Source organism: Durio zibethinus, chromosome 1 (genome assembly GCF_047325235.1).
Source record: "Durio zibethinus cultivar Kanyao isolate XHJ-2024 chromosome 1, ASM4732523v1, whole genome shotgun sequence".
Classification (NCBI taxonomy): Eukaryota; Viridiplantae; Streptophyta; class Magnoliopsida; order Malvales; family Malvaceae; genus Durio; species Durio zibethinus.
The window spans coordinates 25,299,692-25,443,870 of record NC_143162.1 but is presented as its reverse complement, the minus strand read 5'-3'; the positions used below and the strand labels follow the sequence as shown (position 1 = coordinate 25,443,870).

General features: G+C 34.3%; 2 protein-coding genes and 2 pseudogenes across 2 annotated transcripts; all 4 read right to left on the bottom strand.

Annotated features, from left to right (window-relative positions):
* Nucleotides 1-24,273: 24,273 nt before the first annotated feature.
* LOC149520490 (mavicyanin-like) lies at nucleotides 24,274-31,773 on the bottom strand (annotated as a pseudogene).
* A 16,830-nt stretch (nucleotides 31,774-48,603) lies between these two features.
* LOC111310720 (uncharacterized) lies at nucleotides 48,604-53,416 on the bottom strand. Its single transcript, XM_089744447.1, has 3 exons — nucleotides 53,360-53,416; nucleotides 49,284-49,520; nucleotides 48,604-49,046 (listed from the first exon to the last, which is right to left on the bottom strand). The coding sequence occupies exons 1-3, from the start codon at nucleotides 53,414-53,416 to the stop codon at nucleotides 48,864-48,866; spliced, it is 477 nt and encodes a 158-aa protein (XP_089600573.1). The 3' UTR covers nucleotides 48,604-48,863.
* Nucleotides 53,417-55,563: 2,147 nt separating this feature from the next.
* Nucleotides 55,564-110,519, bottom strand: LOC111310719 (uncharacterized; annotated as a pseudogene).
* A 1,287-nt stretch (nucleotides 110,520-111,806) lies between these two features.
* LOC111312178 (SET domain-containing protein) lies at nucleotides 111,807-115,561 on the bottom strand. The gene is made up of 4 exons (XM_022912216.2): nucleotides 114,764-115,561; nucleotides 114,574-114,680; nucleotides 113,491-113,589; nucleotides 111,807-112,916 (listed from the first exon to the last, which is right to left on the bottom strand). Exons 1-4 carry the CDS (start codon nucleotides 115,500-115,502, stop codon nucleotides 111,909-111,911), a joined length of 1,953 nt encoding a protein of 650 aa, XP_022767951.2. The 5' UTR covers nucleotides 115,503-115,561; the 3' UTR covers nucleotides 111,807-111,908.
* Between the last annotated feature and the right edge of the window lie 28,618 nt (nucleotides 115,562-144,179).

The following is a 144,179-nucleotide window of genomic DNA, read 5'->3' as shown; positions in this document are numbered from 1 at the left end:
CATGAAAGTGTTTGTGGAACACATGCAAATGGTCACATGATAACTAAGCAAATCATGAGAGTAGGACACTATTGGTTGACAACGGAAAGGGACTGCATTGACTATGCTAGAAAATGCCACAAATGTCAAATTTATACAGATAAGATACAAGTTCCTCCAACATCCTTGCATGTTATATCAACGCCTTAGCTTTTCACTATAGGAGATTAAGTCTTCAGTGGCATTTTTTTTTTTCACATTTAGCAGCATTTTTAAATGCCACAAAAAGATTTGCGACATTTGCAAAAAAAGCCATTAAGAGTGCTAGTTACACCTGCATCGGAGAAAATAACGGTGTTTTTAGAAAAATGCCGCTAACTTAGCGGCATTTTAAGCACAAAAGTCGCTAAATTTAGCGATGTTTTCTAATACAAACGCCATTAAATTTAGAGGCATTTGTGCTTAAAAATGTTACTAAATTATGAATTTAGTGGAATTTGTATAAAAAAAACACTGCTAATAGCGGTATTTGTGTTTAAAAATGTTGCTAAATGCTGAAAGTAGCAGCATTGGTAGTAGAAAATGCCATTAAATTTAGTAGCGTTTTTAATACAAACATTGATAATTTTAGCATTTAGTGGCGTTTTTAAATACAAACGCCACTAAATGGAAAATTTTACTGTTTTGTTAAATTTTCTTTTAATATTTATTATTATAATTAAATAAAAATTGTTAAAAGAAATAAAAATGAATTTAAATTCATAACTGAATATTATAAATATTTAAATATCTAAATGCATAATTTGTTATAATATGCATGTAACACAAAGTTTAATACCTGTAATAACATTCCACTTTGCATTTGTTTTCCTCTTACCCATCAACGGACTCCATGGAAGGAGTCACACTTATTTTGAGTGGAGCCTTCAACGCCCATTCCTTATTTTGGCTTCCATTGCTAAAGAGAACATTTCTCCAAAAACCTCAAAAAGCGCTGTTAGAAATGCATCACAATACATTTCATTTATCTTTTCCACAACTTCATGTCCAAAAAGATGAAGAACAATATATGTTCCATCCTGATTGAAAAATGTCACTGGGTAAGCTATAAAAAGTACCATAAAATTTGTAAAAGCAAGATAAAATCAGGGAAGTTATTATACAAGATCTCATTGTTACATACATGCAAAAATAACAAAGAAATAGATTTAACCAAAGAATCAGACTAAGATATATTTTTTGGCCAATGATCAAGATAAATGCACAAGGCAAAAGAATGTACACTCCTTTTCTGAGTGCATTTCATGAAAATTCCTTTCATAATCATAGTTCTTCCATTTTGCATATTTCATTATGAAATTTCTAGACTTGAAATGTAGTGTCATATAATTTGAGGGAGGGAGATTATACAAAAGGCTGAGAGATAGATCTTCAATAAGTTCATGTTTGATAGCATTGGAAAAAGATAAAGATTATTTGATTCCATGAAGTTTATAAGATAAACCATTTCAAATCATATTTTCGGCTCGTAAATAAATTTATAGAAATAAATGGATTCAAATGCTTCATTCATTGTTTAGTTAATTCTTTTGTCTATTATCCACTTAAGAAACTTCAACAATTATGCAAATGCCAATCCTTCAAAATAAAATGACCACGCGAAAGAGTTTCAAGAAGGAAATGTAAATTGTGTAATGGATAAATCAACTATGCTACACCTTGAACTTCTGGTATAGCTGTGTATATAGATATCAATGCTTTTTTAGACTTAGCAGTAGCAAAATTTGTATCATGGAATCATTAGAAAGTAACTGAAAAAAGTATAGAGGACCAATCCAAGTTGATAGGTCTATAGTATGCACCTTTCAACTATAAAGGCTTCATAATAAAACCTAGAATAGCAAATGGAAGCATCACAATGGTTTCCACCCAAAATGCAAAATGCCAATTTAAATGATTGCCAACCTTTAGCTAGTTATCTCAGATTAACGTATGGGCAGAGCATAAAGCATCATATAGCAAAACTTGGCATATTTGATATAAGGATGGTTCTTTTATTCTTAAACTAGGAAGGAATTGGGGAGATCAGTTTAACAAATACCTATAAAAAAGCTAGAAAAGAAAACTTACTATTCCACTGTAAACACATTCGAGTGCATGTCCAATTGGCATACACATGTAAAATATTGCTAGCCATTCGGTTTTATGATACAAAAACAGGAGAAGAATAAGATTTATAAGGATGACATCAACCAAAATGTTTCTAATTGAAAGAGATATAAACACAGAGAGCATGTTGCATATAACTCCCAAACTCAATAGTTAATAGCAAGATGATTGTGATCTATAGGTGTGACAAAATAATTAGGTTGAACCTGAAACTAAATTTTTTATAATGGGTCATACTAAAACAATTAACTTAATTTCTTGTTTCAACATTAAAAGCTTGAAGCCAAAACATCCTTTTTTTTACCTTTTTCAAGCATACCAATTTATGGAAAAAGCCCAAATTCCTTGACTTTTGGGATAAAAGAACCCTTTGGCCACATTTAGATCTTCATTCAAATAAACAAGTAAAAGTATCTTAACACATATCTACTTTAGGATACATTAAATAAAGGAAATTCTTTTACAGGTAAGTTATCAACATTGCAAGTGCAGTAGCAAACTTTAAAGCAATTGGTTCAAAACAAATCCAACTCCAACCCTAAACACATACATACAATTGAAATAGAACACATCTCAAAACCAGTATATTAAATCTGAATTTTCATTTTTGTTCCTTTAAATTTGCTTCAAAATGAGCTGGAATTTCAAAGATCTATAAAAAACTATCATGAGAAATCAATTTGAAAAGAAAAAGTTGAAGAAAAATCACAGAATGTAACGAAAGAACACAAAACAGCAACTAACAACTAACTTGTAACCAAACGTGAATTAATTGATCTACATCTAATTGGTGCTAAAACAAGTGATCATAAACTGGAATTGAAAAGATCAACTAAGGAACCAAAAGGAAAACTGATTTGAAGAACAAAAAATGCAAGAAAATACAAGAATTAACTAGAAACAACTAAAATATAAAGTGAAATTCAACCGAAACTCACTGAGTTGATGAAAGAAAAATTAGGTCTAGAAGCTTATAATAAAAATGAACGTGAAATGAGCTAAGAAACAATTCGTCAATCAAGTTTGCTACAAAATTCAACAAGAAAATGGGAGCAAAATAGAGAAAAACCAACTTAATGAACTAGCAACTCAAGTGATACTCAAAACAGAGAAAAACAGAGTATTAACAACTAAATCTATCCAAACACCAAATGAATTCATGAAAATAAATGCAATCAATTAAAAAATAACAGGTAAACATGTAAAACTAAGAATGTAAAGTATGAGAGAATCAAATTGAACACTTAGAAGGAAAGAGGATCATCATTCATCAAGTTCTCAAGCATGGATCGTTTCTGCCTTCTGGATTCAACCTTAACTTTGAAGAATTAACTATACTTTTACAGATGAAATTTGAGGCTTAATTTTTACTGTATTATAGCCTTTTGAACTAGGAATCTAGGAAAAAAAATTTGAAGTAAATCAAGCTAGAATTTACTGAGTTTTGATCAAAAGACTGAAGATAGGTCTGGTGCGTGATTTTGAAACCAGATATGAGTTCAACATGAATTTTACAGAATTTGAAAAGGAAATCATGAGAATTTGTAAATTTCATTATGAAAATTAAAGAACATTGAAAAGAGTGTAGGAAATCTAAAATTGTAATAAGATTCAATTAAGAAAACTGAAATTAAAAGCTGTTTGTTTGGAGAGAAAATAAAAATGATAGTAGATCAGGTTTTGACAAGAAAAATGAAAGGTAAAATATCAATGTTGTGTTCTAAGTTGCACTAGCAAAGTTATATGAAAAGCATAAACTTCTTATAATACAGCTGATTAGTCATAAAATATGGCTTAAACAAGGTTCAAGAAAGTATGAACAAGCATAAAAAAATATCATACAGACATTCATGTGAAACCATGGCCTCCCACCCCAAAACTCCTTAGCTTCGACAAATTATTAAAAGTTCTTTCTGTAATAGAATACAAGATTCAAGTACATTCAATTATCATGAATTTATACTTTTATACAAGTCTCTTGATTCAAAAGATCTTCTTTCAAAGCAATAATGTTTCTCACTTTCTCTCACACTCACCTAAGCACATTCAACATATTAAATCAAACAGCAGGCAAATATTTCTATATTAAACCAGCTGAGATAGAGCAAGAATCAAGGCAAAGCATTCACATATAGATATAAGATAAGTGAGAGCAACCTTGTGCTACAGTACTTAAAGAGCTTTCTAGTGGCTGAAAAGACCAGAAGAGCTATCTCAGCATCATAAAGAGTGGAAAGCTCATGAGCTTTCTTGAAAAGTCCTCTGCTCCTCTTTGAGAAAGTCACCTACCTTGTTGCTACATTATCAATCTTCTTGATTTGAATTTTCTTTCTCGCCATTCTCTTCCAAGGATAAATTTATCTAAAACCTTCAAACAAAATCAAACTAAAATATCTAGGAAACAAGGGCAACAATAATATTCTAAGGAAACAATCAAAGAAATAGTAGTTGTTTGGAAAGAAGGGGAAAAAGGGGTGTTCAAAGGGAAATATACAAAAAGGAAAATAAGTGCGAAATTTTAATCAAGACATCAGAATCCTATTGAACCCAAATGCTAACCTCCAATACTTGGTAATTAGCAAGATGCAGACAACTATCTGTAGTGAAAGACAAAGAGGCAATACACATATTGAGAAATCAAATGCTGTTGGGAAGCAAAAATCATAACATTAACCCTCCAAGAACAGCAATAAAAGAAAATTACCATGTTCAAAAATACATAAAATACAAAACAAAAATGGGTGTTTCGTCACAAGAAATCAAACCCAAAATCGAAAATCGATTCTTAAAGCAAGGAACATATTATATTTTGCAAAGGAAAAGGAAATGGCCTAGGTTTGCTAAGAAGAAAAAAGCTAGGGAAAGAAAGGAAATTGCAGAGATGAAAGAGGGGCTTTCAATTTTGGGGAAAAATTTTAGCTACGTAATTGCTTCAAGATAGCGGCGTTTACTTAAAAAAATTCCACTATTTGCTTCTTAATAATGGCATTTCTTACTTAAAATGCCACTAAATATATTCTTAACTTCTAGTTTATGGCGTTACTAAAACAAACACCACTAAAATTTTTATATTTATATTTTATTAATTTTTAAATTTAATTTTATGGCATTTTAATAGATAAACGTTGCTAATTTGTTTCTTTAGAAGGGATTATTGAAAGCATTTTCTATAGAAAATGCTTTCAATAATATCTTCTATTTATGAAGGGATTATTAAAGGCGTTTCAAATAAAAAATACCTTTAATAATCCCTTTCAATTTTTTAGACAAGATTATTAAAGAAATTTTCTGCCAAAAACGCCTTCAATAATCCATTTTTTATGATAAGACTATTGAAGGCATTTTAGGCAAAAAAAATACCTCCAATAATCCTTATAAATTTTGGTAAAGAGATTATTGAAGATGTTTCAGACCAAAAATGCCTTCAATAATCCTCTTAAATTTTGATAAAGAGATTATTGAAGGTGTTTTAACCTAAAACACCTTCAATAATTCCCTCATAAAAAATGACAAGATTATTGAAGGCGCTTTTTAATAATCCCCTTAAATTTTGATGAGGAGATTATTGAAGGTGTTTTTTGCTAAAAACACCTTCAATAATCCCCAATACTTTTTTACAAGGGATTATTGAAGGCATTTTTTACTAAAAATGCCTTCAATAATCCTCTTCATTTTTAATTAGGGGATTATTCAAGGCATTTTAGCCCAAAAAATCCCTTCAATAATCCTTTATAAAAAGTATTGGGGATTATTGAAGGCATTTTTGGTAGAAAATACCTTCTATAATCCCTTCCATTTTTTATAAAAGGATTATTAAAGGTGTTTTGGGATAAAAATACCTTCAATAATCCTCTTAAATTTTTATAAATAGATTATTCAAAGTGTTTTAGTGGATAAACGCCACTAATTTTTAACTTTAGTGGCGTTTATAACTACAAATACATCTATTTGAATATCTAGTCACGTTTTGATAAAAAAACGCCACAAATTTTATAAAAATAGGGAAGCTAGTGGCATTTTTAAGTGAAAATGCCACTAAGAAACTACCATTAATTTTTTATTTTCTTTTAGTGTTTCTCTATGTGGGAAATGGATGTGATAAGGCCCATCATGACAAAAGCTTCTAATGGACATCAATTCATCTTAATGGTAATTGATTACCTCACAAAATGGGTAAAAATAGCTTCATATGCTAGTGTGAGAAAAATAGTGGTCTGCAAGTTCATAAAAAAAAAATCATATGTCGATATGGACTTTTAAAATGGATCATTTCGGATAATGGTCTTAATTTGAATAATAAAATGATGAATGAAGATTGTGCTCAGTTCAAATTTAAACACCACAAATCAATGCCTTATCATTCAAGGATGAATGGAACAGTCTAAGCGACCAATAAGAATACAAAAAAATTGTTAAAAATATGACAAATGTGTATGAAGATTAGAATGAAAAGCTGCCTTTTACATTACATGCTTATTGAACTTCAATTTGTGCATCCACAAGAGCTACACCATTTTTATTGGTTTATGGGATGAAGGCAGTGTTGCCTATTGAGGTTGAAATTCCTTCATTATGCAATTTTCTAGAAGTCGAGTTAGAAGAAGCTGAGTAGGTTCATGCTCAATATGAACATTTGAATCTCATTGAAAAGAAGAAATTAGTTGCACTTTGCCATGGTCAATTGTATCAAAGAAGAATGATACAAGCTCATGACAAAAAAGTTCACCCATGATAATTTTGAGAAGGAGAATTAATTTTGAAAAGATTCTTCCTAAGCAACATGATCTTCAGAGAAAATGGACTCCTAATTGGGACGGCCCATATGTGGTTAAAAAAACATATTTCGGTGGGGTGCTAATCATGGCAAGAATGGATGGAATGATTTACCAAATCTAGTTAATGCTGATACAGTATAGAAGTATTAGGCTTTAAAAAAACAACGAGAGGCAAAAAAAGCAATACAAACCAAAGAAGTATCTCAATTGAAAATAAAAAAGGCCAACTTAAATAGAGAAGCATTGAATGGAGATCTCATTGGTTTTGGAAAAGCTTAGTTTGCTACGTTCTTGAAAAGTCAAAGACATCAATCATTTAAAAAAGAATCTCTAATTAATTGGTTTATGATGATATAAATATTCATTATGTGATTACTTGTATTTCGTTGTTATAACTTATTGAATAATGCATGAAATACATTTCCCTATATTAAAATACTTTATTTATTCTTCCTTTTTATCCTTCTTATTGAAAAAGAAATGTATGGTGCGTTATAATTTTCATGAGATTCAAAAGATGATGAGTGAGTGACAATAACTATAAAAAACACACACATTATTCTAAAAAAAATTTAAAATGATGTGCAAAATAATAAGGAGCAAGGGTTAATGAGAAAAAGGGCCTAAAAGGTTATAAAAGTTTATAAACATCAAATGTGAGAAATCATGGTCACCAATTAAGAGGAACCTTATTTGAATTCTACTAGATGTTGGAATGTATGGGATTCAAAATGGGGGAAACAAACATTGAGAAATTTTGAGGATTAAAGGAAAATGACATAAAATGGAAAAGAAGGTAGATGGTTTTTTCATTTGCATCATAGTTACATTCACATCATGATCATAATTCATTGCATAACTTTGGAAGAGCATGAAAATGTCATTCATGCATGCATACATATGACATAAAATATAAAAGTCTAGGACAAACCAAGACTAGCAAAAGAAGCAAGTCAAAATCAAAGAAAACATAAAGTCTCTGGCTAGAGGAACCCTTAAAAAATCATCACCTTTGGTTAGAGGAATCTTTAAAATACCATTGCCTCTGGTTAGAGGAATCTTTCAAATATCATCACTTCTAGTAAGAAGAATCTTTCAAATCACATCACCTTTGGTTAGAGGAATCTTTAAAAAATATCACCTCTAGTTAAAGGAATCTTTCAAAATCTTGTTGGCTCTGGTTAGAGGAATCCTTTAAATATCATCAACTTTGGTTTGAGGAATCTTCTAAATATTATCACCTCTGGTTAGAGGAATTTTTAAAGTATGATTACCTTTAGTTAGAGGAGTTTTTTAAAGTGTCATAGCCTCTGGTTAGAAGAGTTTTTCAAGTATCATAGCCTCTGGATAGAGGAGTTTTTCTTTAAAAGTCTTATTACCTCTAGTTAGAGCAGTTTTTTCAAGTATCATTACCTATGGTTAGAGAAGTTTTAAAATGTCATAAACTTTGGTTAGAGGAGTTTTTCAAGTATTATATCCTTTGATTAGAAGAGTATTTAAAATTTCAAAGCCTCTAAATATAAGACTCTTTCAAAATTGGCATGATTTGTAAGACCAATGGGCATAAACTATAAGAAATTTTAGAATTTAATTTTACAAGTGCCATAGCCTCTGGTTAGAAGAGTTTTTAAAATCTCATTGCCTCTGGTTAGAGGAATTTTTCAAGATCAAGCTTGATTTATAAGACTTTTGGGGCATAATCTGTAAGGCCTTTAAAATTTTAAATTCAAAGTGGTAGAGCTTTTAGTTAAAAGAGTTTATTCAAATTTTAAAGATGTAAAACCTTTGGTTAGATGAGTTTTCAAAAGAAAATTACAAATTAATTTTGGTTGTTAAAAAAAAGTGCGGTGTGCTTTTGTGCTTTCTTTAAAAAAAACAAAAAAATGAAGGTGTTCATGTTGTATCGTCATTTTGATCCTTTGGTTAGGTTCGTCGGAATAAAAATGTTGTTTTTTTGTCTTTATCCTATTCCTGATTCTCAACAATGTGCAAAAAGAGGCAACTTAGGTACTTATTTATTTGAGAAACTAAGTATTATATCTAAATAAGCCCAAGTCGATTCTTGATTCCATTCGAGTTTGATCTAATACATTAATTGGATTTATCAGATTATTTTTGTACTAGATCATTTTAAATTTCATTAAGCTTTTAAATTTTTTTGTTATTATTATTATTATTATCATCATCATCATTATTTCTTTCCTTCTGACATCTTTTTTTGTTTTTATTTGTCCCTTCCTTAATTTTTCTTCCTTACTTTCCAAATTCTCAATGCATTAATTGCACCGAATTCTAGCACCACTTGCCATAGCCTAATTTTTTTTCAGTACCAAATCCAACAATAAAAGTCACCAGTGTCAACCCCAAAAGTCTTTCACAATCCCTTAAAACATGGGATTTGAAAGCTTAATTTGCTCTATAAATTGAGCTTTTAGATATTGCAAAAAGATAGAGACAAAAACCCAAAAAAATAGAACCCTACCAAGCTAAACAAAAAATAAATTAAAAAAAAAATCCTAGAAGAAAACACCTTGTTGAGCCAAAAAAATTGAAAAAGAAAAAAAATAGAAGCCCACTACCTTGTCTAGATCTTTAACTTCCCACCACAAAAAAAACCAAACAAACACATATCTTTTAGAATGGGGAGCATAGTGCCAAAAACATAAAAAAAAAAAAAAAGCAAAAAAACAAAAAATTCATTTTAGCCTCTGTTGTAACCATTTTAGAGACCGTTAGACGAATTTGGAAAAACAAGAGAAATGGAGTCGCCACCAATCTTTTTTGGCTAGGTGTGACTGGTCACCTATTAAACCTTACTTTCTCAATAAATTTTAAAATTAATTAAAATTTATGAAAAAGATAATTTTTCGATTTGCGAAAATAACTTGGATTCAGAAGTCGGTTACGTATGGGGAAAGATTAGCATCCCCACAGCACTTGTTTAAAATGATACCAAATAATTATATGTTATCTTTTAATATTGATTACAATGGTTTTAAATTTGGTATTTAAGAAGTTAATTTCCAAAATTTTATTTAAAAACATATATATTTTTTTAATAAGCTTGAAAGTAAATAAGAACCTTATATTGAAAAACATTTCCTAAAAATAATCTAATACGCTGGCAATATTAAAATGAACCATCTCACCTAAGGAATTTTTAAGAATCACTACTCGAAATTCTCGAAAATCCTATCTTTGGTGGTTCATATTCATTTCCAATAATTATTTAAAAACATAAATTAGTATGTAAATTTAAAACAAATAATATTTTCTAGGACTTATTTTTAAAAAATGAGAAATCTTTATCGAAAATTAATCAAAATGCTCCAATACGCTGGCAGCATTTTAGATAAATTTTCTTGCCTAAAGATTCTTAAAGAATCACTACTCGAATTTTTTTAAGATCTTATCCTCGAAGATTTTTCATTTGTTTTTTAAAAATTTTAAAAATCATATAATAATATAACAATCCACAAATACATTTGTTTTTAGAAAACATTTTCCTATTTATTAAGAAAGAACATTCAAATTAAAAAAATGGAAAATTTTCATATTGAAAAGAAACTTCTAAATATTCTAATACTTTGGCAATTTTTAGAAGACTTTTCTCACCTAGAAAATTTTCAAAAATCACTACTCGAACTTTCCAAAGTCCCATCCTCACAATTTTTAAAATATGTAAAGCAAACAATAAAGTAGACTATGTACACAAAAATATATATTCATTTGCAATTAATCTTCTTTAATCAATCTCTAATTATCACTAAAAATTTGAAAGGAATAGAAGAAATAAAATTTTTATTAAAAATTTTCCTAAATACCCCAATATTCTGGTAATATTTTTAGAAAAAATTTCTCACATAGGGATTTCTTAAGAATCTCTACTCAGACTTCCTTAGAATCCCATCATCAGATAAAATTTATCCACTTTGTTCTTTCTTACTTGGCTATTTAATTTTGAACCTATCAATTTCACTACCTAAAGAAATCAACATATATTACTAATAACATCTATCAAAATTTTAGAAAAAATACAAATGAAACCTTTTTTATATTGAATTTTTTTCTAAATACTCTATTACTTTGGCGGTATTTTAGAAAAATATCCTCACCTAGACATTTTAGAAAATCTCTACTCAGACTTCTCTAAAATATCATCCTTGGAAATTTTCATTCATATCATTATTAGATGCATGAACAATAAAGTATATCGAATATGAATTTAAACACAAAACATTAAATTAAAATAAGCATGAGAATCCAAGCAAAGAAATTAACAATGTATAGAATTAAACTTATAATTGAATTTAAACAATCTTAAACAAATTGTATGAGTCTAATTAAAATAAAAAACACATAAAAATAAACTCTATTAAAAACAAACTTCAAGTTTTATATTTTTATAAAAATTTTTTACCACAATATTCCAATCAAAGTAATAATTTTTTTATTGTTCATGTCAAGATCAAGAAAATATAAACTCCACTAGCCTTTTCCATGGTCCTCACGTTTGGGCTTTCATGGATGTTTAAACATTATATTTTTCCATAAAAAAGCATGCCATCCTCTCCTACCAGATTATACAATACAATTGAAAACAAAGCCAAGGTTAGTTAAAAAGGGCCCTACGTCTTGGCACTTCCGTGCATGTTTATTCTTTTTGTTTGCCAAAATGATGCACATGACCTACATACCAGGAATCCCCACATAGAAACAAATCTATGAAAGGAAAATAAACCATTATATTTTGAACAAGAAACCATACATGAAAATGAAGCTTTGAACTTCCATAATCCTTCATTAACAGTAGCTATGAACCAACAACTATGGCTATGAAACAACAAGCTTGGGATGGAATCCCATGCGAGGAAAGGATGAAAGAGCACGCAAGATTAAATCAGACCAAGAAAATGTGAAAGATATAAACAAACAAGCATTTAGTCTTCCTCATACATCAAGTAACAAAATTGGTTTGCTCAAACTTCCATTTTGTCTTGAACTTTTTTCTTTGAAACCTTTATAAAACTAGTTTTTTTTTTCTTTTTTTGTCGAAACCTCTTCTTTCTCCTTATTCAAGCCTAGCAAAACTGTTTACTTTTCCATGAAACAAAGCATAAATTCTTAACTGAATATAAATTTCATAAGCATTCAATACATTCAGCAAACTCTTGAAGCTATGAAGAAAGGAAAGAAGACTCATGTTCCCTGCTTCTTTTCATTTTGGTAAACTTCTCCACTAGTTTCTACTTCCTTCTTGCTTTCTTTTGCTAGTAACTTCTTCTTCCTTTTCCTTTGGCAACTTTTTCTTCTTTTTCCTTTGGCAGCTTCTCCTTTTTTTTTTTTAATTTCGTTTGGTACCTTTTCTCTTAGTGTTTCGCTCTTTTTCTTTCTTTTTTTTTTTTCAGAAGCTCTCTCCTCCCCTCTTTTTTTTTGACTGAAACCCCTCAGTCTCCTTAATGGTCAGCCTAAAAAAGATCTTGATCTTTATCAATGTGGACCCTTGGATGAGATTTCATCCAAGGGTCAAAGTTTGCACTTTTATTTCTTCAAATGGGCCACCTTTGACCATTAGATCCATATCTAATAACAATCTAATAGTCCATATTAATTACTACAAAGGTGATATTTTTATGCCCTCCAAATATGTGAAAAGATTATTTTACCCTTGGTTGCAAAGTTTTTGGTATTTAAGCCCTTTCCTTGGAAATCAAGATTCTCATGATCATTTTTGGGATTTTAAAATACTAAAAATCATGAAATATTATAGGATTATGATCTGAAAAATTTCGTGAAATTTTGATCTCGAAAATGTCAAATTATGAAAATACCCCTCAAAAGGTATTTTGGTAATTTCACACTTTTCGAGATACCGCTGTGATTTTAAATGCATCAAAAATCATGAAATATTATAAGATTAAAATCTAAAAGGTTTCATGAAAATCTGAGCTTAAGAAGGTCAAATTACAAAAATAACCCCTATAAGGTTATTTTGGTAATTTAACCTTTCTTAGGGCATAATAAAAATTTCAATGTTTTGAAAAAAAAAATCACAAAATCAATTTAATAACACCTTGATTTCAATGAGGACTTAAAATGTCAGAATTAACCCACACTTTATTCATTTTGACCAAATTTTACATAATTTAACTTTGTTTAACTCGTTTTGACTCGAGTTAACTTTGGATTTTGAATTGGCAAATTTATGAGATCTTTCGGGTCTTCAATGGTCTTCATAAATGGTCTTGGCTTTTTGCTCACAAATGAGCCCTGGATCAATCATGTTAAAAAATATCCTGGATAAAATTCGATGTCTATAGCTGCCCTTTTTTGCATACTTTTGAGGATCAAAAGTAATGTAAAGACGTAGACGACAATTTGTCTGAATAATGTTTCCAAGTGAGCAAACCTATGCATTTTCTTTTCTTATTCTTTCCCTATTTTTTTTTCTTTCCTTTTTTTTAGAGTGTGGGTCTTAGAGATTAAATCACAAAAACTTTTTGAATGCTCCTCTAATCAAAGGCCATGAAACTTTGAATTTAAAATGCTTGGAATCACAAAAACTTTTGAATGCTTCTCTAATCAAAGGCCATGAAACTTTGAGTGCTTCTCTAATCAGAGGCTATGAAACTTTGAGTGCTCTATGAAACTCTGAATTTAAAATGTTTTGCAAATGATTTTCCCTTAATAAGAAATTTTTTTGAAACTCTATAAAGATTTTTGTTTGAACATGGCTCATCCCAAATAGAGGCTTCAAAATCCTTGTTTGAAAATGGTTCCTTTTAAACAGAGGCTTTGAAATTTTAAAATCTTGTTTCTCTTTTCTCCCTTTTTTGAAACTAGTTTGAAAATGATTCATGATGTCATGGCTTGAGAATTTCACAAGCTGTGATTATTTTAAAAATTCATTTTTCAGACTTTAGTCTTTTATTTGAATGATTCTTTCTTAAAAACAAAGTTTAAAATTTTCATAATTCATGAATGCAATGGATGCAATGCAAGTATTATTGGAAACCAATATGACGTATCCAAATTATGGTAACAAGGTTCTTTACATCAATCATTTTTCTCTTTCTTTTCTCTTCTTTTTTTTTTTTTGTTTTTTTATCTTTAAAAGAAAACGTTCTTAAACCTGGTTTGCATATTCTAAGAGCTTCTTTCTTGTGAACTTCGATGATCATTTGCTGATCCTTATCCTTATAATGTTGACAAACACAATCTTGATACAAATGTCTATCAATGATGTGAATACAAATGTCAATGTGAATGCAAATGTTAATGCAAATATAGATGACTTTTTCACAATGCAAATAACAATGTTCCTTTTATGTAAATGCCCTTACAAATACTTTTTTCTTAGGATGTAGATGCAATGATGCAGACTTCTTTCTTATTATATAAATGCAAATGCCTTCGTTAAGATGTAGATACAAGTGTAAATGTAAGTGATGCAAATGCGAATATCTTCTTTCTTGATTCAAATACAAGAGATGCAAATGCAAATGTCTTGTTCCTTGTGATACAGATGCAAGTGATGCAAATGCAAATTTTTTTGTGATGCAAATGCAAATGCCTTTTTCCTTGATGCAAATGCAAATGAAAATGCAAATGTCTTTTTTCATGATGCAAATGCAAGAGATGCAAATGCAAGTATGAATGCGAGGATGCAAATGCGAGTGTCCTTTTATATGATGTAGATGTGAATGCAAATGTGAATATCTTTTTGTTGTGATACAGATACGAATGATGCAAATGCAAAATTTTTTTTGTTTTCATGATACAGGTACTAATGATGCAAATGCGAATGACTTTTTTTTTTATACCAAATAGATTAGGCTTAAAATCTTCATCAGAGGCTAGATAAACTAGGCTTAAATTTTCATCAAATGCTAGATAAACTGAGCTTAAATTTTCTTCAAGTGCTAGTTAAGCTAGGTTTAAAAAAATTTTTGAGAGCCAAGCTTAAAATTTTACTAAGGGCTAGCTAAACTAGGCTTGCATGGCCAAGGATTGGCGATCTTTATTAGAAATGAAAATTGAAAATTTTCTTTTTCAAATGGGTTGAATGGTTCTATATATGGAGATTCATGTTTATTTAAAAGGGTTTTTAGCACCTGTAAAGGATAAAAAAGTATATACTTTTTCCAAGCAAGCTCACAGATGAAACATAAGCTTTTCTAAAATTATGAATTCCTTAAAGATCAAACATATTCAATATTTTCTTTAGTCCCCAAATGCAATATTTTGATATATGTCAAGATTAGCTGTAAGGGGCTTGAGATTTTGAAAAGTTATTTGGATGACAAAGGTTGAGATTTTCAAAGTCAACTCATCTCAGACTTTTGTGATGATAATATTTCAGATCTTTCAATAAGGTTTGGCTTAGCATCTACCATATTTAGCATCAGGAGTAGCCTTTAAGGTTTGCTCTAAACCACCTTTTTTTAGGGTTTTCACCCTAAAGCTACTTTTATTTTTATTTTTTCTTTTTATTTTGCTTTTTTTTAATTAATGCAACATGCACTTAAAAAATTCAAAACTAATCTAAAAATGGAAAAGAATTTTTCCAAAAGAGGTTAACAATCTAAATAGGAAATTATGTAATAAATGGGGATTCAAAAGATTCATGATCATTCTTCCATGAGAAACTCTTTAATTTTAAGCTTCATGCTTGATCCAATATGGACATTTTAAAGGTTGTAATGTAGGTTAAGGTTTAGGGTTGTCAAAAAAAAAGATAGATAGGCCTAAGATGAGTATTTAAAGGTATTTAAAACCAAGGATCACTTTTTGATTCGAAGGATACACTCTGAAGTCTATTCCTTTTTGTTTTCCACCCATTCATTTCTTTTTTTTTCTCTTATTCTTCTTATTCTTTTATTTTTTTCTTTCCCTCATTTTTTTTTCCTTTTTTTTTTTTTTGCTTTTGGATCTTGTCATTGAGTAGATTCAAACTTTTGTAAACTTTTATATTAAGCCTTTGGCCTAACATATGGGATTTCATTTAGACATCCCCATTCTTAACCCTTAGAAGTGTTTCTTTTTACCCTCCAATTTGAAAGGTGATCCTTAGTTAAAGTTTATTTTGAAAGAATTTAATTAGGCTCAAAGGGGTAACAAGAGATAAATTTTTACATTTGTGAAAAGATAATGAAAGATAGCCACTTGTCATTTCAAGTATGAATATTTAAACTGAAGAGTAATTTCCTTATAGGAAAATGATCTTGAAGAAAGATTTTCATTTTAACAGTTTTTTTTATTTTCTTTTTTATTTTGGGGCATTTTTTTCTTCTTTTTGTCCCATTTTCAAAACTTTGAATTTGTTAGGACTTTATTGGAATTTTTTGAATTTCCTAAGTGCATGATGTCATAACCATTTTTTCTTCTTTCTTTTCTTTTTTTTTTGGTTTTTCATTTTTTTCTTTTATTTTTGTTTTTTTTATTATTTTTTTACATGCTCTCATAAATTCATTTTGCCAATAATGTGTTTCATGAAAGATGCCCTAATTAGCAAACCATCCTTAATGAAAGTTATTATAAGAAAGGGTTATATGGAATGAACGAGAAAAGGTCATATAGAAATGAACTTATTTGAGGTACCAAATGATCCATGTCACTTTAATAAAAAAATAATGAATAAGTTGATCATAGCTCAAATTGCCTAAAACGCAATGAGATCTTTCTTTTTTAGTAAATGTGCCCACGAGACACATGGCCAGACCAAATTTAGGGTAAAAAACTGAAAGGTTGGTAAGTTTCATGATCAACATGACCCAGATGATAGATTAGTTAGGCCAACTTTTTGGGTAAATAGGCTAAAAGGTTGGTAAATATAAGCAACATACCCTGGAAACACATGAGCTGGGCAAAATTTTGGGTAAATGACTGAAAGATTGGTAAATTTGATGTCATTTTATAGGATTTGGGTTAACTTTGATTTCAAAAATTTTTGGAACTATAACATAATATTGATACATCAAATTACCACATCTAAATCCTTAAGAAAAATGTCATATTTGCCTGATCTTCTAGGAATCTAAAATTTTTTTTCCTTTTTAAATTAGATGTTTCATTGTTCATTGCCTTGAAAAAGAATATCACATTTTGATATCATAATGTTATTAGATGAAAGCAAGGTTCACGAATTCAATTTTATGGCTTTCGAGGGGTCATGGCTGTTGAATGGAATCAATTAAAAAGCTTAAGAAAAAAAGTTTAGGTATTTGAAAAATCTCTAATAGTGATCGACAACTCATACGAGACTTAAAATTTTCTTTTTTTTTGTGTTTTTTGCTTTTTTTCTTTTTTTTTTTTACCTTATTTCACATTTTTCAGAGTACCCATTTTTTAACCTTGGGACCTAACTATGTAGGGCTTTATTCAAATGTAACATTTTCTCTCTTTTTGCCAATTATAAGTCCAAAATTTAACAGAAATTGAAACTATCAAATGATGATGTAAATCCATGGAGCATTCCTATGCACAAGATCTATTCATGCAATGCAAACATTCAAACATGACCCAAAAAATTCATATTCCTAATAATATTCTTAAGATGACACTCAAACTTACAAACAAAGGTTTCTCATTCAATGATTCAATTTTAGCATCATTGACCTGTAACTCTCCCACTATCAATCATTAAAATCACTAATCAATTATTTAAATTTTATAAGATCTGCATCAATCAAAGTTTGAATTGTATCCTTAAAGATAGTGCAGTCCTCTGTGGAATGTCTTTTGACCCAATTATGAAACTCACACTTAACATTTGGATTATACCATTTTGAATATGGAGGCTTTCTAGGTCTTGTTGGAACAACAGAGATCATATAATTATTGGCCAGTAAGGTGAAGAGCTCAACGTAAGAAATTAAAAGTGAATGATACATTTTGAATCTCTTTCTTTTATGGCTTTGTGAATGGCTTAAGTTGATCCTTTGTTCTATAAATATTTATGGTGAAAGAACTGGAACACTTAGATAAAGTGGTTGATAAAAAATCTTTGGCCTGAAATGTTGGTTGGGAACAATATGGTGACCATTGTGAATACTCATCCATTAAACCTTTTTGTATCATAGTGAGATTTCTCTTATTTCACCCTTTAACAATTGTTTCTTAGGCTTGTTCAACAAAAATATCTCCTTTCATTTCATCGCCAGCATCTATAATTCTTTCCCTTTTTATCCCATTCTCAATTCTACCTACAGCATTGCTTGTTGTCTCAACATGGATCGATGAAGGATTCCTACAAATACTGGCTTCATTTCGGTGTTAAAGCCTAAATATTCAACTTTTATTAACCCTTGTATCTTATATTTCAAAGCCATAAAATCTTTCAGAGAATGGCTCGCGATGCCAAGAATGGCTCGGGATGCCAAGATGGTATTTATATCAGGCATTGGGATCGTACCATTTACAAAAAGATGGTTTAAGGGGTTCGATAGGGGTAGGGGCAATGAGATAGTTTTCTCAAAGCAATAGGTATAAATCTGTGTAGGACATGAGTATTGGGTCAATAGGGATTTTTTCTTTGGTATTGCAAATGTTTTTTTATTCTATGGTTGGTCTACTTTGCTAGAAAAATGGTTTTCTAGTTAGTCTTTGAGTGAATAGGGAAACTCTAGGTTTGAAATTAGGTTAAAAAGGTGATGATAGAATAACATGTTGAACAAGTGGTTGTGAAATGTGAGGTAATGGATGTGAATTCAAGTATGAAATTCTTTGAGGTTGTATAAAGTTTAAGGTCCGAATCTTAGGTGTTTGGAAAGGAAGCTGAAAGTAGTCATAAGAAGGACTTAAGTGTGGGTTTGGACTTAGGATAGTTGGTGATGGTTGTTTGAAGCCAGGTGACTCCATATCAAAAATTAGACTTTCAAGTTCAATCATTTGTGTGGCTAATTCACTCATTCCTTTCTTAAGGTCGCCCAAACTTTGGTCACCATTTGAATCACCCAATGCCTAAGTATGCTTAAGAGAAATGCCAAAACTAACATAAGCCAGTTGGTTTTAATTTAATGGAATTGGAAGTGACAACGATCCTTAAGGAGCAATAAACTCAATCCCACCACCACTTTTAATTATTTCCATCAATTGGGCCATCTATTATTTTATTTTCCAAAGTTCGAGCCAAAGTTCCTCTTGATTCAACTCTGATGTGCTAATGCTTGCTTTCAATTGATCTCCTATTTTCACCATTCTGCTTCCCACCAAGACAATCATCTTATTCCAAGATTTAGACCCAAAAATTCTATATTATTACCCTTATTGAATGAATGCCACAAAAATAATGACACATAAAACATGTTTATGAATACATGAATATGATGACTAAAGAATGTCATGAAATGCATAGATGCCAAGGGATTTTTTTTTACAAGGCCCTAAATGGTGAAAGTTTCCTTATCCATGCATGTGTATAAAAGGAATGTAATGAAATGCAATGCATGTTCTATAAAACTCTACCATCCATGAATTCATATGCATGAAATGCAATGACATACTTACGTAGGTGATGAGATGTACCTCTGCAACATACTTGTATGAAATGCACAGACCTACCATATGCATGAGATATGTCTATATGAAATACAATGCATGTGTTGTATTGGTCTAAAAAGGTCAACACTGCCTTAAGATATGCAATGAGACAGAGTGCATGCATTACCTATTAAGATGTGCACGGAAGGCATGTATCATTTATCAACATGTGCATAAAATGGGATGCATATACTATTTATTGATATGAGTGGGATACATGTACTATCCATTGATATGGATAGGATGCAATGCATGTCTTATCTTATTATGATGTGATCAAATGGGATGCATATACTATTTAGTAGAATGCATGGGATGAGGCATATATACTATCTAATTATTATTCTTTTTTTTTTAACATGATGAAAAATGTATGTAACAGATCAAATGAAAATGTGAAAAACAAAATAACATTCAAATTTAAAAATCCTTTTTTAAAAAGGAAAAAAAATTCAAGAACATAAATTTTATTTAAAAAAAAAAACCTTTATTTTTGAAAATTTTTCATTTTATTTTAAAACATTTTTGAAAATGCAAATTTTGAATAACCACAAAATGAATGAACTTGATATTAAAAGAGAATTTTTTATTTTTTTAAAAAAATGTTTTTTTTTAAATTTTTCCTTATATTATTACTATTATTATTATAAGAAAGAAATATAATTAAGAAAATTAAGGTTAAATACCAATTAAGACCATTAAATTAAAATTAAAGATAACACATTATTAATTTTTGGCCTAACTTTCTAAAAAAAATGACATCCTTAGTGGAGTTGCCAAGCTATCTAACGATTTTGGGGATCGTAAAACGAATTTGGGAAAACAAAAGAAATAGAGTCACCACTAATCTTTTTTGACTAAGTATGACTGACCACCTATTAAACCTTACCTTCTCAATAAATTTTAAAATTAATTAAAATTTATCAAAAAGATAATTTTTGGGTTTGAGAAAATAGCTTGGATTTAGAAGTCGGTTACGCGTACGGAAAGATTAGCACCTCTATAACGCCCATTTAAAATGATACCAATTAATTATATGTTATCATTTAATATTGATTACAATGGTTTTAAATTTGGTATTTAAAAAGTTAATTTCCTTAATTTTTTTAAAAACATATTTTTTTTATTTGTAGTAAGCTTGAAAATAAACAAGAACCTTATATTGAAAAAAAATTCCTAAAAACATTTCAATACATTGGCAATATTAAAAGGAACCATCTCACCTAAGGAATTTTTAAGAATTACTACTCAGAATTCTCGAAAATCCTATCTTCGGTGGTTCATATTCATTTCCAATAGTTATTTAAAAACATAAAGTAGCATGTAAATTTAAAACAAATAGTATTTTTTGGGACTTATTTAAAAAAAAATGAGAAATCTTTGTCGAAAATTAATCTAAATGCTCTAATACACCAGCGACATTTTAGATAAATTTTCTTGTCTAAAGATTCCTAAAGAATCACTACTCGGATTTCATTAAGATCTTATCCACGAAGATTTGTCATTTGTTTTTTAAAAATCATATAATAATATAATAATCTACAAATACAGTTATTTTTTTTAGAAAAATTTTCCTATTTATTAAGAAAAAACATCCAAATTAAAAAAATGAAAAATTTTCATATTGAAAAGAAACTTCTAAATATTCCAATATTTTGATAATTTTTAGAAGACTTTTTTTACCTAAGAAATTCTCAGAAATCACTACTCGGACTTTTCAAAGTCCCATCCTCAGAATTTTTAAAATATGCAAAGCAAACAATAAAGTAGACTATGTACACAAAAATATATATTCATTGGGAATTAATCTTCTTTAATCAATCTCTAATTATCACTAAAAATTTGAAAGGAATAGAAGAAATAAAATTTTTATTGAAAATTTTCCTAAATACCCCAATACGCTGACAATATTTTTAGAAAATTTTTCTCACCTAGAGATTTCTTAGGAATCTCTACTCAGACTTCCTTAGAATCACATCCTCGGATAAATTTTACTCACTTTGTTCTTTCTTACTTGGCTATTTAATTTTGATCCTATTAATTTCACTACCTAAAGAAATCAATATATATTAATAATAACATCTATCAAAATTTTAGAAAAAATACAAATGAAACCTTTTTTATATTGAATATTTTCCTACATACTCAATTACTTTAGAGGTATTTTAGAAAAATATCATCACCTAGACATTTTAGAGAATCTCTACTCGGACTTCTCTAAAATATCATCTTTGAAAAATTTCATTCATATCATTATTAGATGCATGAAAAGTAAAGTATATCAAACATGAATTTAAACACAAAACATTAAATTAAAATAAGCATGAGAATCTAAACAAAGAAATTAACAATGTACAAAATTAAACTTATAATTGAATTTAAACAATCATAAACAAATTGTATGAGTGTAATTAAAATAAAAAACACATAAAAATAAACTCTATTAAAAACAAACTTCAAGTTTTATATTTTTATAAAAGTTTTTTACCACAATATTCCAATCAAAGTAATAATTTTTTTATTGTTCATGTCAAGATCAAGAAAATATAAACTCCACTAGCCTTTTCCGTGGTCCCCACGTTTTGGCTTTCATGGATGTTTAAACATTATATTTTTCTATAAAAAAGGAAGCCATCCTCTCCTGCCGATTATACAATACAATTGAAAACAAAGCCAAGGTTACTTAAAAAGGGCCCCACGTCTTGGCACTTCCGTGCATGTTCATTCTTTTTGTTTGTCAGAATGATGCACATGACCTACATGCCAGGAATCCCCACGTAGAAACAAATCTATGAAAGGAAAAGAAACCAATATATTTTGAACAAGAAACCATGCGTGAAAGTGAAGCTTTGAACTTCCATAATCCTAAATTAGCAGTAGCTATGAACCAATAACTATGGCTATGAAACAACAAGCTTGGGATGGGATACGATGCGAGGAAAGGATGAAAGAGCACACAGGACGCAATCAGACCAGGAAAATGTGAAAGAAATAAACAAAACAAGCATTTAGTTTTCTTCATACAACAAGCAACGAAACTGGTTTGCTCAAACTTCCATTTTGTCTTGAACTTTTTTCTTTGAAACCTTTATAAAACTAGTTTTTTTCTTTTTTTCGTCAAAGCCTCTTGTTTCTCCTTACTCAAGCCTAGCAAAATTGTTTACTTTTCCATGAAACAGAGCATGAATTCTTAACTGAAAATAAATTTCATATGCATTCAATACATTCAGCAAACTCGTGAAGCTATAAGGAAAGGAAAGAAGACTCACGTTCCCTGCTTCTTTTCGTTTTGGTCAACTTCTCCACTGGTTTCTGCTTCCTTCTTGCTTTCTTTTGCTGGTAACTTCTTCTTTTTCCTTCAGCAGCTTCTCCTCTTTTTCTTTTTCTTTCCTCCTTTTTTTTGTTCTGTTCGGCAGCTTTTCTCCTCGTGTTTGGCTCCTTTTTTTTTTTTTAGAAACTCTCTCCTCCCTCTTTTTTCTTCTTGACCGAAACACCCCAGTCTACTTAATGGTCAGTCTAGGAAAGATCTCATCCAAGGGTCAAAGTTTGCATTTTTATTTCTTCAAAGGGACCACCTTTGACCATTAGATCCATATCAAATAACAATCCAATGGTCCACATTAATTACTGCAAAGATGATATTTTTATGCCCTCCAAATATGTGAAAAGACTATTTTACCCTTGGTTGCAAAGTTTTTGGTATTTAAGCCTTTTCCATGGAAATCAAGATTCTCATGGTCATTTTTAGGATTTTAAAAAACTAAAAATCATGAAATATTATAGGATTATGATCTGAAAATTTTCGTGAAATTCCAAGCTCAAAAATGCCAAATTATGAAAATACCCCTCAAAGGATATTTTGGTAATTTCATACTTTTTGGGATACCGCTGTGATTTTAAATGCATCAAAAATCATGAAATATTATAGGATTAAGGTCTGAAAGGTTTCATGAAAATCTAAGATTGAAAATATCAAATTACGAAAATACCCCTTATAAGAGTATTTTGGTAATTTGGCATTTCTTGAGGCATAATGAAAATTTCAGTGTTTTGAAAAAAAAATCCAAAATTCAATTTAATAACACCTTGATTTCAGTGAGGTTTTGAAATTTCAGAATTAACTCACACTCTATTCATTTTAACCAAATTTTACATACATAATTTGACTTTATTTGACTCGCTTTGACCCGAGTTGACTTTGGATTTTGAATTGACAAATTTATGAGGTCTTTCGAGTCTTAAATGGTGTTCGTAAATGGTCTTGACTTTTTGCTCAAAAATGAGCCCTGAATCAATCATGTTAAAAAATATTCCAGACAAAATTTGGTGTCTACAACTTAAACTTTCAGAATTGATCTACGTCGTTTGGGGCCATTTTTCTCAAAATGAAGCCCATATCGATATTGAGGACAAGGTTTCTAGAATTTTTAGACTTTTTTGACCACCGACAATAATTGTTGGCGATGGAGGAAATGACAGCCAATGACATTGACTAATCGAATTCTAGGTATAAACAATGGCCACGACTGGGTTTCATAAAGAGAGGCTTCTATGACAATGAGAGAAAGGGGTAGAGAAATATGAAAAAACTTATCTATATTTACAAAGTCCCAAATATTTGATGTGCAATTACTTGAAAATACTTTAAAAAGGTAGTATTAGATTATCATAATGAGGAAAAAGAACACTTATTTATAAAAGTAAAAGATAAATTTCTTCTACAATTAGAAGAAAAGAGATAATTTTAAATAAAGATAATAATTAGTCTTATTAGATAATAATGCAAAAGATCTTTCTTTGACTGTCTCTCTTAAACTAGTACTGAAAAAACCATATGATTTGAATAATAGGCTTGAGCCATAAAGTAATTGTTGGGGGTATTTAGTGGTCTAAAAGGTATAATTTTTTTTCTTTATTAGGGGCTTTTGGCAAACAACTAGGGGCATTTTGGACATTTGTGTTGACCTGACATGTTAGGTTGGCTTAACACACTCAATGCCACATCAACTCAACTACATCATTATCGTTCTCCATTGGCTCCCTGCCTTTCATTTATAAATATAGGCATTTAAATATTATCATACCAAATTTCACCTTGTCTTAATGCCTTACTTTTCTCTCTTTCTGACTTCTTTCATTCTAATTTTTGACTTGAGCATCGGAGTGCAAACATAAGGAACATTCCTTACCTTTGCATCTAACCATTGTCTTTTAGTTTTCTATCATTTTAAGAATACCCTAATGTTAAACCCTGATATAAACATTTGGCATTCTAGGTCGGAGGGTTTTCTATTCATTAGTTGAGCATAAGACAATGCAACATAGGAAGAGAAATTTAGAAGAAAGAGAGATAGTCATCCTGGTCAAAATGGAAATGCACAATAGCCAACACTTAGATCGACTTACCCCATAATAGGTTGGTCCGACCATGAAGTAGCTTTAAACTTTGATCGAGCAGGTACAAACTCTTAAACAGATGTTATAAAACCATAGCCCCACCATAGGTTTTGAAGGTACCTAACCTAATTACCCTTGGCAACCAAGCTATAGAAAAGTAACCAAGCTATGAAAAGATAGAAGCTTCTTCGGCCTCTAAAGAAGAAAAACATGATACTCTAGCTCACCACTACCCTAGTCACAACTCAACACATGCCATGACTTAAAAATAAAAACAAACTAACCTAGGACCATAGCCAAACAAAGACTTAGAAGCTCAAAATAAGCTATGGGAAAGAGTTAAAGGCAAAGGTGGTGGCTTTTGAGGATGAGCTCAAATTTTTGGAGACCTTGCCCTTCACTGTAAAGATTGGCAATGCTATGCCCCAAAGGGGTTCAAAATACCAACCTTAGAAACTTTTGATAGTACTTCTAAATCTTTGGAACATCTAAAATTTTATAGAACTAATATGATGATGTAAGGTACAGATGAAGCTCTGATGTGTAAAAGCTTTGCTACTACCCTCCAAGGTGTAGCTCAATCTTGGTATAGCAATCTAAAATTGAGGCTGATCATGACATTTCAAAAGCTTAGCCACTTATTCTTATCTCAATTCGTAAATAGTTGAGAAATAAAAAAAAAATGACGTTAAGCCTGATATCAATTCATTGAGGCATAATGAATCTTTAAAGAACTATGTCAACTGTTTTAACACAGAAGCCCTACAAGTGAAAGACTTGGAATAAATGGCTACTGTAGCTGCCCTAACAAATGGAATCAATGATAAAGAGTACCACCTAAAACTGACCTTATCATTAAAGCTACCTAAAACTTTAGTTGACGTCTTACTTGTAGCTAAGAAATACATAAATGTTGACACTATAATGAGAAATGCTAACACTACATAAGGCCAAGAGCTTTGTACCACCAAAGCAGTTCATATATCCTATAGGGTACACATACCCTAGAATGCCATCAGCTTCAAATCCAAGGCATTATCAAAGTTATATAAATTCTATCTTTACTGAAAAGGTAGTGAATCCAATCAAGGTCCCTGATCTAGATAATCCAAAAAAAAGGAAAAATTAAAGGCAAAAGATATTGAATCATTGAGGACTCGATAGCTGACAAAAAGATTAGTATGCTAGAGGAAAGGTTATGAGCAGTAAAGGGAATTGGTTTTTATGGTTTTGTGGATCCTACTAGCCTCTATTTAGTTCCATATATTATTATTCCGTTGAAGTTAAAGGTTTCAAAGTTCAAAAAATATAATGGTACAAAGTGCCCAAAGACCTACATTACCATGTATTATCAGGAGATGGCTACCCATGCTAATAATGAGAAGCTATTAATGCATGTATTCTAAGATAGCCTTATTAGTTCTGCTGCTAGGTGGTATGTCTAGTTAGAGAGGACTTGCATTCAGTTCTGGAGTGATATAGCCCGTGACTTCATTAGTCAATATCGTCATATCATAGATTTAGTTTCTAACCACTTGTCTTTATAGAATATGGAAAAAGAGGCAACTAAATCATTTAAAGAGTATGCCTAAAGGTGAGGGGATATAGCTACTCAAATACAACCTCCCCTAACTGATAAAGAGACCACGATGTTATTTGTCAGTACTTTAAAATTTCTCTATTATGAAAAAATGATAGAAATGCAACAAAAATTTCATCGACATAGTGATCTCAGGTGAAATAATTGAGAATGCCATTAAAATGGCAAGTTAGAAGGGGAAGAAGCTTCCATCAAGAAAGCACCAAAGAAAAAAGAAGCTAAAGCTCAAGCTGTGAGCTTTGATCGATGATAATTCAGAAGTCATCAACCTTATTCACCATAAGGTTACTCCCTTTACTATCTTATAATGAATAATACCTTATCCTACCCATATCAGCCAGCCCTAGTACCATTTTACTCACCAATATATCAATCTATCTATAGCCTAAACACTCAACTTTCAGCAAAACCTTAGTTTCATCTTGCTAATTTAACAAGTGGTTCACGAGAGCAACGAATTACCTGAGAAAAATCCATATTTGTTCCAATCCCTATGACTTATATAGAGTTATACCGAGAGCTCTACAACAACCACTTAATTGCCCTTAGCTGTCTGGAGCTGCTCAAGCCACCTTATCCCAAGTGGTATGATCTTACAGCTTACTGTGACTACCACTATGAAATTGTTAGACATTCCACTAAAAATTGCACTGCTTTAAAGCATAAAGTGCAATGATTGATCAAGAATGGAATGATAAATTTTGATATAGTAGGGACAACAACACTTAATGTTAATGGTAATCCATTGCCTAATCATAATGTCAATGCACTAAATGAGGACCAAGAGTGAGTTTGATCTGAAAAGGCTTGGTGTGCTTCAATGAATCAGAAGGGCCAGATGTCAATAAAAACCCTTCGTTTGATCACATGAAGGCATAAGGCTAATCGAAAGTTGTTTGTCATTTTGAGATTTCTTTCAAAGTAATGTTAGAATTTCTTTTATGCAATAAGATTTCATTTTTTATCATTTTAATAAAAGGCAAGTTGGTGCATTTCATTACATTTTCTTTTTCATCTATGACATTAATGTTGGTGACATTTGCATTACATGTATGTAATTTGGTTAGGCTAAGCACTTACATAGGGCAATGAACATATGAATCATGATTTAGAACATGGCATCTGTAGTATTGTGAGAATCTCAACTATTGCAATTGCATCATTAAGAAAGCATTTGTATCATTATCATGATATTCTTTACAAAGTTTTGACTTTGATAAAAGATTGAGAATTTTTACGATAAGCAATTTTGAACTTTTGGAAGGTAAATTGACATTTACATTCATTTGAGATTGTCTAGTGTATAAAGCAAAGATATTTCAGAATCTTACCTAGAGAAAATAGATATAAAGACTTTTAAATGAAAGAATTTCAAATTCTTATTTGAAAAAAAAAATCTCTGAAGTAAAGTTCGGATCCTTAGAAAAGGATATTTTTCAATATTATGAACAATTTATAAGACCTCCGGGCATAATCTTCTAAAATTTTTTCAAACACGATCTGTGACTCTTCTAGACATAATTTTTGAGGAGCCTTATTTATTTTGTTTAAAGTCATTAAGCCTTGACTTAAAGGAGCCTAATTTATTTCTCAAAGTTGTTGAGCCTCTGTTTAGAGAAGTCTTATTTATTTTAAAGTCATTGACCCTCTGTTTAGAGGAGCCTTATTTATTTTTCAAAGTCATTAAGCCTCTGTTTAAAGGTGTTTTATTTCTTTTCCAAAAGTAATTTGAGCCTCTGTTTAGAGGAGCCTTATTTATTTTTCAAAGTTATTGAGCCTTTGTTTAGAGAAGCTTTATTTATTTTAAAGTCGTTAAGCCTCTGTTTAGAGGAGCCTTATTTATTTTCCAAAAAAGTTGTTGAGCCTCTATTTAGAGGAGCTTTATTTATTTTTTGAAAGATGAGCCTTTGCTTAGGGGGTTTTTTATTCAACAAGTTTGAGTGTCTGATTTAAAAAAATAAACATGTTGGGACGATTATCTGAATATGAGGAGTGTCTACATCTTTCCACAATTCTTGTTGCACAGGAAATGCATAAAGAGGGCAGTTATAGACACTTTATTTGGTTTAAGCTCAGATATATTGGACCTAGATTAATAGAGTCAAATTATTAAGTCTAATTACTCATTATTTTATATTTTATTTACTTATTTATTTATATTTTAATTTATTTATTTTTTGGGTTTTATCTTTTTGTTGATTATTAATTAATTAATTTTTTATTTATCTTTAATTTTTTGTTTGATTTATCTTTGGTTTTTTGTATTATCAAATTAGGAGATAATAGATATAATAAAAAAAAGAAAAAATAAAAAAACGCAGATTCTGCCGTGAATAGGTGTTGGAAGAATTGTAGTTGGTTTTAATTTCTATAGGATAAATTTTATGTGATAATTTAAAAATCTGGTCAAAGGGAGTTATAGCTAATCAGAAACTCTTTTGATTATTCCCTATAAATGCAGACTTGAATTAAGGAGGAAAACAGAGAAAACAGAGATCAAAGAGGAAAAATACATATAAAAAGGTAGGGAAAATATACAACAAAAGCCAAAGATATCAACAAAATCAGAGAAAATTTTTGAAGATTTTTTTTAAATTTTTTTGAAAAATTCCTAGATTTTGATGAAATTTTCCAATTTCTGGTGAATTTTTTGGTGACATTTGAATTTTTTGATGAGTTTTCCAAAATTCGATTGACTATTATGGCCAAAATTGAATATTTTGATGACTTTCCAATGAGCCAACTCAGATTTCGATGTAAATTTTTAGAATCCAATAATGATTCAATCAGAGTTCTTTTGGTGGTAGAGAGAGGTAGAGAAAAAAGAAAAGTAGAGAGAAAATGGAAGAAAAATCTGAGGGGAAAAAAAGAGAATTTGATCTTTTATATTGCTGTTAAATAACGTCATTTTGGGCGTTTAAGAAACCCAGGATCTACATTGTTTCTAGTGGGTGATCTGACCCATAAAACTTGACCCATTTTTGACCCACGTCCCTATCCTTGGCTTCAACCTAGTCAAGTTGTGAGCCACGCCATTCCAACCACTTCCCCTACTTGTAGCTGAACTAAGCCGTTTTTCTATTTTGGTATTTTTTATTTTTATTTATATTTTTAAGTGTTTTTGTATGATTAAATTTTAAGAAAAATAAAAAATATAAAACAAAATAAAATATTTTTGGAGAATAAATAATAATTATCCAATGTTGGAGTTTTTAGAAATTTCAAATGGTAATTTCTAAAAAATTCCTAAATGAGAAATTTTCTCTAAATTTGTTCCAAATGGTAGAATAACTTAGGTAAAGTTTCAATAATAATAATAATAATAAATATTTATTTTTAATTCAAGAAAAAGAGGAAAAAACAAAAAAATAATAATAAGAAATTTTAATAAAAATTTTGGTTAAAATATTTGACAATTATCCAAGGATGAGAATCTTAGAAATTTCAAGTGGTAAATTTCCTAAGAAATCTCTAAGTGAGAAATTTCTTTAAATTTGTCTCAAATTGTGGAAGCTTTAAATGAAATTTCAAGAAAATAGTTGTCATATTATTCCAAAAAGATCAAATAAAACAAAAAAAAAATTTCTAAATTGGGCCAAATGGTGAAAAATTTAAAAATAAAATAAAAATAAATTCTAATGATGAAATTCTTAGTAATCACAAATTGTTGATTATCTAAGAAATTTTTAGGTGAGAAAATATATCTAATTTTAGCCCAAAAGATGGATGAATTAGATATATTTTCAATACAAAAACCATAATAAAAAAATAATTAAATCTTTTTTCCAATGATAGACCCTCTTCAAGAAAAGAAATAGAATTTTTGAATACTCTTAAGGTGAGAACATAATTTTTAAGAAATCTACGAGATTGATGGAGAAATATTAAAAGTTATTTTCAATTTGTAAACATTAAAATTTAAGACCATTAGAATAAAGACCTTAGGATAATTTAAAATAAGATGGTACCATCCTTTGGATAAGCATGTGAGGGTATTATAATCTTTCCTATATGTAATCGAATTACCAAACCCTATTCTAATTAGTAGACCAGAACTTATTCTTTTAGGGATCCTTAGTCAAACTTAGGAGCTCCTTAAAAAGATAGATTCATTAGGTGACCATTCACACCTAGAAAAATGATTGGTGATGAGTCCTGAGATTAACTCTAGTTATAGATTTATGGATCTATATATTATGACATCCCACATAGACTAGACAAACTTTCATCCTAATCTTGGATCATCCTAAATAAATGACACTTCGATAACTTTCAAATCAACCATACACTCAATCCAAAGCATAAGCATAAGATCGGACTTATACTAGGTTGACTTATGCCACAACACCTCGAGTTATAGTAAAAGGAAAAATGTCCCTTGATGCTGACCTTTGTGCCAACCTCAACTATAAGAGATCGAATTCCATGTGGTATTCTTTAAACTGGTTGACCTATACAAAATGAACTGCACACTCAATATTTAATACTCAGACTGCTTGGTAAAGGGACAAAATATTAAGGGTTTTAGTGGTCTAAAAGGTATAATGATATTTTTTTTATTAAAGGCTCTTGGTAGATAGCTAGGGGCATTTCGGACATTTGTGTCGACTTGACATGTTAGGTCGACCTTGCACATTCAGTGTCACATCAGATTGGCTTTGTCATTATTTCTTTATCGGCTCATTGCCTTTCATTTATAAATATAGGCATCTAAGCATTATCATCCCAGGTTTCATCTTGTTTTGATCCCTTCTTTTCTCTCATTCTGACCTTTTTCATTTTGATCTCTAACTTATGCATGAAAGTGCAAATGCATGGAACACTCCTAGCTTGTGCATCTAGCCACTCTCATTTAGGTTTTTGTCCTTTAAAAAATACCCGCATGTTAGAGCTCGGCACAAAAAGTAATGCTGGCTAAGCTTTATAAGATTGACTGAACTGTGCCCACTGTTGTTGACTTTAGCATTACTTGCATTACAAGCGATGAACTTAAACTATGTTACCTTTGCCACGCTATAATCTTTGGTTGCATCATAGTTTAACACTATTCAATTCACCAAAAAAGAAAAACATAAAATGATAATTAATTTTTCATAATTCTATAGATATTAACATTATATTTCCTATATGTATGGCAAAAAACATACCCAAATTGTTGCCCAACACAATGGACTTGCTACAAACCCAACTAAAATAGTTAACAAGCGTCCTCCAACCAAGCTAGTTACTAACTATGTGCTATGCAGCCAAACTTGAATATGTAGAACATAGAATCAGAATTAGAGTCAACAACTTAAATTCGAAGCTTGCCATCAGTTGAAAGAGAGAAATATAAAGGGTATGGAGAAGAATTGTTTAGAGAGGATGGCTAGTTTTATAATGGGCAAGGAATAAAGGGTTGTTGGAGAATACTTTTTTTGCTCATTGCATTATCATTTGGTTTTTGTTTTGTTCCATTTTTGGTTCAATTTGTATTTGATCCTAGTGTTTTCTTGGTCATGATCAATTAAATTAATTGAAAGACTTTTAAGAAGAAAATAACAATTTGTTTAAAAAGTTTCAATCATAAAGGGAAAATAATCTTTATTAATTTTTTCCCTTAAGGTATTACTATTTCAATAAAAATTTGAAGGAATATTAGGAATCAAATCCATTTTGCATATTTTGATTATGTATTCCTTCTATATTCTTCTTTCATTATTTGTGCCTCTCTTAGTAATTTTGTATTTTTTACCACATATATATAATGATGTTGTAGTGGATAGCACTTTCTAAAGGCAGTTTAATCTCAAGTCCTCTAATAAAGCATCCAATGTTGGTACTTTAAAATGTGGTGCATCCCAAATTAGAGTGAAAGATTAAATTATTGATAAATAAAATTAATTTTTATATTAATTTTATTCATATTTTAAATAATTATGTTTGAACAGAAATAATCTTTATATGACGAATGGTCATAATTATTTGAATATCAAGAAATTATTGTTCATAAAGGTCATAATTATACGAAAGGTCATAACCATTTGAATAGTAGTTTATGTCTATTCATTTATTATAAATAGATCTTTTAGTATAACCATTTTTACTACTTTTGATTGGAAAGTTTAAAGTTTTTGTTGTATCCTATAGATATAATTACCTTTAGAAAAATGTTTTTCACGCTTCAAAACCAAAATTCTATTCTATTATTTCTATTCTCTTATTTATTTTTTCAAAAAATTCAAAGGCAATTATGAAATTTATATTTTGCATGAAAAAGATATAAGGAAAAAAAATTGGCAAAGTTGGCAAAATCAACTTTTGAAATAAGCATGGATAGCTTTCATTATTCAAATAGTTTCTTAGTGAAATAAATACTAAATACAAGATAAGTTTCTTGTTATTATCTTTCTAGTTTTTATATTTTACTAAAAGAATTGATGATCAATAATTCATAAGAAACCTTCATCCCATTGAATTTTGCTTTCTTATTGACTATTCTTTTAATCTGTTAATTCTGAATTAAATTATTTAATTTATGATTCTTGATTTTATGGTATATTATATGTAGATTTTTTTTATCATGGCATTGAATGGTCATAAGCATAAATAGACAAGGAGTACTTGCTAGCTTTGGTTATGAATCTTTTATACCCTTCTTATATTTTGGTAAGACCATAGTTATCAAATCAAAATGATAAAATTTTCATGAATTATTTTAAGGCATAAGAGAAATTGTGAATTTATAGATCTTTTCTAAAAAGAAGCAAGTATATATGTTCTTATCATAAACCATATTTTGTGGTCCATATTCAATGATTGCATTTTATTGACAATAGCATAATACATTATTCATATTATTTGATTTATTTAATATTATTTCGACAAGAAATAAACATATTATCTAAGATAACTTCAATTCAATTGGAGAAGTTATATAATTTTTTGTAATTAGTTAAAATGCTTTCTATTTGTTGGGTGAAAATATTTCATGTATTTTATGATTTGGACACAAAAATTATAGTATTGTGTGGTTGTACATGAAATTTTGACTATTTTTAACGACATGAACCATGGTGGATATGTCTTTAGTGTCCATGATCAAATAATTTTTAAGTATCCAAGAGTTGAAATGAAACTCTTCAAATGAGACTATAGAAAGCATAAGTTTACTAGTTTTGAGATTGATTATATTTTGTATCATACTTATTGATGCATACTCTAATATTGGGTTGAAATAAAAGTTTTGAAACTTTTATGAAATGAAAATATTAAGATATAGAATATTTACTAGCCATATTTCACTAAGGGTGGATTTGGAGGCCTTCTACTAAAATAAAAACAACCACCAAATAGTGAAAAGATAAATAAAATAGCAACTTGATTAAGTATAAATGATATATTGATAATTGAATGGGACATTTTTTAATAAAAGAATGCAAATTTGCACATGGTGGGGGTAATAAGAATTGAAAGAAATAAAAATTACCACATAGTGTTGTAAAATTTTAGTATAATTTTATGAGCAAATTATACAAGCTAGTAAGTTTAGTACAACTTATTAAAATAAAATATAAAAGGTCCTTAAATATCTTAAAAGGACTAAAATAGCTTGGTTTATTCATTAAGTTTATCCAGTTGTACTAGAAGAATAATTGTATTAAAATAGATAAAAATGTAGAAATAAAATAGTTGAAATTTTATGAATATAGAGTTGTGGCCACAACTAATACCATTTATTTCTTAAAATGACAAGAATTAAGTAACAATGTCTAAAGCATATAAATTATATGTAAAATGAATAGCCTAAAGTGATTATATTAGAGATTTAATCTCAAGTGGGGGTAATTACCATAAAAGAAAATTGAATTCCAAAATAATTGGTTAGTAGTACTACAAGTAGAATAGATTTAAACCATTACTATTAGACACCAATAATGGGAACCTAATTTTGAATTAGTAACCTCTAATTACAAAGTTAATGGGTAAAAACAAGTTATTGTTATGTGTCTGTTAAACACTTATAAAATCCATTCAAAATTTAGAAAATAGTATGATCCATTGTGTACGGAGGATGAGGTTTTATACTTTTAATGGAGTATATTTAAATGTTTAAAACAATGGAGACATAATGAAAACTCTGCCTATATAAACATAGAAGTAGTGCCATTTCAATAAGAAGATTTGGGGTCTCTCTTGTAAATGTTTATAAATAATATAAGTACATGACCATAATAGTGCTAAAACAATTACAAACCTCTAAGAGAAGAATAAATAAGTATTATGTATGTTTTATCTTCAATTCTAACACTAGAGTTGAAGTTTAATCTGCGGATACCATCAACTTCGTTAAAATTTTAAGATATATACATTAATTGAATATTTAAATCAAGAGATACATTTTTATATTTTTAATATTTATTTATGTGAAAAGTTAAAGACTAAGCACCAACAAGCTAAACTAGTAGGGGCTTGTTAGTAGATTAGAATATGGTGCATCTCACATTAGATTAAAAGATTTAATTATTGATGAATAAAATTAATTTTTACTTTAATTTTATTCATATTTTAAATAATTATGTTTGAACATAAACAATTATGATATGATAAATAGTCATAATTATTTGAATATAAATAGATTATTGTTCATAAAAGTCATGATTATATAAAAGGCCATAACCATTTGAATAAAAGTTTATATTTGCTCATTTATTATAAATAGATTTTTTAGTATAATCATTTTTTTTATTTTTTATTAGAGAATTTGAGGCTTTGTGATATAATTACTTTTAAGAAAATGTTTTTCACACTTCAAAGCCAAAATTCTTTTCTATTATTTTTATTCTCTTATTTATTTTTTCTCACATCCAAATCAGAGTAAGATGATCCACCCTCTTCCCAAGCCTTCCTAGCCATATCTTTCAATGCCCTAGCTTAGCTTCTTATTTCCACAACTTCTTTGCCAACCAATATCTGAGTAATTGCCCTTTCTATATCTTCTATGGTTACTGAGAATTTTGTGACATCTACCCATCTAGTCCATTCTTTGGCTCCAATATCCACTTCTATCTTTAGGACATGTATAACCAGCTTTTCATAACAAAATCGTTCTCGAACTCACAGTGCTTTGCTATTCGTAACCCAGCACTGAGACCAATATATACCTTCAGCCAAAATAAGATTATAAGATCCATTCCATTGCATTTATCTACATAGCATGCATGAATTTTACCTTGAGGATTTATCAGAATTGTCGCACCAAAAAATAACTTATTTGCTATATATATATCTACTACTCCGTCACAAAAAAAAAAAAAAAAAACCTTCAGCGAAAGTCAGACTTGTCATTTGGACTGATGGCTGGCAGAAACTCAGGTACGCTTCCTATATCCTGAAATAAAGGATGAGTGATATCAATTGAGTTGAACCACAACAGGAGTTATCAGATAATATATTAGCAATAGACTTTGCAAATCAGGGTTTTAACAATTAAACACAACCTTATTTTGTTCCAACTCGCTTAAAATTACTGTTAAAAGTAGATTTTATGTTCAAAAGCAGTTTTTAACCTAACGCAATACTATAGAACAAAAAAATTTTGGTTTTTCATTTTAAAAGTTTGGTTTTTCAACCAAAACCAAATGGCCACTAAAAAATGCTTTTACAATGAAAAACTGTATTTGTATTGTACCGAAACCATGATTTGGTGCGATTAGCACCTAAAAGTTCTTTGGACAACCATTTGGATATCACCCTCCAAAGAAATTTGAAACTTCTAAATTATACTAGAAATTAATAGCCTCCCGTGTTGCCATGGATGAAATATTTTTATTTATAATAAATAATGTTCAAGATAAATTTAATAAATCAATGAGCATAGTTTAATTTATAATATTTTTAATAAATGTAATGATTAGTGTAAATTTATCAATTAATTTATATACAATGTGTGCATTTTATTCTGATTTCTTATGTAACAAATCAAATTAAAATTCACTCTTTCAAATTTATCTTTTCAAATATAATAAAAAAATAAAAATAAACAATTGAAAAAAGTTAAAACTAAAACAAAAAAAAAAGTCTAAGAAAAAAAAGGAAAAGAAAAAGAGAACCAAATTAAGGTACTATGTGGACACTTTCACTTAGGATGACAATAGATTAGGTCTAAGGTGGATTTTTTTTTAATTTCGACTTTGACCCAACTTTTTAATAATTTAATTCGACTCTAACTCAGACTCGACATCGGGTTATTATTTTTATATTTGATCTCGATCGAACACATATATATAATTGCATATGACTTAATTTAACCTAAAATGAATTCAGTAATTTTAATTTAGTATAATGTTTATAAAATATTATTTTTAATATAAGTTCTATTTAAATTATATATAAATGTAGTATTTTTTGTTTAATTAAGTTATAAATAATAAATTTATTAATATAATACATATATAAATATAAAATTAGATAGATAATAAAATATATATTTTTTATATATCTCAAGGAAGGATCATAAGGAAGCACCTTGAACCTGTCTTTCACTTGATCACAATTTTAAAAAAGAAAAATTATCCTTGCCAACTTAATCTCAATTTTGAAAAGAAAAAATTGTTCTTATTAAATAAAGATGGGTTGAAATTCTTCGGATAATAATTATTTTGTCATTCTTATTGGTGACTTTTTTTACAAAATTTATTTAATTAAAAAAAGAAATAGATAAAAATTAAAAATGGCAAAAAGAAAAAATAAAAGAAAGCCAAATTACAATGTGATGTGAACACCTTCATTTAAAGATAAAAATGGGTTTGGTCAGAATGGGTTTGAACTCATCCCGAGATCGACACGATTCTTTAATAATTCTATACAACTTCTCTTTGATTTGGCATCAGATTTTTTATATACACATTTCTAACCCAACACATATATGTGTAATATGAATATGACTTTGACTTGGTACAAAATTAGATCAAGAATTTTAATTTAGTATAATTTCCATAAAAATATAATTTTTAAAATAAATAACATCTTAATTATATATAAATGTAGTATTTTTATTAAATTAATATATTAAAAATAAAATTTTAAGTATAAATTTAAAAATAAAAAAAAAAACCTAAAATGAAAGACCTGAAAAAAAAAATCAAATTTGAATGTAACGTAGACACATTCATTAACATTTTTTTTTACAAAATTATTTAATTAAAAATAAAATAAATAAATAAAGAACCAAAAAATGAAAAATTATTTTTTAATCAATAATATCATAAGAACCCTACCCTAAAATTTTAAACAAAATAAAATTAGATTATATCTTAAAAATTGTGAGAATAAAATAGAAAAAAAAACGAAAAACGAAAAGTAAAAGAAAAAGAAAAGAAAAAACTAAAAAAAAAATGAAGAAAATGTGAGAAGATGGCATGTACCAAGTCTTGGAAATGATTACAATAAACAAAATTAACTGTATGGAACGGGCCAAAATTGGGTTAAGTGAAAATCCTGATTGCTCTCACCGTTGTTTTGTTCCATTTTGCCTCTTCTTTTTTTTTTCTTGTTTTTCTTTTCTTTTATTTTATTTTGTTACTTTTGTAATTATTTAATTATTTAAGTGGTAAATAAATTTATATTGTTGATTTTTAATTGTTAGTTTATTTTTCATTTTTTTAATTTAATATTTTAAAATTATTTATTGTTGTTAACTCTTTCATTGTTTTTTTATTTTTATTTTGTTGCTTTACTTTCCATTTTTTTAATTTAAAGGGTTTTTTTTATTTTTTAATATATTATATAAAATTATATAATTATATATGAAATAACAGTAATTAAGTAACTATTTAAAATATTTTTATCCCATGTCGCTTAGCCTTTCCTTGTTGATTTTTTTCTTTTTTTTTTTGTTTCATTTAGATTTTTTAATTTAAAAATTTTTAAATAAATTTATTAATTTAATATTAATAAATATTTATAATTATATAGTAAGTTAATTAACGAATACATAATTAAAAATTGAATAAATACATAAATAAATAACAACTTTTGTTAATAAATAAAAAATAAATATTTTTATTATTAATTAACTAAAATAGGTAACTACATAAATAATAACGAAAATAAATATTTGTTTTTTATATCAGTAAATATATTATTATCTTTTTGAAAAATAATTTTTATTTTGATCTAAAAATTATCATATAAATAAATAAAATAAATAAATATTATTTTATCATGTTTCAAGTTATGTAAATATATTATTCTCAATATTTATAAAGAATTGATAGTGCATGAGTTTGTCAAAATAGATAATTGCCCAATCATTATATACAAATTTTAATATAATATTTTTAATAATTTTTTTTCAATATATTTCATATCATTATCATAAGTTTGAATCTAAACATATATTCCATTATTTATTTTAATTTCAATGTTACAATATCCATTAAAGCAAGTAATTGATCAATTCAATCGATCTTCAAATCAATTCAATTGCAAAAAATAAAATAAAAACTCAATTGACCTCCCATAAAAAAAAATCGACCAACTTATTTTTAATAATTGAAATTAACTAAACCAACATAAGATCAATCAATTAGGTGAAAATATTGAATTTTCACCATTTTTCCAACCAATTTTGAATATCAATTTTACAATAATTTCACCTAGTAAAACTTACCTTATAGTTTTTCACTAATGGCATATTTATCATTCTTAAAAATAAAAGAAAAGATTATATATTTATATTATATAATATATTTAAAAATTTATTAAAAAATTAATTAATTTAATCAATTCAATTATTAATTTTATAAATAAAAATCAATCGAATTAACCAATTATATCCATTTATCTCACTTACTGTTACCAAAACCAAGCTAGCCAAATTAACTTAATTAAATTTAATTTGTTTTTGTCAATCAAGTAAATTGGAACCACTTACAGTCACCCCTAAATATTTAATCTCATGATTATAATATTTATTTAATTTCATTATTATTTTTAGTTTTATTGAAATTAATTTCATTGTACAACGTCCGCAATCTTTGATTTCAAAATTTATTTTAAAATTGAGATTTTTATAACCAAAGAAAAAAGCAGAAACCTACCTACTGTCCCTCCACCATTTTCATAGGGCTTTTATCACACCCATTTATCCACCATTTTTTTTTTCCAATATGTATCATCTATTGCACTGCTCTTTCTTTTAAATATGGTTTTTATTTTCTGATCTATATTTTGTTTCTTTATTTTTAATTCCGTTTTTTATTTTTGGGTTTCAATTAGATTGTGTAATGCGGTTGACCGACAGCTGCGACGTGGGCGTTGACATCTCAGTGCAAAGTACCCAATCTCACTAATCTTATGAGTCTGGTTAATTTTTTTCATGTTAAATATTTTGTAAAATTATCAAATTATGTTGATTAAGGTCCCTTTATATGTCTTTTTTCTTTAAAATTGAGGATAGGAAAATCATATTGTTGAATAGCTGCCAAGCGACTCTAAGAATAAAAAAAGAAGTGGGATTCAATGTTTCGGGACTTAGCTGTTTATCTATTTGTAGTTTATGCCTTCACTAAACAATAGACTCCATTTGTATGCATTATGCAGAATCACGAGAAGCTCTAAAGTTTGCTTATGTGGGCTTCGTACTTATACTGCCTTGAAGTCCAAGTTTACAATTAGAAAAATGTTTCAGTGCAATGAATGGAATCTGGCCTCTATAGAATCCTAGTAGTCTCAGAGTAGGCATCACATGCGGAGTTATTAACATCGAAACTTTTTACGCTGGCTTGCTGCCTTCTTGGAATTTTAAGTATTGGAGTGGATTATCAGCTACTTCATTAACCCCTTAATTCTTTTCTTCTATTATTTCCCGTATTGAAAAAATTAAAACTTTCTTGCCTGTTTGGAGGGGGGGGGGGGGGGGGGTGTTGATGAGGCTTTGACTTCGAATAATAAAAATCGTGGAAAATATCTACAATCAACTCTCAAATCTTTCAATCACTAATGACATATATCATTTATATATCGTTATCCATTGATCACAAATGACATATATCATCTATATATCGTTACCTTATTTCGATATAAAATTAAACTTTTGTATATTTAGAAAAATATATATACATACTTTTTTTGGTAAGAAAAAAAATATATATATATATATATACTTACTTTTGTATGCTTTTGTTATTTTATAGATACTTAATTTTAATACACAAAAAAAAATGTTACTTGACTTTGGCTAGTTTTTTTTTTTTTAATTAAAGAAATTAGTTTTTGCGACGGTTAATTAATCTACATGTATGTTAGTCCTGCTTTTATGGAAATTAGCACTCCTATAATATCTAAATGATATGTATGGTTTTTATATATGGCTTTATAATTTTAATAATAAAAAAATTGCATAACATATATAGAATATAGATCGAGCCTATTACTCTGATGGGCTTTTAATGTTATCAGTGGATAATAAGCATCAAAATGGAACTTTAACTTTGCCATAATACAAAGAAATGGCACTGCAAGAAACCTGTGACTCTTTCTGTAGTGGAATTAATTCATTTTTCCTTCTGAAATAATTATGATAAATTATTACTACGAAGAAATTATGCTCCTTTCACGTTCCAATTTCATCACCAACTCTCCTTCTCCTTAGGACTTAAGTTAAATCTTAAGTTCAACTTAATACTATTTTTAGAATTCTAATTAGTGATTATTTGGAATATTCGTTCTTTTTTTTTTTGGTCAGATTACTAGGGATATTCGGTATATAATCAGAAATTTTGTTGCTATAATAGGGTTAAAACGATAGAATAAATGTCGTGCTATATTATTGTGTGGCCATCACTCTATTATAGAATCATTCTCTCTAATATTTGGATTTGAAATAATTCTTAAGTTATTAAAAAAGATTATTGGAAAACCACTTTTTTTATAAATTTATTATTTTTGTTGTCATGACATATAGATCTATAGATTTATCGTTAAACATCGATTTATGGAGTTTTCACTAATTTTTTTGTTTAAATATGATTAATCACCTAACTGAATATATTTCATTTTAAAGAAAATTTTCAAACTTAATTCAGATATTTTTAAAAAATAAATTCTAGTCTACAAAAATAAATTTAGATTCAGGAGTACAATTACACGTGAATAAAGTTATAGTACCCTCACAACAACCATCGAAAGTATGGTACCAGTTTAATTTCAAATTATCCAAACCTTAAAATATTTTTATAGTTTATCAAATAATTTAATTATTGAAAATTGATCTTAAAATTACTCCAATAATTTGGTAGCAATTTAAGATAACTTTCTCATTTCAAAAATATTCATAAAGAATAGTATCTCACTCTGAAAAGGCTCAATCATCATATTCATGAATATATTTTCCAAGAATTAATTATTTGAAAACAATTAATAAAATCCTCCAATAATTTGATAGGATTTTATTTTGATGCATATCCCCTAATAGTTTGGTGAAATTTTTATTTAAAAACATTTCCATGAAATTTGAAAAAAGAATCATTAAATCTTCTAATAATTTAATAAAATTTAAGTCGAGATTTAAATCCTCCAATTGTTTGTTAGGATGGAAAAACTATTTTTTTCAAAAATTCATTAAGTCCTCCAATAGTTTGGTAGTACTTAATTCAATATTTAAATCCTCCAATAATTTGGTAGGATTTAAAGAAAAAAATTTATTTTTCACAAAATTTTATTATAAAATTCTCTAATAGTTTGATAAAATTCATAATTTAAAATTTTTAAATCCATAATAATCATCCAATAATTTGACAGAATTTATGAATTTAATAAAACATTTTCAAACTAAGCAAATAAATATAATAAAATACATTAAAAAGTTACCAAAATTTGACTAAGTGAAACGTTTAGAACATGGCTCAACTTGAGGGCTTGATTTGGCTTAGTTCCTCTTTCAAAGAAATTAGCTTAACTTGTAATGCTTAAGTGGCTTGGCCCTCTTTTAATCAAAACGACCTTATTTTGATATATATATATAAAATAAAAAAGAATCATTTTTTCCATTTCCTTTTGGCTCTTTCTCTCTCTTATTTTGCATAACTCCAAAGTTTCTATCTTATAGGGATTTTCACCCACCATTTTTAGTTATTGTCACCACCATCGGCCACCATGCTCCATTATTGTCCAAGCACCATTGAAGCCCAATTTCACCACAAGTTTTTTTTTTATCTCCTCTTTCACGTAGACCAGTTGATTTTTTCCATAACTCACTAAATTTGTGTAGTTCTAACCCGAAAAACAATGGGTTCAACTATAAGAACCTCTTTCTTTGCTATGCCGATCACCACTACTCCAAGATATATTCCTTCACTTGCTTTTGATTATTTTTTCATCGAATTGGGGACTCAAAACCCCCCAAGGAAACCCAAAGCAAAACCTAAAAAAAAAAACTTATTTGCTTTTGGTTGTCTTTTGTTTTCGATTCTTTTTTTTTTATTATTATTTATTGACAGGAGTTGACTATTTTGTAAGAGATTAAAGATGATGGTAGGGCCGGTTTGAGTGAAAGTTGGTGGTTTGATCTGTTGGGTTTTGATATAGTGTTTATGGGTGTTTGTTGAGATTGTTTGTAGGTTTATGGCATTATGGTGTTTGGGTATGGATTTTTTGGATTTTAGCTTCTTGAAATTGGGTTGTTTGTGAGCTTGGTTCTAGGGTAGGTATAGGTGTGCTGTGATTATGGTTGTTCCCTATTGGGTTTGGGTGTGTTTTTGGGTTCTGTTTCGATTTAAAGTGGCTTGAATTTGCTAATGGTTGCTTTAGGACAATTTCAGTGGCTGTGTAAGGATTGGTTAATGGGAGAGGAGATAAAGGAGGCTTGATGGTGCTTTACATTGACGATGATGGTGATTAAGTGTCGGATGTGGAGGCATAGTAAAGATATATGATAGGATTTTGGTTAACGAGTGGCCTCGGGCAATAGTGAATTAGCTAGGAATTGGAGTTAGAGTCCAATTTTGCTCAATTCTCCTTTATATTTTCTATATGATTTTCTCTATGTATTCCTTTTGGCTATGTATGCTTGATATCTATATATAAGAATTCAACCCCTTTAAATTAGGGAAAAAAATTCAATCAAATTTGTGATTTGATTGTAATATAATTTTATGCATTTTTCCATTTTCATGAAGATTGGGATCAAAGAAATCCTCAAAATCATTCAATCATTAAACCATAAAATTGGATCTTGGATTTTCATAATTCAAATATTCAACCATTAAACCATAAAATTGAATTTTTTATTCTTCGAATTAAGATCATCAAATTCCCACATTTTTTCTATTTCTGACATTTTTTGTACTTTTTCTTTGACCAGAAAAAAAATTAAACCAAAAAAAAAATTAAGATTAAAGTTAAATCAAAACTTAAAAAATTGGTTAGGGCTTTTAATCCTAGGTCCAAAATTTTGCATTAAGGTCCAATTGACAATTGAAGCCCATTTTAATTCCAATAAATCCCTAGATAAAATGAGATGTTTGCATTTATCCCTCTTTATGCATTTTTTGTGAAACAAGAACTGTGCAAAGATATAGATACCTATTACGTTTGGGTCCAAATTATTCAATGTTTTTTCCTTTTTTCATTTTTTTGAAAGGTAATTCAAATACAAAGGCACACAACTTCTTAAAAAAAAAAATAAGGAAAACACCTGACAGTTTTGATAATCATGCCTAGCTTTTTGTAGATCGCATTCAAAGAACTTGAAGATTAAGTCCGGAGGTCTTACAAATCATTCATTGAAAAATCCTTTTTTAAACAAAGGCTCCACAACCTTTTTAAAAAAATTTACTTGAAGGTTTTAAAAGATAATGCTCAAAGGTCTTATAAATCATGCTCGGAGGATTTAGAGATTAGGCCTAAAGGTCTTACAAATCTCAACTCTAAAATAAATTTAGCTTGAAAGACTTACGAATCTTGCTATGAGCAGAAGTTTTACAAATCTCTACTCTAAAAAAAATTTAACTTGAAAAACTTACGAATATTGCCCAAAGGACTTGGAGATTATACCTGGAGGTTTTACAAATCTCGACTCTAAAACAGATTCAACTCAAAAGACTAACAAATCTTACTTAGAGGACTTGGAGATTATACTCGAAGGTCTTACAAATCTTAACTCTAAAACAAATTTAGCTCGAAAAACTTACGAATCTTATCCAGAGAACTTGGTGATTATTTTGGGAGTCTTACAAATCTCTACTCTAAAACAAATTCAGCTTAGAAGACTTATGAATCTTATTTGGAGGACTTGGTGATTATGTCCAAGGTCTTGTAAATCAAACTTCAAAAGAGCTTATTTAAAACAAAATGTTCAACTATTTTTAAAAAGATGGATATTTAGAGGTTTTAAAGATCATGCCTGGAGGCCTTATAGATCTTGTCTGAAAGACTTTAAAAAAAGTTTAATAGTTTTGAAAATATATCCAGAGATTTTAAAAAGAATTACTCATAAGTTTTTAAGACTGATACTCAAAAGTTTTAACAAATATAATCTGAGGTAAAATCTTTTTTGATCAAAGTTTTCTTTTTTTTATAAAAAATTTAAGTCAACTTCTCTTTCCCCTGAAAACTATGAATGCAACATATGAAACAGATGTGATGCATACAATGCATGACATGTAATAAATGCGATGCATGAATTCTATACCAAATATCCTTAATTATGGTAATAGGATTCTCGAAACTTTTCTTGATTCCATCTTTCCATAACATAACCTCTGAATTAGTTGATAAGTTTTTTCATGCACTATTGCAAACATTCTCAACATTTTTATTCTTGAAAACCATTCTTCTTGTCTAATGAGTTGTTTCATATCAATCCTTTGCATTTGGCATTTTCTTACCCTAGAAAGATCTATTATAGCATTCATTTATCTCTCATCAGAAGTATTAAAATTCAATACATTTTGAACATTTATTAAAACTTCCTAAGAATAGCAATGGAAATTACCCTACACAACTCTTTTCTGCATATGATCAAATCTCTTAAAAAATTGATGATTATTACCTAGAATGAAGATGCTGAATCACAACTTGGTCTTTCCAAAATGATGCAATGGTTTGGCACATTATGAAGGATTTTAGTCATCAAAGGAATTTGGCCATTGAATAAGAACAGGAACATCTTTTCATCTGAGCTTACAAATGAAAATTTCCTTTTAAAGTGCAATTTATTTTGGCAATCCTTTTAGTTCTTGATATGTAGTATTTTAATAAATGTTAAAACCAACTATGGTAGGCTTAAAATTTCAGGTTTGAAAAAGGAATAAGGCCTAAATTTTAGAGGGATCTTTATAGTGAGATTGATCTTCTTGGACTTTTAAAGAAAAGTTTACAATGTCCCCTCAAAATGCCTTTTTGGTGCTGCATGAAAAGTCATGAGTTGTTTTTTCAATCTTACTCTAGATTACTTTTTTGGGTTTTCACCTTAGAGCTTCACCTTTTTCTTTTATTTTTTTTCCTTTCTTTTTTATTATTCCATTATGCATTTAAGCATTCAAAATTTGTCTAAAATCAAATTATAATGATTTCCTAAGGAACAAGCTTTCAACTTAGGTATCCATATATGATCAAAATGGATATTTTAAAGGACATAACATAAGCCAGGATTTAATGTTTTGAAAGAAAGGATAAATAGACCCAAAAATGTATTTAAAAGTGATCAAACCAATGATCATTTTTTCTAGGGACATATTGCTTTTTCTCAAAACATGCATTTTCACCTTTCACCTTTTTTTTTTTTTCCTTTTTTTTGTATGAATGCAAAATTTTGGAACTCATTTTTTTTTCAAACTCTCCCCTTTAACATAAGGTATTATTTTCTAACCCTCTACACAAGATCACATGCCAACTTGATAAAATTTTCTTTTTTTTTTTTTAATTTGCTCTTAAATTTAAAAGGTGATTCTTAGTTAAGATTCATTCAGAAAGAATAATCAACAGGCTCAAAAGAGATAACAAATGGATATTTTTTTTCTTTTATGAAGAGAATTTGAAAAATGACTATTTTTTATTTCAAGTAAAAATATCTATTAAAAAATAATTCTTAGGAGATAACTTGTTTTTGATTAACTTTAGGTTCATTTAAATGCCTTACTCGTATGATCTCATAATCAAGTTTTTTTTTGGTAACTTGTACTTATAATACATTTTGATAATAAATTTATTAGGAGGTTCTTCAATTAAAAGAGATACTTGAAACATCAAATAAATTTAATTTTTTCAATAAATTTACCTCCAGTTAAGGATAGAGAATCGTTTGTTGAAGGCGTTCAAAAGGAGAAGAATATAGCACGAGACAATATACTAAACCAATTGAAAAAATATGGCTATAGGAATTTTGGTGGTGATGAAGAGTTTTGAAATAGCCTTGACATATATATATATATATATATATATATATAAAATAAAATAAATAGTTTCTTTCTCCATTTTCTTTTGGCTCTTGCTCTCTCTTATTTTGCATATTTCCAGATATTCTCTCTTAAGGATTTTTGGCCACCATTTTCGATTAACGTCGCCACCTTCAACCACCACACTCCATCATTGTCCGACCACCACCAACGCCCAAATTTCACCACAAGCTTCATTTTTATCTCTTCTTTCATGTGGACCAGTTGATTTCTTTAAAAACTCATTAAATTTGTGTAGATCTAGCCTGAAAGACAACAGGTTCAACCATAAGAACCTCCTTCTCTGTTGTGTCGGTCACCACCGCTCTGAGATAAATTTCTACCCTTACTCTTGACTACCTTTTCACCGAATTTAGGGACTCAAAACACCTTAAAAGAAACCCAAATTGAAACCCATAAAAAAATTGCTTCTTTGCTTCTGGTCGTCTTTTATTTCTGATTTTGTTTTTGGTTTATTTACAGGAGTTGATAGTTTCGTGAGAGATTAAGGACAATGGCAAGGTTGGCTTAAGTGGAAGTTGGTGGTTTGATCTGTCGGGTTTTAATCTAGTGTTTGTGGGTGTTTATTGAGATTGTTTGTAGGTTTATGGCATGATGGTGGCTGGGTATGGATTTTCTGGGTATTGGCTTCCTAAAATTGGGTTGTTTGTGAGCTCGGTTCTAGGGTGGGTATAGGTGTATTGTGATTATGGCTATTCCCTGTTGGGTTAGCGTGTGTTTCTAGGTTCTGTTTTGGTTCAAGGTGGCTTGAATTTGCTGATGGTTGCTCAGGATGATTTCAGTGGCTGTGTAAGGACTGGTTAATGGGGGAGGAGACAAAGGAGGCTTGGTGGTACTCTGCTGTGACGATGACGGTGATTAGGTGTCGGATGTGGAGGCTTAGTCGAGATATATGCTGGGATTTTGGCTGATGGGTGGCCTTAGGCAATAGTGAATTAGCTAGGAAATGGAGTTGGAGTTGAGTTTTGCTTGATTCTCCTTTGTATTTTCTGTCTGATTTTCTCTATGTATTCCCCCTCTGGCTGTGTATGCTTAATATAGGGATTCAATCCCTTTAAATTTAGAAAAAAAATTCAATCAAATCTGTGATTTGATTGTGATATGATTTTAAGCATTTTCCCATTTTCATGAAAATTAAGATAAAAAAATCTAAAAGATCATTCAATCATTAAATAAAAAAATCAGATCTTTGATTCTTCGAATTGAGATATTCAAATTTTGATATTTTTTGTACTTTTTTTTACCAAAAATGAAATTAAAACTAAAACTAAATCAAAACTTAAAAAGTTTATTTCAGCTTTTAATTACTGGATCCAAAACTTTATATTAAAATTTAATTGATAATCAAAATTCATTTTAATTCTGATAAATTTTTGGACAAAATAAATCGTCTACATTTATGTTTGCTGCAAAAATTTTAATCTAGTACATACAATCTTGAGACAAACTTCATCATCTTCACCTATCTTTTTATCAATCATTAATAATAAAAAAGTAATGAAAATTTATAATTCTTATGTTATAAATATATGCATACTCAGACGGCAAAAGGCAGATAGATGCCCAGGATATGGATAAATTACATATTTGCACAAGAACAAGAAGACTGACCTTGAATCTATCAACTCAATCAAGTACTTGGATTACGATTTTTTTAACAAATAAGTTCCTCTAGTAAAAACCAAATAAAATTATAAATTAATAATTAACTTATATAAAAGATCATACTGATCATATATTATTATAAATATAACAAAAACACATCTTAAAATATCACTGTAAACAGTGGATATTTAAGCCAGACGGCATGACCTAACAGGGACACATGATAACAAATTCACCAAATAAGAAAATAAAAAGGCACTGAATAATTCAGGTTATTTAGGTCTGCTCACTCTTGACAAACATATAGAAGAATAAAATTATTATTATTAAAGGATAAAAGCACATAGTAATTAATTAGAATCAGAAGAGGTGATGGTGTTTCTTTCCATAAGCCTTCTCTTCTTCTTTCTTTGCTGCTTTCTTCTCATGATGCTCGTGGAATGCAAACCCTCCGGCTCCCACTGCCACCGCCGCTCCTATCTCCTCTTCTATCTTGTGCCTGTGCGCATGCTCCGGATCTTTCTTTGCCTTATGCTTCTCATGCTGAAATAATCGCATGTGATTAATTATAAATTTAAAAGTAAATAAAATAAAAAAGCTAAATATGAAGAAAAGGGTAGGTTTTTTTTTTTTTTTTTTTTTTTTTTTTTGTACTGATTATCACCCAATGATAAAGGGAAAATGTTCTTTAAAACGATAATTAAGATTTTTTGTCCGAGTCGTAATACTCTTTGGTATATATGAGCTTAGAAAAAAAATTAACTTGTGGGGAAACATTACCACTGAATAAGCAGTAGCTGCGGCAGCCCCTAGCTCGCCAAGGTGCTCAAGGTGCTTATGGTGCTTCTCTTCCTTCTTGTAATCCTCTTCGGTTTTAGCCAGGCCAGCTTCATAACCACCAGCTGTGGTTTCACCAGAGTAAGCAGTTTCAGAGTAGACGGTCGTTTCAGAGTAGACAGGGGTGTCAACAGGCTTTTCTTCGTCCTTGTGATGGTTGAACAAGTGGCGGTGGTGCTTCTAAGCCATTTGGGGTGGTTGTTGGTTGAGTCTATATGCTTAAAGAAGACTATATATATATATAGAAAGAGAGTAGAGGAAAAATATGTGGCAATGTTTGATAAAGGAATGTGAGGCGATGAAAGGATTTTGTGTGATGGGTCTATTTATAAGTGATAGATGGTGGCCAAAATTAGGAAATTAATTAACTCTTCTAAGACGCGTTGCACACAATAAATATTTTGGTGGACGGTGGGGATATGTGACTTTCCATGATCAGTTCCTTAATCTATGGGTTTCACGATTAAGCGAGTATCATTATATTATAATTAATTAATTATAATATAAAATTATATGAAATTCATATTTGTAACTGATAAATTTTATATAATTTTCTATAATAATTAAAAAATTATAAATTTGTAATAAACAAATTTAAATGAAATGCACCATCAAACGTTATAAAAAAATATATATCTAAGGAAGGTAGCAACAAGAACGGATCAACTTGACGAAAGAATTAGATAATGCGTGTGGCATAAGAATCAAAACTAATTATATTTATTATTATGATGTATAATTGTGCCATTTGTATATATTTATGCTGACCTTTTGGCCAAAAAAAAAAAGGTAATAACTTTAATGTAGACAGAAGAAGATTTCAATTTTCAACTAATATTTAAAGGAAAAGCGATGGCCCAGTATAAGTCAAGGCTGAAATTGGTTCAACAGAGGCAGAGATTTTGATTATGATGGTAGTTCTGATCAGCAGTTGCAAACTAAGGCAGTTGGGAACTTGGGATGGCGACTTTTAGATATATATATATATATATAAATAAGTAGGAATTAATTTACATAATGGAAAATTTAAAAAGTTTTACATTTTTTTAATTATTGATTATGTGATTAAATTATTTTTTATTTATTTTTCTTTTTTTTTTTAGATTTTAAGATCTATTAAAATCAATTGATTGATCCTCTCTCTCTCTCTCTTTCTCTCTCTCTCTCTCTCTATATATATATATATATTATATCACTCCAACTGCTATTGTTCTAGTCTACATACAACTCAATCTCAGTTTTGTTAATTTATAAATAAATAATTGAATATCATTAACAAATTTGAGTAAAATTAATATGCAATGAAATAAAAATCTCTCTAAGTCTTAAATTGTAAATCTTTCATTGATTTTTATGAATTTTAAGAAAATTGATTTAGTATATATAATATTATCTTTTAGTTTTTTATAAATTTTATGTTTCATATTTTTATATAAAAAATAATAAATCATAAAAAATTGAAATACTAAAAAAAAAGATGGAGGAAATATATTATTTCCTTAATAGTTAAGTGTATAAAAGAAACAAAATAAAATTGATTATTGTTAAATGAGTTTGGACCCAAATTCAAATCGTGTATATATGCATGTATCTCTGGATATATGTGCATCAGTATATGTAATTAATATTGCTTTAAGAAAAGAAGAAGTCAAAATCAAGTTTAATTTGCCCTAAAAAAATATCCATTGGCCTCTGAATTATGAAATGAAAATTTCGAATTCATGAAATGATATGGATGGGTAATTGTGACAATCCATTCTATCATAGTTTGTTTGAAAACTTTAGGAACTTAAGATGAAGATTTTTTATTGGAATAATTGTAGTGGATTGACTTTATGAGCAAACCTCTCTGATTTTTTTTTTCCTTTTTAAAGATATCATTTACCAATAAAAAATGGTGGAATGGAGCTGTATGGTTTAAATTATGAATTAATATCATTGAAGATAATCAATCATGTTGGAAGACGTTAATTTCCATGTTAGTGTTTGCATCTTGTTCCTCTTCCCACCAACTCTTCACATGGTTCAACTGGACCTTGCATTTTGCAACTTTGGCAATTTTTTGTATTTAATTGTGATAAGATTTGGGTTTTTTCAGATTTATCTAAATCTATTACTTTTATTTTGTGTATTTTTTAAGGATTTTTAACAATGATGGATTACTGTGATTCAGAACAAGATTATTTAAAAGCCTTGGATTTTTATTATCAAAATAACCATAACTAAATCTACCCTAAGGAGTTAACCCTAATGGACCTGAAAATCAAAAGTGTATAAAGTACCAATTTTAAAGTCTATAATCACTGCCAAATTACGACAACATCAAATGTACATATATATATTGACACCAATGTGTCTGTACATCATACAATTTAGACTGAGACTAAAGCAAACTTATCCAAAAATAAGATGAGTCTATCTTTGGTCCAAATTCACTAAATAAATGCATAAATAAGGTGGGTTAGAATAAGGAGATTGTGTTCTCACAAGCTAGAAAAGAAAAGCATGAATATGGATGGGATTGTGGTCAGATTTTGAATTCATGAAATGATATGGATGGGTAATTGTGAAAATCCATTCTATCATAGTTTGTTTGAAAACTTCGGGAACTTAAGATGAAGATTTTTTATTGGAATAATTGTAGTGGATTGACTTTATGAGCAAACCTCTATGATTTTTTTTCCTTTTTAAAGATATCATTTACCAATAAGAAATGGTGGAATGGAGCTGTATGGTTTAAATTATGAATTAATATCGTTGAAGATAATCGATCATGTTAGAAGGCGTTAATTTCCATGTGAGTGTTTGCATCTTGTTCCTCTTCCCACCAACTTTTCACATGGTTCAAATGGACCTTGCATTTTGCAACTTTGGCAATTTTTTGTATTTAATTGTGCTAAGATTTGGGTTCTTCATATTTATCTAAATTTATTACTTTTATTTTGTGTATTTTTAAGAATTTTTAACAATGATGGATTACTGTGATTCAGAACAAGATTATTTAAAAGCCTTGGATTTTTATTATCAAAATAACCATAACTAAATCTACCCTAAGGAGTTAACCCTAATGGACCTGAAAATCAAAAGTGTATAAATTACCAATTTTAAAGGCTATAATCACTACCAAATTACGACAACATCAAATGTACATATATATATTGACACCGGAGTGTTTGTACATCATACAACTTAGATTGAGACTAAAGCAAACTTATCCAAAAATAAGATGGGTTTATCTTTGGTCCAAATTCACTAAATAAATGCATAAATAAGGTGGGCTGGAATAAGGAGATTGTGTTCTCACTAGCTGGAAAAGAAAAGCATGAATATGGATGGGATTGTGGTCAGATTCATTATCATGTAATCTGCAAGAGTAAATGGGTAGATTATATTCACATGCAAATCTCATGATTTTAGGCACGATTTTAGCAATGCAATCTGAAAGTTTCCATTCTTTGAGAGATGTTCTTAGCTTATATATTTTCTATTATTATTTGGGATAAGGTAAAATAGAGTTTTCTTTATCCTTAAGCTATCTTTTAGGTTGTTTTTCAAATTTTGTATCTCTTAAGTGGATTTCCTAGAATGGTGAACTTCTATTATTTTGTATCCTTGATTAGAATTCTTAGGGTGGTGTTTCTGTATGTCTTAGTTTCTAGTCTTGGTGGTGAACTTTTATCCCTTATAATCCAATAATCATATTTTGCCATTATTTAAATTCTTGTGAGTTATCTTTTTTTGTGAGTTTTTCTGTTTACAATTAATCCTCACATCTCAAACATCAATTTTTGGCATTAAATTGATATAAGAGCTATGATAGGTCGTCGTCATCGAGCACCAGTAGTAGAGGTTGAAGCCAATATTGATGTTGCAGCAACTACCAATGTTGACCCAAGGGATGCCCTTATAAAAGAAATGCGACAATAGATCCTTCAACTACAACATCAATTGCATATGCAAGAAAAAAGAGAGGAGATAAAGAGGCAACGAAAGAGGAACGAAGAACATGAAAGAGAAACCAATCCATTCCATCTGATAACAACACCATATCTCACCCACGATAAGTTAGAGACCATCTATATAGAAACCAACTTCAACCTAGCATATTCAATCCGAAGATAGAAATTCTTGAGTTCGATGGAAAGATGCAACCTGAAGAATTCTTAGATTGGCTACACACGATGAAACATATATTTGAATACCATGTGCCCTTAAATATCGTAAGGTGAAGTTAACGGCCATCAAACTTAGAAAGCATACATTCTTTTGGTGGAAAATTTTGAAAAAACAAAGGGAAAGAGAAGGCAAGAAAAAATTACAACTTGGGAAAAGATGAAAAGAGAGTTGAAGACGAAGTATCTTTCAGACAACTTCTGGCAAGTCTCCTTAACTTGAAACAAAGGGATCTTTTGGTGGAAAAATACATTAACAAGGGAAGTAGGTTTAAAACCAATGTTTCTACCAAACCCCCTTCAAATCTACCTTTAAAGAAGGAATGACCCATTCCCTACAAACCATAACATAGTACTATCAACACTCAAACCTAAAGAGGCTTCAAGTGCCAAAGAGTTGGGCATATATATTCTAAGTGTCCAAATCTCAACATAGTTACATTGGTTGAACATGATCTTAAAGATGCTGAAGGAGAACCTATTGAAGTACCCAAGGATCTTGAATAAGGTGTTAAGGAAACCTATGGTGATCTTGAATCCTCACTTGTTATATAATACAATGTGAGTGATGTGCATGTAAAGGAAGAAGATTGATTGCACAAGAATAAATTCTACACTAAAAGCACTGCTCATGATAAGGTATGTGATGTTATAATTGATAGTGAAAGTTTTGAAAACATTATTTCCACTTTTATGGTGCAAATATTAGGCCTCAAAACAATGAATCACCCCCAACCATATAAGCTATCTTGGCTACAAAAAAAGAATAAAATCAAGGTCAGTAAGAGGTATTTGGTTCTTTTTTCCATAGGAAAGAATATCAAGCAGTGAGATCTTGTTTTACCTCAAATAAAATTTGCTTACAATCGCTCACCAAACCAAACTACTGCTTGCAGCCTTTTAAGGTGGTATATGGTAAGAATCCAATCAATTCTCTAGATTTAGTTCTTTTCCCTACTAATCAACAATTTAATGAAGGTGTAGAGGAAATGGCTAAAGGTATCAATGATTGTATGAACAAGTTAAAATTAGAATTTTACAAAAAAATGAGAAATATAAAAAGGTAATAATCATGCATCGAAGGCATGTGAAATTCAAAAAACATGATTTGGTGTGGGATTACTTGCATAAAGAAAGGTTTCCATAAGGTAAGTTTGGCAAATTACAACCTAAGGTTGATGGTCCATTTAAAGTTTTTCAATGTATTAGCTAGAATGCCTATAAGATAAAGCTTCTCGACACATATGGAGTATCTTCCACCTTCAATGTTGTTGATTTGTCTCCCTACCATGGCAAGAATACTAGTTCAGACTTGAGGATAAGTCTTTTTCAACTAGAAGAGATCGACACCAGAATGCCTGCACATTATACAACTTGGGTTGAGACTAAGATAGACTTATCCAAAAATAAAATAAGCCTATCCTTGGTCCAAATTCACTAAATAAATGCATAAATAAGGTGTGCTGGAATATGAAATTTATGTTAACACTAGCTGAAAAAGAAAAGCATGAATATGGATGGGATTATGGTCAGATTCATTATCATGTAATCTGTAAGAGTAAATGGGTAGATTATGTTCATATGCAAATCCCATGATTTTAGACATGATTCTAGCAATGCAATCTAAAAGTTTCCATGCTTGGAGGGATGTTCCAAGCCTATATATTTTCTATTATTCTTTGGTAGAAGGTAGAATAAACTTTTCTTTATCCTTAAGCAATCTTTTAGATTATTTTTCAAGTTCTGTATCTCTTAGGTGGATTTCCTAAAGTGGTGAACTTCTACTATTCTGTATCATGGATTAGAATTCTTAGAGTGGTATTTTTGTATCCCTTAGTTTGTAGTCTTAGTGGTGAACTTTTATCCCTTTTAATCCAATAATCATATTCTGCCATTATTTAAATTCTTGTGAGTTGTCTTTTTTTGTAAGTTTTTCTGTTTGCAGGTAATCTTCACATCTTAAACATCAATTCCCGGTATTATATATATTTAGGAAAATTTAACAAATGCATATTAATCTTTCCCCTGCATTTACTAAACTCAATAGTAACTTTGGAACAACCTTCAAGGTAAACGTACAAAATTAGAGGATCATGACATCCAAACTTTTTGGAGCCATTAATTCTCTATCTGTAGCAAAATCCTGGGTAGCAAGCTTTTGAATACAAGAAGAGAATTCCTTAGCCTCACATTAATGATTAAAACAAGTCAATATTCTTATTATTGAAATAAGCAACTCCTTAAAAAAATCTAAGGAGGATGATAAGAGCGTGTCGACTACAGAAAATCAACTTAATTTCTCTTTTCAAAATAAATTTTGGGTATTGTAACAAGATGTTTGTTCATTGGGTACAATTTTGAAGCAAGTAAATAGGGAGCAAATCTACTAAGACAAAGTGTAAGTAAACTGACTAATTCCAACTTTTACCACCCAAAAGGTCACTAATTAATAATGTAATATGTAGATTTTTCATTCTAGAGATTTATTAATCTAACAATTGTATTACACAACATACACAATTAAGGATGAGGAGACCAACAAAGGCCGAAACAAGAGTACTAACCTTTTCATCAATCCACATTAAAGAAGTTAGTTGATTATTCAAGATTTTGACAACCACATCTAGGGGAGTCATTTCGCCAAAGTGCCTAAGGTTCACCACCCTACACAAATTAAAAGGTAATTTTCATTTCTGCTTTTGTTGTAAAAGCTAATTAGAGTAAGTTTGATCATAAAACAAAGGGTAGTTACCTGACTAGAGTTTACAGTCTTAATAAATAGACTTGTTATGTTTCGTCATGTACCCCAATTCCCTCTCTACAACTTGTGCCTGCTCATACCTAGAAAAAAAAATGGAAGAATAAACTTCTACCCTTGCAATTAATCAATATAAATAGAAATGAAGGGCATAGTTTGATCCCTCTCCAGTTTAGCCAAGATAAGGTTCTTCAAATATAAATATGCAGGTAAAACGGACTAGAACACAACAAGACCAAGATTGGGATGAGATCTCAAACTATACTGAAGTTAAAACAAGCTAGTTCTCACATTACATCTCTTGTTAATGCAACTTCATCATCAAGAAGCAATCCACGCTCATCCTTGCAAATACATTTTACTTATTTTTCTATACTTTGCAAAGCCTTATGAACTCGAGAATGAGATGCATTATGCAATAGTCAAACATACTTTTTAAATGGTAATGGTTATGTCACATTACACATGTATAGTCATAATCATGAACAATCCAAAGATGATGATTCAAGAAGCAAGCAATGGCTTACATAATAGGGCACTTTTAAAATTTTATATTATGTGTCCATATGATCTTCAGAAAACTTAAACATTATGACACTGTGCAGACAAAATACTTCTCCATGTTTAATTGGAAAAAAACCTTATATTTGTGTATTTGAATTAGAGAGACTTTTGCTAGAAATGGGAAAACATAGCTACCAAGTAGCACTTGGAAGAACAAGCAAACAATTATGGATGCAGGTATTCTTGCAACATTTACCACCATTTATAAGAATCTAAATGTGTTTGTTTCTAGAATACTTACCCACAATACAAGATATAATAAAAAAATTCCCATAACTTTCTTGAAATATGACGAATTAAAGCTAATGGTTCTGAGTGGAATATAAACTGTGACCTTTTTTTTGGCCAAAAATATGTGTCATGAAAAGTTTAAGCATATTGAATAATAGAAAAAGAAAAAAAAAACCTATGGCATTGATTGTCAAAGTTGGTCATATCAGTGATGTTGTACCCACATACAAGATTAAACATAAAAAGCATTAACAGATATTAAAAATTAGCTAGCTTATTGTTGAAAACTTAAAAATAGCTCAATAAGATAAGAAAGCAACAATCGAAATAGTAAAATTATCAATAGCAACGACAAAAGCATCCTGTCAAACTAGAACAACATCGCTAACCAAAGTAAGCAAACAATTTCATGTAGAGTTTAAGGCTTTAAGCAATATATATTTCCATAATTATGTAGGGATTCCCCCTCCCCCCCCAAAAAAAAACCATCAATAAGAGTCAAAATTTCATCTAACCTAAACTATATTATGTTAAGAAGTTAGCACAATGTAAACCAGCAAAAAACTAATGAAATACCTCTTATTGGTGAGTTTTAATTAACTCTAGTTGTCGCTCCATGCTGGCTTGGGTCTCAACCACTTTTACCATTTCAATCTGAATTGATGCTTAGAATTAGAAGAAGAAAAATATACACAAACAAATTATGTAGCTAAATTTCAGTAAATATAAGAAGAATATAAAAAACTTGTTAGATATCAATATAAATGTTTTATCAATAAGGCATACAAATGACATTGATAAAAATGCTATCTCACAAGATAATATAATACCTCAAGCCCAAGTAGAACATCACGATTCTGCAATATTCGGCTGTCCCACTCAGTTATTACACTGGCCTGCTTTCAAAAATTTTTAGTGCACTCTTGAAGTTCAGCATTTCTTTCATTGATGATCTTTACCCAAAGGAAAAAAAAAGCTTATTAGCTCAATGGCAACCATAAATTAGAATGCAAATGGGGAAGAGATGAAATAGGCATCTTGGATCTATTAAAAGTTATTGCTCATCTTTCTTCCTCGTAGGAAGAGAAATTTGAAAAAAGCTAAAGAATGAAGATGGCAAGGTTTGGAGGCAAATTCGTCCAACTTGTTTGCTGTGCACATACTTGAGATATGAATGCCTCACATTCTGTGTGAAAGTAGAGATAAAAAACAATATTCTCTTATTAAAAAAATCCTCAAATATATAGAGAACTTGATATTTATAAAAAAAAAAAAAAAACTCATAAATCAAGATACAATAATCTAAACATAGAAACAAATAAAAAAGTAAAAATATAAATCCTAACAAATCAAGAAATTGATCCTGATTTGAAATCCCAACGAATCAGGAAATTGATTTTAATATAATATATAATCTGTCAACACACTTTTTGAAGTTGAAAAATAGATATTTATTATTCTCAACTTATCAACAAAAGTCTGAAAATTTAGTTTATGTAGTCCTTTTGTTAGGATATCTATTACTTGTTGCTTTGTAGAATCATAGGTCATACAAATCACTCCCATATCAATCTTTTTAGCCTTGAATTGATAAAATATTTTGAAAATGACAAAATAAAAATTCACTAAAATTGAGTTGAAATGATTTGAACTTAATTTAAATACTTTTCTAACTTTGTATCCAATCAAAAATGTGTTCAATTTATCTAGCATAGTTTTAAAATATAATTGGGTTAAATAGCACAAAAGGGATCGATCTCATTTTTAAAAAGATCGATTGATTTTTTGGCCAAAAAAGAGTTTCATGCAATTCTAGTGAAAACCAATCGATCCCTTCCTTATATGGATTGATTGGTTCAAGGTTTTTATAGATAGGATTGATCCCTTCATGAAAGGATCAATTAGTCTTTTACACAAAATAAAAATTTAGTTTCAAAATTTTAAAAAGGATCGATCACCTAGACTAGGTGATTGATCACCTGGCAATGGGATTGATTGGTACCAATTATGGATCAATTGGTTGTGCCTATTCACATAAAAATTTGTTTGTATTTTAACTAACTAAATCAATGCCCCTTATGAAGGGATCAATCCCTTCACGCTCAAAATACTTGCAACGATTATTTTTGTCTAAAATTTACAGAGGCTCCAAATAATTAATGCAAGCAACGGTTATCTTTTACTCTCAATATATAAATGAAGGCCTCCTACCATATTTGAAGGTACTTAGAGCTAAGGAAACTTATTGCTTTCATTTACCATACTTTCCAAGCATTAAAAAGCATCTTAGTGTGAGAAAAATGTATAAATTCTTGTTGTATATGATTTTCTCTTAATATTCTTCTTAATCTTGATTTGTACTTCAAATTAACAAACACCCAACCTTAGAGAAGTTCTTTGAATTTGCAAAATACTTCAAAAACTTGTATTGTGAGGTTGTGAGCTTAAGGGAGAGGATAACCCTTGAAAGATTATGTTGTTGATTGTATAGAGTTTTGAAGAGCTAGGTTGTAATATTCAACACATAGTGGATTGAACTTCTTGGCAAGTGAGGCTAAGGAAAGGCCTAACCTTTATAAATTTTAGTGTTTGATTTTCTATCTTTATCTTTTGCTTTTAAGATCATTAGTACTCATATTTGTTGTGTTTATTTACTTAGAAAAATTGATTTGTGAATTTTATGCTTATTGAATTTTGAATTTGGTTAAATTTATTACTAACAAATTTACCCTTCTCTTAGTTTAATTCAAGTATTTGAACTAACAATTAGTATCAGAGATATTACTTTTATTTTATAGATCTAAAAACCTAAGAGTGATCTTGAAAATAGCTCAAATAAATATAGTGATCAATGTGGAGCAACCATCTTTAAGCTACAACAAATATGGTAGGCAACAAGAAATGTGTCTCAATATAAATGAAATGGTTGCTACATCTCTTAGAGGTGAAGGCCAATCCATTGTAAGACGTTGTCTTTTTGTTTGTGACAACTACTCATATTGAAAAACTAGGATGAAATTGTTTATTCAAGCCAATGACTATGAAATTTGGAGGATTATTGTAAATGGTCCTAAAATTCCAACAAAAATGGTGGATGGTAGAGAGATGGTCAAGTAAAAAAGTAAATGAGATGTCACTGATATAAAGATGGCTTAACTCAATGTCAAGGCAATGCATACCCTATTTTGTGCATTACAACCTAGTGAGTACAGTAGAATTTGTTTATGTGAAAATGCAAAGAAAATTTAAGACAAGTTTGCCATCATTCATGAAGGTACTAATCAAATGAAAGAAATCACAATTGGCATACTTACTCATGATTATAAGCTATTAAAGATGAAATCAAAAGAAACCATTAGTAAAATGAGAAATCATTTCACCAACATCATTAATGGTTTGAAGGTTCTTGGAAAGACTTACTTAAATATGGAGATAGTGAAAAAAATTCTAAATAGTCTACCAAAGAGTTGGAAAGCTAAGGTGACAGCCATTAAAGAGTCTACAGATTTTCACACATTTTCTTTAGATGAACTCATGGATTCTATCTTTATCCATGAGAAGAAGCTCAAAAGAAGATAAGAACCAAATGCTCTTTAAGGGGGTGTGAGTTCTCGAGGTTTAATGAGGGATAGGGGGCCAATATAAGGTTCAAGTACCAGCACCCATCGCACATCATGTGCACACACCCCCCCGACCCCCCGATCGCCGAAACCCCAATGTCGTCAGTCAGGTTCTCCGACAATGCTCCGACGATGGTGCCTCGGCAAAGAAAAATACGGCACCAGCACATGCCCGAGCCCAGCATGTGCTACCGTAACCCTCGGTCTGATCCAATCTTAGACTGGCAATGAACTCCATATGCTTAGACTAGGAATGAACTCCGTATGCCTAAGTCAACCCATGAAATGAGCGTGCAGGCGCTCAGCCGGCCAGAAGTGCAGGATGCGTAAGCCAGGGATCGGTCGAGTCCCTCTCTGGGTGCTGCCGATCCTGCTATCGTAACCCTCGATCTGGTCCAATCTTAGACTGGGAATGAACTCCGTACGCCTAAGCCAATCGACAAAACGAGCGGGTGGGCAGGCGGGTGGGCACTACTCCGGCCAGAGAGACAGGATGCACAAGCCGTAGATCGATAGGGTGGTAGGTGGGTTTAGGCACATCTTCATATTTCAGTGTGCCAATTCCTTTTTTATGGCTTGTAAATTCATACAATGGTCCCTTAAGCCTTCACGTGAAGTTTCATGGCAAGACGAATCATTTTCTATTTTTCATGATTTACGAAACTTTTTGCGGTTCGAGATTTTTTAAAATTTTTTCGGAAGGGTTTTTGCCACAAACATGGTAGACATGATCCTTGTATTTTTGTTGGCATGCATAAAAAAATTAAGCTAAAAACACGAAGTGTCCAAGATTTTGTGACCATTTGAAAAAAGTGTCCCCATTCCAGACACTTTAATGGCTACTGGCAGTAAACCTGTAAAATCTCAAATGCTCTTTAAGGGGGTGTGAGTTCTCGAGGTTTGATGAGGGATAGGGGGCCAATATAAGGGCCAAGTACCAGCACCCATCGCACATCATGTGCGCACACCAAGGGCCTCCGATCGTCAGAACCCCAATGCCATCGGTCAGGTTCTCCGGCGATGCTCCGATAATGCTGCCCCGAGGAAGAAAAATCGACACACCCTCGGTCTGATCCGATCTTAGACTGGGAATGAACTTCGTATGCTTAGACTGAAAATGAACTCTGTATGCCTAAGTTAACCCATGACACGGGCATGCGGGCGCTCAACCGGTTAGAGGGGCGGGATGCGCAAGTCGGGGGTCGGTCGGCTCGCCCTCTGCGTGCTGCCGATCTTTCTACCGTAACCCTCAGTTTGGTCTGATCTTAGACTGAGAATGAACTCTGTATGCCTAAGCCAATCGACGAAACGAGCAGGCGGGCGGACGGGCACTACGTCGGCCAGAGAGACAGGATGCGCAAGCCGTCGATTGATAGGGTGGTAGGTGGGTTTAGGCACATCTTCATATTTCTATGTGCCAATGCCATTTTTATGGCTTGTAAATTCATACAATGGTCCCTTAAGCCTTCACGTGAAGTTTCAAGGCAAGATGACTCGTTTTCTATTTTTCATGATTTTTAAAACTTTTTACGGTTCAAGATTTTTTAAAATTTTTTCGGAAGAAGTTTTGGCCCCAGACTTGGTAGACGTGATCCTTGTATTTTTTTTGGCTTGCACAAAAAAATTCAGCTAAAAACTCGAAGGGTACAAGATTTTGTGACCATTTGAAAAAAGTGTCCCCATTTCAAACACTTTAACGGCTACTAGCAGCAAACCTATAAAGTCTCAAATGCTCTTTAAGGGGGTGTGGGTTCTCGAGGTTTGATGAGGGATATGGGGCCAATATAAGGGCCAAGTACCAGCAGCCATCGCACATCCTGTGCGCACACCCCCCTGACCCCCTCCGATCATCGGAACCCCAATCCGGGCGGTCAGGTTCTCCGGCGATGCTCTGACGATGGTGCCCCGATGAAGAAAAATGCAGCACCAGCACATGCTCGAGCCCAGCATGTGCTGCCGCAATCCTCGGTCTGGTCCGATCTTAGACTGGGAATGAACTCTGTATGCTTAGACTGGGAATGAACTCTGTATGCCTAAGTCAACCCATGAAACGAGTGTGCGGGCGCTCAGCCGGCCAGAGGGGCGGGATGCGCAAGTCAAGGATCGATCGGGTCCCACTCTACGTGCTGCTGATCCTGCTGCCATAACCCCTGGTCTGGTCTGATCTTAGACTGGGAATGAACTCCGTATGCCTTAGCAAACCGACGAAATGAGCGGGCGAGTGGGCGGGCACTACGCCGGCCAGAGAGACGGGATGCACAAGCCGTGGATCGATAGGGTGGTAGGTGAGTTTAGGAACATCTTCATATTTCTCCATGCCAATGCCATTTTTATGGCTTGTAAATTCATACAATGGTCCCTTAAGCCTTTATGTGAAGTTTCATGGTAAAACGACTCGTTTTTTATTTTTCACGATTTTTAAAACTTTTTACGGTTTGGTATTTTTTAAAATTTTTTCGGAAGGGGTTTTAGCCCCAAACTTGGTAGACGTGATCCTTGTATTTTTTTTAGCATGCACAAAAAAATTCAGCTAAAAATTCAAAGTGTACAAGATTTTGTGACCATTTGAAAAAAATGTACCCATTTCAGACACTTTAATGGCTACTGGCAGCAAACTTGTAAAATCTCAAATGCTCTTTAAGGGGGAGTGAGTTCTCGAGGTTTGATGAGGGATAGGGGGCCAATATAAGGGCCTAGTTCCAGCACCCATCACGCAACATGTGCGCACACCCCCTCCGGCCCCACCGATCGTCGGAACCCTAATGTCACCGGTCAGGTTCTACGGTAATGCTCCGGCGATGGTGCCCCGACGAAGAAATATGTGGCACCAGCACATGCCCCAGCGCCGCATGTGCTACCGCAACCCTTAGTTCGATCCGATCTTAGACTGGGAATGAACTCCGTATGCCTAAGTCAACCCACGAAATGACCGTGCGGGCGCTCAGCCGGCCAGACAGGCGGGATGCACAAGTCGGGGATCGACCGGGTCCCCCATTGTGTGCTGTCGATCCTACTGCCACAACCCTCGGTCTGGTTTGATCTTAGGCTGGGAATGAACTCCATACACCTAAGCCAACTGACGAAATGAGCGGGTGGGCGGGCGGGCACTACGCCGTCCAGAGAGACAGGATGCGTAAGCGGTGGATCGATAGGGTGGTAGGTGGGTTTAGGCACAACTTCATATTTCTGCGTGCCAATGCCATTTTTATGGCTTGTAAATTCCTACAATGGTCCCATAAGCCTTCACGTGAAGTTTCATGGCGAGATGACTTGTTTTCTATTTTTCACGATTTTTTAAACTTTTTACGGTTTGAGATTTTTTAAAATTTTTTCGAAAGGATTTTTGGCCCCAAACTTGGTAGATGTGATCCTTGTATTTTTGTTGGCATGCACAAAACAAGTCAGCTAAAAACTCAAAGTGTACAAGATTTTGTGACCATTTGAAAAAAGTGTCCCCATTTCAAACACTTTAAGGGCTACTAGCCGCAAACATGTAAAATTTCAAATGCTCTTTAAGGGGGTGTGAGTTCTCGAGGTTTGATGAGGGACAGGGGGCCAATATAAGGGCCAAGTACCAGCACCCATCACATATCATGTGCGCACACCCCCCCGACCCCCCCGATCGCCAGAACCCTAATGTCGGGGATCGGCTGGGTCCCCCTTTGCGTGCTACCGATCCTGCTGCCGCAACCCTCGGTCTGATCTGATCTTAGACTAGGAATGAACTCCGTATGCTTAAACTAGGAATGAACTCCGTATGCCTAAGTCAACCCATGAAACGAGCGTGCGGGCGCTCAGCCGGCCAGAGGGGCGGGATGCGCAAGCCGGGGATCGACCGGGTCCCCCTCTGCATGCTGCCGATCCTGTTGCCACAACCCTCCATCCGGTCTGATCTTAAACTAGGAATGAACTCTATATGCCTAAGCCAACCGACAAAACGAGCGGGCGGGCGGGCGGGCACTACGCCGGCCAGAGAGACGGGATGTGCAAGCCGTGGATAGATAGAGTGGTAGGTGGGTTTATGCACATCTTCATATTTTTGCATGCCAATGCCATTTTTATGGCTTGTTAATTCAAACAATGGTCCCTTAAGCCTTCACGTGAAGTTTCATGGCAAGACGACTCATTTTCTGTTTTTCACCATTTTTGAAACTTTTTACGGTTCAAGATTTTTTAAAATTTTTTCGGATGGAGTTTTGGCCCAAAACTTGGTAGACATGATCCTTGTCTTTTTGTTGGCATGCACAACAAAATTCAGCTAACAACTCAAAGTGTACAAGATTTTGTGACCATTTGAAAAAAGTGTCCCCATTTCAGACACTTTAATGACTACTGGCAGCAAACCTGTAAAATCTCAAATGCTCATTTAGGGGGTGTGAGTTCTCGAGGTTTGATGAGGGATAGGGGGCCAATATAAGGGCCAAGTACCAGCACCCATCGCACATCATGTGCACACACCCCCCGGCCCCTCCGATCGTCGGAACCGCAATGCCGCCGGTCAGGTTCTCCGGTGATGCTCCGATGATGGTGCGACGGCGAAGAAAAATGTGGCACTAGCACATGCCCGAGCCCAGCATGTGCTGCCGCAACCCTCGGTCTGGTCCAATCTTACATTGGGAATGAACTCCGTATGCTTAGATGGGAATGAACTCCGTATGCCTAAGTCAACCCACGGAACGAGCGTGCGGGTGCTCAACCGGCCAAAGGGGCGGGATGCGCAAGCTGGGGATCGGTTGGGTCTCCCTTTACGTGCTGTCGATCCTACTACCACAACCCTCGGTCTGGTTTGATCTTAGACTGGGAATAAACTCCGTATGCCTAAGCCAACCGACGAAATGAGCGGGCGGACGGGCGGGCACTACACCGGCCAGAGAGACGGGATGCGCAAGGCATGGATCGATAGGGTGGTATGTGGGTTTAGGCACATCTTCATATTTTTGCATGCAATACCATTTTTATGACTTGTAAATTCATACAATGGTCCCTTAAGCCTTCACGTGAAGTTTCATGGCAAGACGACTCGTTTTCTATTTTTCACAATTTTTAAAAATTTTTATGGTTCGGGATTTTTTAAAATTTGTTCGGAAGGAGTTTTGGTCCAAAACTTGGTAGACGTGATCCTTGTATTTTTGTTGACTTGCACAAAACATTCAGCTAAAAACTCGAAGTGTACAAGATTTTGTGACCATTTAAAAAAAGTGTCCCTATTCCAGACACTTTAATGGCTACTGGCAGCAAACCTGTAAAATCTCAAATGCTCTTTAAGGGGGTGTGAGTTCTTGAGGTTTGATGAGGGATAGGGGCCCAATATAAGGGCCAAGTACCAGCACCCATCCCACATCCTGTGCGCACACCCCCCGGCCCTCCCGATTGTCGAAACCCCAATGCCGTCGGTCAAGTTCTCCGGTGATGCTCCGACGATGCTCCGACAATGTTGCCCCGACGAAGAAAAATAAGGCACCAGCACATGCTCGAGCCTAGCATGTGCTGTCGCAACCCTCGGTCCAATATGATCTTAGACTGGGAATGAACTTCGTATGCCTAAGTCAACCCATGAAACGAGCGTGCAGGCGCTCAACCGGCCAGAGGGGCGGGATGCGCAAGCCGGGGATCGGTCGGGTCTCCCTCTACGTGCTGTCGATCCTGCTGCCGCAATACTCGGTCCGGTCCGATCTTAGACTGGGAATGAACTCTGTATGCCTAAGCCAACCGATGAAACAAGCGGGCGGGCGGACGGGCTGGCACTACGTCAGCCAGAGAGACAGGATGCGCAAGCCGTGGATCGATAGGGTGGTAGGTGGGTTTAGACACATCTTCATATTTCTGCGTGCCAATACCTTTTTTATGGCTTGTAAATTCATACAATGGTCCCTTAAGCCTTCACGTGAAGTTTCATGGCAAGACGACTCGTTTTTTATTTTTCACAATTTTTGAATCTTTTTGCGGTGTCATATCGTCTAGATCCAGGGTTCTTTCGCTAGACATTGACTTTAGGGAGTCGCCACCAATCTTTTTTATTTAGGTGCGATTGGCCACCTAAAGAATCTGTCCTTTTAGGGAACACCTAAGTTTAAGGGTCCCTAAAAGAATAGGTTCAGGTCTACTAACCAAAACAGAGTTCGGAAGTTCGGTTACGTGTGAGGAAGGTTATAGCACCCTCACAATGCCCATCAAAAGATGGTACCAGCTGAAATTTATGTTATCCAAAAAGCTTTAAAATTTACCAAGTAATTAATTGTTGAAAATTATTCTCAATTGACTCTAATACTTTTAGCAGAAAATTGAGAAAATTCCCTCACCTCAGGAGTATGCAAGAAAACTACTGTTTCACTTGCAGAGGCTCCATCGTCGGATTATTTAAAGAAAAATAAAGTCGAAATCAAAATAAAAAGGAAGGGAAGAATAATTGTTCTTGTGTAGGGAAAATGGATACTTTCAACTTTTTCCCAAAAGTATTTTTTGGAAATTTATTTTTAAGGAAAATTGATACTTTCAACTTTTCCTCAAAAACTCTTTTTTTTGAAAATTTATTTTTAAGAAAAATTGATACTTTCAACTTTTCCTCAAAAATACTTTTTTTTTAAACTTATTTTTAAGGAAAATTGATACTTTCAACTTTTCCCTAAAAATATTTTTTTTCTGAAATTTTGATTTTTTATTTAAAGAAAACAGAATAATAAAATAATAAATAAAAATAAAAAAATAAAGAAAAGTAAAACAAAAATGAAAATAAAATAAAGATAAAAAGAATATTAAATAAACCTAATCTAATAAATAAATAAAATAAAAAATAAACAAATAAACAAAGAAATGAAAATAAAAAAATTTCAAAAAAAAAAGAAAAAAAAACCTGGAGTGGCTCGGATCGCGGCTCGGCTCAGCTCGAGGAAGAGAAACGGCTCAAGGGGGCGGCTTGGAGCTCGGCTCGGCTCGGCTCGACTTGGAGGGGCAGGCACGCGCGGGTCAGGAAGCAGGTCGATGCTCGGGTCAGGTCGGGTCACGGTAAAACGCGTGGATCCTCTGGGTTACTTAAGGCCAAAACGACGTCGTTTTGAGAGGGTATAAAAGGCACTTCCCTCTGTTTTTCGGCAGAATGCTCCTCCTCTCTCTCTCTTCTTCCTTTTTCCTCTCCCTTCTCTCTAAAACACCGAAGAATTTTGGTTGAAGATTCACCAGATTCTGGGTTTGGTCACCGAAATCTGGGTTTTTTCGTCGGAAGTTCACCGGAAGATCACCGATTTCTGGGATTCTTTACCGAAAACTGGGCAGGTCATCGGAAACTTCAAGGTTGGTCAAAATTTTTCACCGAAAAATCCAATCTTCGTCGAAAAATTCACTGGAATCTGGAATTTTCCAAAAATTCCCAAAAAACAAATCGCCAAAAATTCTCAAAAAATTTCTTCTCACTCCCAGAACACTCCTAAACCTTTTCTTAGCTCTCTATACGTCCCTATTCTCTCAATCAGTAGCTTTTGCTTACTGTTTTCTGTGTTTGCAATCTGTTCCAGGAGGTCCCTTTTATAGGGATTGATCAGGAGTTCCTGATCAATCCCAATTCCTCCTTGAACGGGGATTCAATCTTTGAATCCAATCTGGACTCTCTTGATTGAATTCCCCTTCACAGTGGGATTCTTCAACTTTCAATCCCAGCCCTCCAAAATCAAATAAAAAAAATAATAGATAATTAGAAAAGATAGGATAAAAAAATAATAATAATAATATCAGATATACAAAAAATCAGATAAACGGAACAAGAGAGAAAAAAATTATTAACAGATAATACAATAAGATAAATCAAAAAAAATATTACAAGAAAAAAAAATAAATAAAAATATACATATAATAATAATAAATAATAAAATACATAAAATACAAAAGAAAAGAAAAAAAAAGAAAAAAAATAATAATAATACAAAGTAAAAATTGATTGGGCTTACCCATTTGGGTCAGCCTCATTTGATCTAGGCCAGGACCCAATTGGGTGTCTACAGCTGCCCTTCTTTGCACATTTTCTGTGAAACAGAAATTGCGCAAAGACGTAGACGCCCAATCAAGACTCAACTCAACATTGTCATTTTTTGTTTTTTGTGTTTTTTTTTGTCTTTTTGTATTTTTGTTTTTTTGTTTTTTTTTTTTACCAAAGCTCCTCTAAACAGAGGCTCAACGACTTTGAGAAACATAAATTGCTCCTCTAAACAGAGGCACCATGACTTTTGAAAATAAATTGCTCCTCTAAACAGAGGCACCCCGACTTTGAAAAAGTAAATTGCTCCTCTAAATAGAGGCACCACGACTTTGGAAAAGTAAATTTTTCCTTGACAATCATGTCCAAAGGAGTTTGAAAGTTGTGTTTGAAGGAATTTCAGGAGATTATGCCCAAAGGTCTTATAAATTAACCCTGATACCAGAAGACATCCTATTTCAAGGATTATGAACTTACCTGACAAATTACAAAATATCTTCATATCTGTCTTCTCCATGTGGGATGTTGGAACACCCCTGCTTCTTGAATTTATACACTATACTTTCCTGAAAGTAGTGTATGCTATGCAATGTGCATGAATTTCAATGCATGCTATGCAAATGTTGGCCAATTAATTCCTGTTCAATGTATGGTACTCAAGTTTCTCAAGCTTTTTCTTAAGCATCAAGCCCTTTGATTCTTCATAGATCCAATCGAACCAGTGTAGCTCTCAATTGTCCTTTCCACTCACATTCTTCCTTGTTCAGTTTCTCAATACTTTGAAATAAGCTTCATCAATCGATCATCACTCGACCATCATTTAATGAATTTCTCAACACTAGCAAATTTTAAAACAAGTTTCATCCACCATCACTGGGTCATTATCTCAGCATTAACCATTCCAAAACAAATTCTGTCCACTGATTGTTCTCACCATTCAATCATAACTTACAAGTCATATCAACCAATTCATCCTTGTACTCATTTCTTGGTTATACCACTTTTCAAAATTTGCCCCATCATATTCTCTATTTGGTCACATCATATGTTTTTCCAAATAATCTCTTTTAGGTTTTTGCCATTTCTTCATTTCGTCACCACCATCATCTTAGATTTCTTTTCAAATGAATACAAGACTCTTTTAAGCACATATTCATTCATTCATTATCATTTCAAATCTTGACAAATACAATGCAATCAAGCATTTTCTCAATTCATTCTAAGGGTGTAACAATAAGAGAACAGAAGTTGAACTATGGTAAAGAAAATCAATGAAAATTTATTTTGGTACAGAACAAATGGGAAAGGAAATAAATTGGACATATGTCATTGGGATGGATGGTATGTCCAAATGATGAATATTCAGACAATTCTTAACATTAATCTAGGATTCTTTTTCAAAAACTCATTCAATTTACTGTTGAAGTCAACTTGAGCTCGGCGAACTTTGCCCCAGTCTTTGAGGGATCTTCAGATGTCTTTGATCTTCCATTCATGTGAGCCATTTGACCTGGATCTTTTTCTATCAACCTTTCAGGTTTTCAATTTGAATCTCCTTTTTTCATTTTCTCATTTTTTTTCTTTTTTTTTCTTTTTTCATCATCTTTTTTTTCTTTTCTCATTTTTCATCCATTGTTGATATCTTTCATACATCAAACTTTAGAGCAATGTAGCATGATTCCATTGCTTCATCATAAGTATACCTTTGCTCAACATATGACCATTCAAGTTGAGTATTCACACTTAATCCAAATGGACTTTTCAAGGTTGTAATGTAGGCCAAGGTGAAGGGTCATAAAAAAAATGGATATAATCAGCTCAAAACATGTATTAAAAAGGTTCAAAACCAAAGGATCATTTGATGCAGCTTGGCATTTTGCCCCCACATCGTTTTTTTTTCCTCACACAAATGATTCTCATTACTTTACCCCAAGTCATGTGTGGCATTTATTTTTTCTTTTCTTTTTTTTTTTGAGACCTTTTGTGAAAATTTTTTTTTTCAAAAATTACCCCCCAGTGTAAAGGGTGATCCTTGGTTAGGGTTCTTCAAACAAAGAAATCGTAACAGGCTCAAAGGGGTAGCAATAAATGGTTTTTCAAATGGTAAAAGAAAGATGGCCATTTTTCATCTCAATTGTGAATACCTTTCTTGAACATCATCTATTAAACAAAGCTCATGAATCTGTATAAAAGATTACACATCTTCAAGACATATCTATTTCACCTCCGATAATAGCCTATTTTTGCTCAAATCATCTTCTCATATTAATATGGATGAGTCTCAAAATTAAATCCCAGAATTATTGTTTATCATTGTCTAATATTCATCATCTGAAATCTAAGAATGGGAGTATAAAGTTATGAAAGGTAACAGAGCATGGAGTAATGGTCAAGTGAAAGAGAAAAATGTAATGAAATGCATTAACTTGCCTTTATTAAAATGATAACAAGTGAAGTCACATTGCAAAAAGAAATCTAACATTATTTGAAAAGAAATCCTAAAATGACAGAAGAAACATTCAACCAGCCTTATCTCCATTTTAAAATTATCGCCCTATGCGATCAGGTGAAGAATCTTTATTGACATCTTGCCCCTCAATTCATTGTGACTCTCCGGACCTTTTCTGTTCTTGACTTTCACTCAGAGTGCTAACATTAGATGTTGTTGCTTTTCCTTGATCAAAACTTACCATTCCATCATTGATCAACTGTTGCACCTTATACTTTAAAGCAGTGCAATTTTCAGTAGAATGGCCAGTAATTCCATAGTGATAGTTGCAGTGGGCTGTAGGATTATACCACTTTGGGTAGGGTGGTTTAAGCGGCTCCACATGGCTGGGGGCAATCAAATGGCTATTATAGAGTTCTCGAAATAACTCTGTATAAGTCATAGGGATTGGATCAAATACAAGTTTTTCTCGAGTAGTTCATTGTTCTCATGAACCACTTGCTGGGTTGATAGGGCGAACTTGGGTTCTTACAGGAGCTTGAATGTTGAGGATGTATGTAAGATCTTGAGGGCTAAAAGTTGATCGATAAGTGGATGAATAAGGTGTTTGTGGAGCTAGCTGGTATGGGTAGGATGAGGCATTATTCACAGTAGGATAGTATGGAGAGTAACCTTGAGATGGATAGGGTCGATAACCCCTGAATTGTTGTCTATCAAAGCTCACAGCTTGAGCTTTAGCTTCCTTCTTTTTTGATGCCTTCTTGGTTTCTCCTCCTTTCAACTTGCCATTTTTTATGGCACTTTCAATAATTTCTCCAAAGATTACCATGTTAGCAAAATTTTTTATTGCATTCCCTATCATCTTTTCATAATAGGGAGGTTTTAAAGTGCTAACAAACAGCACTATAGTCTTTTTCTCTGTCAGTGGAGGTTGTACCTGTGAAGCTATATCTCTCCACCTCTGGGCGTATTCTTTAAAAGACTCATTTACCTTTTTCTTTAGATTCTGTAAAGATAAACGATCGGGAGCCAAATCGATAATGTGTCGATATTGACTGATGAAGTCATGAGCCATATCGCTCCAAGAGCAAATGTGGGTCCTATCCAACTAAACATACCACCTGGCAGCAGAACCAGTAAGGCTATCCTAGAAGACATGCATCAAGAGTTTTTCATCATGTGCATGAGCTGCCATCTTTCTGCAATACATGGTGATGTGGGTTTTGGGGCACTTTGTACCATCATATTTTTCAAATTTTGGTACTTTAAACTTATGGGGGATAACCACATCAGGAACTAGGCAGAGCCCAGCAGCATCAACTGACCCATAAAAGCTAAATCCTTCCATAGCCCGTAGCCTCTGCTCTAGCATGCTAATTTTGGAGCTTTCCTCAGCTTCCATCCTTATCTTTTCCTTCTCTTTCTCTTTTAAATCATCTGGATCAGGAATTGGTTCTGCTGCCTTTTCAGTGAAGACAGGATTTATATAGCTATTATACTGCCCTGGGTTGAAAGCTGATGGCATTCCAGGATATGTTGGATATGCAAAATTTTATGGTGGGACCTCTTGGGTAGACTGAGCTTGAGGTGGGCCAAAACTTGAAAGGTACAAAAGGTCTGCCACTTCTTGCTGACTTGTACTTCCTTCAACTCTTTTTCCTTTATTCATGTTATTAAGGGCCTCCAGAATCTTGCTTAGTTCACTTTCAATCTTTTCCTGAGCTTTTTTTAGCTTTTCAAATCTATGAGAACTTTTCTCCTCCATTTGCCTTGCTCTGGATCTTGTGTTGTATGGATGAGCAGGGTTTTTGCTAGATGGAGCTATCCTGGAACCTTGAGTACCATATCTCAGAATTAATAAATTTGCATGATCATCACATGGTTACTTTGTTAAGTGTAATGAATGAGAATGCAATGAATGAAAAATGCATGTATACAAAGAACATTTTCCTTAAAATGATATTCAACTAAAACATTTCATTTATTCCAAAAAACTTTGATCTACATTGAGTTTATTATCCTAGAATTATAGCCATAAAATCGCTTGATCTATTCATACTGGGCCTTGGCTTCTTCTATGAAGTTCAAGAGACGCTGTCCATGTTCTTCTACTGGGGCCACCACTTGTCTTAATGCCTCTGCCTCTTCCACCATCTCTCTTGCCTTATACACCCCTTTATGAATTTGGGTTGTTAAGTGCTCAATGTATTTCTGCCTTCCTAGGTTCTCTCTTTTACCACACCAGACTTGGTATGATAATTCTCTATGTTCTCTAACCAATGCAGTGATGTGGTCTCCTTGTTCATTCAACCTTTGACTTAACCTGCTCAAATAACTGTTTAACATGTTAATTTCTGCCTGTGCTTCAGTACTTTCTTCTTCCAACTCAGCATACTCTTGTTTCAGTCTTGTATTTTCCTCAGTCAGCTCGGCAATGGTTATCTCTTTGGCTCTTTCTCTCACACATAGCCTCTTATGCTCCTGGTGTAACTTTGCTAGATCTTCAGTAGCTGTATCACGTTCTCTAGCAATCTTGTGAACTTTAACTTCATAACTTTCAGCTCTACCTTTCCACTGGGCTTTTTCTTCTTGAAGTTCTTGAATCTCTTTCTTTAACTTGGTCTTTTCAAACTCAAATTCTTTTGTTGCCAGTTCTAACTCTGATGGTGTCTCTTCAAGTTTTTCTTCTGTTGGTGGTTGAGAGATTTCATAAGTGAATACCATTTCTTGTCTTCTCTTTGTTCTCCAAACCAAGTAACCTGGGTGACTTTTTCAGTGAATGGTCCAGGACTCACTCTTTGGGGATTTTTCCATGCTTTGATAATCTCATTCGTCCTCTGAAATGCTTTAGGCTCATTGTAAGAGAAATCTAACTGATGAATCCCATAGGTCATAGGAATGAACTGTTCTCCCCTTAATTTCCTTCTCACTAGGAGTGGTGCATAATTCGTCACTCCCCATAAACCCAGAAGTGGAACCACTGTACTATCCCCATATTAGTATAACATAGGCTCACGATTCATCCATGGGGCCAACCATCTCACCCTAGCACTTTCTAATTTTTGTAAGAAAGTTATCCATTCTTGTTTAGGCTTCCACTTTGACCATCCACTTTCACAGAATTCCTTGATTGGAAAGCGATTATGAATATAAATCTTCGAGAAAGCACCATTTCCTTGTTCAAAATGGCTTTTCATCCACACGTACAATAACGGTATGCATCCTATGAAGTGCCCTCCATTTTGACTACAATAACTCAAAGATCTGATAGTCTCTGCTAATATTACCGTTGAAGGATTATAGCCATTAATCACACTTTCAAAGAAATCAACCACCGCTATCTCAATATGTCCCAAAACCTTTGGAAAGATTACCAGTCCATATATAGCCAGGGCAAATATGTCTAACCCCCATTCTTCATTGGCGTGTTGTATCAGAAACTCATGAAAGAACTTCCAAGGTAGGCAAACTATTCTTGTTTCTTCTTTGTATGAGAATCCACAACTTTCTTGTCTATCCCCATGAGTTGAGCCAGACTTTTACGAAATCCTGACTTATGTTTTTTGACATATATCTTGTCAGGAGTCTTGAGATGCAAACCTACCAAGATCGAATATTCTTTGATGGTGGGAGTCATATCAGCTTCATTAAAGATGAAACACTTGTATGCAGGATCCCAAAATTATGTTGCAGCTCTAATTAGTTGATCATCAACAACCACTGCTAGAAGGTGTGCTATATGCCCATGTTTCTGACAAAACTGCTTTTGTTTTGACGGACTCATCTTCTTCCAGATATCCACCAAATCTTCTAAATTGTTCTGTTTGAGGAGGATAGATGTTTCTTGAGACAGAGTAGACTCATACACAATTGGCAAGCAATCTCCCATCTTCAGTTGAGTCTTTTCTGACTGGGCCCTTACTTCATTGGGTGTCCCACAAGATGCTAATACTGATGAAGAACAGACTAAGCGTTCATTGGTGTCCATGAAAAAAATTTGTTGAAGATCATTTTTTAGGCAAATGTTCTTTATGCAACTTTATGATATGCACATGAACCAATGCAAAAGAAAAAAAGGTTAGTATACCCAGAAAAAGAATAAATGACTAAGTAAATTTAAACATCACACAAAGTAAAAGGGATGAATCCTATGCTTTTGGTCAATTGTAACAGGGAAAAGTGATGGCTCTATCTATAGGTTAGGCACTCTTAAAGTTCACTATATGTGGTTTTAGGTTCAAAGTCTAAAGGTCCTCAAATTGTTCCTTACATCCTTGTCCATCACATACTAGTAAGGCACCCTCATCCTTGCCCATTACAGGCTACAAGTGAAAAAGGCTCAATTTGAGTGGGAGTATTTCGCTAGCCACTGCGGAGGCATTAGACCTCACGAAAGCAATAGGTACTTTACTCCCTCCTAGAGGGACGGAGCTCGGGTGTAGAGCTCATGTTATCCACATACATATGAATGACATAATTAACAAAGTAAATAAACATGAATGAATAATAATACATATATACAAAAGGTTTAATTTTATTAGGCTTTTGGATAACACAGATTTATTTGTTGGCCTGACTCTCAGACGTCCCCAGCAGAGTCACCAAGCTGTCAAAACGTCTAGATCCGGGGATCTATCGCTAGACATTGACTTTAGGGAGTTGCCACCAATCTTTTTTATCTAGGTGCGATTGGCCACCTAAAAAATTTGTCCTTTTAGGGAACACCTAAGTTTAAGGGTCCCTAAAAGAATAGGTTCAGGTCTACTAACCAAAACAGGGTTTGGGAGTTCGGTTACGTGTGAGGAAGGTTATAGCACCCTTACAACGCCCATCAAAAGATGGTACCAGCTGAAATTTGTGTTATCCAAAAAGCCTTAAAATTTACCAAGTAATTAATTGTTGGAAATTATTCTCAATTGACTCTAATACTTTTAGCAGAAAATTGAGAAAATTCCCTCACCTCAGGAGTATGCAAGAAAACTACTGTTTCACTTGCAGAGGCTCCATCGTCGGATTATTTAAAGAAAAATAAAGTCGAAATCAAAATAAAAAGGAAGGGAAGAATAATTGTTCTTGTGTAGGGAAAATTGATACTTTCAACTTTTTCCCAAAAGTATTTTTTGGAAATTTATTTTTAAGGAAAATTGATACTTTCAACTTTTCCCTAAAAATATTTTTTTCTGGAAATTTTGATTTTTTATTTAAAGAAAATAGAATAATAAAAAAAATAAATAAAAATAAAAAAATAAAGAAAAGTAAAACAAAAATGAAAATAAAATAAAGATAAAAAGAATATTAAATAAACCTAATCTAATAAATAAATAAAAAAAATAAAAAAAACAAATAAACAAAGAAATGAAAATAAAAAAAATTAAAAAAAAAAGAAAAAAAAACATGGAGCGGCTCGGATCACGGCTCGGCTCAAGGAAGAGAAACGGCTCAGGGGGGCGGCTTGGAGCTCGGCTCGGCTCGGCTTGGAGGGGCAGGTACGCGCGGGTTAGGAAGCGGGTCGACGCTCGGGTCGGGTCGGGTAATGGCAAAACGCGCGGATCCTCTGGGTTACTTAAGGCCAAAACGACATCGTTTTGAGAGGGTATAAAAGGCACTTCCCTCTGTTTTTTGACAGAACGCTCCTCCCCTCTCTCTCTCTTCTTCTTTTTTCCTCTCCCTTCTCTTTAAAAGGCCGAAGAACTCCGGTTGAAGATTCACCGGATTTTGGGTTTTGTCATCGGAATCTAGGTTTTTTCACCGGAAGTTCACCGGAATATCACTGGTTTTTGAGATTCTTTGTTGGAAACTGGATAGGTCACCGAAAACTTCAAGGTTGGCCAAAATTTTCATCGAAAAATCCAATCTTCATCGAAAAATTCACCAGAATCTGGAATTTTCCAGAAATTCCCAAAAAAAAAATCGCCAAAAATTCTCAAAAAATTTCTTCTCACTCCCAGAACACTCATAAACCTTTTCTTAGCTCTCTATACATCCCTATTCTCTCAATCAGTAGCTTTTGCTTACTGTTTTCTGTGTTTGCAATCCGTTCTAGGAGGTCCCTTTTATAGGGATTGATCGGGAGTTCCTGATCAATCCCAATTCTTCCTTGGACGGGGATTCAATCTTTGAATCCAATCTGGACTCTCTTGATTGAATTCCCCTTCATAGTGGGATTCTTCAACTTTCAATCCCAGCCTTCCAAAATCAAATAAAAAAATAATAGATAATTAGAAAAGATAGGATAAAATAATAATAATAATAATAATATCAGATATACAAAAAATTACATAAACGGAACAAGAGAGAAAAAAAATTATTAACAGATAATACAATAAGATAAATAAAAAAAATATTACAAAAAAAATAAATAAAAATATACATATAATAATAATAAATAATAAAATACATAAAATACAAAAGAAAAGAAAAAAAATAATAATACAAAGTAAAAATTGCATTGGGCTTACCCATTTGGGTCGGGCTCAATTGATCTGGGCTAGGACCCAATTGGGTGTCTACATGCGGTTCGGGATTTTTTAAAATTTATTCGGAAGAAGTTTTGGCCCCAAACTTGGTAGACGTGATCCTTGTATTTTTGTTGGCACGCAAAAAAAAATTCAGCTAAAAAATCGAAGTGTACAAGATTTTTTTACCATTTGAAAAAAGTGTCCCCATTTCAGACACTTTAATGGCTACTGGCAGCAAACCTGTAAAATCTCAAATGCTCTTTAAGGGGTTGTGAGTTCTCAAGGTTTGATGAGGGATAGGGGGCCAATATAAGGGCCAAGTTCCAGCACCCATCGCACATCATGTGCGCACACCCCCCGGCCCCCCCAATCGTCGGAACCCCAATGCCGTCGGTCGGGTTCTCCGACGATGCTCCAACGATGGTGCCCCGACGAAGAAAAATGTGGCACCAGCACATGCCTGAGCCCAGTAGGTGCTGCCGTAACCCTCGGTCAGGTCCGATCTTAGACTGGGAATGAACTCCGTATGCCTAAGTCAACCCACGAAACGAGCGTGCGGGTGCTCAGCCGGCTGGAGGGGCGGGATGCGCAAGCCGGGGATTGGCTGGGTCACCCTTTACGTGCTGTCGATCCTGCTGCCGTAACCCTTAGTCCGGTCCGATCTTAGACTGGGAAGAAACTCTGTATGCCTAAGCCAACCGACGAAACGAGCGGGCGGGCGGGCGGGTACTACGTCGACCAAGAGACGAGATGCGTAAGCCGTGGATCGATAGGGTGGTAGGTGGGTTTAGGTACATCTTCATATTTATGTGTGCCAATGCCATTTTTATGGCTTGTAAATTCATAAAATGGTCCCTTAAGCCTTCATGCGAAGTTTCATGGCAAGACGACTCGTTTTCTATTTTTCATGATTTTTGAAACTTTTTATGGTTTGAGATTTTTTAAAATTTTTTCAGATGGAGTTTTGGCCCCAAACGTGGTAGATGTGATCCTTGTATTTTTGTTTACGTGCACAAAAAAATTCAGCTAAGAACTCGAAGTGTCCACGATTTTGTGACCATTTGAAAAAAGTGTCCCCATTTTAGACACTTTAATGGCTACTGGCAACAAACCTGTAAAATCTCAAATGCTCTTTAAGGGGGTGTGAGTTCTCAAGGTTTGATGAGGGATAGGGGGCCAATATAAGGGCCAAGTACCAGCACCCATCACACATCATGTGTGCACACCCCCTTGGCACCCCCGATCGTCGGAACCCCAATGCCGTCGGTCGGGTTCTCCGACGATGCTTCGACGATGGTGCCCTGGTGAAGAAAAATGTGGCACCAGCACATGCCCGAGCCTAGTATGTGTTGCTGCAACCCTCAGTCTGATCCGATCTTAGATCGGGAATGAACTCCATATGCTTAGACTGGGAATGAACTCCGTATGCCTAAGTCAACCCACGAAACGAGCGTGCGGGCGCGCAACCGACCAAAGGGGCGGGATGCGCAAGTCGGGGATCGACCGGGTCCCCCTCTGCATGCTGCCGATCCTACTGCCCCAACCCTCGGTCTGATCCAATCTTAGACTAGGAATGAACTCTGTATGCCTAAGCCAAATGATGAAACGAGCGGACGGGTGGGCAGGCGGGCACTACGCCGGCCAGAGAGACGGGATGCGTAAGCTGTGGATTGATAGGGTGGTAGGTGGGTTTAGGCACATCTTCATATTTCTCCGTGCCAATGCCATTTTAATGGCTTGTAAATTCATACAATGGTCCCTTAAGCCTTCACGCGAAGTTTCATGGCAAGACGACTCGTTTTCTATTTGTCACGATTTTCAAAACTTTTTGCGGTTCGAGATTTTTTAAAATTTTTTCGGAAGGAGTTTTCGCCCCAAACTTGGTAGACGTGATCCTTGTATTTTTGCTGGCATGCACAAAAACATTCAGCTAAGAACTCGAAGTGTATAAGATTTTGTGACCATTTGAAAAAAGTGTCCCCATTTCAGACACATTAATGACTACTGGCAGCAAACCTGTAAAATCTTAAATGCTCTTTAAGGGGGTGTGAGTTTTCGAGGTTTGATAAGGGATAGGGGGCAATATAAGGGCCAAGTACCCGCACCCATCGCACATCATGGGCGCACACCCCCCGACCCCCCGATCGTCGGAACCCCAATGCCGCCGGTCAGGTTCTCCGGCGATGCTCTGACGATGGTACCCCAGCGAAGAAAAATACGGCACCAGCACATGCCTGAGTGCAGCATGTGCTGTCACAACCCTCTGTCCGTTCTGATCTTAGACTGGAAATGAACTTCGTATGCCTAAGTCAACCCATAAAACCAGCGTACGGGCGCTCAGTCGGCCAGAGGGGCGGGATGCACAAGTCAGGGATCGATCGGGTCCACCTCTGCGTGTTGTCGATCCTGCTATCGCAACCCTCGATCTGGTCTGATCTTAGACTGGGAATCAACTCCGTATGCCTAAGCCAACCGACGAAACCAACGGTCGGGCGGGCGGGCGAGCACCACGCCAGCCAGAGAGACGGGACGCGCAAGCCATGAATCGATAGGGTGGTAGGTGGGTTTAGGCACATATGCATATTTCTATGTGCCAATGCCATTTTTATGGCTTGTAAATTCATACAATAGTCCTTTAAGCCTTCACGTGAAGTTTCATGGCAAGACGACTCGTTTTCTATTTTTCACGATTTTCAAAACTTTTTGCGGTTCAGGATTTTTTAAAATTTTTTCAGAAGGAGTTTTCTCCCCAAACTTGGTAGACGTGATCCTTTTATTTTTGTTGGCATGCACAAAAAAATTTAGCTAGAAACTCAAAGTGTACAAGATTTTGTGACCATTTGAAAAAAGTGTCCCCATTTCAGACACTTCAATGGCTACTGGCAGCAAACCTGTAAAATCTCAAATGCTCTTTAAGGGGGTGTGAGTTCTTGAGGTTTGACGAGGGATAGGGGGCCCATATAAGGGCCAGGTACCAGCACTCATCGCACATCATGTGCGCACACCCCCCCGGCCCCCCGGATCATCGAAACACCAATGCCGTCGATTAGGTTCTCCGGTGATGCTCCGACGATGGTGCCCTGTCGAAGAAAAATGCGACCCCAGCACATGCTCGAGCCCAGCATGTGCTGTCGCAACCCTCGGTTCGGTCTGATCTTAGACTGGGAATGAACTCCGTATGCTTAGACTGGGAATGAACTCCATATGCCTAAGCCAACTGACCAAACGAGCGGGCGGGCGGGCACTATGTCGGCCAGAGAGACAGGATGCGCAAACCGTGGATCAATAGGGTGGTAGGTGGGTTTAGGCACATCTTCATATTTCTCCATGCTAATGCCATTTTTATGGCTTGTAAATTCATACAATGGCCCCTTAAGCCGTCATGTGAAGTTTCATGGCAAGATGACTCGTTTTCTATTTTTCACGATTTTTGAAACTTTTTATGGTTCGGGATTTTTTAAAATTTTTTCGGAAGGAGTTTTGGCCCCAAACTTTGTAGACGTGATCCTTGTATTTTTTTTGGCATGCACAAAAAAATTCAGCTAAAAACTCGAAGTGTACAAGATTTTGTGGCTATTTGAAAAAAGTGTCCCCATTTTAGACACTTTAATGGCTACTGGCAGCAAACCTGTAAAATCTCAAATGCTCTTTAAGGGGGTGCGAGTTCTCGAGGTTCGATGAGGGATAGGGGGCAATATAAGGGCCAAGTACCAACACCCATCGCACATCATGTGCGCACACCCCCCGGCCCCCCGATCGTCGGAACCCCAATACCGCCGATCAGGTTCTCCGACGATGCTCCAGCGATGGTGCCCCGACGAAGAGAAATGCGGCACCAGTATATGCCTGAGCCCAGCATGTGCTGCCGTAACCCTCGGTCCGATCCGATTTTACACTGAGAATGAACTCTGTATGCTTATACTAGGAATGAACTCCATATGCCTAAGTTAACCCACGAAACGAGCGTGCGGGTCCTCATCCGGCCAGAGGGGCAGGATGCGTAAGCCTGGGATCGATCGGGTCCCTATCTGTGTGCTACCGATCCTGCTACCGCATCCCCAGTCTGGTCTGACCTTAGATTGGGAATGAACTCCGTATGCCTAAGCCAACCGACGAAATGAGCGGGCGGGCGGGCAGGCGGGCACTACGCCGGCCAGAGAGACGGGATGCGCAAGCCGTGGATCGATAGGATGGTAGGTGGGTTTAGGCACATCTTCATATTTCTGCATGCCAATGCCTTTTTTATGGCTTGTAAATTCATACAATGGTCCCTTAAGCCTTCACGTGAAGTTTCATGGCTAGACGACTCGTTTTCTATTTTTCATGATTTTTAAAACTTTTTGCGGTTCATGATTTTTTAAAATTTTTTCGGAAGGATTTTTGGCCCAAAACTTGGTAGATCTGATCCTTGTATTTTTGCTGGCATGCATAAAAAAATTCAGCTAAAAACTCGAAGTGTACAAGATTTTGTGACCATTTGCAAAATTTGTCCCCATTTCAGACACTTTAATGGCAATTGGTAGCAAACCTGTAAAATCTCAAATGCTCTTTAAGAGGGTGTGAGTTCTCGAGGTTTGATGAGGGATAGGGGGCCAATATAAGGGCCAAGTACCAGCACCCATCAGACATCATGTGCGCACACCCCCCCGGCCCCCCCGATCGTCGATAGGTGCTGGTACTTGGCCCTTATATTGGCCCCCTATCCCTCATCAAACCTTGAGAACTCACACCCCCTTAAAGAGCATTTAAGATTTTACAGGTTTGCTTCCAGTAGCGATTAAAGTGACTAAAATGGGGACATTCAAATGGTCACAGAATCTTGTACACTTCGAGTTTTTAGCTGAATTTTTTTGTGCATGACAAAAAAAATACAAGGATCACGTCTACCAAGTTTGGGGCCAAAACTCCTTTCGAAAAAATTTTAAAAAATCTCAAACCGTAAAAAGTTTCAAAAATCGTGAAAAATAGAAAACGAGTCATCTTGCCATGAAACTTCACGTGAAGGCTTAAGGGACCATTGTATGAATTTACAAGCCATAAAAATGGCATTGGCATGCAGAAATATGAAGATGTGCCTAAACCCACATACCACCCTATCGTTCCACGGCTTGTGCATCCCGACTCTCTGGGCGGCGTAGTGCCCGCCCGCCCGCCCGCTTGCTTGTTTCGTCGGTTGGCTTAGGCATACGGAGTTTATTTCCAGTATAAGATCAGACCAGACTGAGGGTTACGGCAGCAGGATCGGTAGCACGTAGAGGGGGACCCAGCCGATTCCTCGCTTGTGCATCCCACCCTTCTGGCTGGCTGAGCGCCTACACGCTCGTTTCGTGGGTTGACTTAGGCATACGGAGTTCATTCCCAGTCTAAGCATACGAAGTTCATTCCCAGTCTAAGATCGGATCGGATTGAGAGTTGCAGCAGCAGGATCGGTAGCATAAAAAGGAGGACCCGACCGATCCCCGGCTTGCAGATCCTACCCCTCTGGCTGGCTGAGCGCCCGCATGCTCATTTCGTGGGTTAACTTAGGCATACGGAGTTCATTTCCAGTCTAAGTATACGGAGTTTATTCCCAGCCTAAGATCGGATCAGACCGAGGGTTACGGTAGCAAATGTTGGGCTCAGGCATGTGCTGGTGTCGTATTTTTTTTCGTCGGGGCACCATCACCAGAGCATCACCGGAGAACCTAACCGGTGGCATTAGGGTTCCGGCGATCTAGGGGGCCGAGGGGTGTGTGCACATGATGTGCGATGGGTGCTGGTACTTGGCCCTTATATTGGCCCCCTATCCCTCATCAAACCTCAAGAACTCACATCCCCTTAAAAAGCACTTGAGATTTTACAGGTTTGCTGCCAGTAACCATTAAAGTGTCTGAAATGGGGACACTTTTTTCAAATGGTCACAAAATCTTGTACACTTTGAGTTTTTAGCTGAATTTTTTTGTGCATGCCAACAAAAATCGGATCAGACCGAGGGTTACGGTAGCAAATGCTGGGCTCAGGCATGTGCTGGTGTCGTATTTTTTTTCGTCGGGGCACCATCACCAGAGCATCACCGGAGAACCTAACCGGTGGCATTAGGGTTCCGGCGATCTAGGGGGCTGAGGGGTGTGTGCACATGATGTGCGATGGGTGCTGGTACTTGGCCCTTATATTGGCCCCCTATCCCTCATCAAACCTCAAGAACTCACATCCCCTTAAAAAGCATTTGAGATTTTACAGGTTTGCTGCCAGTAACCATTAAAGTGTCTGAAATGGGGACACTTTTTTCAAATGGTCACAAAATCTTGTACACTTTGAGTTTTTAGCTGAATTTTTTTGTGCATGCCAACAAAAATCGGATCAGATCGAGGGTTACGGTAGCAAATGCTGGGCTCAGGCATGTGCTGGTGTCGTATTTTTTTTCGTCGGGGCACCATCACCAGAGCATCACCGGAGAACCTAACCGGTGGCATTAGGGTTCCGGCGATCTAGGGGGCCGAGGGGTGTGTGCACATGATGTGCGATGGGTGCTGGTACTTGGCCCTTATATTGGCCCCCTATCCCTCATCAAACCTCAAGAACTCACATCCCCTTAAAACGCATTTGAGATTTTACAGGTTTGCTGCCAGTAACCATTAAAGTGTCTGAAATGGGGACACTTTTTTCAAATGGTCACAAAATCTTGTACACTTTGAGTTTTTAGCTGAATTTTTTTGTGCATGCCAACAAAAATACAAGGATCACGGCAACCAAGTTTGGGGGTAAAAATCCTTTCGAAAAAATTTAAAAAAATCCTGAACCGTAAAAAGTTTCAAAAATCGTGAAGAAAAAAGGAGTCATCTTGCCATGAAACTTCACGTGAAGGCTTAAGGGACCATTGTATGAATTTAGAAGCCATAAAAATGGCATTGGCATGTAGAAATATGAAGATGTGCCTAAACCAACCTACCACCCTATCGATCCACGGCTTGCGCATCCCGTCTCTCTGGCCGGCGTATTGCCCGCCCGCACGCTCGTTTCGTCAATTGGCTTAGGCATACGGAGTTCATTCTCAGTCTAAGATCGGATCGGACCGAGAGTTGCGGCAGCAAGATCGATAGCACACAGAGGGAAACCTGGCCGATCCCTGGCATGTACATCCCGCCCCTCTGGAAGGCTGAGCGCCCCCATGCTCGTTTCATGGGTCGACTTAGGCATACGGAGTTCATTCCCAGTCTAAGCATATGGTGTTCATTCCCAGTCTAAGATCGGACCGGCCTGAGGGTTACGACAGCACATGCTGGGCTCGAGCATTTGCTGGTGACGCATTTTTCTTCACCGGGGCACCATCACCGGAGCATCGTTGGAGAACCTGACCGGCGGCATTGCAGTTCCGACGATCTGGGGGGCCAGGTGGCGTGTACGCACATGATGTGCGATGGGTGCTGGTACTTGGCCCTTATATTGGCCCCCTATCTCTCATCAAACCTCGAGAACTCACACCCCCTTAAAGAGCATTTTGTATTTTACAGGTTTACTGCCAGTATCCATTAAAGTGTCTGAAATGGGGACACTTTTTTCAAATGGTCGCAAAATCTTATACACTTAGAGTTTTTAGCTGAATGTTTTTTGTGCATGCCAGCAAAAATACAAGGATCACGACTACCAAGTTGGGGTCAAAACTCTTTCCAAAAAAATTTTAAAAAATCTCGAACCACAAAATGTTTCGAAAATCATGAAAAATAGAAAACGAGTCGTCTTGCCAAGAAACTTCACGTGAAGGCTTAAGAGACCATTGTATGAATTTACAAGGCCATAAAAATGGCATTGGCACATAGAAATATGAAGATGTGCCCTACCCACCTACCACCCTATCGATCCACGGCTTGCGCATCCCGTATCTCTGGCCGACGTAGTGCCCACTCGCCCGTCTGCCCGCTTGTTTCGTCGGTTGGCTTAGGCATACGGAGTTCATTCCCAGTCTAAGATTAGATCAGATCAAAGGTTGCAGCAACAGGATTGGTAGCACGCAGAGGGGGACCCGACCGATCCTCGGCTTGCGTATCCCACCCCTCTGGCCGCCTAAGTGCCCGCACGCTTGTTTTATGGGTTGACTTAGGCATACAGAGTTCATTCCCAGTCTAAGATCGGACCGGACCGAGGGTTGCGGTAGCACATGCTGGGCTCGGGCATGTGCTCGTATTGCATTTTTCTTCATCGGGGCACCATCGCCAGAGCATCACTGAAGAACCTGACCGACGGCATTGGGTTTTCGATGATCGGGGGGGCTGGGGGGGTGAGCGCACATGATGTGCGATGGGTGCTGGTACTTGGCCCTTATATTGGCCCCTTATCCCTCATCAAACCTCGAGAACTCACACCCCCTTAAAGAGCATTTGAGATTTTACAGGTTTGCTGCCAGTAGCAATTAAAGTGTCTGAAATGGGGACACTTTTTTTAAATGGTCACAAAATCTTGTACACTTCGAGTTTTAGCTAAATTGTTTTGTGCATGCCAAAAAAAATACAAGGATCATGTCTACCAATTTTGGGGCCAAAACTTCATCCGAAAAAATTTTAAAATATCCCGAACCTCAAAAAGTTTCAAAAATCATGAAAAATAGAAGACGAGTCGTCCTGCCATGAAACTTAATGTGAAGGCTTAAGGGACCATTGTATGAATTTACAAGCCATAAAAATGGCATTGGCATGCAGAAATATGAATATGTGCCTAAACCCACCTAACACCCTATCGATCTACGGCTTACGCATCTCGTCCCTCTGGCCTGCGTAGTGCCCGCCCGCCTGCCCGTCTGCTTGTTTCATCGGTTGGCTTAGGCATACGGAGTTCATTCTCAGTCTAAGATCAGACCGGACTAAGGGTTACGATAGCAAGATCGACAGCACGCAGAGTGGGACCCGACTGATCCCCGGCTTGCGCATCCCGCCCCTCTGGCCGACTGAGCACCCGCATGCTCGTTTCATGGGTTGACGTAGGCATATGGAGTTCATTCCCAGTCTAAGATCTGATCAGACCGAGGGTTACGACAGCACATGCTGGGCTCGGGAATGTGCTGGTGCCGTATTTTTCTTCGTCGGGGCACCATCACCGGAGCATCGTCAGAGAACCTGACGGGCAGCTTTGGGGTTCCAACGATCGGGGGGGCCGGGGGGTGTGCGCACATGATGTGCAATAGGTGCTAGTACTTGGACCTTATATTGGCCCCCTATCCCTCATCAAACCTAGAGAATTCACACCCCCTTAAAGAGCATTTGAGATTTTATAGGTTTGCTGCCAGTAGCTATTAAAGTGTCTAAAATGGTGACACTTTTTTCAAATGGTCACAAAATCTTGTACACTTCAAGTTTTTCGCTGTTTTTTTGTACATGCCAACAAAAATACAAGGATCACGTCTACCAAGTTTGGGGCCAAAACTCCTTTCGAAAAAAGTTTAAAAAATCTCGAACCGTAAAAACTTTTGAAAATCGTGAAAAATAGAAAATGAGTCGTCTTACCATGAAACTTCATGTGAAGGCTTAAGGGACCATTGTATGAATTTACAAGCCATAAAATGGCAATGGCACGTAGAAATATGAAGATGTGCCTAAACCCACGAACCACCCTATCGATCCACGGCTTGTGCATCTCGTCTCTCTGGCCGACGTAGTGCCCGTCCGTCCGTCCGCCCGCCCGCTCCTTTCGTCGGTTGGCTTAGGCATACGGAGTTCATTCACAGTCTAAGATCGAACCAAACTGAGGGTTGAAGTAGCAGGATCGACAGCACGCAGAGGGGGAGCCGACCGATCCATGGCTTGCGCATCTCGCCCCTCTGGCCGGCTGAACGCCCGCACGCTCGTTTCGTGGGTTGACTTAGGCACATGGAGTTCATTCCCTATCTGACATCAGACCGGACCGAGGGTTGTGGCAGCACATGCTGTGCTCGAGCATGTGCTGGTGTCACATTTTTCTTCACTGCGTTACCATCGCCGGAGCATCATTGGAGAACCTGACCGACAGCGTTGGGGTTCCGGTGATCGAGGGGCTGGGGGGTGTGCACACATGATGTGCGATGGGTGCTGGTACTTGGCCCTTATATTGGCCCCCTATCACTCATCAAATCTTGAGAACTCACACCCCCTTAAAGAGCATTTGAGATTTTACAAGTTTGCTGCCAGTAGCCATTAAAGTGTCTGAAATGGGGACACTTTTTTCAAATGGTCACAAAATCTTGTACACTTTGATTTTTTAGCTGAATTTTTTTGTGCATGCCAAAAAAAATACAAGGATGACGTTTACCAAGTTTGGGGCCAAAAGTCTTTCCGAAAAAATTTTAAAAAATCCCAAACCGCAAAAAGTTTCAAAAATCATGAAAAATAGAAAATGAGTCATCTTGCCATGAAACTTCACGTGAAGGCTTAAGGGACCATTGTATGAATTTACAAGCCATAAAAATGGAATTGGAATGAAGAAATATGAAGATGTGCCTAAACCCACCTACCACCCTATCAATCCACGGCTTGCGCATCCCGTCTCTCTGGCCGGCGTAGTGCCCGCTTGCCTGCCCACCCGCTCGTTTCATCGGTTGGCTTAGGCATACGAAGTTCATTCCCAGTCTAAGATCGGACAGGACCGAGGGATGTGGTAGCAAGATCGGCAGCACGCAGAGGGGGACTCGGTTGATCCCCGGCTTGCGCATCCCGCCCCTCTGGCCGACTGGGCGCCCGCACACTCGTTTCATGGTTTGACTTAGGTATACGGAGTTCATTTCCAGTCTAAGCATACGGAGTTCATTCTCAGTTTAAGATCGGACCAAACCGAGGGTTACGCTAGCACATGCTGGGCTCGGGCATGTGTTGGTGCCATATTTTTCTTCGTCGGGGCACCATCGTCAGAGCATCGTCGGAGAACCTGACCGATGGCATTGGGATTCCGACGATCGGGGGGTCGGAGGTGTGTACGCACATGATGTGCGATGGGTGCCGGTACTTGGCCCTTATATTGGCCCCTATCCCTCATCAAACCTCGAGAACTCACACCCCTTAAAGAGCATTTGAGATTTTAAAGGTTTACTGCCAGTAGCCATTAAAGTGTCTGAAATGGGGACACTTTTTTCAAATAGTCACAAAATCTTGTACACTTCGAGTTTTTAGTTGATTTTTTTTTGCATGCCAACAAAAATACAAGGATCACATCTACCAAGTTTGGGGCTCAAATACCTTTCGAAAAAATTTTAAAAAATCTCAAACTGTAAAAAGTTTCAAAAATCGTGAAAAAAAGAAGACGAGTCGTCTTGCCATGAAACTTCACGTGAAGGCTTAAGGGACCATTGTATGAATTTACAAGCCATAAAAATGGCATTGGCATGCAGAAATATGAAGATGTGCCTAAACCCACCTACCACTCTATCGATTCACGGCTTGCGATCCCGTCTCTCTGGCCGACGTAGTGCCCGCCCGCCCGCCCGCTCGTTTCGTCGGTTGGCTTTGGCATACGGAGTTCATTCCCAGTCTAAGATCAGGCCAGACTGAGGGTTACGGCAGTAGGATCGATAGCACGTAAAGTGGGACCCGATCGATCCTCGGCTTGCGCATCCCGCCCCTCTGGCCGGCTGAGCGCCTGCACGCTCGTTTCGTGGGTTGACTTAGGCATATGGAGTTCATTCCCAGTCTAAGCATACGAAGTTCATTCTCAGTCTAAGATCGAATCGGACCGAGGGTTGCAACAGCACATGCTGGGCTCGGGCATGTGCTGGTGCCGCATTTTTCTTCGCTGGGGCACCATCACTGGAGCATCGCCGGAGAACCTGACTGGCGGCATTGGGGTTCCAATGATCGGGGGGGCCGGGGGGGTGTGCGCACATGATGTGTGATGGGTGCTAGTACTTGACCCTTATATTGGGCCCCTATCCCTCATCAAACCTTGAGAACTCACACCCCCTTAAAGAGCATTTGAGATTTTACAGGTTTGCTACTAGTAGCCATTAAAGTGTCTGAAATAGGGACACTTTTTTCAAATGGTCACAAAATCTTGTACACTTCGAGTTTTTAGCTGATTTTTTTTGTGCATGCCAATAAAAATACAAGGATCACGTCTACCAAGTTTGGGCCCAAAACTCCTTTGAAAAAAGTTTTAAAAAATCCTGAACTGTAAAAAGTTTTGAAAATCATGAAAAATAGAAAACGAGTCGTCTTGCCATGAAACTTCACGTGAAGGCTTAAGGGACCATTGTATGAATTTACAAGCCATAAAAATGGCATTGGCATGCAGAAATATGAAGATGTACCTAAACCCACCTGCCAACCTATCGATCCACGGCTTGCGCTTCCCGTCTCTTTGGCCTGCATAGTACCCGCCCGCACGCCCGCCAACTCGTTTTGTCGGTTGGCTTAGGCATACGGAGTTCATTGCTAGTCTAAGATCACACCGGACTGAGGGTTACGGCAGCAGGATCGGTAGCACGCAGAGAAGGACCCAGCCGATCCTTGGCTTGCGCATCCCGCCCCTCTGGCCGGCTGAGTGCCCGCACGCTCGTTTCGTGGGTTGACTTAGTCATACGAAGTTCATTCCCAATCTAAGCATACAGAGTTCATTCCCAGTCTAAGATCGGACCGGACCGAGGGTTGCGGCAGCACATGCTGGGCTCGGTCATGTGCTAGTGTCGCATTTTTCTTTGTCGGGGCACCATCGCCAGAGAACCTGACCGACTACATTGGGGTTTCGACGATCGGGGGGGCCAGGGGGGTGTGCGCACATGATGTGCAAAGGGTGCTGGTACTTGGCCCATATATTGGCCCCTTATCCGTCATCAAATGTCGAGAACTCACACCCCCTTAAAGAGCATTTGAGATTTTATAGGTTTGCTGCCAGTAGCAATTAAAGTGTCTGAAATGGGGACACTTTTTTCAAATGGTCACAAAATCTTGTACACTTTGAGTTTTTAGCTGAATTTTTTTGTGCATGCCAACAAAAATACAAGGATCATATTAACTAAGTTTAGGACCAAAACTCCTTCCAAAAAAATTTTAAAAAATCCCGAACCGTAAAAAAGTTTCAAAAATCTTAAAAAATAGAAAACGAGTCGTCTTGCCATGAAACCTCAGGTGAAGGCTTGAGGGACCATTGTATGAATTTACAAGCCATAAAAATGGCATTGGAACGAAAAAATATGAAGATGTGCCTAAACCCACCTACCACCCTATCGATCCACGGCTTGCGCATCCCGTCTCTCTGGCCGTCGTAGTACCCGCCCTCCTGCCCGCCTGCCCGCTTGTTTCGTCGGTTGGCTTAGGCATACAGAGTTCATTCCCAATCTAAGATCAGACTGAACTGAGGGTTGCGGCAGCAGGATTGGGAACACGCAAAGGCAGACCCGATCGATCCCCGGCTTGCTCATCCCGCCCCTCTGGCCGGTTGAATGCCCGCACGCTTGTTTCATGGGTTGACTTAGGCATACGGAGTTCATTCCCAGTCTAAACATACAGAGTTCATTCCCAGTCTAAGATCAGACCAGACTGAGGGTTGCAGCAGCACATGCTGTGCTCGAACATGTGCTGGTGCCGCATTTTTCTTTGCCAGGGCACCATCGACGGAGCATCACCGGAGAACCTGACTGGCGGCATTTGGGTTTCGACGATCGGGGGGGCCGGGGGGATGTGCGCACATGATGTGCGATGGGTGCTGGTACTTGGCCCTTATATTGGCCCCCTATCCCTCATCAAACCTCGAGAACTCACACCCCCTTAAAGAACATTTGAGATTTTACAGGTTTGCTGCCAGTAGCCATTAAAGTATTTGAAATGGGGACACTTTTTACAGATGGTCACAAAATCTTGTACACTTCGAGTTTTTAGCTGAATATTTTTGGGCATGCCAACAAAAATACAACAATTACGTCTACCAAGTTTGGGGCCAAAACGCCATCTGAAAAAATTTTAAAAAATCTCGAACCGCAAAAAATTTTGAAAATTATGAAAAATAGAAAACGAGTTGTCTTGCCATGAAACTTCACGTGAAGGCTTAAGGGACCATTGTATGAATTTACAAGCCATAAAAATGGCATTGGCATGCATAAATAAGAAGATGTGCCTAAACCCACCAACCACCCTATCGATCCACGGCTTGGGCATCCCGTCTCTCTGGCCGACGTAGTGTCCGCCCGCCCGCTCGTTTCGTCGGTTGGCTTAGGCATACAGACTTCATTCCCAGTCTAAGATTGGACCAGATCGAGGGTTACGGTAGTAGGATCGGTAGTATGCAGAGAAGGACCCAGTTGATCCCTGGCTTGTGCAGAGAAGGACCCGCACGCTCGTTTCGTGGCTTGACTTAGGCATACGGAGTTCATTCGTAGACTAAGCATACAGAGTTCATTCCCAGTCTAAGATCAGACCGGACCGAAGGTTGCGGTAGCACATGTTGGGCTCGATCATGTGCTGGGCCACCATCATCGGAGCATCGCCAGAGAACCTGACCGACGGTATTGGGGTTTTGATGATCGAGGGGGCCGAGGGGGTGTGCGCAAATGATATGTGAAGGGTGCTGGTACTTGGCCATTATATTGGCCCCCTATCCCTCATCAAACCTCGAGAACCCACACCCCCTTAAAGAGCATTTGAGATTTTATAGGTTTGCTGCCAGTAGCCATTAAAGTGTCTAAAATGGGGACACTTTTTTCAAATGGTCACAAAATCTTGTACACTTCGAGTTTTTACCTGATTTTTTTGTGCATGCCAACAAAAATACAAGGATCACGTCTACCAAGTTTGGGGCCAAAACTCCTTCTGAAAAAATTTTAAAAAAATCTTGAACCACAAAAAGTTTTAAAAATCATGAAAAATAGAAAACGAGTCGTCTTACCATGAAACTTCACGTGAAGGCTTAAGGGACCATTGTATGAATTTACAAGCCGTAAAAATGGAATTGGCACGCAAAAATATGAAGATGTACCTAAACCCACCTACCACCCTATCGATCCATGGCTTGCGCATCCCGTCTCTCTGGCCGACGTAGTGCCCGGCTTGCTCATCCCGCCCCTCTGGCCGGTTGAGCACCCGTACGCTCGTTTAGTGGGTTGACTTAGGCATACGGAGTTCATTCCCAGTCTAAGCATACAAAGTTCATTCCCAGTCTAAGATGGAACCAGACCGAGGGTTGCGGTAACACATGCTGGGCTCGGGCATGTGTTGGTGCCATATTTTTCTTCTTCGGGCACCATCGTCGGAGCATTCCGGAGACCCTAACCGGCGGCATTGGGGTTCCGGCGATCGGGGGGGCTGAGGGGGGTGTACGCACATGATGTGTGATGGGTGCTGGTACTTGGTCCTTGTATTGGCCCCCTATCCCTTATCAAACCTCGAGAACTCACAACCCCTTAAAGAGCATTTGAGATTTTACAGGTTTGCTGCCAGTAGCAATTAAAGTGTCTGAAATGGGGACACTTTTTTCAAATGGTCACAAAATCTTGTACACTTCGAGTTTTTAGCTGAATTTTTTTGTGCATGCCAAAAAAAATACAAGGATCACATCTACCAAGTTTGGGGCCAAAAATCCTTCTGAAAAAAGTTTAAAAAATCCCGAACCACAAAAAATTTTAAAAATCATGAAAAATAAAAAACGAGTTGTCTTGCCATGAAACTTCACGTGACGGCTTAAGGGACCATTGTATGAATTTACAAGCCATAAAAATGGCATTGGCACATAGAAATATGAAGATGTGCCTAAACCCACCGACCACCCTATCGATCCATGGCTTGCGCATCCCGTCTCTCTGGCCGACAAAGTGCCCGCCCGTCTACCCGCTCGCTCGTTTCATCGGTTGGCTTCGGGATACGGAGTTCATTCCCATTCTAAGATCGGACCAGATCGAGGGTTGCGACAGTAGGATCGACAGCATGCGGAGGGGGACCTGGCTAATCCCCGGCTTACGCATCCCGCCCTTCTGGACGGCTGAACGCCCGCACACTCATGTCATGAGTTGACTTAGGCATACGGAGTTCATTCCTAGTCTAAGCATTCGGATTTCATTCCTAGTCTAAGATCCGACCGGACCGAGGGTTGCGGTAGCACATGCTAGGCTCGGTCATGTGCTGGTCTCGCATTTTTCTTCGCCAGGGCACTATCGTCGGAGAACCTGACCCGCGGCAATGGGGTTTCGACGATCGGGGGGGCCAGGGGTGTGCACATAATGTGCGAAGGGTGCTGGTACTTGGCCCTTATATTGGCCCCCTATCCCTCATCAAACCTCGAGAACTCACACCCCTTAAAGAGCATTTGAGATTTTACAGGTTTGCTGCCAATAGCCCTTAAAGTGTCTGAAATGGGGATACTTTTTTCAAATGGTCACAAAATCTTGTACACTTCGAGTTTTTAGCTGAATGTTTTTATGCATACCAACAAAAATACAAGGATCACGTCTACCAAGTTTGGGCCAAAACTCCATCCGAAAAAATTTTAAAAAATCCCGAACCGTAAAAAGCTTTGAAAATCGTGAAAAATAGAAAACGAGTCATCTTGCCATGAAACTTCACGTGAAGGCTTAAGGGACCATTGTATAAATTTACAAGCCCTAAAAATGGCATTGGCATGCATAAATATGAAGATGTGCCTAAACCCACCTGCCACCCTATCGATCCACGGCTTGCACATCCCGTCTCTCTGGCTTACGTAGTGCCCGCTTGCCCGTTCGCCCGCTCGTTTCATCGGTTGCCTTAGGCATACGAAGTTCATTCCCAATCTAAGATCAGACCAGACTGAGGGTTACGGCAGCATTGTCGGAGAACCTGACCGACGACATTGGGGTTCTGACGATAGGGTCCGACGATAGGGGGGCCGGGGTGGTGTGCACACATGATGTGCGATGGGTGCTGGTACTTGGCCCTTATATTGGCTCCTTATCCCTCATCAAACCTCGAGAACTCTCACCCCCTTAAAGAGCATTTGAGATTTTACAGGTTTGCTGCCAGTAGCCATTAAAGTGTCTGAAATGGGGACACTTTTTTCAAATGGTCACAAAATCTTGCACACTTCGAGTTTTTAGCTAAATTTTTTTGTGCATGCCAAAAAAAATACAAGGATCACGTCTACCAAGTTTCGGCCCAAAAATCCTTCCGAAAAAGTTTTAAAAAATCTCGAACCGTAAAAAGTTTCAAAAATCATGAAAAATAGAAAACGAGTCGTCTTGCCATGAAACTTCACGTGAAGGCTTAAGGGACCATTGTATGAATTTACAAGCCATAAAAATAGCATTGGCATACAGAAATATGAAGATGTGCATAAACCCACCTACCACCCTATCGATCCACGGCTTGCGCATCCCGCCTCTCTAGCTGGCGTTGTGGCCGCCTGCTCGCCCGCCCGCTCGTTTCATCGGTTGGCTTCGGCATACGGAGTTCATTCCCAATCTAAGATCGGATCGGACTGAGGGTTGCGGCAGCATGATCGATAGCACCTAGAGCAGGACACAGCCAATCCCCAGCTTGCTCATCCTGCCCCTCTGGCCGGCTGAGCACCCGCACGCTCGTTTCATGGGTTGACTTAGGCATACGGAGTTCATTCCCAGTCTAAGCATACGGAGTTCATTCCCAGTCTAAGATCGGACTGGATCGAGGGTTACGGTAGCACATGCTGCGCTCAGGCATGTGCTGGTGCCACATTTTTCTTCATCGGGGCACCATCACCGAAGCATCACCGGAGCATCATTGGAGAACCTGACCGACGGCATTGGGGTTCCGACAATCGGGGGGGCCAGGGGGGTGTACGCACATGATGTGCGATGGGTGCTGGTACTTGGCCCTTATATTGGCCCCGTATCCCTCATCAAACCTCGAGAACTCACACCCCGTTAAAGAGCATTTGAGATTTTACACGTTTATTGCCAATAGCCATTAAAGTGTCTGAAATGGGGACACTTTTTTCAAATGGTCACAAAATCTTGTACACTTCGAGTTTTTAGCTGAATTTTTTTGTGCATGCCAAAAAAAATACAAGGATCACGTATACCAAGTTTGGGACAAAACTCCTTCCGAAAAAATTTTAAAAAATCCCGAACCAAAAAAAGTTTCAAAAATCATGAAAAATAGAAAACGAGTCGTCTTGCCATGAAACTTCACGTGAAGGCTTAAGGGACCATTGTATGAATTTACAAGCCATAAAAATGGCATTGGCATGCAGAAATATGAAGATGTACATAAACCCACCTACCACCCTATCGATCCACGGCTTGCGCATCCCGCCTCTCTGGCCGGCATTGTGGCCGCTCGCTCGTCCGCCCGCTCGTTTCATCGGTTGGCTTAGGCATACGGAGTTCATTCCCAATCTAAGATCGGACCGGACTGAGGGTTGCGGCAGCATGATCGATAGCACCTAGAGTGGGACACAGCCGGTCCCCAGCTTGTGCATCCCGCCCCTCTGGCTGGTTGAGCGCCCGCACGCTCGTTTCATGGGTTGACTTAGGCATACGGAGTTCATTCCTAGTCTAAGCATACGGAGTCATTCCCAGTCTAAGATCGGACTGGATCGAGGGTTACGACAGCACATGCTGCGCTCGGGCATGTGCTGGTGCCACATTTTTCTTCACCGGGGCACCATCGTCGGGGCACCATCACCGGAGCATCATCGGAGAACCTGACCAGCGGCATTGGGGTTCCGACAATCAGGGGGGCCAGGGGGGGTGTACGCACATGATGTGCGATGGGTGCTGGTACTTGGCCCTTATATTGGCCCCGTATCCCTCATCAAACCTCGAGAACTCACACCCCGTTAAAGAGCATTTGAGATTTTACACGTTTACTGCCAATAGCCATTAAAGTGTCTGAAATGGGGACACTTTTTTCAAATGGTCACAAAATCTTGTACACTTCGAGTTTTTAGCTGAATTTTAGTGTGCATGCCAAAAAAAATACATAAAAGGATCACGTATACCAAGTTTGGGGCAAAACTCCTTCCGAAAAAATTTTAAAAAATCCCGAACCGAAAAAAGTTTCAAAAATCATGAAAAATAGAAAACGAGTCGTCTTGCCATGAAACTTCACGTGAAGGCTTAAGGGACCATTGTATGAATTTACAAGCCATAAAAATGGCATTGGCATGCTGAAATATAAAGATGTGCCTAAACCCACCTACCACCCTATCGATCCACGGCTTGCGCATCCCGTCTCTCTGGCTGGCATAGTGCCCGCCCGTCCGCTCGTTTCGTCGGTTGGCTTAGGCATACGGAGTTCATTCCCAGTCTAAGATCGGACCGGACTGAGGCTTGCAACAGTAGGATCGACAACACGCAGAGGGGGACTCGACCGATCCCCAGCTTGCGTATCCCGCCCGTCTAGCCGACTAAGCGCCCGCACGCTCGTTTCGTGGGTTGACTTAGCCATACGGAGTTCATTCGCAGTCTAAGCATACGAAGTTCATTCCCAGTCTAAGATCAGACCGGACCGAGGGTTGCGGCAGCACATGCCGGGCTCGGGCATGTGCTGGTGCCACATTTTTCTTCGTCGGGGCACCATCACCAGAGAATCTGACTGGCGGTATTGGGGTTCCGGCGATCGGGGGCGCCGAGGGGTGCACACATGATGTGCATTACGTGCTGGTACTTGCCCTCATATTGGCCCTCTATCCCTCATCAAACCTAGAGAACTCACACCCCCTTAAAGAGTATTTGAGATTTTACAGGTCTGCTGCCAGTAGCCATTAAAGTGTTTGAAATGGGGACACTTTTTCAAATGGTCACAAAATCTTGTAAACTTCGAGTTTTTAGCTGAATTTTTTTGTGCATGCCAAAAAAATTACAAGGATCACGTCTACCAAGTTTGGGGGCCAAAACTCCTTCCGAAAAAATTTTAAAAAATCCCAAACCGTAAAAAGTTTCGTAAATCGTGAAAAATAAAAAACGAGTCATCTTGCCATGAAAGTTCACGTGAAGGCTTAAGGGAGCATTGTATGAATTTACAAGCCATAAAAATGGCATTGGCATGCAGAAATATGAAGATGTGCCTAAACCCACCTACCACCTTATCGATCCACGGCTTGCGTATCCTGTCTCTCTGGCCGGTGCAGTGCCCATCCGCTCGTTTCGTCGGTTGGCTTAGGCATACGGAGTTCATTGCCAGTCTAAGATCAGACCAGATCGAGGGTTGCGGTAGCAGGATCGACAGCACGCAGAGGGGGACCTGATCGATCCCCGGCTTGTGCATCCTGCCCTTTTGGTCGACTGTGCGCCCGCAAGCTTGTTTCGTGGGTTGACTTAGGCATACGGAGTTCATTCCTAGTCTACGCATACGGAGTTCATTCCCAGTCTAAGATCGGACCAGACCAAGGGTTACGGCAGCACATGCTGGGCTCGGGCATGTGTTGGTGCCGCATTTTTCTTCGTCGTGGCACCATCACCGAAGCATCGTCGGAGAACCTGACCGGCGATTGGGGTTCCAACAATCGGGGGGGCCGGGGGGTGTGCGCACATGATGTGCGATGGGTGCTGGTACTTGGCCCTTGTATTGGCCCCCTATCCCTCATCAAACCTCGAGAACTCACACCCCGTTAAAGAGCATTTGAGATTTTACTGGATTGCTGCCAGTAGCAATTAAAGTATCTGAAATGGCGACACTTTTTTCAAATGGTCACAAAATCTTGTACACTTTGATTTTTTAGCTGAATTTTTTTGTGCATGCCAACAAAAATACAAGGATCACGTCTACCAAGTTTAGGGCCAAAAATCCTTCCAAAAAAATTTAAAAAAATCTTGAACCGCAAAAAGTTTTAAAAATCGTGAAAAATAGAAAACGAGTCGTCTTGCCATGAAAGTTCACGTGAAGGCTTAAGGGACCATTGTATGAATTTACAAGCCATAAAAATGGCATTGGCACATAGAAATATGAAGATGTGCTTAAGCCCACCTACCACCCTATCGATCTACGGCTTGCGCATCCCGTCTCTCTGGCCGGTGTAGTGCCTGCCCGCCCGCCCGCTCGTTTCATCGGTTGGCTTAGGTATATGAGTTCATTCCCAGTCTAAGATCGGACCGACTGATGGTTGTGGTAGGAAGATCGGCAGCACACAGAGGGGGGCCCAGTCGATCCCCGGCTTGCGCATCTCACCCCTCTGGCCGACCAAGCGCCCATACACTCGTTTCGTGCTTTGACTTAGGCATATGGAGTTCATTCTCAGTCTAAGATTGGACTGGACCGAGGGTTGCGACAGCACATGCTGGGCTCAGGCATGTGCTGGTGCCGTATTTTTCTTCGTCGGGGCACCATCGTCGAACATCGTCGAAGAACCTGACCGACGGCAGTGGGGTTCCGGCGAACGGGTATGCCGGGGGGGTGTGCGCACATGATGTGCGATGGGTGCTGGCACTTGGCCCTTATATTGGCCCCCTATCCCTCATCAAACCTCGAGAACTCACACCCCCTTAAAAAGCATTTGAGATTTTACAGGTTTGCTGTCAGTGGTCATTAAAGTGTCTGAAATGGGGACACTTTTTTCAAATGGTCACAAAATCTTGTACACTTTGAGTTTTTGGCTGAATGTTTTTGTGCATGCCAACAAAAATACAAGGATCACATCTACCAAGTTTGGGGCCAAAACTCCTTCTGAAAAAATTTTAAAAAATCTCGAACCGTAAAAAGTTTCGTAAATCGTGAAAAATAGAAAACTAGTCGTCTTGCCATGAAACTTCACGTGAAGGCTTAAGGGACCATTGTATGAATTTACAAGCCATAAAAATGGCATTGGCATGCAGAAATATGAAGATGTGCCTAAACCCACCTACCACCCTATCGATGCACGGCTCACGCATCCCGTCTCTCTGGCAGGCAGGCGCTCGTTTCATCGGTTTACTTAGGCATATGGAGTTCATTCCCAGTCTAAGATCAGACCAGACTAAGGGTTGCGGTAGCACGCAGAGGGGACCTGACTGATCCCCTGCTTGCACATCCCGGCCCTCTGGCCGGCTGAGCGCCCGCACGCTCATTTCGTGGATTATCTTAGGCATACGGAGTTCATTCCCAGTCTAAGCCTACGGAGTTCATTCATAGTCTAAGATCGGACCGGACCGAGGGTTTTGGCAGCACATGCTAGGCTCGGGCATGTGCTGTTGCCGCATTTTTCTTCGTCGGGGCACAATCGTTAGAGCATCGTCGGAGAACCTGACTGGCGGTATTGGGGTTCTGATGATCGGGAGGGCCGGGGGGGTGTGCGCACATGATGTACGATGGGTGCTGGTGCTTGGCCCTTATATTGGCCCCCTATCCCTCATCAAACCTCGAGAACTCACACCCCCTTAAAGAGCATTTGAGATTTTACAGGTTTGTTGCTGTAGCCATTAAAGTGTCTGAATTGGTGACACTTTTTTCAAATTGTCACAAAATCTTGTACACTTCGAGTTTTTAGCTGATTTTTTTTGTGATTGCCAACAAAAATACAAGAATCATGACTACCAAGTTAGGCGCCAAAACTCCTTCCAAAAAAATTTTAAAAAACCTTGAACCGTAAAAAGTTTCAAAAATCATGAAAAACAGAAAACGAGTCGTCTCACCATGAAACTTCACGTGAAGGCTTAAGAGGCCATTGTATGAATTTACAAGCCATAAAAATGGCATTGGTACGCAGAAATATGAAGATGTGCCTGAACCCACCTACCACCTTATCGATCCATAGCTTGCGCATCCCGTCTCTCTGGCCGGTGTAGTGCCCGCCCGCCCGCCCGCTTGTTTCGTCGGTTGTCTTAGGCATACGGAGTTCATTCCCAACCTAAGATCAAACCAGACCAAGGGTTGGGGCAGCAAGATCGGCAGCATACAGAGGGGGACCCGAGCGATCCCCGGCTTGCGCATCCCGCCCTTCTGGGCTGCTGAGCGCCCGCACACTCGTTTCGTGGGTTGACTTAGGCATATGGAGGTCATTCGTAGTCTAAGCATATGGAGTTCATTGCTAGTCTAAGATCGGATCAGACCGAGGGTTGCGTCAGCACATGCTGGGCTCAGGGATGTGCTGGTACCGCATTTTTCTTCGTCAGGGTACCATCATCGGAGCATCCTCGGAGAATTGACTGTTGGCATTGGGGTTCCGGTGATCGGGGGGGCTGGGGGGTGTGTGCACATGATGTGCGATGGGTGCTGGTACTTGGCCCTTATATTGGCCCCCTATCCCTCATCAAACCTTGAGAACTCACACCCCCTTAAAGAGAATTTGAGATTTTCCATGTTTTCTGCCAGTAGCCATTAAAGTGTCTGAAATGGGGACACTTTTTTCAAATGGTCACAAAATCTTGTACACTTCGAGTTTTTAGCTGAATTTTTTTGTGCATGCCAAAAAAAATACAAGGATCACGTCTACCAAGTTTGGGGCCAAAACTCCTTCTGAAAAAATTTTAAAAAATCCCAAACCGCAAAAAGTTTTAAAAATTATGAAATATAGAAAACGAGTCGTCTTGCTATGAAACTTCACGTGAAGGCTTAAGGGACCATTGTATGAATTTACAAGCCATAAAAATGGTATTGGAACACAAAAATATGAAGATATGCCTAAACCTACCTACCACCCTATCGATCCACGGCTTGCACATCCCGTCTCTCTGGCCGACGTAGCGCCCACCCGCCCGCCCGCCTGCTCGTTTCATCGATTGGCTTAGGCATACAGAGTTCATCCCCAGTCTAAGATCGGATTGGACTGAGGGTTGCGACAGCAGGATCGACAACACGCAGAGGGGGACCCGGTCGATCTCCAACTTGCGCATCCCGCCCCTCTAGCCGGCTGAGCGCCCGTACGCTCATTTTGTGGGTTGACTTAGGCATACGGAGTTCATTCCCAGTCTAAGCATATGGAGTTCATTCCCAGTCTAAGATTGGACCAGATCGAGGGTTGCGGCAACACATGCTGGGCTCGGTTAATACGCAAAGAGGGACTCGATGATCGAGGGGGACTCGGTGATGGGGGGTCGGGGGGGTGTGCGCGCATGATGTGCGATGGGTGCTGGTACTTGGCCCTTATATTGGCCCCTATCCCTCATCAAACCTCGAGAACTCACACCCTCTTAAAGAGCATTTGAGATTTTACAGGTTTGCTGTCAGTAGCCATTAAAGTGTCTGAAATGGCGATACTTTTTTCAAATGGTCACAAAATCTTGTACACTTCGAGTTTTTAGCTGAATTGTTTTGTGCATGCCAGAAAAAATACAAGGATCACATCTACCAAGTTTGGGGCCAAAAATCTTTCTGAAAAAATTTTAAAAAATCTCAAACCGCAGAAAGGTTTGAAAATCGTGAAAAATAGAAAACGAGTCGTCTTGCAATGAAACTTCACATGAAGGCTTAAGGGACCATTGTATGAATTTACAAGCCATAAAAATGGCATTGGCACACAGAAATATGAAGATGTCCCTAAACCCACTTTCCACCCTATCGATCCACGGCTTGCGCATCTCGCCTCTCTGGCCGGCGTAGTGCCCGCCCGCCCGCTCGCTTGTTTCGTCAGTTGGCTTAGGCATACGAAGTTAATTCCCAGTATAAGATCAGACCAGACCGAGGGTTGCGGCAGCTGGATCGGCAGTACGCAGAGGGGGCCCGGTCGATCCCCAACTTGCCCATCCCACCCCTCTGGCCGGTTGAGCGCCTGCACACTCGTTTCGTAGGTTGACTTAGGCATACGAAGTTCATTCCCAGTCTAAGCATATGGAGTTCATTCCCAGTCTAAGATCGGACCAGATCGAGGGTTGCAGCAGCACATGCTGGGCTTGGGCATGTGTCGGTGCCATATTTTTCTTCACCAGGGCACCATCACCGGAGAACCTGACCGACGGTATTGGGGTTCCGCCGATCGAGGGGGCCGGGGAGGGTGTGCGCACATGATGTGTGATGGGTGCTGGTATTTAGCCCTTATATTGGCCCCCTATCCCTCATCAAACCTCAAGAACTCACACCCCCTTAAAGAGCATTTGAGATTTTACAGGTTTGCTGCCAGTAGCAATTAAAGTGTTTCTAATGGGGATAGTTTTTTCAAATGGTCACAAAATCTTGTACACTTCAAGTTTTTAGCTGAATTTTTTTATGCATGCCAATAAAAATACAAGGATCACGTCTACCAAGCTTGGGGCCAAAACTCCTTCCAAAAAAATTTTAAAAAATTCCAAATCGTAAAAAGTTTCAAAAATTGTGAAAAATAGAAAACGAGTCATCTTGCCATGAAACTTCACGTGAAGGCTTAAGGGACCATTGTATGAATTTACAAGCCATAAAAATGACATTGGCATGCAAAAATATGAAGATGTGCGTAAACCCACCTACCACCCTATCAATCCACGGCTTGCGCATCCCGTCTCTCTGGCCAGCGTAGTGCCCGCCCGCCCGCTCATTTCGTCGGTTGACTTAGGCATACAGAGTTCATTCCCAGCCTAAGATCAGACCGGATCGAAGGTTGCGGCAGCACATAAAGGGGGACCCAGCCGATCCCCGGCTTGCGCATCCCTCCCCTCTGGTCGGCTGAGCACCCCCACGCTCGTTTCGTGGGTTGACTTAGGCATACAGAGTTGATTCTCAGTCTAAGCGTACAGAGTTCATTCCCAGTCTAAGATTGGACCGGACCGAGGGATACGACAGCACAGGCTGGGCTCGGGCATGTGCTGGTGCCGCATTTTTCTTCACCGGGCCACCATCGTCGGAGCATCGCCGGAGAACCTGACCGACAGCATTGGGGTTCCGGTGATCGAGGGGGCCGGAGGGGTGTGCGCACATGATGTGCGATGGGTGCTGGTACTTGGCCCTTATATTGGCCCCCTATCCCTCATCAAACCTCAAGAACTCACACCCCCTTAAAGAGCATTTGAGATTTTACAGGTTTGCTGCCAGTAGCTATTAAAGTGTCTAAAATGGGGACACTTTTTTCAAATGGTCACAAAATCTTGTGCACTTTGAGTTTTTAGCTGAATGTTTTTGTGCATGCCAACAAAAATAGAAGGATCACGTCTACCAAGTTTGGGGCAAAAACTCCTTTCGAAAAAATTTTAAAAAATCTCGAACCGTAAAAAGTTTCAAAAATCGTGGAAAATAGAGAACGAGTCGTCTTGCCATTAAACTTCACGTGAAGGTTTAAGGGACCATTGTATGAATTTACAAGCCATAAAAATGGCATTGGCAAGCAGAAATATGAAGATGTGCCTAAACCCACCTACCACCCTATCGATCCACGGCTTGCGCATCCCGTCTCTCTGACTGACGTAGTGCCCGCCCAACCGTCCGCCCGCCCGCTCGTTTCGTCGGTTGGCTTAGGCATACGGAGTCCATTCCCAATCTAAGAACGGATCAGACTGAGGGTTGCAGCAATAGGATCGGCAGCACGCAGAGGGGGACCCGGCCGATCCCCGACTTGCGCATCCCACCCTTCTGGCCGGTTGAGAGCCCGCACACTCGTTTCATGGGTTCACTTAGGCATACGGAGTTCATTCCTAGTCTAAGATTGGACCAGACCGAGGGTTGCGATAGCACATCCTGGGCTCGGGCATGTGCTGGTGCTGTATTTGTCTTCGTCGAGGCACCATCATCGGAGCATCGCTGGAGAACCTGATCGGTGATATTGGGGTTCCGACAATCGGGGGTGCCGGGGGGGGCGTGCGCACATGATGTGCGATGGGTGCTGGTACTCGGCCCTTATATTGTCCCCCTATCCCTCATCAAACCTCGAGAACTCACACCCCTTTAAAGACCATTTGAGATTTTATAGGTTTGCTGCCAGTAGCAATTAAAGTGTCTGAAATGGGGACACTTTTTTCAAATGGTCACAAAATCTTGTACACTTCGAGTTCCTAGCTTAATTTTTTTGTGCATGCCAACAAAAATACAAGGATCACGTCTACCAAGTTTGGGGCCAAAACTCCTTCCGAAAAAATTTTAAAAAATCCCGAACCGCAAAAAGTTTCAAAAATCATGGAAAAGAGAAAACAAGTCGTCTTGCCATGAAACTTCACATGAAGGCTTAAGAGACCATTGTATGAATTTACAAGGCATAAAAATGGTATTGGCATGCAGAAATATGAAGATGTGCCTAAACCCACCTACCACTCTATCAATCCACAGCTTGCGCATCCTGTCTCTCTGGTCGATGTAGTGCCCGCCCGCCCGCCCACCCTTTCATTTCGTCGGTTGGCTTAGGCATACGGAGTTCATTCCTAGTCTAAGATTGGACCGGACCGAGGGATGCGGCAGCAGGATCGGCAGCACACAGAGGGGGACCCGATCGATCCCCGGCTTACGCATCCCACCCCTCTGGCTAGCTGAGAGCCCGCACGCTCGTTTCTTTAGCCTTTCTATTTCTTCAGTGTCATCACTTGTCAATATAATATCATCAACATTAATGATCAATATAGTCTTTTTTTCCATGTTGTGAGTGTTTAAAAACAAAAAGTATGATCAATTTGTCCTTGGTTAAATCCATGTCTCTTTACTAATTTTACAAAGCAATCAAACCAAGCCTTGGTGACTGTTTTAAACCATAGAAAGACTTCTTCAGTTTGCATACCATTCTGTCATTGTTTCTTCAGTGTCATCACTTGTCAATATAATATCATCAACATTAATGATCAATATAGTCTTTTTTTCCATGTTGTGAGTGTTTAAAAACAAAAAGTATGATCAATTTGTCCTTGGTTAAATCCATGTCTCTTTACTAATTTTACAAAGCAATCAAACCAAGCCTTGGTGACTGTTTTAAACCATAGAAAGACTTCTTTAGTTTGCATACCATTTTGTCATTGTTTCCCCTTTCAAAGCCAGAAGGTAAATCTATAGAAACTTCTTCATCCAGTTTCCCATTAAGAAAGGCATTATTGACATCCATCTAGTGTCATGGCCAGTCAAGATTAGTAACTAATGAAAGCAGTACCCTTATAATATTCAATTTAGCAACTGGAGCAAAGGTTTCAATGTAGTCTACTCTAAAATTTTAAGTAAATCTTTTCGTAAATAATCAGGCCTTGTGTCTCTCTATCCCACCACATGAATTATACTTAATAGTAAATACCCATTTACATCCAACTGATATTTTACCTCTAGGTAACTCCACAATATCCCAAGTCTCATTCATTTTCAATGCTTTTATCTTTTCAAGTACAACAGCTTTCTATTTTGGGATTTTTAGAGCTTCATGAATATTTTATAGGATTTTAGTTACCTTAGTCTTTTTTAACATGGCACGAAATGTAGTAGACAAACGATTATAGGATAGATAATTGGACAATGACTGTTGAGTGCACTATCGTACACCTTACTTGTCTAAATCATCAGGTGGAGTATTCATTGGTGATGGTGCGGCAAGCATAATCTTTTTCTAATTCAAAATTTTACAGATCGATATTCATTGGTGATGGTGTTGTAGGCTTAACATTTTTTTATTTAAAATTTACTTGCGATAGATCTTGACAATATGGCTACGGCATAAAAGTTTTTATTTCCTAAGGCTATGGTTTACGTCATGAATAAACATAAAGCTCTATTTTTTGGTGAAAAATCCCATTTTCTTTTAGATAATTACCAAGAATTGAATTGAAGTATTCCTTCCCATTGTCTATGCAAAAAATTTGGATTTGGACTTGAAATTGTGTTTGAATCATTTTGTGAAATAGCTGAAAAATTGTGTTAGCATCAAACTTGTCTTTTAATAAGTAAACCTAACAAGCTCATGTGTGATCATTTATAAAAGTCATGAACCACCGAATTCCAGTTATGTCGTTTTCCCATGAAGGTCCTCAAATATCACTATGAACTAAAGAAAAAAAGGTTTAGAAAATCTATATAGATTATTAGGATAAGTGTGTTTGGCAAGTTGATGAGTTTCACAACAAAAGGAATAGACATCTTTATTCTTAAAAAGAGAAGGAAAATAGTTTTTAGATATGAAAAACTAGGATGTCTTAATCTATTGTGCCATAACATAATTTCACTAGAAACAGAAACAAATTCACCACTTAAAGCCAAAGCTTGCTTATTCACTTGTTAGGGATCCTCAAGGTAGTACACATCCTCACGCTCCTTAGAATTGTCAATTATCTTCCTCGAAAGTAAATCCTGAAACTCACAACATGAAGGATAGAACTTAGCCACACAATTCAAGTCCTTTGTTAATTTATTAATAGACACTAAATTACATGCTAAATTAGGAACATGCAAAATTGAAAATAATGTCATATTAGAAACTTTAATGTTTCCTTTTCCAGCAATAGATGATAGTAATCCATCACCAATATAAAACTTAAGGTTTCCAAAACATGGATTATATGTTGAAAACAACTCATGGCATCAGTTATATGGTCAGATGCCCTAGACTCTATAATCCAAGACTTCTTAGAATCTGATTTTGGCCTCAAAGCAAAGAGATAGTTACCTTGTTGTGCAATTGTGCATTTTGGAGTAAGTGCAATAATTGGTTCATAAGTTATCTCTAATCTACTATCTAGAGAGCCACCAATTATGGCAGTTTTGGCCATTAGGAAAGAAAAAAAAAAAAAAGAGCAAACTTTACTCTGATACCATGAAAATAGAAATAAAAAAACAATGTTGTTTGAGTGTTCTTTTATTAAAAAGAATCCCCAAATATATAAAGGAATTTATATGTACAAAGAAACCTACAAATCAGGACACAATCATCCAAACATAGAAACAAATAAAATACTAGAAATATAAATCCCAACAAATAAGGAAATTGATCCTGATTTGATATCCTAACGAATCAGGAACATAATTTGTCAACACAAACTTCCATTTTTTATGCTTCCAGATAACTTGTGAATATTATTTTCCTTTTTCTCATCGCTTTGCTTTGGTTAGACCTAAAAGCTTATTAAAGACAAAAGCAATGTAACCTCAAAAAAATAACCTACCTTTTGTAACATGATAAGCATAATTGCTCATAGCATGACATATTTTGGCAAAAAAACATTATGAAGACAATCAAAGACAAGGATTTTATATCACAAAAATTTAATATAAAATAAAATAAAAATGAAATTTCCTCATCCACTTCTTTTCTGTTATCTCATATGGTAATTTTGGTGTAGTAGATATTGCAGCTGTGGCACTTGAACTCTTCCTACAAGAAAAAGAGACAAAAAAAAGATATATCATACAAATGTTACACCAGAAACTATTTCACACATTTAACAAGAACTTCCACAACATTTTTATAAGAGATCATTTAAGAATATTGAACAAAATATATCATTTTAGTAAAGAAATATTCAAAGGAGATACTAATAAGAATAAGGTTGCCACTTATAAAAAGTAAAGAGAATAATAGAGTAATAGTACCTACAGTTTAAAATATCAAAAGGCTCTATAAATATTTCAAGTACTAGAACCTTAAAAAAAAAACAGTTTCAATTAGCACTCCCTACCTTTGTTTTTGCCACAATAGTCTCTCCTTACAAACTTCATTGAAAGCAAGTTGGATGCATCCAATGATAGAGCATCAGCCCCATCTCTAGTGCAAACCTAGAAACACAACATTCATTTCATCACTTTTGTTTTCATTGAACAATTTGATACAAGAAAAATTAAAAAATGAAGTAATGTCAAGGAAATATTAGAGAAAGCCTAGGCCGAGAGAAAATATAGATTTAATCTCCCAAAAACTATTTCTCTACTTGAAGTTTCAGAGGTAAAAGCACTGGAAGCTAATACTTATAGTTATGCAGGAATTAGAATCTAATACTGACAGAAAATGAGATATAGCTAAAGGAATACCAGCAAAGGGCTAAAAGATAAAACCATAAAAAAGAAACCTAAACATACCCACTACTTAAAGCAACAAGAAGCAGTGATGATGTTTGGGTAATAGTACTAATGGAAGTTATTGAAGCAGTAGAACTGGAACCAGGAAGACCTACAGTAATAGAATTCACATTTGCATGAGGATAGACTTCAACAAATAAACCATTGGTTCTTGATCTAGGCACTTTAGCATTCAAAGGAACGACTGATTACAAGATAAAAGAAATTTAGTTTAAAAACTTAAGAATCATAAAAAGAAAAAAAATATGATAAAGATACAAATAGAAGACAATAGGCATTGAAGGAAATAAGTAAACCCCAAATATTTTAGCATCTAAGTAAAGAACTCACTGAATACAGGAGTAGTGGTAGCGGATTGCGATTGTGAGGATGAAGCCAGGGTGGACGGTTTTGTCGATAAAGAAAATCCAAAGAAAGAACCAAAACTCCCTGTTGAAGCAGCAGCATTTGTCACACCAAATCCGGTCAAAGAACTCAGCGGCTGATTAGATAGTTGAACCTGTAGGTTCTGCTACTGAAGAAGCCGTAGTAGTAGAAGATGAAGAACTTAAGTTAAATGCAGGGAATGCCAGAGTTAAAGCAATAATAGTACTAGCTGCTGGAGTTGAAGCAATTATGGTGGTAACTTTTGAAAACAATGGCATTAATGATGTACTAAAAGAAAAAGAAGTGGATTTCGATGCAACAACAGCGAAGAATGCGGGTGAAGGTGATGATGACGAAGCTGCGTTGCCAAATCCAAAGTTAGGTTGGGAGGCTGAAGATGGAGCAAAAGATAAGCTTGAAAAGCTTGATGAAAAAGCAATTATTAAATAAGGTGCTGTAGTAGAGGTTACCATTGGTGTCGAACTTGCAGTGCTCTTCAAAAATGGTGAGCTACCACCACAAGAGAACCTTGTAAGAGGCAATAAAAGTCAGGCAGTGATAGAATTTGATGCTGAGCAAGATGATAACTAGCTTGGCACCGATGAAATTGTAATTGTAGTAGTAGAAGCTGAAGACAAAGATGAAGATGAACCAAAAGAGTAGCAGTAGTAGTGGTAGCCGATGCTAGTGAAGATGAAATAAGAAGGGAACCACACTAGCGCCAAATGGGGATGAAGATGTCCCAAATCTTTTTGAGAATTATAACTTAAGAAAAAAAGTGGACAAAAAGAAAAACTTTGTTAGTTGAAATAGATCAGAGAACCAAAGCAGCAGAGACAACAAAAAAGTGGATTTTGACGCGGCAGCACGGGAGAATGTAGGTACTGGTGATGATGACGAAGCTGCATTGCCAAATCCAAAGGTAGATTGAGAGGCTGAAGAAGGTAAGGTAAAGAGAAGCCCGAAGAGCTTGATGAAGAAAAAGCAGTTGTCAATGTAGGTGCGGTAGTAGGGGTTGCTGTTGGTGTTGAATTTGCACTGCTCTTTGAAAATGATGAACTACCTGGGAATGAGAGCCTTGTAGAAGCCGAGTAAGGTGAACTGATGGTTGAATTTGAAGCTGAGCTTGACGATATTAAGCTTGGAAATGGAGTTGTAGCTGAAGGTGAACCACCAAAAAGAGCTAGTAGTAGCAGCAGGCGCTGGTGAAGATGAAAATAGATTAGAACTGCTGCTGACTCCAAACAAGGATGAAAATGACCCAATCTTTTCTGAGAATTAGAAATTAAAAAGCAAAAAAGGATTAAATGTTGTTAGTGTAATGAGATTAAAGCAGAGACAAGAAACAAGTCCACGAGGCACTACCAGAGAATGTAGGTGCTGGTGGTGATGATGAACCTGCATTGCCAAATCCAGAGGAAGAAGATAGGTCAAAAGAGAAGCCTGTAGAGCTTGAAAAAGAAGCAGATGTTAAAGAAAGCGCTGTAGTAGAAGACTAGAGGTTGTTGTTGGTGTTGAACTTGCATTGCTAATTGAAAATGGTGAACCAACCGAGAAAGAGAACCCCGTGGAATTTGTGATTGCATTTGAAGCTGAGTTTGAAGAAAGCAAGCTTGAAAATGGAGTTGTAACTGTAGTAACAGTAGATGTTGAAGATGCAAAACCAAAAGAGGTAGTAGTAGCAGCTACAGGCGTCCGTGAAGATGAAAATAGAAAACGACCACTGCTGGCTTCAAACAAGGGTGAGGATGTCCCAAACCCTTCGAAGAATTACAAATTTAACAAAAAAAAAAGAAGGGAAAAAAACTGTTCAGAGAACATGAGCAACAGAGACAATAGCGAAGATAATGCTAATACTACAATGCTTAAAAGAGGTCATACAAATATTACAGTCATTCTTATCGATCACGAACACAAAAAATAAAAAAAAAGGAAAATGATATCCTCTGGTAAGCAAGGTAGAGTGTTATAGTGTTAAATGAAATAAGGAATAATACTAATATTTCCAATCAAATTTCATTGAAATAACCTAGAAAACAAAACAAATAAAATAATAAATAAAAAATGAACCCGAAAGAAATTTTTTGTTGTTTAGATGAGTTAATGAAAAAAAAATTTCGTTGTTTAGTTGTATTCTGAAATCTTTTTTCAAATAATATTAATATAACTATTAAAATATTAAATTTATTTATTATTAAAATATATTGAATTATTTATTATTAAAATTATTGATATTTAAAAATAATTATATTTTAATAATAATATTTAACATTAAAATATTATGTTAATATAAAAAATACTTAAAATAAAAAATTTATTATTCTTTATATTATTTATTAAAATATTATTTTATTAATATATTATATATAGTATATTATTATTAATAATATATTATTTATTAATAAATTATTTATTAATATATTATAAAAATATTATTTACTAATATATTATATTAATAGTATATTATTTATTCATATAATATTATTTATTAATATATTATAATATAATATTATTTATTTATTAATATAATGTTATTTATAAGTAAAATTATGCTCAAACGTATTGATAAATAATTTTACTCATAGATAGCTTCTTTTTGAAAAATATCTTTTTCTTTTTAAATTTGTAAGATAACTTTTAGAAAAATGATCTTTTTTTTTTTTTACCAGTAAGTTATTTTTATTGATCAACCAATTTTTTGCTAAACACCTGAAAATGTGAATCATTTTTCAAAAATCATTTTTCGTAAAACAAACATAACCCTAAATATAATTGTTAGTGTAATTGTATCATATTTATTGCATGTTAAATATATATTAAATATAAAAATTATCATATTATAATTCATATCAATATACCAAACATGAAATATATTTTTTTATTTTTATCAAATCTATTTATAGCTATTACTAAAATTAGAAATCGCATTTCATTTATGTATTTTTAACATTTTCATATCATATAATTATATTATATTTAAAATTATCAAATTAAATCGAATATATTTAAACATTAATATTAAATTTATATTAATTAAATATACCTTAACCATAGGTAACTTTTCAAAAAATAATTAATTTCAAAAAACATTTTCTCTTGGGACCCAAGCAATTGAGTTTTAGTTATAAAAAAATTTATCTTTTAGCTATGGAAAGAACAAATTGAATTAGTAAAAACCAAACAATAAATTTTTATAAAATTTACTTTTAACAAAAATATGCATGCCCAATTATTGATTGTATTTCACAACTTAAATTGTTTCCATGAATCAATGTACAAAGTTCTCCACGTTATCCAAAATGTTGAGAACATGAGCCGTTAAATGGGATTTCTGTCCATAACAAATGTATGACAAAATTCCTCCATACAGTGAGCAATGGATACCAACCTTGTAAATATTTATCCTTTTTTCATTCGTATACGATTCTGCATGATGTTGGAAAAGACTATCTACTGTTACAAAATTGAAATCCTCATCATCAGGGTTCGCATAAGCATGAGAATGCCATGCGCGCACAAGCCATTTGAAATCAAGAGGATCTTCAAAAGTTTCCAGGTAATCGCAACCGCATACAAGAAACCTCCAAATCTTTGGTATCATGTTGGTTACACAATCAAGAAAGTCACTAGATATGTTCTCGAAATTTGCTCTCTGTGCTTGGCTAAGGATTAATTTGGCATCAAAGACGTCCATCAACGAGCACTCGGAGCATCTATGTTTCACAACTGCCGACCGTTCTGAGATGGGCAACCCCACCTTTACAAATGAGTTCCAGACACAGCTTCTAGCAAGGGTTAATAAAGACTCCCCTGCATTTGTCCAGAAATTTGCTGCAGACACAATCAAAGAAGATTCTGAGCAAAACAGATGGTGTGTTGCACCAGCCAGCAACAAAGAGTACGCTGCACTAGTCCTACTCATGTCAAAAGCTTTCAATTGACATTCATCTATCCTTGAATGGAGGGCCAATAAGTCAGTTGAACGGATTCTATATGCAGAAGCAAGTGTCGTGTAAGCATTTAGAGCAATATGGTGAAAGGGATAAAACTTGAAATTGAGCTGTGATTTTCCATCCTTGCTTTCTAATTGCTCAATGTGAAGACCTAGATTTAGCATGCTCTCAAGCTTCCTACAGCAGGATTCAGGATCACCAACTGATAGAAACTCAGTTATAGTTTCATCCACATAATCAGACAACATTTTAGTTGTCTTATCCTTATAAAGGTTGAGATCAAAGTGTGAACTTGAAAAGAGCAGATTGGAATCAGAAATTTCCTGAAAGTAAGTGCTGATGATTTTTTAAAATCCTTGTTTATAAAAATTCATGCATCTCAAACAAATAATGATGCAAATACTAGAATTTAAAATTAACAAAGGTTAACCAGTAAAAAAATACAGTTTAAAAATGGGTTAATTGTTTTACAAGAGCATAAAGAAAAGGGAGATAAACTACCAAATAATCTTTTGAACAATAAGTATGAAATTTATTGACAGGTATAAGGATCTAAATCATCTACCATCAAGGGACAGGTTACACGATAAATCTTTTCAACATATTCAAGCTAAAGGGAGTATGAAGTTCTATTAAGGGAAGATCACTAATCATTTATGTCCATCCAGCCAAAAAAGTGGGTCCAACCCTAGCGAGTAGAAAGCTAAAAGAAACAAAATGCCTACATAATGAGATAATTTAAAATATGTTTCCAGAGAGATAGCAAAAATAAGTTCTTGAATCTTGATCCATTGCAAGCCTCTAAGCTGAATTCAACAACACTGACATGTTCAAGTAGCAAAAAAAAAGAAAAAAAAACTCTAATTAAAACAGAATACTTATGCAGTTTCTCATTACCTCTAAGGCACGATCAACATAAGCGGAGGGAGATGCACTGCACCGACTACAAGAACAGGTAAATTGATACTTGAACCACAAGTCTGATTGCCTCATCGCCTACAAAAAAAAAAAAAAAAGTAAAACATCGAAATCAGAACTAAAATACAGAACAACATATGGGACACATCAATCCATCACCATTCAGAAAGTTTATGTTTTCGTTTCTTCCTTGCCCTATAGCTTAACTCATACATGAGTCATCAAAATGTTTCTATTGGTCTTGAGACCACCAAAGGCACCAAAACTCAGCATTTTGAACAATAACTTTTACATTAGTTTTCACAGCAAATGCAAAAGTGCACGAGTAAATGATTTTTCTTCACCTTTTGCAATGAGATGATGATAATGTTTTCCTAGAACAGATATGTTAATTACTCTTATTTTGATTTATGGGATATTTAGACATTAGCTGGATGAATAATAGGCATTGTGTTTAGTCTAACCATTTTACCAACTCCATTCACTCTATTAATTGCCTTCATTGAATAGCATAAGATTATTGAAGAGTTTTTCTTTGATATGGTAAGGGTAAAATGTGGTGTGGAGTTCTTGAAATAAAGTTATAATGAATTTCCCACTAAAAGCTATTAACACAAAAGAAAAATATGTTAGAACAAGTAAATTGATAAATTCCATTGTGTAGAACAGTAGATTCATTTTAGCTAGTATAAATATTCTCTATAAATGCGTATTTTATTAAAATCTACGGCAAGTTTTCCACCATTCAGGATTTAAATCAAACACAAGTTTGTGCACTTAGTAAAGAGAAAATCCAAGAGAGTCCTCATTGGCCTTTAAATAAACACTACTATATCTTAATTGCTTAAGCCATGTTAAAAAAAGAACTAGTGTTTTACAGTTGTGCAATCAAAATGTTCAACCGGGTACAATCCACATTCTTCCTACACAAAAGCGACATAGCTCAATTAAATTATGACATGAATCTAACCACATTGCACACATTCAATTCGCAAACCACAAAACCAAGCCTTGGTAATCAAATCAACATGTAGATTACTATATTAGAATGTACGAAAACACCTTTGGTTGCAGCAAATCCGTGTATGAAACACAAACTTCCTCCCCTTTTTTAATCCTCTTAATACTCCTCACTGTTATTTTTGGACCATATTTGTATCCCTTACTCCCTGCATCAGATGAAGCAATAAATCAGCAAAAATTTTAAAAAATAAATGAAAACTTTGTGCCGTAAATTAGTAAAAAGAACAACCTTTTGTGTGCTGAACACAGTTACAAACACCACACTCTTCCCCTGAAACGCTAGGAACAATTCCTAGCGTGGAACAGGAATCCTCGCGTGACGGCGTCGCAGTGGGAGGCGAAACAGACAATTGGTAACAAGCGTTAGGAGAACAGCTGTGATTGATCCAAGAGAAGCTCGGCCCGTATAAGGCAATTCCTAAAGAACGCCCATTCTCGTCTTGCACTTCCACGGCGTTTGTTATGACTGAGCATAAGACGACCTCTTCCAGTAAAAAGTCGTCGCTTTGTTCTTCCTCGACTCCGTTTTGTAATTTCCTTGCGGCGGCCATAGCTATTGCTCCCTGACGAATTTTGGGGGCAAATTCGGGAGAGGACGTCAGCTTATGGTAGTTACTGAGGAGGCCGTTGTTGAGACGGTAGAGGTGGGAACACGAGGAGGGGTGAGAAAGGAGGAGGCGTAGAGCGGTGCGGAGGTCAGAGGAGTCGGGACACGTGGGAGGGAGTGGTTGGGGGAGGAGGGACTCGGCGCTGGAAGAATGGATAGGGGAGTGGGAGGAGGAGCAGGCGAGGGAGCAATAAAGAGGGACATGGCGGGGAATAGGGGGGAGAGGAGAAGGAGGGAGAGAGGAGAAGCAGGAGGAGCAATGGGAAGAGAGGAAAGAATCATGGAGGGAAAAGGAAAGAGGAAGGAGAGGCGGGGTTACTTCTTCTCCTAGTTCCATATCTTGCTTCGCTCTCATTTCCATTTTTTTCCTTCCTCTGATTTCCCAATTGGTTAGGGTTAGAGGGGATGTGATTCTAATCTGAATCATCTGATTTATTTATCATCATTTAATACACAGCGGTAAGTAGTATGGTCAAGGCTCTGGTAACTGACACGGCTTTAATTTCGGGCTCTCCGGGTGGTAGAGTCCTGACAATACTATCTAGTACTATGACAACAGTGTGTAGATCGATCAAACTTGACAAGATAATACCAACCATAAGCTTTCTATAGATCAAACATATAACCAAGGTATTCTAACCGATGTTCAAGACTCTGGCACCTTCTTAGCTTAACGTCGAACTGGGGGCCTGACTTTTATGGAGATATGTCTTTCACTATAGTAACTTACTAGTAGTATGATTTTGAGGCGGTATGACTTTTCTTTAGCAGAGGGAAAGGGATCAATGATCTGTTTAACAGATTAACAAGAGTTTCTGATATAGAGGATCCATAATAATATAGCAACTGCAAAGCATACTCAACTTGTATCACTGCAAACTTTGAATAGATTGAAGAGAATGATGAAGCTAAAAGATGTAACTATAGAAAAAGGAAGATGAAATTACCAAAAGAGAAAAGAGGTTTTTAGCCAAACATATTTTATAAAGGAAGGTTTCTTACAAGAGATAGGTTTTTCTTTTCTTCGTAGTATGATTACTTCCTAGAGAAGTATCATTCTATTTATAGATGGAAAAGTAAAGGACTAGTAGCCTAATAAGACAAGATTAGGACAAAGTAACTTTACAAGTGGCTTAGGATAAGACTAAAGGAAGGTGAGTCATAACTAAGGTACAATGACTCATAACTATGGTACAAAGATCCATTATTATGGTATAGTGACTCATCACTTAAGGTACAATGATTAAGCACTATGACTCATACTAAAGTACAATGACTCATTATGACTTGACTAAGACATAAAGGTGATGAAGACTTGACATAAGGTTGTCTTGATGTGAAGGCATCATTATCAACTTCTGTGGAGTCTTTTGGAGAAAATTGAAATTAGCACACGTAATTATACAATATTTGGACTGGAACTGGGAATCTTGCATCTTGTAGCACCATGAGTGTCATCATTTTGAGAAATCTTCTGGGAAATCTTTAAGGTATTGGAGAACGAGACAATCATCTACCCATCTGAATAGTTCTTGTTCAAAATTATCAGGAGTAGAATCACAACATTGGAATAAGTGATTGTAAACTCTGTGTTCAAATCTTGCTCGAAGTCTGGAGAGATCTTCATCATTCTGCCAGTAAGGATTTGTTGGAAGTTCTACTAATTCTGAAGGACAGTGAAGATCAAAATTAACAAGTCTTTATGATAAATCACTCCACCAAGTATCATAAGGTGGTTCAGGAATCCAATGTGCCAGGTGAATGTGTAATTCTTAGATGTATTCTTAAGGGTACCACCACCATGGTTCTTTCTTGAAAGGAGGAAGTTCTGCAGGGATTGGGAGGTTGTTAATTTTACAGAGTCTTTTTAACAGGAGCTTGTACTCATGAGCATAGAGAAAAATAGATTTGTACAGAGAGTAGGGATTACATACATACATGTCTGAACGGGGTTGAAAGAAAGCATAATTTTCAGAAAAGTCACAAGGTCGGTGGAAGAAGAAGATAACATGATAGTGTGAGGAAAAGTGTTGGGTGAGAGAATACCAAGTATGGAGGGCTTTAAACCACTGTAAAAAGGTTCCTAAATAAATATCAGCTTCATAAAGGAAGTCATTATTAGCAAAAGTGATTGTGGCAAAGTTGAGTTCAAAGGAGTTAAACTCAATGGCAATGGTGTAGAGTTGGCATAAGTACCATAAAAGAACTAAAGCTTCTTTGAATAAACCTGAGGTATGAGGGATCTGGAATAGGTGTAAAAAAAAGAACTGAGGATGAAAACCAATGGGTCTGAGACTATGATCACCTCGTTTTCTGATGAGGATAGCCTGTATTTTGTAGATGAGATCATGAGCACGTCTTTCAAGTGTCTTTTTGGCAATGATCTGCTGGATTTCAGAAGGTAGATTGTGAACTAGAAAAACTGGTTGAAAATCTAGATCTGGAACAAAGGGTTTGTATTTCGGGGTGTAAAGGTAAGGGAAGAGAAAATGATTGGTGACCGTTTGAGGAACAGGGTCAAAAGAAGGTAAAGGTAAAGGTAAGAAAAACATCATGGAAATGACTGAAATAACCTGAAAAGTATCTGAAAGAGGTTTCGAAGGAGGTCTTGTGAGCATATCTGGGATGAGGTTGTCTTTGCCTTTTATATGCCTGGTGGTGAAGGAGTACTGTGAGAACCACTGGGATAGCCTGAATAACTGTGCATTTGACATTTTCTTCTTTTTGAAATTGAGCATCTGATCAAAGGCTGACATATCTAATTCCACGAGAAAGTGAAATCCAATGAGGTGAAATTCAAATCTTTGGATACCATACTTTACAGCTAAAATCTATTTTAGTGTAGAGTGATAATAGAGTTCCGAATCTTTGAATTTTTTGCTTTTGTAACCACAGATTTATCTGGTTCCATTTTTTTCTTCTAAAAGGATTGCTGACCAGAACTGTTCACTAGCATCTATCTGCAATATTTTTTTGCCATTTGAGGGAATCTTTAAAGTGGGAAGTGACTTTGCTTTTATCTTCAAGGCTTGTACTGCATTTGTCTGAATCTGAGACCACGTGTGTGGTTCTTTTTTGAGCATCTATCTGAGTGGATATGTGAGCTGGGCAATATCTGGGAGAAATTCATTCATGTAATTGACTATGTCGAAAAATTGCTGGATTTGTTTCTTTGAGAGATTTGCATCAGGGAAATCTGCAAGTGACTGAGCAATATGAGGTTGAGCAATGTACTGACCATCTTTGAGATGCATGCCAGGAAATCAATTTTTGTAGCACCAATGAGTATCTTTTTCTCTGAAGCATTATCCTATATTGTTGAACAATGCGTTGGAACTTATCCAATAACTGTGCATGAAAGGTGTCATCAGGAGAGAATAGTAAGATATCATCAATACAGATCAAGGCATTATCAAGAATTGGAGCAAATATCTTGGTCATGGCTTTTTGGAACAGTGAAGGAGCAACTTTTAATCCAAAAGGCATTACGGTCCACTAAAAGTGGTGTTGAGAAATGCAAAACGCCATTTTGTATCTGTCCTGTGGATGTATACCTAGTTGCCAAAATCTTGCTTTGAGATCAAACTTTGAGAAGACTTTTGTATACGTTAAATTGACGAACAAAGTTTTTTTGTTTGGAAGAGGGAACTTATCATCTGCAAGGAAAATGTTAAGAGGCTTGTAATTGATTACCAATCTGAGTTTTCCACGAACTTGTTCTGAACGTTTGTTGTCATAAAACGCTTCACACGCCCATGGAGAGGAGGTTGGTTCAATTAATCCTTGAGCTTGGAGAAGGGAGCATTCTTGGATTGCTTGCTTGAAATGATCTGGGTTCATGCCTGAATGACTAGCTTTTGTAGGATTGGCATTTTCATCTTTTTTGAAAGAAAGGGAAATGAAAAATTCAGGGTTTTACCAAAGTGGGTGATCACATTTCTGGAGGAAATCTGAGTGAGTTTCTGCACATGAAAAGTGAATGAACTTGTGTTTGAAATCTTGAAAAACATCTGGTTGAAGGGTAAGGGTAAAGAGGTTGGGAAGATTTTTCCAAGGTCTAAAATAACTTTCAAACTTGATACCGTTTCCACTAAGCTTTAAACCTGGTATACTGGTAATGATATCGAAACCAATAACAAGGTCTTTCTGGGAAAGTGGAGATCCTAAAATCTTTTGAGTTATTTAACATCCTGGAAAAATTTGAAGGGTAACAAGGTTGTTGTCAAAGTCTGTAAAAAATACATTTTCATCAGTAGTTTTGAAGAAGGTTTTCTGTTTGGTCCAAAAGTGTTTGGGTAAGACAAGAGGGTTTGCTATGGTTTGGGCTGCACTAGTATCAAAAAAAGCTGTGACTGTTATAGGAGGGGAATGTTTGTGAGGAAAGATCTGTACTGGAGCTAAGGGTAATTTTGGAGGTTGAATGGTTTAGATTTTTTGGGGTTCTTGAACTGACATATACTCATAACATTGATCATCTGTGAAATCATCTGAGTATTTTGAGTAGTCTGAATCTGCATACTCATCATCATTAAACTGCTTAATCATAAACAAGGATCTTTCATTCTGCTCATCATCAAGAGAGAAAATTGATTCAAGATCATCATCTGAGAGATTGATACCTGAGATAGTAGTAATATCTTGGATCATCTTGACTGACTTTTTGTCTGACTTTGGGCAGTTCTTTGAGAAATGTCCTGGTTTTCCATAGAGAAAACATTTTGAGCTTTTGATCTTTGGGTCTTTCTTCTTTCTTGCAAATTTGAATCTTTGAAATCTTCTGGGTTTATCAGCATATCTGAAAAATTTCTTGTGTCTGGGTCTAGAGATTATAGGAGGTCTGAAAGGTTTGAATATTCTGAAATGCTTCTTTTTCTTGTTGTTGCAAAAACATGTGAGATCTTTGGAAGAACATTTGATTTGTAGTCCTGAGGAGGAATAAGAACAAGGCTTTTCTAGCTTTTTGGAGTTGTGCACCAAGGTTTTGATGTATTTGTGTTTTTTGCAAATCTTATCAAGGGCTTTTAGCATCATCTTGTAGATGTCTCCAAGGGTCATAGATTTGACATTAAGGGATCTGAGGTTTAACTAGATTCTTGTTTGCTGGGCAAGTTCTTCTGGAACAGAATTAAGAAATGCTTACTTTAAGTTGACATCATCGAATCCACCAAGTATGTAGAAATACTGGGAGAATTGTTGATAGTGTCTGTCGAGGTCTTTTGGATGGAGAGAACAACATTTGAGTCTGAAGAATTGCTCTCTGGTCTTTTCCAATTTGTGAGTTTCTTGTCCACAAAAGATTGCTGTAAATTGAGAGACAACGTCTATGATTGTTGGGCATTGAAGAAACTGGAGTTGTCTGTATTCACCAATGTTGTCCCAAAAATTTTTCAGGGTTCCAACTAGTCTAGAAACAAATCTGATCAAAACTGTGTTCATCGTAACATTAGGATGAGAGTTTAATTCAACGAGTCCCCATGCTAAGAATTCTTGAAATCTTGAGGGCCATTTTGAAGGAGGAACATCATCAATGGTAAAAACTGAGAATTTTGATGTTGAAGAAGGAGGATGTGATTGTTGTAGATGAGGGTGTTGTTCAGCATCCATTGCATCAGGGTTATGGACTTCTAAAGTATCATCTGGAACTTCAACTGTTGGTTCTGTCATGAAAATCTGAGGGAGCATCATTTCATTTGAGTCATCAGTATCATCTGTTTCAACTGATTCATCTGATTTGACAGTATCCATGTGAGATTCAGTCTCAAAAGTAGAGGGAAAAATATTTTCAATAGAGAACTGATGAAGGTTGTCTTGTGCCATCTGGTGAAGTATTTCTGGAAGGGTTTGTGTAGGAGAAATCATGAATTGTATAGGTTTTTGGTTTGGTTGTGGTGTAGGGTTTTGAGGTGTGGAACTTGAGTTTGGTTTTGGTTTTGAAGGTTGAGAAAGTGGTTGTTCTGCTACTCTTTTAGGTTTTGGATCAACTTATTATTTTTCTCGAAATCTGTGAATCCATTTTTCAGTTGTACCGAAAGGGGGTTGGTCTGATTGTTCTGAGAGAGGAGTGAAGTATTGTGTTGGTTGTGAGGATGTTGGAATAGATGTTGGGGGAGGTTTGTACTGAAAAGGTGTGAAAAAAGGTTTTGGAGGTGAGGTTGAAGGATTGTATGGTTGAAATGGAGGAGAAGAATAGGCTTGGTAAGGAGTATCATGCATACCAGTATGATAGGATGTGAAGATGTTGTAACTCGAAGCTGCTTGTTGTTGTTGTTTTTTCTGACGAAACTGATTTTGAAGGTTTGCAAGTTGAATCTTTAGGCTCTTCATTTCTTTCTCTCGTTCAGTGAAAGCATAAGTGATACCAGTGTTGGTTTTAGCCATGTATCTGAGTTCTTGATCAAGTGTGATTATCCTTGACTGAATTTCAAGAATAATATTTTGGAGATTGACAAGGCTCTGATCAAAGTGTTGACTGACTTGGTCCAACTTATGTTCAATTCTGTGCAGGTAGGAATTCTGCTGGAGAGAATTTTCAGTTTGCCAGTTTAAAACTGCTTCAGCATGAGAAACACTTTTTTGGTTTCCATATTCATCTCTGTCAGTGGGAGTGGGGATTTTGGGAATGTGTTTGTATTGGTCTTTATGAAATTCTTCAAAAAGAGGGAAATTTGAGCTTAGGTAAGTTGGTTGCATCATGGAGATTTGTGGTAAGGGTGCGGGTAAAGGTTGGGTGGAATTTTGGGTGGAATCTGGCTTTTGTATGGGTCGATTTGAGTAGGTTTGAGGGTGTGGTTTGTCTTTCTTAGGATAGATGACATAATAGTCAAACTTTCCTGAGGGTTCACTAAGGAGATCAACTTCAGGGTCTCCATTTTCATATCTTTCTTTGAGCTTTTGCTGGGAAGACTTTTTCTTCTTTTGCTTCTTTGGAATATCATCATCATCATCATCATCCAGGAAGCTTTTATCTGCATCTATCTGGCATTCTTTGCATTGACAATTTATGTCCCAATAGCAATGTCCTTCTGGAGATCTATATGCATACACGGGATTTCCATTGGACTGAAAGTGTGTGACTGGAACATCAAGGAGATCAGCATGACATCTTTGCATCATGAATTGTGTTGGAAAGATTGTTGGAGGAGGAACATCTTTTCCTTTGCTGTGATCAAATTCTATTGTGACAGTACCATCCTGGTTTGTCTTATAAGTTTGATCAAAGTGTTCGATGGGTTCATCTTGTTTCCAAATCTTTTGATAACTTGTCGTCCACGTCTTTGGGAGAAGGGTGGCAAGTTCTTCATTGAAAAGCTGCTTTGGAATATGAACATGTTTAGGAGTTCTGTCTGCTGTTTCCATTTTAACAAAAACTGCATCACTGGAGTGTGAAAGAGGCAAGTTAATGGCATGATTTTAAACTCTATATGCCATCTGGTAGTGAAGGGTTGCCTGGAGGCCTTTCATTTCTGTGCCTACGATCTGGACTTGAACTTTTAAAGCATCTAACAGGGTTGGATCATGTAGAGACATATTGTAATTTGGGAAGATTGACACATTAAGTAATATAGTAACTAATTATTGTTTAGAACTTAGATAAATAAACATTAAAAAGAAATATATCTAGTTATTTGAAAATGTAAAATAAAAAAAAAATGTTACTCACATATAATTTTAAAATATAAAAATAAGTAAAAATATAAGTTTAAGAAGAATTGAATTTAAACTTTATTTTTTAAAAAAAATTGAAAGATTAAAACAACCTTATTTAATTTATGATATGTTATTATATGATTGAGTTTTTTTGTTTTTCAAATAAAAAGTTTTCTAATAAGTATAGATTTCTCAAAATTAGTATTACAAGCTTTTAGATTCCTCAAATTTAAATTTCAATCAAAAACTCTTTTGTAAAATTATTTAATTTATAGGTCAAATTACGATAATAGTTCATGTATTTTAACAAAATTGAAAATTTAATCTTTCTATTATGATACATAGAAATATAGTCATATTATTTTGATATAATAATTTTAGTTTAATTATTAATTCAATCAAAATTTTACCTTTAAAAATGTTAACATGACCATCACTTGATGACATAAGTATTGACTTTGTTAATATGATATTCACTTACCGACATAACAACATGGATAAATAAAATCAATTATCAATTTTACAAATGGTTCATATATTTACACTTGAAATTTAGTCTTTTTATTATAATTTATAAAAGTTTTATTCTCATACAAATTAAATTTGATAATACTATTTGATTTCTAAATTGATCAATTACTTTCTATTAACTTTGCTAACGTGATTATTATCTTTTTATAAAATCATTTGAAAACTAAAAAAATCATAATTTTTTTTTAAAAAGTTAATAGCACCCATTGATCCAAAACTTTGATCAAATTTTATTTTTGTTTTTAAATTTTAAAACATTTTAATTGGATCCTTAATTATCTAAAGTTATCCTATTTTGCTCATTCCGTCTACAGAACAATCTAAATTAATAACAAATACCATTCAAAATATAATTCTCTCCAAGTTTAGGGACAAAAAAATTGTCTAAAATTTTTTATAAATTTCATATTTTTTTTATAAAATATTAAATTTCAATTTCAATTTTTATATTTTTATTGTAATTATATTTTTCTATGTAACTATTTTTAAAAAACTATTGTAATTATTGTAAAAATCATAGAAAATAGTTTTTTAAAAATTAAAATTAAGTTAAAAATTCAAATTCTTTTTTTTAATTTAATATAATTTTAAAAATAAAAATTATTTTATATTAAAAATATTATTTTACTCATAAATCATAATAAAAATATTTTTTATTTCCATAAATATAAATTTTAAAATATTAAATATCATTTATTTCCCTTTTTCAAATATATTTTATAAAAAATAAATAAAGGAAAAGATAAAAATAATTCAAGAAAATTTGATTTTTATATGTTTCAAATATATTTTATAAAATATTAGAATTTTTTTTAATTTTTATAATGTTATGATTTATCAATAAAATAATATTCTAATAGAAAATAGATTTTTAAAAAATTAAAATTAAGTTGAAATTTTCAAAATCATTTGGTTAAAATTACATATTATTTTAAAAAATTAAGTAAAATTTTTATATCAATTTAAGAAATTAAAGAAAAACCCTATATCATGTTAAGATATTATATAAAAATTTTCAGATCATTTTCAAAAATAGATTGATTAATCTATTCAAAAATATAAAAACTTTATATTCATATAAAATAAAAAATATAATTTAAATCATTTTTATTTTTTTCTTTTTTATAAAACTTATTTTATAAAATATATTTAAAAAGGAAAAATAAAAGATATTTAATATTTTAAAAAATAAAATTTTTGGATTGAAAATAATATATTTTATTATGACTTATGAATAAAATAATATTTTTAATAAATTTATTTAATTTTTAAAATGAATTTGAAAATTTTAACTAAATTTTAAGTTTTGAATATTTGTTTTCTATTCAAAACAAAACTCTATAGAATAAGTTATATTAAAACAAAAAAATGCAAATATAATTTTAAATTTAATATTTTTATATGATATGTTTGAAATATATAAAATTTTGAAATAGGTTTATATTTGGTCCATAAATTTTTAGATAATTCTATTTTGATTTTTCGTTTAACACGTAAGATGTTAGTTGACACCACACGTGGTGTCAGTTGATATTTATCATCAATTTAAATAGTTTTATAGATAAAATGAACAAAATATGATAATTTTAAGTAATTATGGATTATTTTAGAATTTTTTAAAGTTTAAAAATCAAAGTAGAATTTAGGTCAAAATTTAGGAATTACAAATACTATTAACTTTTTTAAAAATTATAAAAAATTAGAAAAATCACATAAAATTAAAAAAATATGATTAGGCTTTCTTGAATTTTTAAAAATATTAAATTTAATTTTTAAAAATATTTTAATTTTTTTAAAAAATCATATTTTTGATTTTTTTAACAATTATATTTCAATTTTTATAAAATATCAATAATTTGAATTATTTAGAATTTTTTAATTTCAAAAATATTAATTTTATTTTTCTCAATAATTTAATTTTTTAAAAAATTAATATTTGTTTAATTATTATGAAAAATCATATATCAATTTTAAAAGCTAAATTTCAATTTATAGAATTTTTTAAATATTTAACAATATTTTATTTATAAAAAATAATATATTTTAAATTTTTGTGTTAAATCATAATTTTTATAAAATAGTTTAAATATTTGTAATTTTTTGTAAACTTTTAGATTTTTTAAATATTAAATTTAATACTTAAAATTAAGGTTTTGAAGAAATTAAATTTATTATTTTAAAAAATTGATAAATTCTAAAAATTCTAAACTATCTTTTAAGAAATTGAAATATAATTTTTTTTAAAAATAAAAAATTATATTAAAAAAATTAAAATATTTTTAAAAATTAAATTTAATATTTTAAAAATGAAGAAAATTTCTAAATAATTCATAAATTTGATTTTATTAAATTAAAACCATATTTTTCTAAAAAAAAATTAAGCACTATTTTTTTAGAAAAGTCAAAATGTTGGAAAATTTTTTTTAATTTTTTTAGATATTTTCTTTTGAATTTTATAAAAGTTTTTAATTTTCAGCTGTTTTTCTAAAAGGACAATACTTATGTTAGCAAAGTTAGCATAGAATAATTGATGGCATTAGTAATCAAATCAATGTTATAAAATTCAATTTGTACAATAATAAAATTTTATAAATTATACTAGAATTAAAATTTAAATTTTATATGAGTATAGAGACTATTTTTATAATTTGACAATGGATTTTCATTCATTCATGTTGCCACATCATAAGGTCAATGTTGCATCAACAAGGTTAATACTTACGTTAACAAGTCAATGACCATATCAACATTTTTAACGAAAAAAATTTAATAAAGTTTGTAATTGAACTAAAATTATCAAATTAAAATAGTAGAAAGATTACATTTCTTTGAATTATAGTAGAAAAACTAAATTTCAAATTTCATTAAAGTATACAAACCATTATCAAAATTTGACTAATCTTATAATGGAATAATTCTCCATCTCTAGACGAGTTGACATTGAAGTTAAGAGACAGAAACTTATTGCACATTATGTTTTTTATTTTATAAAAAGGATAAAAATGAGTAAGAAAATAAATTTTACATTAATATTTAAAGTTTCATTTTTTTTACTTTATAACTTAATTATTAAGCTAATTTTTTTTTCATTTTTACTACTTTCCTAATTTCTATCATAGAAGCCATGATTAAAAGTTGTTAGCTCAAAATATTAGATAAACCAAGAGGGTGGTGAATTAGTTAATTAAAAATTTTGACAATTTAAGTACCAAATTAAACAATGATCACAAATATAAGCAAATAAAGAAAATATATATGCATAACAAAATAACTTGAAAAATAAAGGAGTAGAGATAGAAACACTGGGTATTATAAAGGTTCAGTTATTCCACAAGGTACTTATATCCTCTCCTTTAGCCTCACTTGCCAAGGAGCTTAATCCACTATATAAATGTTGAATGTTACAAGCAACCCTTCCAAAGCTTGATTCAATCAACAAATAAAACTCTTAAAGGTTAAACACCCCTTTAAGGTTACAATCTCAAGGTTAGAGACAAGTGTTTTACAAACTTAAGAACCTCTTTTATGGTTGGTTGTTTGTTAATCTAAAGTACGAATGAAAAATATGAATAATAACAAGAGGATTTGAATACAAGATGGGAAGTTATGCTTTATCACACTTTAATTTGCTCTTTAATACTTGAAGAAGATGAAGAATGGATAGTCATAAATTTTTTTCGCTCTTGATAGCTCATAATCTAATAGGAGACCTCTTTATATATGTAGATAAAAGAAAGGAGCCATTGCCTTCATTTAATGAATTAAATACTCTGAAAAAAAATAAAAAATATGACTATTTGAGGTTGTTAAGACTAAACTGATCGATCCATTTTTGGAAAAGATCAATTGGTTTTGGTTTTTCGAAGCAAAATGTATTTTTGCAAAACCAAAATCCATTAAACCTTTTTAAGAGGGGATTAATCCATTTTGCCAATTTTAATTTCAAGACTTAATTATGTATAAAAAACCAATTAATCTATTTTATAATGGATGGATCTATTTTTGCAATTTTTAAGTTTGAGACCTTACTATATAAAAAATCAATCGATTCATTTTTGAATAGATTTATTGCTTTTAGGTTTTAAACAAAATTTTTAGTTTTTGTGTAGGGAGGATCAATCTTGTCCATAAAGGGATCGATCCTTTTTTTTTTTATTTTGTATAAAACATGTTTTTAATGATGAAGCAAGTTTGTTTAGGTCTCAAGTAATTTTTCATTGAAAAAATTACTAACAAAAATTTTTTTTTAAGTTCAAAATAATTTATCTCAAGTTTTAGTTTTAGTGTTGTCATTTCAAAATAAGTATCAATTTAAGACTAGCAATCTCCACCTTTTTTGATATGACAAAACTTCAAATAAATTTGCTTTGAAAAGTTCCCTTTGAAAAATTTTCTCCTATTTTCAAACTAATTTTTTGATATAAGCTCTCCCTTAATACAAGCACAATTGAAATTTCACTAAGGCCATTTTTTACAATTTTCACTATATTTCCAACTTGAGCATACATAGCAAAACCATCACATTTTTAACACAATAATCACTTAACAAACAAATTTTGTCCATTTTACCAAGTCCATCACAATATCAAGAATATACATACACACATATATATGGCTAAGCAATCCCATTAATAGCAAATTTTTTGCAAATTCTTTCCCTTTTGTCTTAGTAAAAATGATCAATTCAAGGCACACAACCAGCATAAAGCAAAATTCATGACAAGTATGACCAATAAAGTAACAATTTAGCATAATATCATATAATCAACCATAAATTGAGTTGCAAAATGGAGAAATTTATGCCATTGGTTATAAAGTACATAAGGTGCAAAAGTAAAAGTTACAAAACAAATTGTCTAAATAAAAAATTAAATGCTTAAAAAGAATTTGATATATAGGAAACCTACAATAGCTAGGAAGTGAGAGTAAGTCACGATAGAGGAGGAAAATATCGAAAAAGTTAAAAGCGTTACTTCATGTTATCTTGAATAACCCTTATATGATGGATTTGATCGATAATCTCATGCTGTGTAGTCTCCATGTTCTTAAGCCTAGTGTTCCTATTCCCAACAATTGAATGTAAACTATTCATTTATGTCATAATAAATCATTTATGTCATAAGAACTTGTAAAGCTTCATGAGTATTAAAAGGTGAACTAGAGGACCTTTTTGGTGTTCAACATTATCTTTATGGTCTTTTTCTTGCTCAAATGAAACCTCATGCTTTCTAATCTATACACCATTTATATTTTGTATATATCCTATACTATGAAGTGTATGTATCCCTAGAACACTACAAAGATCATTGGATATAATCTCATGATCACTTCTAGTGTTGATACCTAATTTCTTAAGTAGATTGCTAATTGCTATCTCATAAACTAATGTGTATTCCTTATTTTGAACAACCTTCATTATATTATTGAATGTAAAGTGCATAAAGTTGGGCAGTTCTTTATGTTTGGTCTTATACGTTCACTAATAATCTTGTTTCCTAATGGTGAAGTATTGGGTTCTAAAGGGTGCCAACACATAGCTAACAATAAGGTGTAACAACTTATTTTGCATTGACAACCTAGAGGCTTGAATAAGGGCAACCATTATGTAATCATCTTCAAAGATATTTTATGTTAGGCCAACTATATTACATCTAGTGTTTGTGTCTTCCTTATCATTTAGCATGAAAACTTCAACTAAAAGTTATTATTTCATAATGGTGGAGTATTGAGTTCCAAATGGTGCTAACATATAGGTAATAATAAGATGTAACAAATTATTTTGCATTGACAACCTAGAGGCTTGAATAAGGGTAGCCATCATGTAATCATCTTAAAAGATATTTTATGTTAAGCTAACTATGTTACATCTAGCGTTTGTGTCTCATTTATCCTCTAGCATGATAGTTTCAACCAAAAGTTATTAATTCAAAATAATTTCTTTTTCCATCATATAAGTTTTAAATCTATTAGCATAAAATCTATTTCCCTAACCATCAATCTTAATACAAGCAACATTGCTATAAGATACCCTAATTAGGTGATAGCACTAAAATATATAGAGATTTACAAGTTCTTTTTAGTAGAAAATTTTTTAAATTTGCTTGAATTTGGTACCTTTTATGTGTGGTTTTTTTATCTTTAGGTTTTTCTACTTGGAATGTGATTTACATGCAAAATCATGTAAGAGTCCATGCAAGAAGATCTTCAACCATGCAATAACCCATTTAGCTAAATCCATTTGGTGTATGGTTTCCTAAATTCTATTTGAAGAAGGAATCTTAATGGCACTTAACTCCTACATGTGTTTGGTTTTCCCACATCGAAGAGGACTTTGACATACATGTGATATTTGAAGACTTTCATTCAAAGAAGGACTCATAGATGCATTGGCTAAAAGAGTTTTGATTACTCAATGACTCTTTTGATCACCATTTGATTGCTACTTTTTATAATGCCTACAAGTGCATAGATCATAACCACATTGATGAAATAGAGTATCATCCCATAAGGATTATAGAATTGAATTGTTAGGTGGATTCAAGTACCAAAGATAACAAACTACTATCTTATATCTAAACTAATGAAAAATTGAATTGATTAAAAAAAAAAAAAATCAAGAACTTATATTGAAAACTTATGTAGGCCAAGATCTCATTATCCAACTGTCACTAGGAATCTTAGATTAAGGCTAAATAGAACTAGATCTTAAAGACAAAGATTGAAACTTGAATAAAAGAAAGAATTAAAGTAGCTGAAACATAAATTGCATAAAAAAACTAATTGGTGAATAAATCTTGCATAAATCGAAAGCTTGAACAAAAGAAAGAACTATGGCCGAATACTATATTGAAAGAAAGATTGCTTGAAACTTGAATAATCAAAACTTTAAAACAAGATTGTGAAAACTGAAAGAAAGAAAGCTTGGAGAACTTATAAATCAAAAACAAAGAAAGCTTAAAATTAAATAATGCTTGTATTAAAGTAAAGAAAGAATTTAGAAAATTAAATCTTTTTGTAATGGCTAATTTGTCACTTTAACCTAATATAAAAAAACTAAGAAAAAACTAAGAAACTAAAGAAAAGAGAAAAGAAGAATGGTGTAAAGTGGGATGTTGAATATAAGAGAAAGCTTTCTCATTTATAATAGATGGTAGGGGATTAGGTTACACAAGTTCTTTTCTATCCTAATTCTACATAATAAAGTTTATCTTGATCTTCAAAGAGGCACGGCCAAATAGGGTTTTCTATGTGTTGGAAAGTCTTGGTTGAATATGTCACTTGGGATCACTATAAGAAAAACTTGTTTTAGCGAGGATTTTAGTGAGAGTTACACATTGAACTTTACTAAAAGTTATTATACAGTAAAAGCCAATAATAGCCTTCATTGGAATAAAGTTTTAGTGAGTAGTGTATTTTACCTACACCAAATGTTATTTTCTTTTTGTATCACATATAACCTTTATTAATTTAATATTTTACATAGGGATCCAAAATTGACCTTTACAAATATATTTCACTTATATAATATTTTATTGAATATTTGAACAATTGTTAATGAAATAATGCAATGAAAAGATAAAAATAGGACCAAGATTAAAGATCCAAATAAAATAATTTTGAGATTAGAAAATAAATAAAAATAAAATACCAAAACACTAGCCTTATGGAGGTCTGCACCTAAGTAACCTTACCTTATGTCATTATTCATCAACTCCAACATGGGGTCCACTATCTAACATAATAGGATTTGTGATGCACTACTGTAGTTACAAAAGTTCTTTTTTATCCTAACTCTACATGATAAAGCTCATCTTGATCTTCAAAGAGGCATGGCCAAACAGGGTTCTCTATGTGTTGGAAAGTCTTGGTCAAATATGTCACTTGGGATCACTACAAGAAAAACTTGTTTTAGTGAGGATTTAGTAAGAGTTGCACATTGACCTTTACTAAAAGTTATAATAGCCTTCATTGGAATAAAGTTTTAGTGAGTAGTGTATTTTACCTACACTAAATGTTATTTTCTTTTTGTGTCACATATAACATTTATTAATTTAATATTTTACATAAGGATCCAAAATTGACCTTTACAAAAATATTTCACTTATATAATATTTTATTGAATATTTGAACAATTGTTAACGAAATAATGCAATGAAAAGATAAAAAAAGAACAAAGATTAAAGATCCAAATAAAATAACTTTGAGATTAGAAAATAAATAAAAACAAAATGTTGAAACACTAGCCTTATGGAGGTTTGCACCTAAGTACCCTAACCTTATGTCATCATTCATCAACTCCAATATGGGGTCCACTATCTGACATAATAGGATTTGTGATGCACTACTGTAGTTACAAACTATATAAGTACAACTATGATCTCATGCCATCAATATTTCAATAATTAAATTCAATGGTGCTAATCATTTTAGTTAATATTTTGTAAATTAAAAAATGAATGGACGTATGGAATCATTTGGTTTGTAAAATAAAAGCAAATACTTACATGACAATGATCATTTTTATTTTGTAAAATGAAATTTAACAGCACATCCAAAATTAAAAAGATGATTCCACTCTAACCCAATGTAAACCTCTTTTTTAAAAAATAAAAGTCTAATGTCACCATCAGAAGCATACGTAAAATTGCTAAAACCTTTTTTTTCTCTTCCTTTCTATCTCTTATTTCTCTTAAACTGCCAAGTCACCCTTTTATCTCCTTGCAAAAACTAAATGTTGACAACATGTAGTTTATTACTAATGGTCAAAGATCTAGTTTCACCAATTAAACCTTCAAAATTCTATTTCTATGTAATTCTTTGTTCAAAGAAGAGAGCTTTTTTTAAAAACCCCCTTAGTTCCAATTTCTATTTCTTTGTTCATTTTATATTCAGGTAAATCTTTTATATTTGCTTTTATTTTACTTTAAATCCATGGATCTATTTATTTTGATGTTTTACAGATGATAAAAGCTAAGATCTAGGGCTTTAGAAGTTTCTAGAATATTTATCTTTGCTTTTATTTTACTTTAAATCCAATGATTTATGCATTTTCATATTATTTGGAATTCAAATAAATGATGCGAAATTTGGATTAGGATTAATTTTACCTAGGCTAGACATTTGACTACAGTATTATGATTTGAGGAAGATGGTTGTGGATTTTACATCACAAAAGGATATGGTTAAGCTTGCTATTGCTTTAGGGTTTCATAATAAAATAGAAGGTTTGTGCTCTTCCTTTCAAAAGGTAGTTTTAAGGTTTTTTTTTCAAATGTTTTTTGTTAATATGGTTTTGTTTTTGCTTTCAGTTTGCTTAGGATAATAAATCTATGAAAATATATATGTTTTAAGATTAAATTATTTGTGGTTAGGTAATAGATATTTAACATTGTTAGAAGCTTTATATTTCAACTTGCAGTTTTTTCAATGCATCCTAACAATTTGGTAGTGTAGGATTGCTTTGCACCATTCATGGAGATTAAATGGACTAATTTTATATCATGAGTGATTTATTTATATCAAACATTCTAATTGGGATAGTGGTTGGGGATTGAATCCATTAATGTAAATAGAAATTTCAAAATTTTAATTGGTGGTAGTTTATTGGATTTGCTAAAAGCAGTATTCTAGTATTCACCTATGATGACTCTTTTACCTTTTCAAATTTGTTGTTTAGATGGTGGATTTACAGTGTAGTGCCTTGTGAATGGTCACTTTGACTAAACACTAAAATCATATTCACACTATGTTATCTAGTTAACTACCTCTAACTTTGAAAAGTGTAGTATGTAATCAATATTTATACAAAATATCTAAATCTACAATTGTGCAAGTCTTTATTTAACATAGCTAAGCATGATCCTTTTTTATTTTGATGTCTTTTTTATTTTTTTAATTTCTTTTGTTTTATTTTTATTTCAAGATAAAAATAATAATTTGTTTCTACTTTTTAGTCATCATCATCATCATCATTGGTGACTGGGATAGGTAAGAAGTGATGTTGACTTTTGTTAAAGAGTTGTCAAGAATTTAACTGTGTGTATTGATCATTCTTCAACTGGTAAGTTTAATTTTTTTTAATATTATGTTTTGTTATTACTTATCATTTTCATAATATTGTTTATGTTAAAAGTAATATCCATGTACACAATACTTTAAACTATTTTCACAATATTGAACATTAAAATAATGTCTGTGGGTTTTTTTTTAATTATGTTCATTTTTTATGTGATTAGATGTGAATGAGATCTACATTTTCAGATTTGATGATGCAAAATTAAAAATTTTTAATTTTTTGACAAAAAATGTATTCTTTTACTCTTATATGAAATGTATATCCTATTTGGTGTTTCATTTTAATTATTTGCTCATCTTTAGTCCAAAATGATCCTCTCTTTTACCATTTGCTTTTGCCTTATAACAAATGAACAATATAAGGAAGCAAAATGAAATAGTATAAGTAAAGAAGCCAAAACAAAACAATATAAAGCAAGTAGCAAAAGTAACAATGAAATTGAGCCTTATTATATGTTTTCTGCATTTTTTCATTATTAAATTTTTAGGCTACTTTAAACTTCGCATGCAGAAAGTATGAGACATGTATCTACCTAGATGGTTGTGATCATTTGGAAATAGTATCATTTTATCCTATAAGTTTAGAGTTAAAGCTTCTCTAAGATTAATTTGGTTTTATATTATCAACTAATTGATGCATGCAATTTTTTGCTCTTATAAAAATGTAAACCCTAAAGAATTTCTTTCTTTTTAGGCTGTTCTTTGGTCACTTAATCATGAAATTCGCCTTTAATTGAATACTTTCAAAATTGATGCTCAATATTTGTTGTCATTTGAGTTGAAAGATGTGGTGTCTTATCTAAAGCATCCATAAATTATCCATTATTAGATTTTTGGATGCTTCATTTTGCAAGTTTGGTGTAATTTCTCTACCTTTTTTTAATGATGCTTTACTTAAGTCTATGGTTGATGTTTTTATTCAATTTTACATGCAACCAACTTAAAGATGATTGCTTATCTATAACTATTGCTTCCTGCTTTCAATTATGTCATTAATATTGATGTCATGCCCATCTATTGGTTTTGACAATTTTTACTCTTTGTGTTGGTTTCCAAATTTAACTACACTTGATTTGCCATATACCTTGTTAACAATTTTGTGGCCAATTTTTTTGTCTTGTTTGCTACTGAAAGTAACTTTGAAATCCTTGATAAATAAACCTGATTAGCCATATGTGGTATATTGGTGTTATTTCATGTTTAGTTGTTTCTATTGCATGTAATTGATGAATGCATAATGTTGTATTTGTTTTTACTCTTAATAATTATGTATTTTGATAAAGCATGCTAATACCATTTTAGTCCCTTGTGTGGAAAATTTTATCTCATAACATCCGTTGAGCTGCTTTTTCTTCTATTATTAAAGTAAGTTTAAAAAAACTCATAATTTGTTAAATTGTATGGTTTAAGTTTTCAGTGTTTCCAATGTAGCATATTTTTATTATTTCTTGTAATGTTGTTTTGCCCACTTTTCCTTTCTTTCATTTAGGTGCTAAAATTTGTTTTGTTTGGTATGATAAGAATGACATAATGTTTGGTATTTTATACATTTTAGATAATCTTTTAGCATGCTTTGTTAGGTATATCTTTATAGTTTAACCTTTTAAAAGTTTTACTAGATCTCTAAAAATGGTTAAAATTGATATTTCTGTTGTGTATTACAATCTCCTCGATCAAAACATTCTGACTTAATTTTTTAATTTTTTATCAAAGAGATAGTATTATCTTTACACTGAAGAATGTACAAGTATTATTAATAGTTTTGTGAGTATGATATATTTTGTTAATAATTTTCCCGTATTTTAGATTATATTAGTTTAATTAAATACTCATTTGAACCATTTACTAGGTTTTAATTGCTCTCGACCCAGGCTTTAATGACTCTCTTCAATATTGCTATCGGGTTTTGGTATGTTGGTTTGGTTTTTGTACCTTTCTGAAATTAAGGAGATTTCAAAATTATGATTGCTTATGATAAATAACTGTAGGTGTTGGAAACTTTGTTCGCTTTAGACAGAGCAATCCATTCTCCCCATACCACCACACAGGTAATTTTGGAATACATTTGTATGTATAATTTCATGATAAATATGTTTGTACTTTTTTTAATAACATCCTATCTCCATTGTGTTGTTATTTTAAGAAATAAACTTGGTAGTTTCAATTGCATTATACTAAAATAACGAATGGTTGCCTCATTGTTGATGCATTGTTTTTCCTTAAGATAGAACCTTCACTTCAGTTACTTTTTAGTTTTATGCCAACATAACTCAGAAAAGTGAAAAAAATTCATATTCTTTGTACCTACAGGAAGTCTCCACATTTGTGCCAAAACTTACAAGAGAATCTTCTAGTCAATGCAATGATTTCAATATTCTTTCCTCTTTAAATTTCCAAGTATTTTAAGCAAGCTAAGTTTTTAGTTTTGGTAGTGGGAAGCTATTAATATAAGAACCCAAATTTCATTTTTGACATTTCCTTTTGTCCATATTCTTAATTTTATGTATATTCTTAATTTTATGTATTCAATGTGTGCCATGCTATAAAGATTAAGAAAATGTACTGTAAAAATTGAATTGTCTTCTAGAATATTTGAAACCTACATATTTTGTGTTTTTCTTCATTTGTTCCATTTGAGTTGCCAGCAAACCCTTGTCTACTTTGTCAATATGTAATAATGAGGTGCATAGTCTAACTTGGCTTTTTTTTTTTTCTTGCAAACTTATTTGTGTTATAATAGTTAGAGTCTTAAATGATGATGCTCAATACTTTGTTAGATTTTATAAATAAAAGTTGGTTTATTCTTGGCTAGTTATTTACAATTGCAAGATTTCATATAGGGAAGCACTACAAGTAGGTGAACCTTATTGGAATCTTGCTTAATGCCTAACAATGGCTTCAAATGAGTTGAGTTGAGTGGTAGTTAAGAAGTGGTGATAAAGGGAAATTATATGAGGAAGGGATTTTTATTGGTTTTAACTGTGTATTACTTGTTGTCTTGCTAGTTTGCCTAAGATTTTTGGGATAAAAATCTATACAGTACCTAAAAATAATTGATATGGTCAAGAGATATTGGTATATTGTTTAGAATTTGTATATGTTGATGCTTATATGGTTTTATGCAATAATTTTTGAAAAAATATTATTTATTTATATTTTGTTTGGAGTAAGAATTACAAATATAAAAAATATATAGTCCACTAATAAATTAAATAAAAATACATAAATAAGTATTTTTTATAAGGGTTTTAAATCTTTTCACTAAATGATGCAAAGTGTAATAATGAAGGCCACAAATCTCAATAAAAATAATTTTAAATGAGGATCAATACAAGCCTTCACTAAACTTTAAGTGAAGGTCAATAAAAGCTTTCATTTAATGCAAAAGATATAGTGAGAGTCAAAATTGACAATCACTATAAGTTTTATATTTAGTGATAAACTAAAATTAATCTTTACTAATTATTTACATTTAGCAAGGGTTTTTTAACCTTCACTAAATAATAGATATAGTGAAGGTCACATTTTATCTCTCATTATATATAATTAACGAGAGAACTTACAGCGAGAGCTTGTGAGGGTCACATTGACTCTCGTTAAAAGAATGAGTGAGGATTATATAGACTTTTATTGAGAGTCATAACTTTCACTAAAAGACTCTATTTTTGTAGTGAATGCAATCTTAGACATTCATCACACTTGTATGCTTTTGATCTTGCAATCTAGAAGTGTGGTTTGACTAAACATGGTTTATCAAGACCACGTATTTGTTTCACATTTAAATTCTTAAGAACAAAGATAAAAAAAGTTCTTCTTTAAATACAACTCTTTTAATAGTGATCAAAGGAGTCATTGTGCAATCAAAACTCTCTTAGTTGAATGCTTTATAGAGTCATTCCTTGAATAAAAGTCTTTAATTACCTCATGCATGTAGAAGTCCTCTTGGAAATGTGAAAACTGAATACAATTAAGAGTTCTAGTGTCATTAGGATTCCTATTTCAAGTAGAATTTAGGAAACCTACTACAAATGGATTCGACTAAATGAGTTCTTGCATGGCCGAACATCATCTTGTGTAGGCTTTTGCATGGTTTTGCATGTAAATCACATTCTAAGTACAAAAGCCTAAAGATTAAGAAGCACACAGAAAAGATACTAAATTCAAGCAAATTTAAAAAATTTTCAACCAAATTGAACTTGTAAATTCTATATATGTTAATGCTGTCACACCCCCATACTTTAAATCTTTTATTGTCCTTAAGCAAAACTCTCAAATCAACATCACTATTAATTAATATTCATGTGCACAAAGTCAAAGTTACATAAATTCTCAAAAAATTCTCAATCATGTATTACAGCATAATATAAAAATATTTACAAACATAGCTAATAAGAAATTCATTCAAAAAGTAAGCTTTCAATATCATACAACTTTTTATGCATATGAAGTTAATCCATCTCTACTCCATACATGTGTAAACACCTAATTTTGTCTTGGCAAAATTCAGCCATTTGGGCAATGCTTTAAATTTTTACTTGGTTGAAATCCAACATTTCTTTAAATTCGATATGTTTTTAAAATCAAAATTTGAACCAATTTGACCCAAATACAAAAAGTCAACTCTAATCAAACATGGTCAAACAAAGTGAAAAGTAATTAAACATAGTGAAAATTGGTCAAACTTGGTTGAAACTGATAAAACCCTAGTCAACCCTCAAAATTTACAATCAAATTGGGATTAATGTGGATTAAGATTGAAATTTGTGATTTTAAAGGCATTAAAAAGTTTAATTGCACTTCGAGAAATATAAAATTACTAAAATACCCTTAGAGCTATTTTAGTAATTTAAACTTTTCGAAGTCAGATTTTCGTGAAAACTTTTATATCATAATTGAATTTTTTAATGATTTTTGATACATTGAAAACTCATATCACATCATGGGAGGTGTGAAATTACTCAAATATTCTTAGGGGTATTTTGATAATTTGATCTTTTCAAAGTCAAAATTTCGTGAAATGCTCCAAATCATGGTTTGATATTATTTTATGATTTTTAAAATTTTGAAAACCTTGATTGTGCCTTGAAAGGTGTAAAATTACCAAAATACCCCTTAAAAGAAAATTCGTAATTTGACCTTTTCGATGTTGATTTTTTTGAAACTTTCTAGATCATGTTTTTATAATTTTTGATAATTTTTTATGCATTTGAAATCACAATAGCTCCTTAAGAAGTGTGAAATTACCAAAATATCCCTTAAGGGTAATTTCATAATTTGACCTTTTCGAGATTGAATTTTCGTGAAAAATTTCATATTTTAATTTCATAATATTTCATGATTTTTGGTACTTTAAAATCACAAAAGTGAACACCAGAATATTGATTTCAAGAAAATTGCTTAAAAACTGAAAACTTTGTATTAAGGGTAAAATAGTCTTTTCACTTGGTTTTAATGGTTGTAAAAATCCAACCTTGGTAGTGTACATCTTGGACTATTAGAGCACATTAGGAATCTTGATCAAATGGCTAAAGTTTGCTCCTTAAAAGAAAAACAAGAGAGAAATTTGAGCTATTAGATGTGTTTTAATCTAAGGGCTAGCATTGAATTCATGGGATATTTTCATCGTCTTTTTAAAAGGCCATTCACATTAAAAACTAGGGGAAGGAGCTGGGCAAAAACAAAAGAACAAAGGAGGAAAGAGAAAAGCAAAATCGTGAGAAAAAAAGAGAGAAAAAAATTCTTTATTACTTGCTTGCTTGAAGGTAGATTTTTACAACACCTGTCTTTGCATTTTTTGCATCATCATCGTATTTTTCATTATATTTTCATTGTGTTTCATCCATTTCTTTGTTGATTTTTTTGAAAGTTTTTAGCTTATTTTCTTATTCAAAGTTTGAATCAAACTTCATCTAACTAATCAAAAGTTGGAGTGAATTTAGAAAATAAATAAAAACAAAACAATCCACCATCTAAAAACCAAGTTGGAGGTTCGGCCAACCTCCTCCACCATGGGTGAACCTCCTCTTGGCTCCCTCTCTAAATTTTTTCCTTGCTTCTTTTGCTATCTATGTATGCTTAGTTGATTTTTCATTTATTATATGTTTAGTTTATGAGTTAGTATTGTAGTATATGATGGTGTTTGGTTTTTGCTTTTGTTCATATGATTTTCTTGCTATTTTGGTATGTTACATGTTTGATAAATCCTCCTTGAAGTAAAATGGCTTTGAGTTTTAGTTTTATGGATGTTCAATGCATGTTTAAGCATAATGGAATGAGAATGTGAGTGTAGATATACCATGAACTTTCGGCTTGGTAATTCTATAGGTTGGTCGAACCTCGTTCTTCATTTGGGATGAATTTTTGCTTTGGTTTTTATATGTTTGATTGCATATATGATTATGATTTTCATGTTTTTTAAGTGTTGAGATCAAATTTTTCAATGAAAAAAAATATTGTTTTGATGATTGATTTTGGTAAGTTTTTGAAATTGCTTTGTTGGGTTTAATGATGAACAAATGGTGGAACATTCAAACTAAATTCATAGTTTTCTTCATGAAATTCATTTGCAATATATAATTGTAGATTGAATTTTCTTCTGCTATTTCATGTAGTTTCCAATACAAACCAGAAACAGTTTTAGTTTTTATGATCTGTTCGTGTGTTTTCTTGCGTGCTTTCTTTTGCAAATTTTTTCTACATTTAGTTCTTTAGTCTTGTACACATTCAAGTTAATTGGAGGTCTAGTCGATTAGATTAAGAGACAAAGGAAATTCTAGTTTTCAATTTCACTTGTAGCATTGTATGTTTATTGCAAAGGTATCATTTATAGTTTCCATTTGTTCCTTCTTTGTTGGTTCTGTTTTAATGTTTCTAAATCGTTGTTTCTTTTATATTCTTCTTAGTTCTAAAATTTTTAATTCCTATTTTTCATATATAATGTTTAGTGGTTGTTAGAATTCAGTGCATGTTCAAAATGAATGGTCTATTAAAATGAATGGTCTATTAGCTTTGCTTGCATGTGTTAGATTTCATTTCCTTTTTCACATTCATTCTTAGACATTAATTTTGGCTTAGGTGTTACCTTCATTTTTTTATGTTCAATTAACTTTTATACATGCATTCTATGTTTGATTTTTAGCTTTGCATTTTATTTTAGTTATTAGTTGCATTTTGCATTTTAGAATTATTTTAAAGTTCAATTTTGATGCATTTTATTGTTTAGTGAAGTTTTCATGCATTTTTACATATTGATTGATTTTAATTTTTTTAGTTAGTTTAGTTCCATGGATATTTTTTTATCAAACCAAATTTAAAAAGGTATGGGGATAAAAGGTATTTAGTCTAGGAATTTCTTTAGATAATCCTTATGAAATCGACATCTAGACTTTCATAGTCTCTATTATTACATGAATAGCTTGTGCACTTGTAGAGTTTACCCAAGCAAGTTTTTGGTGCTGTTGTCACAACAGTTTGGGGACCACTAGACAAATTTGAAAACAAAATATGGAGTCGCCACTAATATTTTTTGGCTAAGTGTGATTGGACATCTATTAAAATTTACTTTCTTAATAAAATTTTCAAACTAATTAAAATTTAATTAAAAAGATAATTTTTAGGTCTGCGAAAAACAATTTGGATTTAGGAGTCAATTATGTGTGGAGAAGGATTAGCACCCCCATGATGCCCATTTAAAATGACACCAATTAATTATGTGTTATCTTTTAATATTGACAAAAATGGTCTTAATTTTGGTATTTAAAATTTAATTTTGTTAATTTTCTTTTAAAAAACATATTTTTATTTTTTAGTAAGCTTGAAAAATAAATAAGAACCTTATATTAAAAATTTCTTAAAAATATTCCAATACTCTGGCAATATTAAAAGGAACCATCTCACTTAAGGAATTTTTAAGAATCCCTACTTGGAATTCTAAAAAATCCTATCCTTAGTGGTTTATATTCATTTTCAGTATTTATGTTAAAAAAAGTAAAATATGATATCTATAATTTTAAAAACAAATAATATTTTTTAAAAACTCATTTCTATGCCATTTATAAAAGAGCGAGAAATCTTTACCCAAAATTAATCTAAATGCTCCAATACATTAGCAGCATTTTAGATAAATTTTCTTACCTAAAGATTTTTAGAGAATCACTACTCGGATTTATTTAGGATCTCATTTTTGGAGATTTTTTTGTTTGTTTTTAAAAAATTATTAAAAGTCATGTAATAATATAATTATCTACAAATATATTATTTCTTAAAAAATACACTCTTATTTATTAAGAAAACTATTCAAATTATAGAAAATAATTATAAAATGAAACTTTTCATATTGATAAGAAACTTTTAAATATTCCAATACTTTGGCAATTTTTAGAAAATTTTTCTCACTTGAAAAATTCTTGGGAGTCATTACTCGGATTTTTCGAAATCTCATCATCGAAAATTCTTATTACTTAATTTTATTATTAAAAAAATGCATGCTTTTATAAATATTTATTTTTTTTTACCTTTTTACGAGATTTATTCAAATTAATTAAAAAAATTATATCGAAAAGAGTTTCTAAATATTCCAATACTTTAGTAACATTTAGAAATCTTTTTTCACTTAAGGAATTCTCAGGAGTCACTTTTTAAACTTATCAAAATTTCATCGTCGAAAATTTTTATTTGCATTTAAAACTATGTAATGCAAATAATAAAGTAGAATATGTATACAAAAAATATAATACTTATTATTATGTTATACATTTTGTTATTCATTTTAATTATGCTTTAAACTCTTTAATTATTTCACAATTATCACTAAAATTTTTTGAAAGGAACAAAATAAATAAATTTTTTTATTGAACATTTTCTTAATACCTTAATACTTTGGTGGTATTTTAAAAAATTTTTCTTATCTAAGGAATTCATAAGAATCTCTACTCAGATTTCTTTAGAATCTCATTCTCGGAGATTTTGTTTACTTTTTTCCTTTCCCGTTTAGTTTTATTCTAATCTTAATTTTTAATTTTTAATTTTCAATTACATTGTTATTACCCTTTTTTTTAAATAATCATAATTTTCAAATGTCAAAGCATAACTAAAAATATTTTTATTTTAAACATATCCTTAAGAAGATAAAATAACAAAAATTTTTGTGTATTGGATATTTTCTTATATACTCCATCACTTTGATAGTATTTAGAAAATACATCCTCACTTAGACATTTTTAGAGAATCATTACTTAGATTTCTCTAAAATATCATCCTCGACAATTTTCATTTATATTATTATTTTACTATATATTTACACATATATATATTTGAAGCCATTGTGCATAGAAAATAAATTAAATAAAAGAAAATAATAATAATTTACAGTAAAAAATACTAAGTTGCATGGAGTTAAATTTAGCCTAAAAATTCAAACAATAAAGGTTATAATGCATGAGGTTTAAACTTAAATTGAATCATGAAAAAAAAAAAAGATAAATATAATATGAAAGACAATTGCATTAAATCATTTACTAGCCTGCATAAAGCCTCAAGACAAGACCCATTAGGCTTTGTTTTTCCCTTTACACGATTACCATGCAGGATACAAAATGGGTATGAAAGCTTTTAGCCTTTTTCCATGTGTTCACGGTGGGACCCTTTTTAAGCTTAAATTGAATGGAAAAAGGAAAAAAAAAAATGATACATTTATAATGTAAAAGACAATTGTACTTGTCCATCTACTAACCTAATTCAAGACATATCGAAAAATGAAGCCTTGAAATGGTAGCTTAGCTTTAATAATTTTTTTTCCCTCATAAACGGCTACCATGCAGAAGGAGGAAACAGGCGTGAAAGTTTTGAGCTCCCTACTTTTAGTGAAGTTTTGGTTCCCTTTACTTATGCTATTTTCTCTCCACCATTTACATACCAGAAAGCATAGAAAACGGATCACCAAATATTAAGACATTTCCTTTATTCAAAAAATATGAACAATCAGGCATGAAGGTTTGAAAACTATAACCAACCTACTGTGAAGACCCTTGATTATTAACGAAAAAAAATTTTATTTTTATTTTTTTGGGAAAATAATATTCCTTTCCCTTCATTCTTCAAAATTTAAACACTGTCTATGGAATCTCCCACATCTATGAATCAGTTGTAAAAGATGAAGAATATGGCTACCAAGTGGAAAACCATTCAGTAAACGGATTAAATTCAAGTTTAATATATCTATACCTGTTAGTTAAGGTTCACTTTCTATATGGATCAGAAATATGGATGACAAACTTACAAATGCCGCCTACCATGCTTACCCAGTAATCAAAATACATGCTTGTCAACCTCATCGTGTAAGGAGTTGAAAGCAGATATTAGGAATACAAGGTTCTTCTTTTCCTTTAAAGAAAACAAGGTATGAAAATAAAAACCAAGATTGGGACTTTAACGTGTAAGAAAAGAAAGTCTGCAACTAAAGCTAACCAAGAAAAAAAAAAACTTCCATTTAGTCTTTCCTCGGGTTCCTAGTGCAGCGTTACAGGATGAAACAGCATATGAACCCTATATCTCATTCATGTTAATCTCTATATAGAAGATTATGGTAGCAGTTTTATGGAAATGTGACAGTGATATAAGAATAAAAGGATTACCTTTTTTTTTTCTAGTTCAAAGCTGTCTTCATTCTTCTTTTTTATTTTTTTGACAAGGCTTTCACCTTTCTTGCTGCTTTCTTGTCCTCCCTTTTCAGTGCTCTTTCAAAGTTCTTTTTTTCACCCTTTTTCATTTCTAGCAATTCTCACCTCCC

What these genes read in the sequence shown, in the direction of transcription:
- LOC111310720 (XM_089744447.1), bottom strand. Translation starts at nt 53,416, where the DNA reads ATGGTCTCTAACTTATCGTGGGTGAGATATGGTGTTGTTATCAGATGG. An exon ending in TTATCAGATGGAATGGATTG is followed by an intron (nt 49,521 to 53,359) that starts GTTTCTCTTTCA and finishes CAAATGGCTTAG; the next exon opens with AAGCACCACCGCCACTTGTT. An exon ending in CAGCTACTGCTTATTCAGTG is followed by an intron (nt 49,047 to 49,283) that starts GTAATGTTTCCC and finishes CGATTATTTCAG; the next exon opens with CATGAGAAGCATAAGGCAAA.
- LOC111312178 (XM_022912216.2), bottom strand. Translation starts at nt 115,502, where the DNA reads ATGGAAATGAGAGCGAAGCAAGATATGGAACTAGGAGAAGAAGTAACC. An exon ending in CTGTGTTCAGCACACAAAAG is followed by an intron (nt 114,681 to 114,763) that starts GTTGTTCTTTTT and finishes CATCTGATGCAG; the next exon opens with GGAGTAAGGGATACAAATAT. An exon ending in ATGTTGATCGTGCCTTAGAG is followed by an intron (nt 112,917 to 113,490) that starts GTAATGAGAAAC and finishes ACTTACTTTCAG; the next exon opens with GAAATTTCTGATTCCAATCT.